The sequence below is a fragment of the Nesoenas mayeri genome (genome assembly GCF_963082525.1).
Source record: "Nesoenas mayeri genome assembly, contig: SCAFFOLD_36, whole genome shotgun sequence".
NCBI lineage: Eukaryota > Metazoa > Chordata > Aves > Columbiformes > Columbidae > Nesoenas > Nesoenas mayeri.
In genome coordinates, this window is record NW_027659963.1 from 452400 (window position 1) to 596173 (window position 143774).

Sequence of the window (143774 nt, forward strand, 5' to 3'; positions counted from 1 at the left end):
TCTCCTCTCTCCGGATACTCCTTTACTCCCATTCTCCTCAAGGGTAAATCTTAATATCTCAAGGCTGATCTCTACTCTCATATTTTCTGTCAAGGATTCCACAGACCCGCTGCAGTTTCCCACAGGGCAGTCAGCATGGCTTCACCAAGGGTAAGTCATGCTTGACCAACCTCAAAGCCTTTTATGAGAATGTAACAAGGTGGATGAATGATGGCAGAGCAGTGGATGTGGTCTACCTTGACTTCAGTAGAGCCTTTGACACAGTCTCCCACAGCATCCTCACAGCTAAGTTGAGGAGGTGTGGTCTGGACAATAGACTAGTGAGGTGGGTTGCAAGGTTGCAAACTGGCTGAAGGAGAGAAGCCAGAGAGTGGCAGTCAATGGTGCGGAGTCTAGTTGGAGGCCAGTATCTAGTGGAGTGCCTCAGGGGTCAGTGCTGGGGCCTGTATTATTCAATATATTCATTAACTATTTGGACGAGGGAATAGAGTGTACTATCAGCAAGTTTGCTGATGACACTAAGCTGGGAGGAGTGGCTGACAAGCCAGAAGGCTGTGCTGCCATCCAGCAGGACCTGGACAGGCTGGAGAATTGGGCGGGGAATAACCTGATGAAATTCAACAAGGGCAAGTGTAGAGTCCTGCATCTGGGCAGGAACAGCCCCAGGTTCCGGTATAGGTTGGGAACTTACATATTAGAGAGCAGTGTAGGGGAAAGGGACCTGGGGGTCCTGGTGGACAACAGGATGACCATGAGCCAGCACTGTGCCCTTGTGGCCAGGAAGGCCAATGGCATCCTGGGGTGTATTACAAGGGAGGTGGTTAGTAGGTCAGAGAGGTCCTCCTTCCCCTCTACTCTGCCCTGGTGAGACCCCATCTGGAATATTGTGTCCAGTTCTGGGCCCCTCGGTTCCAGAAGGACGGGGAACTGCTGGAGGAGGTCCAGCATAGGGCAACAAAGATGATTAAGGGAGTGGAGCACCTCCCTTATGAAGAACGGCTGAGGGAGCTGGGTCTCTTTAGTTTGGAGAAGAGGAGACTGAGGGGTGACCTTATTAATGCTTACAAATGCATAAAGGGAGAGTGCCACGAGGATGAAGCCAGGCTCTTCTCGGTGGCAAACAATGATAGGACAAGGGGTAATGGGATCAAGCTGGAACACAAGAGGTTCCACTTAAATTTGAGAAAAAACTTCTTCTCAGTGAGGGTGACAGAGCACTGGAACAGGCTGCCCAGGGGGGTGGTGGAGTCTCCTTCTCTGGAGACATTCCAACCCGCCTGGACGTGTTCCTGTGCGACCTCACCTGGGCGTTCCTGCTCCAGCAGGGGGATTGGACTAGATGATCTTTTGAGGTCCCTTCCAATCCCAAACATACTGTGATACTGTGAAGCCGCTCTGACCTGCACCGCTAACAACTAAAGCACAACCAACCTACAAGTTTCTTGCAAGTATCGTACCAACACACACAGAGCATCTCCATTTCTTTTTCATCATTTTAAATGGGCAGATGGATTTTCTCCACAAGAAAATCCCCAATCTAAGCAAGACTCACTGTTCAGCACACCAGTCCTGCGCTGACTTGCCGGCAATAGGCATCCTGTAGAAGATGTTCCATACTACGATTCCTGCCACAATTTTATCCCTGAGGTAGAAAATGGCACCATCGCCATGCCCTTCTCTTTGCTTTGGAACTCGAGGCACAGGGGGAAAACTTGGAGGAATGACAATTTCTGAAGCTTCTGCTTCAGCCTCTTGATCGAAGGGACTTTGTCCCTCTAGCAAAGAGATGTCCAAACATCCAGTGCAGAAGAGAAGCAGCAGCTCTTTGCCGGTGATGTTGAGAGCGGACTAAAGAGCAGGGCCCTGGAAGAGGCTGAGGCGTTTTCTTGGAGTTGCATCTGGCAAAAGTTAAGTTTCAATAAAACGAGAATGAAACCGTCCTGACATGAAGCACAGCGCTGGCCGTTCCCGACTTCCATCACCAAAAGCAAAAGGCAGAACAGCTGCTTCTTTAAGGCAGCCTAGACAAAATAAAGACGCTTAGAACCACAGCAGCTCTTCTGTGCACAACCTGATCATTTGATTGCTATGGAGGAAATTCAGCCTCCCTGGGAAAAGAAGTCTGAATTTTGGGAAATGAGTTACCCAAGGCCTTCTTGGAGGAACGTTACGTTTGAATCCCATTTGACTATCAAAACCAGCCTCTAAAGCTTGGTGTAGGAAAGAAAGCAAACGGACTGATGTCTCCTGGAGCTCTGCAGTGTGATCAGACCAACTCTCTGGGCACTACCCAGCGAGACACATAAACCTTCACGCACGGACACAGCTCCCGAGCACGACTCCAGCCCTCCCTGATTGCTCCCTTGCATTTTTCAGCATGGCTTTTGCTGTTACTTTAGCAAGAACTCCTCCTGTTGGCAAATCACTCTTGATCATTTACTGTCAACAAGTCCAATGGCTTCGTAGCCTACACTGGGACCCAGATTGCTCCTAGGAAGGACGTGTTGACTTCAGAGAGAACATATAATACAGATTAAAGAGAAGTACACATTGCTGTGTCAACACCTTGAACTGGGCACCTGCTGAATTGGAACTGGGAGGCTTAGAGGAGTCAACGCTGCTGTGATTTAGGGCCCAGCAAGTCCCGTGTGTCAAAAGTGTTCCAAATCGTGCCGAGGAAACAGATGCTTCCCACAAGACGATGTGGGTATATCTAGATGTACATCACTACCTTTCTGGCCACGGCCCCAACTGACTTGTTGCGGCACAGCCCCGGCACAGCACCAGAACATGTCGCCGGTCGCGTCCTGCCTGAGGAGCGCAGGTTGGACAGCTGTGCCAAGTTAATCGCTTTGTTCCATGTCAGTTTTACTCCTTTGGCTTTTCATGAAGTGACGTAGTTTCACGTCCACTCCATCATGAAGTTCCAATTTCCCTGAAAGTGCTGGCGTCACCTTATCCCAGAGAAGGACCGCGCTGTGAGCAGGAGGAATACACCGGTCCAAGGCAGGAAAAGAAGGGCTCTGCTCCGGGGACGTGGCGGTGCTGTGCTTTGTCCTGAGCCCCCGGCCGATCGCAATACAACTCTGCCCTTCCCAGGCAGAAATTCCCCGCAGGGCAACTGGGCAGCTGGAGGCTGGGGAGAGAGATGCTGCTGCTGCCCGGTGCTGCCCCAGTCATTGCAATCAGCTCTGGTTCTGTGCAGTGCACGGGGGTGCTGGGGAAGAGGAGGATGCTGCGAAGGCTGCAGCCCGGGGCATGCAGCAGCCATGGCTGGTTTGCAATGCGCCACGCAGGGATCAGCAGCTGCTGCGGCTCTTGGCTGACGGGGTTTATACCTGAGCCTCCCTCCATTTTTGGGCCCCAGAAACCCAGTGCAGAATAACTCGCATCTGAGACAAAGCTCTGAGCGGGTGGATTTCTTCTCAAGACCAGCACTGCTTGCAGCGCTCCTCCCCGGTGTCTCAGGCCTGAACGTGCTCTCGTGATGCTGGAAGCCTTGTGCAGAGATGGATCATGGCTCAGATTTCCAGCAAGGGAGCGAGCAGCCGGCTCGTCCTGACTTGGAAGACCCTCGGTGGAGGTGAGGGACCACATGTGGGCTTGGACGGTCTCGCCTGTATCAGCTCATGTAGGTGCTCCGAAACACCCCTGCAATGGGGAGGTTCCTTATGAGATGAAAGGGATGCCGTACGGTGCAGGTCCACCAGGCCAAGTCAGCAACAGATCTCAAATGTTCCAAGTCCTGGACTGGAATTGGAGACAGGCGGGTGGGAAGGGAGCCTGAGGGGGATCCAGCCGAACTGCCGGCTTGCGGCAGCACCAGCTCAGGGCTTCCCGCAATCAATGCCGGGACACCCCGAGGACAGAGATTTCCTGCAGCCTTCTTTGTCCCGAGGTGGAGCAGAAAGAGATGAGCACAGGGGGAAAACTGTCATTTTTTTTTTAATGGGCTTTATTGATTTCTGAAAACAATCCAAGGCCGAGCAGAGGCTGGCAGCACCACATCCTCAGGGCAGGTGAACGCCGCTGTCACCGTGCATGCACCCATCCCTGGCGTGGCACCCTCAGACGCTCCCTCTGGACGCTGCACAGGCTCAGGACCAGCCGCATGTCCAGGCACCCGCGTGGCGCTGGCAGCCGGGCTCTACTCCTCTTGCTGTCCCGCGGTGCAGCTGCAGCGGAAAGCCCTGCGCAGAGCCCGCAGCGCCCTCCTGAACCGGGAAGGCCGTCGCCGTGGAGCTGGGCCCTGCGCTGGGCAGGCCATGTCTGCGCTGGTCTCTCCTCCATGTCCCGCAGGCATTGGAGAAACCGTGTTCTCTTCTTCCTCCTCTGCAGTTGGGACGAGAGGGGCTGTGCTGGCCTGTCCCTCATCCTCTCCAGCCAAGTGAGCTTCAACGGCTTCAGGTCCTGCGGGTGCTGGTGCTGCCACTGCAACGTCCATGCATTGGGCCCGGTGCTGCTGTTCCACCGGTTGCTGGCCAGGTCCCTGGACCTCAGCCTCAGCCCTGCGCACGGCCTCACTGACGATGTACTCCACAATGTCTGCCAGAGCCACATCGTCCTCTGTGGGGCTGTGCTGGGCAGGTGCCGGGCGCTCTGCCTCTGCTGCCACCTCTGTGTCTGTGCAGCTGGTCAAGCCAGGCCCCTCCTGGGGACCTGCAGGGGCGTCCTGGAGGTGCTCCTGGACCGAGGGCTTGATCCAGGTGCTGTGGATGGTGTCTCCGCCTTGGCACCCCTCTTTGCTGTTCTTGTCTTGCAAGTCCATGCTCTGGGCCAGGTTCTGCTGTTCCTCCGGTTCCTGGCCAGCTGCCACGACCTCAGCCACAGCCCTGCGCATGGCCTCACTGACGATGCGCAGGGCTGTGTCCCACAGAGCCGCGTCGTCGGCCTCTCCCTCCTGCCCTGTCCCGACCCTCCCCTGTGGCCCATGGAGCACGGGGGGCTGGGAGTGGGCATACGCCTCCTCGTCAATGGGCATCTTGGGTCTCGTCTACCACAGAGCTGCGGCGAGCACCCAGGGGAGCTGCTGCCTCCTGAGAAGCTGCTGCTCCTGAGAAGCTGCTGCTCCTGAGAAGCTGCTCCTTAAATACCCCCACGGTCAGGGCGGGGACCCCCGTGTCACAATGGCTCTGGTTATGACGTCACAGAGCCCGGGCGGTTGCCATGGACACACCCACCTCCGGGCCCGGCTGGGACTGGCTGTGCGCGGCGTGGGGCAGCCCCTGCGTGACGGAGGAGGGAGCAGAGAATGGCGAGGGAAGCTGTGCCCAGCACACAGGACCCTGTCCCCCAGAGCTTTGCTCAGAGACGCTGCTGCCTGCTCCGCTACACCTGCAAGAATCCGCATTCAGAGCTTGTTGGCAGGACAAGCCAAGGGCCACTCTACAGCCTCACCGCACTGATTCTCTGTTTTTGTCGTGGTCTGATCGTGGGGAGACAATCAAAACCGTGGGAGAAGGTTTCCCTTCACCCTTTTTCCCCCTTCGCCCTTCAGGCCACAGTAGTCTACAGTTAATCTCCACTCATCGCTGGACTCGCACACTGGCCAAACTGGGCTACTGAAAGGTGAGCGAGTCTTACTGATCACACCCTGGCTTTCCAGTTGACGAATCAATTACTGAATAGGAATCCTAGAGTCCCGACTGGTGCGATACTGTCGACGATGCACCGTTGTGCTAGCAACTGGCACCTGCTGATCATCAACCATCAGCAGTCCTACAACAGAAGGGTCATCTGAAAGACCAGGCAAATCAGACAGCTCTTCAATTCTCTCCGTGTCCATAGCTGCTGTCCCAAATGCCCACCTATACCCTTTTGGGTCCTTCAAATACCCTCTCTTAAGGTAGTCTATGCCAAGAATGCACGGAGCGTCTGGGCCAGTCACAATGGGATGCTTTGGCCATTTTTTTCCAGTTAGGCTCCTTTCAGCCTCTACAACAGTCAGCTCTTGGGATCCTCCAAGTCACTCCAAAAATACTGATGAGTTGTGTCGCCTTACAGTCTGAAGGAATTATTGTGCACTGAGCAGCAGTGTCCACCAAAGCCTTGTACTCCTGGGGGTGTGTTGTAGCAGGCCATCTTATCTGTACCATCCAGTAAACTCTGTTATCCCTTTCCTCCGCCTGGCTGGAACCAGAAACTCATGCAAGAGGATAACTACTGAGATGTAGTTTTGAGAAGTGAGAATGACTGCTGGGAGGGACACTAAAGACCTTTAGTTCAGCAGCATAACCAAGAATGAGGAGTTCCCTGTTGCTGTTATTAGTGATAGATAGTGCCACTGTTCAAAACCATCCTTGAGAATGTCTCTGTCCTCCCTGGGCTCCAAAGCTCATCCTGCTCAGATTTTGACAGGATTGCTGCAAACCCCTGTGACCCAAACCTCTACAACTGTCTCTGCTCAACAGTCTTTTATCCCAGGAAGTGGAAAACTCCTAATGCCAACACCAACCCAGTGCCCAACCTGCCTGGAGAGCCAGGACAGTTGTGCCACACAACAGCTGCCTCTGAGGGAAGCTGGAAATGATGGGAACTGGAATAGTTCCAACCCAAATCATAGAATCATAGCAACATAGAACCATATAATCATAGAAATATTTAGGCTGGAAAAGACCCTTAAGAACATGGAGTCCAACTGTCAATGAAACACTGCCAAGTCCACAACTAAACCATATCCCTCATCGCCACATCTCCACATCTTTTAAACACCTCCAGCAATGGAAGCTCCAATCCCGAGCTGGCAGGACACCGTTGGCTGCAGTTGGACATAAGATACTGGTCATGGCTGTGAGTTCAGCCCTCGCTGGCAGAATGTCTCACACCCTCACTCAGGAGGGCAGGGGGCTGGGAGATGGGAGCACGTTTCAGTTTCCAGATCCCAGCACAGAGCCCAAACCATCCTGCCCTTGGACTCTGGATCCCATTTCCTGAGAAGCAAAGCTGGTGGCCTTCTGAGGATAATCATGTTAAAAGACATGAGTAATCCTTCAAGTGTTTGCGTAATTTGTCTGGGAATGACGGTTTTAAAAAGAAAAATAAAAGTTTAACATGCTTATATTTAAATACGTGTAAAATAGTACTCTGCATGTGTGGTCGCCCCTCTGGCAATGACAGTTAAATAGGTATTGGCACTATAAGGCTCCATACCTCATCCACAAGCACACATCTAAGTGGTTCAGATGAAGGGTGGTGTGGCAAACGTCACCCTTTGTGTCCCCAGGTGATGGACACTGCTCATGTGCCTCTGCAGAGAGTGGCAGGAGCTGCATCCCCTTCTCGGGACAGACTCCTTCCAGGAGAGACACCGACACAGGGGGAACTCATCAGGGCTTTACGACATTTCACTCGGCATCAGTTTTGACATATTGGGTGCTGTCCTGTGACTGCCCTTTCTGCACAAATGATCATACAAACACAACCATTTACTAAGACATGGTCATGAAGGGCTGTTGTGGACAAGAAAGCTCACCGTGCTGTATCTAGGATGCTGAATCTGGGATATTGTATTTGGGATGCTGTATCAAGGATGCTGTATCTGGGATTCTGTATCTATGATGCTGTATCTGGGGTGCTGTATCTTAGATGCTGTATCTGGGATGCTCTACATTGGATGCTGTATCTAGGATGCTGTATCTGAGATGCTGTATCTGGGGTGCTGTATCGAGGATGCTGTATCTAGGACGCTGTATTTAGTGTGATTCATCTGGGATACTGTAACTGGGATGCTGTATCTAGGATGCTTTTTCTGGGATGCCGTATCTGGAATGCTGTATGTAGGATGCTGTATCTAGGATACTGTATCTAGTATGCTGTATCTGGGATGCTGGATCTGGGATGCTCTATTTGGGATCCTGTATCTAGGTTGTTATATCTGGAGGGGTGTATCTAGGATGCTGTGTCTAGGATGCTGTGTCTAGGATACTGTATCTGGGATGCTGTATATAGAATGCTGTATCTAGGATGCTGTATCTGGGATGCTGTATCTGGAGTGCTGTATTCTAGAATGCTGTATCTAGTATGCTGTAAGTAGTGTAATGTGTCTGGGTTGCTGTATCTGGGCGGCTGTATCTAGGATGCTGTATCTAGGATGCTGTATCTGGAATGCTGTATCTGGGATGCCGTATCTGGAATGTTGTATGTAGGATGCTGTATCTAGGATGCAGTATCTGAGATGTTGTATCAAGGATGCCGTATCTGGGATTCTGTATCTAGGATGCCATATCTGGGATGCCGTATCTGGGATGCTGTATCTTAGATGCTGTATCTCAGATGCTGTATCTTGGATGCTGTATCTGGGCTGCTGTATCTAGTAAGATGTATCTAGGATGTTCTCTCTAGTGTGATGTATCTAGTATGCTGAGTCTTGGAAGCTCTATCTGGAAATCTCTATCTGGGATGATGTATTTGGGATGCCTTATCTGGGATGCAGTATCAAGTATGATGTATCTGGGATGCTGTATCCAGGATGCTGTATTTGGGATCTTGTATGTAGGTTGTTGTATCAGGGATGCTGTATCTAGGATGCTATATGTAGGATACTGTATCTGGGATGCTGTATGTAGGATGCTGTATCTGAGATGCTGTATCTGGGATGCTGTATCTAGCATGCTGTATACAGGATGATGTATCTGGGATGGTTTATCTAGGATGGTGTAACTGGGATGCTGTATCTAGGATGCTCTATCTGGGACGCTGTATCTAGAATGCTGTATCTGGGTTGCAGTATCTACGATGCTGTATCTAGGATTCTGTGTCTGGGATGCCGTATCTAGAATGCTGTATCTGGGATGCTGTATCTAGGACACTGTATCTAGAATGCTGTATCTGGGATGTTGTATCTAGGATGCTTTGTCTCAGATGCTGTATCTGGGCTGCTGTATCGGTGATGCTTTATCTGGCATGCTATATCTTTGTGCTGTAACCGGGATACTGTAGCTAGGATGTTGAACCTGGGATGCTGTATCTAATATGCCGTATTTGGGATGCTGAATCTTGGATGGTATATCTAGGATGCTGTATCTAGGATGCTGAATCTGGGATATTGTATCTGGGATGCTGTATCTGGGATGCTGTATCAAGGATGCTGTATCTGGGATTCTGTATCTGGGATGCCGTATCTGGAATGTTGTATGTAGGATGCTGTATCTAGGATGCAGTATCTGAGATGCTGTATCAAGGATGCTGTATCTGGGATTCTGTATCTAGGATGCCGTATCTGGGATGCTGTATCTTAGATGCTGTATCTCAGATGCTGTATCTTGGATGCTGTATCTGGGCTGCTGTATCTAGTAAGATGTATCTAGGATGTTCTATCTAGTGTGATGTATCTAGTATGCTGAGTCTTGGAAGCTCTATCTGGAAATCTCTATCTGGGATGATGTATTTGGGATGCCTTCCAAGATTCCGCATACTAGTTACATCACACTAGGCAGAGAATCCTAGATACATCATACTAGATACAGCACCCAAGATACAGCATCCTAGATACAGCATCACAGATATAACAAGCTAGATAAAGGATCGCAAATACAGCATCCCTGAGCCATCATCTCAGATAAAGCATCCCAGATACATCACACTAGTTACAGCATCCTAGATACAGCATCCCAGATACCGCACCCCAGATACAGCATTCTAGATACAGCATCCCAGATACAGCATCCTACATACAGCTTCCCAGGTACAGCATCCTAGATACACCATCCTAGATACATCATCCTGTATACAGCATCACAGATACATCACACAAGATACAGCATCCTAGATACAGCATCCTAGATACAACATCCCAGATACAGCATCCCAGATACATCACACTAGATACAGCTTCTAGATACAGCATCCTAGATACAGCACCCCAGATACAGCATCCCAGATACGGCATCCTAGATACAGTATTCTAGATACAGCATCCAAGATACAGCTTCCCAGATACAGCATCCTAGATACAGCATCCAGATATGGCATCCAAGATACTGCATCCTAGATACAGCATCCTAGATACGGAATCTCAGATACAGCATCCTTGATACAGCATCCCAGATACAGCATCCCAGATACAGTTTCCTAGATACAGCATCCCAGATACAGCATGCCAGATACCGCATCTAACACAGAGCATCCTAGATACAGCATCCCAGATACTGCATCCTAGATACAGAATCCCAGATGCAACATCCTTCATACAGCATCCCAGATACACCATCGCAGATACAACGTCCTAGATACAGCATCCCAGATACAGCATCCCAGATACATCACACTAATTACAGAATCCTAGAGACAGCATCCCAGAATACAGCACCTCAGATACAGCATCCCAGACACATCATCTGGATACAGCCATCTAGATACAGCATTCTAGATACAGCATTCAAGGTACAGCATTCAAGATACAGCATCCCAGATACAGCATCTAAGTTACAGCATCCCAGATACGGCATACCAAATACGGCATCCTAGATACAGAATCCCACATACAGCATTCTTGATACAGCATCCCAGATACAGCATCCTTCATACAGCATCCGAGATACAGTATCCTAGATACATCACACTAGATACAGCATCCTAGATACAACATTGTAGATACCGCACCCCAGATACAGCATTCTAGATACAACATCCCAGATACAGCATCCAACATACATCACACTAGATACAGCATCCTAGTAACAACATCGTAGATACCGCACCCCAGATACAGCATTCTAGATACAGCATCCCAGATACAGCTTCCTACATAGAACATCCCAGATACAGCATCCTAGATACAGTGTCCCAGATACAGCATCCTACATACAGCATTCCAGATACGGTATCCCAGATATAGCATTGTACATACAGCATCTCAGATACAGCATTCCAGATATATCACACTAGATACAGCATCCTAGATACCAAAGCCCAGATACATCATTCTGTATACAGCATTCCAGATACAGGATCCTACATACAGCATCCCAGATACAGCATCATAGATACAGCAATCTAGATAAAGCATCCAAGATACAGCATCCCAGACACAGCATTCCACATACAGCTTCCATGAATCCGCATACCAGATACATTACACTAGATAGAGAATCCTAGATACATTATACTAGATACAGCACCCCAGATACATCATTCAACATACAGCTTCCATGAATCCGCATACTAGATACATTACCCTAGATAGAGAATCCTACATACATCATACTAGATAGAGCACCCCAGATACAGCATCCTTGATTCAGCAGCCCAGATACAGCATCCCAGATGCAGCATCCCATATACAGTATCCTAGATACAGCATCCTACATACATCATTCCATATACGGTATCCCAGATACAGCATTCCACATACAGCATCCTAGATAAAGCATTGCAGATACAACATTCTTGATATATCACACTAGATACAGCATTCTAGATACAGCATCCCAGATACACCATCCAAGATACAGCATCCCAGATAGAGCATCCTAGATACAGCATGCAAGATACAGCATCCCAGATACAGCATCCCAGATGCACCATCCCAGATACAGCATTCCAGATACAGCATCCTAGATACATCATGCAAGATACAGCATCCTAGATACAGCATCCCAGAGTACAGTACCCCAGATACAGCATCCCAGATACAGCATTCCAGATACCGCACCCCAGATACAGCATTCTAGATACAGCATCCCAGATACAGCATCCTACATACAGCATCCCAGATACAGCATCCTAGATACACCATCCTAGATACACCATCCTAAATACATCATCCTGTATACAGCATCCCAGATACATCACACTAGATACAGCATCCTAGATACAGCATCCTAGATACAGCATCCCAGATATAGCATCCCAGATACATCACACTAGATACAGCTTCTAGATACAGCATCCTAGATATAGCACCCCAGATACAGCATCCCAGATACGGCATCCTAGATACAGTATTCTAGATACAGCATCCAAGATACAGCTTCCCAGATACAGCATCCTAGATACAGCATCCCAGATACAGCATCCCAGATACAGTTTCCTAGATACAGCATCCCAGATACAGCATGCCAGATACCGCATCTAACACAGAGCATCCTAGATACAGCATCCCAGATACTGCATCCTAGATACAGAATCCAAGATGCAACATCCTTCATACAGCATCCTAGATACACCATCCCAGATACAGCATCCTAGAATACAGCACCACAGATACAGCATCCCAGATACAGCATCCTTCATACAGCATCCCACATAGAGCATCCCAGATACAGTGTCCTAGATACAGCATCCTACATACAGCATTCCAGATATGGCATCCCAGATACAGCATTCTAGATACAGCATCCTAGATACAGCATCCCAGATCCAGCATTTTAGATACGGCATCCCAGATAAGGCATCCTAGATACAGCATCGTAGATACCGCAACCCATATACAACATTCTAGATACAGCATCCCAGATACATCATCCTGTATATAGCATGCTAGATACATCATCGTACATAGAGCAACCCAGATACAACAACCGATCTACATCATCCTAAATACAATATCCCAGATACAGCATCCCAGATACAGTATCCCAGATTCAGCATCCTAGATACAGCATCCTAGATACAGCATCCAAGATTCAGCATCCCAGATACAGAAACCCAGATACAGCATCTAAGACAGAGCATCCTAGATACAGTATCCTAAAAACAGTATCCCAGATACAGCATCCTGCGTGCAGCATCCTAGATACAGCATCCCTGATACGACAACCTAGATACAAGATCCCAAATACACCATTCTGGATACAGCATCCCAGATATGGCATCCCAGATATGGCATCCTAGATACGGCATCCTAGATATGGAATCCCAGATACATCACACTAGATACAGCATCACAGATACAGCATCCTAGGTACCGCACCCCAGATACAGCATTCTAGATACAGCATCCCAGATACAGCATCCTAGATACAGCATCCAAGATTCAGCATCCCAGATACAGCAACCCAGATACAGCATCTAAGACAGAGCATCCTAGATACAGTATCCTAGAAACAGTATCCCAGATACAGCATTCTTCATACAGCATCCCACATACAGCATCCCAGATACAGTGTCCTAGATACAGCATCCTACATACAGCATTCCAGATACGGCATCCCAGATACAGCATTCTAGATACAGCATCCTAGATACAGCATCCTGTATACAGCATGCTAGATACATCATCCTACATACAGCAACCCAGATACAGCAACCGATCTACATCATCCTAGATACAATATCCCAGATTCAGCATCCTAGATACAGCATCCAAGATTCAGCATCCCAGATACAGCAACCCAGATACAGCATCTAAGACAGAGCATCCTAGATACAGTATCCTAGATACCAAACCTCAGATACATCATTCTGTATACAGCATCGCAGATACAAGATCCTACATACAGATACAGCATCCCAGATACCGCATCTAACACAGAGCATCCTAGATACAGCATCCCAGATACTGCATCCTAGATACAGAATCCCAGATGCAGCATCCTTCATACAGCATCCCAGATACACCATCGCAGATACAGCATCCCAGATACAGCATCCCAGATATATCACACTAATTACAGAATCCTAGATACAGCATCCCAGAATACAGCACCTCAGATACAGCATCCCAGACACATCATCTGGATACAGCAATCTAGATACAGCATTCTAGATACAGCATTCAAGATACAGCATCCCAGATACAGCATCTAAGTTACAGCATCCCAGATACGGCATACCAAATACGGCATCCTAGATACAGAATCCCACATACAGCATTCTTGATACAGCATCCCAGATACAGCATCCCAGATACAGCATCCTAGATACATCATCCTACATACAGCCTGTATACAGCATCCTAGATACATCATCTTACATACAGCAACCCAGATACAGCATCCGAGGTACATCATCCTAGATACAATATCCCAGATACAGCATCCCATATACGGCATCTTAGATACAGCATCCCAGATTCAGCATCCTAGATACAGAGTCCTAGATACAGCATCCGAGAAACAGCATCCCAAATACAGCATTCTAGATACTTATATATGTTCTTAACTATTAACTAATAAACCATTAAAAAACTAACACTTGACACTTGAAGAACTAACCCTACCCCACATCACTAAAGACTCTTAGAGAGCCGACCCTTTAACCCACATCACTATTGCCCAGCCTTGCTTAGCTCTGTGTAACTTACTGTACAAAAAACAGGACGTCACTGACGCCCTGCAAGGACAATAATCCTTGGTGCGTCCTTGGGTGAACTAGATTACAGGAACTCAGGCACAGGACAGGAGATACGCCAATTTAACCAACTCCGCAGCCTGAGACCCAGCCAACTCATCACCAAAGGTGACCGTGTACAGAGAAGAGGACCCGGGGTCACGATCACTGCGCAGCTGCAACCAGGAGGAGCCAGAGCTGGAGACTGTGGAAATGGTCTCCTGAACTCATTCCAATAAGATCCACCTGCTCGGGGACAGGTTCTGAATATGTACAGGCGTTCCTAGAACTGTCATGAATATGTAACACTTTACTGCATTTAACCAAGCTCACAGCTACTGTAATTTTACACAGGCACTAGGTGAAATGATTCCCCGTGTGTCCGGCGTTGTAAATAAATGCATGCCTTCCTTATAACTTCAACAACCCAGCTGTCAGGATGAGTTTACCCAGGGCAATTCCGTATTCTGTATTAGGCCCTCTGATTCCAGTCTGAGATACAAATTCTGTAGAGGCACCACATGGACACAACCAACCTAAAACCACCTCGTGAAATCCCTCCACCAGGTTTGCTGCTGCGTTTGGGTTCTTTGTGCAAGTTCCATATATGCTTGAGAAGGTTTTAGAGAAAAAAAAACTGGAGCAGGACATTTTCAAGCACGGGTGAATTATAGTAGGATGATATTTTTCCCTGTTGCTTCTAGAACTGTTGAAAGTTTAATTTTTAAAATGTTTCTGAAACAGTATATAGTTTTGCTCTAATAAATCACGCACAAAACGTTATCTATATCTATTTTTCCAGAGGAGCCAAAGAGACTTGGAAGCAAATAACAAAGGAGAACGATATGTAGACATGAGCAAGAGATGAAATGAGTGTGTTAGTTTACAAGAAATTCAACTGGAAAATCTAAAGATGAAAAAGCGGCAAATTCAAAAAATAAGATGCAGGAAGTACAGTGTAACATTTCAGAACTGATAGAAATGGAAATTTAAGAACTATGCTCTGGATGGTCACATATAAAGGTCTTCAATAAATTTTATCTGTTTTGAAAATTTGATAATTGAAATTATTTTTACAGACTGTATTTAATGCACAGTTACTAAAAGGAATAGATACTATCAGTTTTACTTTGGACTTTCAGAGGACTTTTAATGTCAACAGCAACACTCATGCATTCTAGAAAGTCGTTGTTTCCGTGTGAAAGCCGGATCCTTAGATGGTTCAGCTGTTCGCTGCATGTTCGAGGGCTCAGTCTGAGTGTGATCTGGAGATTTTGCCGCTTGAGCAGGGCAGCAGAACTATGTGATGAACTAAATGAACTGTGCAACAAAACTTTCAGAATTAACTGAAATACGCTTTACACACACTTTAAAGCATAAAATATTTTATTTTTACCCCAATCCACAAAAAGAGCTGCAACTCCAGGCCTGGCAACTTCAGGCCCATCAGCCTGACCTCGGTGCCTGGCAGGGTTATGGAGCAGATCATCCTGAATGCAATCAGCACCTTCAGGATGGACAAGGGATCAGACCCAGCCAGCATGGGTTTAGGAGGGGCAGGTCCTGTCTGAACAACCTGATCTCCTTTTGCGATCAGGTGACCCACCTGGTGGATGAGGGGAAAGCCGTGGATGTGGTCTATCTGGACTTCAGCAAAGCCTTTGACACTGTCTCCCATAATATACTCGAGCAAAAGCTGGTAGCCCGTGGCTTGGACAAGTGCACTCCACGCTGGGTGAAGAACTGTCTGGAGGGCCGGGCCCAGACAGTGCTGGTGAATGGGGCCGCATCCAGCTGGCGGCCAGTCACTAGTGGTGTCCCCAGGGGTCAGTGTTGGGTCCAGTCCTGTGTAACATCTTTATTGACGATTTAGATGAGGGGATTGAGACCATCATCAGCAAATTTGCTGATGATACCAAGTTGGGAGGGAGTGTGGACCTGCTGGTGAGTCAGCTGTGAGTCAGCTGATCGAAGCCAGCCCAGCGAGAGCCGGAGCCGGCGGGGTGCAGCCGACCACGAGGTTCAGCCGAGATTAGGAAGCTCAGAGGGAAACGCACAGGGACAGCGTGATTCCCGGCGGGTCCCCATCTCCAAAGCCCAGGCAGCCATTGCGAGAGAGTGGCTGACGTGGCGGGGGGCGTTCCCACCGTGACGGCGACCACACCCCCTCCCTTTGCCTTGAAAAGTCCTTTGGGAGGGCAGCGACTAGTCGCTGCCCACCAGGCGCAGGGAGGAGCAACCAGCTTGAGTAGCGGGTGAGTCCCACCCACACTGTGCTGCAGCAGCGGGTGTGGTAGCTTGTGCAGCAGGGTGCAGAGAGCACTTGACGCTTGCTAGCCCCTCTAACTTATTGCCAGCATTCCAGACTACTGATCGCCTTCAGGAGGAGAGCTTATCTCAAACAGACGGTGGCAACGCAGACTGAGGTTCTGTCCCGAATGGTGGCTGTTCCAGTCTCCATCTGCAGGGAGTGCCAGAGCCTGCTGCTGCCGGGGCAGGGAGGCCAACACTCCACCTGTGTGAGCTGCGAGCAGGTGCAAGATCTGCTCCACATGGTTGTGAAGCTTAAGGAGGAAATTGAGACGCTGAGGACCATCAGGGAGTGCGAAAGGGAGATTGACTGGTGGAGTAACACCCTGACGTGCCAGTCGGAAAGGTCCCAGGGAGGTACCCCCCAAAAAGAGATGGACCTCCTGTCCTCTCGGACAGAGGCGGAGGTTCTGAGACGGCCCCACCCTTGTTGCTGTCGGGCAGAGGTAGGGGACCTAAAAGACGACGAGCGTTGGAAGCGTATTCCGATTCGGCGTCACGGGCAGCCGCCCTTCCTGCCTGCTTTGTGTCCCCAGGTGCCCCTTCGTAATAGGTTTGAGGTCCTGGATCTGGAAGAAGAGGTAGGTGAGGAGGCGGTGCCAAGCCTGCCTACAAGATCCCATAGGAAGAGGCGGTTGACTCCACAACTTAAGATTGCCTCTATTAAGAAAGAAAGAAGGGTGATAGTAATAGGAAATTCCCTTCTGAAAGGAACAGAGGGCCCAATATGCAGAGTTGACCCTCATCGTAGGGAAGTTTGTAGTCTACCTGGAGCCCGGATCAAGGATATTGCTAGAGAGCTCCCAAGACTGGTGCACCCGACAGACTACTACCCGCTGCTGGTCTTCCAGGCAGACGGGGAGGAAGCTGCTTCCCCTAGTCTGAGGGCAATGAAGAACGATTTCAAGGTCTTGGTAAGGATGGTGAAAGACTCAGGGGCTCAAGTGATCTTTTCTTGACTCCTTCCATCTTCAAGTGACGATGTGGGATGGAATAGGAAAATTCATTCTCTAAATGGTTGGCTCCAAGACTGGTGCTACAGGCAGGGCTTTGGATTTTTTGATAATGGTTGGTTCTATAAGACACCAGTCCAGACAGTGTCACGTGGGAAAGGTTTATCTCACAGGGGCAAAAGGATGCTGGGGCAGGAATTAGCTGGGCTCATTTGGAAAGCTTTAAACTAGGCTCGAAGGGGGATGGGGTTGTAGCTGGGCTTGTCCCAGTGGGGCAGCATTCTAAAACTGATGAGGACCAGGTGGCCTCCTGTGCCCCTAGGGAGAAATGGGAGTGCTCTGCTCGCTCCCTGAAATGCCTGTACACCAATGCGCGCAGCATGGGGAATAAGCAGGAGGAGTTAGAATCCTATGTTCGGCTGGGAGATTATGACCTGGTGGCAATTACAGAAACATGGTGGGACAGTTCACATGACGGGAATGTGGTCGTGGATGGCTATGCCCTTTTCAGGAAAGACAGGCCGGCCAGGCGTGGTGGTGGAGTTGCTCTTTGTGTGAGAGAGCAACTACAATGTACTACATTCTGCCCAGGAGTGGATGACGAGCGAGTTGAGAGTGCATGGGTCAGGATCAAGGGGCAGGCTGGCAGGGGTGACACTGTTGTGGGCGTCTGTTACAGGCCACCAGATCAGGCTGAGGAAGTTGATGAGGCCTTCTATGGGCAGCTGAGAGTGGCCTCGCAGTCACAGGCCCTGGGTGTTTTGGGTGATTTTAACTTCCCTGATGTTTGCTGGAAGGACCATTCAGCCAGCCAGCCACAGGCCAGGAGGTTCCTCCAGTGCCTTGATGAGAACTTCCTCATGCAGATGGTGGAGGAGCCGACTAGGAGAGGTGCACTGCTGGACCTCATCCTCACTAACAAGGAGGGTCTGGTTGAAGCAGTAAAGGTTGAGGGCTGCCTGGGTTGCAGTGACCACGAGATGGTGGAGTTCAGCATCTTGTGTGGCAGGAACAGAATAGTGAGTAGAATTGCAACCCTGAGCTGTAGCAGGGCTAACTTTGGCCTTTTCAAGCAATTGCTGGGGGAAATCCCATGGGCAAGACTGCTTGAAGGAAAAGAGGCCCAAGAGAGCTGGATTGCATTCAGAGATTGCTTCTTCCACGCTCAGGATCAGAGCATCCCCACACGTAGGAAGTCAAGGAAGGGAGTCAGGAGGCCTTCGTGGTTGAATAGGAATCTATTGGGTATGCTCAAGCAGAAGAGGCGAGTTTACAGGTCATGGAAGCGGGGGCTGGCCACTTGGGAGGAATATAAGGCTGCTGTTAGAGGATGTAGGAAGGCAGCTAGGATAGCCAAATCCTCCTTAGAATTACAGCTGGCAAGAGGGGTCAAGGACAGCAAAAAGAACTTTTTCAAATACATAGCAGATAAAACTAATACCAGAGACAATGTAGGCCCACTGAGGAATGGGGTGGGTGCCCTGGTGGCAGAAGATACAGAGAAGGCAGAATTACTGAATGCCTTCTTTGTGTCTGTCTACTCTGCCGGAGGCTGTCCTGGGGAGCCCTGTACCCCTGAGACCCCAGATGAAGCCAGGTCAATGGAGGAGTTTGCTTTAGTCGAGGAGGACTGGGTTAGGGAGCAATTAAACAGTCTGGACATCCATAAATCCATGGGTCCAGATGGGATGCATCTGCGAGTGCTGAGGGAGCTGGCTGAGGTCATTGCTGGACCGCTCTCCATCATCTTTGCCAAGTCTTGGGAAATGGGAGAGGTGCCTGAGGATTGGAGGAAAGCAAATGTCACTCCAGTCTTCAAAAAGGGCAAGAAGGAGGACCCAGGTAACTATAGACCGGTCAGCCTCACCTCTGTCCCTGGGAAAGTAATGGAACAACTTATCCTTGGTGCTATCTCAAGGCATATCAAGGATAAGAAGGTTATTAGGGGCGGTCAGCATGGCTTCACCAAGGGTAAGTCATGCTTGACTAACCTCAAAGCCTTTTATGAGAATGTAACAAGGTGGATGGATGATGGCAGAGCCGTGGATGTGGCCTACCTTGACTTCAGTAGAGCCTTTGACACAGTCTCCCACAGCATCCTCACAGCTAAGTTGAGGAGGTGTGGTCTAGACAATAGAGTAGTGAGGTGGGTTACAAACTGGCTTAAGGAGAGAAGCCAGAGAGTGGTAGTCAATGGTGCGGAGTCTAGTTGGAGACCAGTATCTAGTGGAGTACCTTAGGGGTCAGTACTGGGGCCAGTATTATTCAATATATTCATTAACGACTTAGACGAGGGAATAGAGTGTACTATCAGCAAGTTTGCTGATGACACTAAGCTGGGAGGAGTGGCTGACACGCCAGAAGGCTGTGCTGCCATCCAGAGACCTGGACAGGCTGGAGAGTTGGGCGGGGAATAACCTGATGAAATTTAACAAGGAAAAGTGTAGAGTCCTGCATCTGGGCAGGAACAACCCCAGGTTCCAGTATCGGTTGGGAAATTACATATTAGATAGCAGTGTAGGGGAAAGGGACCTGGGGATCCTGGTGGACAACAGGATGACTATGAGCCAGCACTGTGCCCTTGTGGCCAGGAAGGCCAATGGCATCCTGGGATGTATTAGAAGGGGAGTGGTTAGTAGATCGAGAGAGGTCCTCCTTCCCCTCTACTCTGCCCTGGTGAGACCCCATCTGGAATATTGTGTCCAGTTCTGGGCCCCTCAGTTCAAGAAGGACAAGGAACTGCTGGAGAGGGTCCAGCGTAGGGCAACCAAGATGATTAAGGGAATGGAGCACCTCCCTTATGAGGAAAGGCTGAGGGAGCTGGGTCTCTTTAGTTTGGAGAAGAGGAGACTGAGGGGTGACCTTATTAATGTTTATAAATATATAAAGGGTGAGTGCCATGAGGATGGAGCCAGGCTCTTCTCGGTGGCAAACAATGATAGGACAAGGGGCAATGGGATCAAGCTGGAACACAAGAGGTTCCACTTAAATTTGAGAAAAAACTTCTTCTCAGTAAGGGTGACAGAGCACTGGAACAGGCTGCCCAGGGGGGTGGTGGAGTCTCCTTCTCTGGAGACATTCAAGACCCACCTGGACATGTTCCTGTGCAACCTCACTTAGGCGTTCCTGCTCCAGCAGGGGGATTGGACTAGATGATCTTTTGAGGTCCCTTCCAATCCAGAACATACTGTGATACCGTGATACTGTGATACTGTGCTGGAAGGCAGGAGGGCTCTGCAGAGGGATCTGGAGAGACTAGAAAAATAGGCTGATTCCAGTGGGATGAAGTTCAACAAGGCCAAGAGCCGGGTGCTGCACTTCGGTCACAACAACCCTCTGCAGCGCTCCAGGCTGGACGCAGAGTGGCTGGAGAGCAGTCAGGCAGAAAGGGATCTGGGGGGACTAATGGACAGGAAGCCCAGCATGAGCCAACAGTGTGCCCAGGTGGCCAAGAAGGCCAATGGTGTCCTGTCCTGTATCCAAACAAGCGTGGTCAGCAGGACAAGGGCAGTGATCCTTCCCCTATACTCTGCATTGGGGAGGCCATACCTGGAGTTCAGTTCTGGGCCCCTCAGCTCAGGAAAGAGATTGAAGTGCTGGAGCAGGTGCAGAGAAGAGCAACAAGACTGGGGAAGCAACTTGAACACAGGCCCTATGGGGAGAGGCTGAGGGAGCTGGGGTTGTTTAGTCTGGAGAAGAGGAGGCTTAGAGGTGAGCTCAGCACTCCCTAGAACTACCTCAAGGGCAGTTCTAGCCAGGTGGGGATTGGTCTCTTCTCCCAGGCAGTCAGCAATAGGACAAGGGGGCATGGGCTTCAACTCTGCCAGGGGAGATTGAGGCTGGATATTAGAAAGCAATTCTGTGCAGAGAGAGTGGCCAGGCATTGGAATGGCTACCCAGGGAGGTGCTGGACTCACTGTCCCTGGAGGTTTTTAAACTGAGATTGGACATGGCACTTAGTGCCGCGATCTAGTCAATGAGCTGGAGTTGGACCGAGGGTTGGACTGGATGATCTCTGAGGTCTTTTCCAAATGAGTTGATTCTGTGATTCTGTGAATTAACTTAAGTTTTAAGAGAAAAAAAAAAAAAACAACTAAAGTATACTTCTGGGTGAGGATGGACCAGGTTCGGGATCAGGACCAGGGGTGCTGCAGGAGCAGGTGTCTCCCAGCACGGACACACCGGGGGGACCTCTTGACCTCAGCACCCTGGGCCCCACCATGGCCCAGGGACAGCCCCACAACCAGGGTCAGAGCCGTTCCTGCTGCTGCCCCGAGGGTCACCAGCCCCAGGCAGCCCTGAGCCAGAGTGCAGGTGTCTGAGCTGGGCTGAGCTGGAAGGGGCTGAAAAACAGCTCATCGGAGGAGGCGACGGAAGAAGGTGCCATGTGTGTGGCACCGGGGTGAACCGACACCCTCTGTTTGGTATCTGGACCCGTGCTGGGCTTGCACATGGACTAAGCCCCAGCTCAGAGCACAAATTGCTGTTCCCAGCCCCGGCTGCCAAGCACTAGTCCTGCTCTCTCCTCTCTGGTGCGGCCCCAGCGCACGACTGCCCTGCCTGCTCCTGCCTTGGGGCTTGGGGAGCTCGGGTCCAAAGGAAAGACAGACTGGGGTGGGTATGGGATCTCTTAAGTGTCCTGGCGTTGCTTTGCTAATCACTCTGTGACGGTTCCTGGGCTACTCACTAGATTATGTGCCCAGAGAGACAAATGAGGCATAAAGTGACTTTCCAGTTAAGGGTTTCCACCTTACAGAAAAACACAGGTGCATTTTCTCATCAGCAACAGACTGAAAGATGGCAGCTGAAGCAGCATGTGCCTCTTGTGAAAACAGGTAACAACAGATGGTTCCATTCAGTCAATCCTTCATTTATTTCTGCACAAGAAAACTGTCCATTAATTTAATCTCTGGTGTCCAGGCAGGGCCTTGCTGATGTTCCTGTGTCGCAGCAAGTGTGTGCATGTCAGGCTTTCTGCAGGTTTGTGGCTGAGTTTTCCATTTTCCCTAAGATGGACAATCTTGCTGTGGACTCCTGAAGTCTCCCATAAGCTGGTGGTTGAGAGAAGGCCGGGGAGCTCCAGTGAGCTCAGGGAGGACCAGGCAGCATCACAGGCAAAGCAGACGGGAACTCGACTGGGTGAACATTAATGGAATTTATTGATAGAAGAAACAGGAACGTCTCCTCCATCTCTGGGCGGATCACCGTGCACCCTGAACCGATACAGGCAGGTGTAGTCCGGGTGGCCCCAGTTGCTCAGCACCTGCAGCCTGATGTAATTCACGACCCCAGGGAGCTCGTTCTGCAAGGACAAAGAGAAATGAGTCGCCTTTTCCTCTCTGGCCCGTGAGCACTGACAGAAGTGCCGCAGTGACGGCCTCGATCAGCAGCTTCCTCCCTGCTGCCCCGCGGAGGCTTTGACCTGTCGTGGTGCAGATGTTCCCTCATTGGGCCATGAGAACAGCAAAGGAAGAAGCAGCAACCAGGTACCTCAGCAAATACACTGGAAAGTTCTCGCCTGCTTTGGGGCACAGGCTTCCACAGTCAGAAGACCCAGTGCTGGGGTCAGTATAACGTCTCGTTGCCTTCTCTAGAAAGCCACGGAAACAGAATGGCCTCCCTGTCACTGCTCACTGCCAGCACCAACAGAACCCTCAGGAAGCCCAGTATTTCTGGTCTCTAACTGGCAGACCAGCAGTCCTGCATCCTACGGGATGTGGCTGCTTGTGTGCACTTGGGGTCCAGACAGTCAAGCTGATTCCAGCTTCAACTATGGTGCTTCTAAGCACTGAAGTTTAACCCCAAAATGAAAGAGAAGACGGCAGTGCAGCCATCCGCCACCAGGAAGTCAAAGCAGAAGAAAGGCAGCGTGGCACTCGCTCAAGGACAGGGCTACCTGTACCCTTTGGCAGGGAAGCCTCTCCCTATCGAGCCGTATTTCTCCTCCTCTCCTGCAGTTCTCCTCCCTCTGTGTCCCCATACCTTCAGCTGGAAGGTCTGACTGGGATTCAGCGCTACCAGGAAAGTGAACTGTCCCAGGAACGTTCCCTGCTCCTCGTGTTCTTCCTTGAAGCCCTACAGAACAACAGCGGTGGAGAAAACAAGAGCGTCTGGTGCACCATGGGAGACTGAACTTCAGCTGGTGAAGTACGGGGTTATTTCAGCTACGGAGTCCAAGGACCATGAGCACAAGGACAAGACGAGAAGCTGCAGGTGGGCAGCACGTCACACTTGCCCACTCAACGAGTCCAGGCTGCCTGTCAGAAAAGGAGCAGACGCTCCCAGTGAGAGGGAGGTGACCTAAGGATCACAAATGCACTGGGACTGGAAGACAAGAAGGTCTAGGACCATGCACTGTCCAGCTCCTTTTCCCTGTGGCTCCTGGAGTAGCATCTTGCCCCAGAAGCTTTGAGTGGTACATTGAATAAAAGAGGAATACAATGGGAAGGAAGCAACTCCAAGGAGCCTGTTTGTTCTGAGAGACAGGAGGAAGCTTCAGGTCACCAGAATCTTCGACCCATCTTCACCCCCTGCTTAGCAATGCTGCGCAACCCCTGCCCCCGACTCCAGAGAAATCACTTACATAGACAGCAAAGTCCTTGGGAGCTCCGGAGATGCTTTCTCCATGGAACGCTGTCCCTGAGACATGGGCCATGGTGACGGCTCTGGGAACAACCGGCATGGACAGCTTGATGAAGACGTGTCCCTGACTCCCTGGGAAGGGCCAGCAGTTGCCAGGATGATTGTCCGGCTGAAAGGACAAGAAACACTCAACAGGGAGACACAGGAGGAGAGCAGGTTCATGCGGGAAGGGAGCAGGAGAAGAGGCTTCGAGGAGCAAAGACAGGGGGGAAGGACACTCGGAGCAGTGTGTGTGGTTCATTCTCCCAGCCTTTGTGTTACTGCTTCTTGGTGCTCCTACCTCCAGAATCAGCTCAGGAGACCTCATGTAATCCATCAATGGCAGGGAATACAAGAACACCTTTGCTTTGTCAGTCCGGAGGGATGGAGAAGTCTTGGACCGAATGACGGCTGCCCCTGGAAATTCAAACATGAGCACAGTCATCAGACAATGTCAAAGGAATATTACACTGTTGACTTGGAAAAGGCTTCTCAGTTGTCATCCATGTCCTACAGTGGGTTCCCCTCTGTCTTGCTGGCACAACCCCTCTGGAACACACAGTAGTGAGTCATCAAACTGTCATATTTGGCCATGGAAATAGGCAAGAATGTGAACCACCCTTTCTGTTCCTCCCATGGGGTCTGGCCCGTTACAGGCTCTGTCAGTGGGGGCACTTTTAGGACACGAGGTGACCCGTGACTTCTCGCCCCTTCTCTCCTACCCCTGAGCATGTTCCAATGCCCATCTTGTCAATCTGGACAGGAGGTGCTTTGAAACTGGTTTGTTTGTACAATGTCACGGCACCTGCTGATTTCAGGGCATAATCCGGCATCGGGACCTGCATTTCTTCCAGCTTCTCCAGGGCTTGAGTGATGATCTCGTGAACAGCCTGGGAAGGAACACAATGGAGAGTGCCTGTTGGAAGGAGAAGGACCGGGGCAAGCAGCTCCCCTGCAAGGCCAGCCAAGGTGAGTGGGGACAAGGCTGTTTCAAATGGAGGGAACGCCCACATTGCCTGGAAGCCTCCCAGGTTTGCTCTGCTCTGATTGTCGGGATCAGAAAGCGGGGGCTGCTCACTCCAGTGCTCTGAATGCTGGAGCTGCGGGAAGGGGCTGTTCCTGTGGAGAGGCCCCAGGCCAGGCGGCAAGGACAGACAAGCCTTCTGGGCATGAGATACACCTGGCTTAACTCTGGACCTCTGAGACCATTCTTTCTTTCCAGCCCTCCCCTGAGGAGGACCCGAGATCTGGGTGCAGAGGAAGGTCCAACTCAGACAGCTGTCATTCCCGTCACGCTCTCTCTTCCCCATAAGGAAGTGTGGAGCAACAGGAAAAGGAAGCGTGGCCATGGCAGCACTTGTTCCAGCAGCACCAGCCTGTTGGCTGTGACAGGAATGGAGTAGGATACGTGCGGATGGAGGATAAAACCCCTGAGCAGATCCTTCTGCCTTGTGCCCTTACCCGTCCGGTAACGCCTGTGAGCTTTGTCTGCTTCAGTCCTTGTTGCAGAGCCCGCTCGGTGACATCCTTTGTGCTCCAGCGCAGATGATAAAGCTGTTCCTGGAGCTTACGGAGCTGAATGGGCAGGGACAGGGCTTCGCTGAGGTCTCCCAATTCGGTTGTGGTGCTCCAGGTTAAGGCGCCAAGTCGTCCCACATGGTAAACACCTGTCAGACACACACCAGAGCTTAGAACTCGGTCTAAGGCTGGGCTGTGCCTTGGGCTGCCCGCTCCTCTTTCTGTGTCTCTCCAAAGAGCCATAGTTGTCTCTCCTCTTGTTGTCTTTAACAGTGGCCATCATGGCGTACAGGCTCCACAATAGATGGACGTTCCCTGCCCTGGACTGTGCTCCCTGTCCTGCAGAAGATCCTCAGCCCCTGGGGCAGGAGAGCTGAGCCACGGCCTCTCCCTGGGCTGAAGAGAACTGGCTCAGCCCTCCTGGGGAAGGCAACTCAGCCCTTCCTCACCCACACCCGTCCCGCTGGAGTAGGGACCGGCACAGCTCTGTGGGGACTTTCTGCTCTTGGCTGAGCTCCTCTGCTCACAGCGGAACAGGGCAGGATGGAGCCCCGAGTATCTCCTAAAGCACCGTCCTCAGGTCGGAGATCTGCAGAGACTCACCGAAAGAGAACAGACCGAGAAGCAGCACCAGGGTCGTTGCCTTGAGAGCCTTCATCGTCCTGCAAAGCAGATAAAGAAAAGGCTGGTGAAGCTGGCGGTTCCTGTGCAGATCAGCAGCAGACTGGAGAGCAGCAGCAGGGACTGCAGCCCTGGAGCCTGGCCTTCCTGCCGTGTGCATTGGCTTGGTCCTGCACCAGCTCCAGTCACTGCTGGAGGTGTCACCAGCTGCACCAGTGGGGGATTTGTCACGGCAAAGATTGTTTCCTTAGGGACAAAGGGCTCAAGGTTGACTCCGGACTAAGAGCAGGAGTTGCAACAAGAGCTGTGTCCACACTTCATGTCTGTGGGGCTGGAGAGGGCTTCTCTGGAAATGGAAGGACATAACGAATGCCTGTTTCTCCTGCCCAGCATTCAATGGACACTTGTGCTGCTCCTGTTGTCCACCCTCTCAAGAGAAGGTTCAGCCTGTGCCCCTGCAGTTCAACAGCTGCCAGGGGGGTGTGTGTCTCCCCTCTCGCAGCGTTTCTTTAGCAGCCGGGTTATCTCTGGCCCTTCTCTTGGCAGAACTGCAGACAAATGCAGACTGGAAAGAGGGAGGGTGGCTGAATGTCAATGCGTGCTGGCAAGCAACGGGCAACCAAGGAAGCGCCAAAGAAATGCTCTGGTGTCTGGGCCCTGCTGCCCTGAGCCTGATCTGCCAAGACACAGCACACACCGCTCTGCAAGGGGGAAATTCCTCCTGCCTGTTCCAGGAGGCTCTCAACAGGCTCACAGTGACACTCATCAGGAATAAACAATCCCTCTTGTTCTCCTAGAGAACTCCTCGCACCCCTCTGAGGATCTCGAGCCCCTTTCCTGAGGCAGAGCCCTGGTGAGGAGCTGACCAGGTTTCCCAAGGAATCCTCCTCTGTCAGGAACACAAGTCAGAGCCGCGGCCAACAGAGGACACGCTGGTGTCCTGCTGGTCCCCGTGGAGAGGAAAACCAAGCAGGCTCAGGGACAGAACCCACTCTGCAGAGCACAACACAGGACGGGGCTGAGCTCTCACAATCACTGCGGCAGGCTGTGTCTGGGCCACCCCTGGGACTCTCTCTGTCCCATCCAAAATGGAGCTGTCCCTCATTCTGCAGAGATCAAGGGCTTTCTGGGCCCAGCCCTTGTGTTCATGAAGAGACTGAAAGGCGGCTGCTGCCTTCAGCAGCTCCAGACCCAGCTCCCAGGCTGCCCTCGTGTTCCTCTCCTGCCCACCCTCCACCCACCCCAGCTGGCGAGGTGGAAAACACACCTGGGGAAAGGGGAGGAGGAGTTTTCAAACATACCCGTTCAGACGTTCAACCTTCTCTGTGTGTCCCCTGGTACCTGCTGAGGTGCAGGTAACAAGCATCTCGCTCGCTCAGGAATGAGCCGGAAACTCTGCGATCTCAGTTCCCTCAAGATCCAGAGTGACCGAGGCGCAGGGAGACCCCTGGTCTTACACCTGCTGTGCCGACCTCAGCGCTGACGCTGCTTTGTGACACAACGGCAGTGGCTGATGTCACAATGGACGAGGCTGCGCCGCGTTTGGAGGCAAAGTCCCACCTGGCAGGAGCGGGTCTCGCAGTCCCGTCTGCCAGGGACGTCTCCCCCACGAGGTGATGCTGCCTCACATTGGTCCCCTGGGCCATCACTCTGCCCTGCTTGGGGCCCGCCCTTCCCTGAGAGCGGCCTCTGATTGGCCCCCAGCTGGTCAGGCTGCTCAGATGCAGTTCACCTGAAGTGACGCTCTCTCTGATTGGTCACCCGGGCTGTCACTCTGCCCTGGTTTGGGCCACCCTTTCCCTGAGGTGACGCTGGCTCTGATTGGTCACTGGCTGCTCAGGCTGCTGCACTGCAGTGCCCGCCCCTCAACTGAGATGTGACCTCTGATTGGCTGCCTGGGCTGGCACTCTGCCTGGGCCTGCCCTTCCCTGAGGTGACGCTCTCTCTGATTGGCCACCTGTGCTGTCACTCTGTCTGGCTGTGTTACCTCTCCATGTGGTGGCCACAGCAGAGGAGATGAGGGTGAGAGGCACCAAATTCATCCTCAGGGCCCCAGGAGTTTTTCCTGACCTTGTGCTGACCGTGGATGTCGGGCTGTGCACGATCAGCTTTTGTTACAACACTGCCAGCGACTTCTGCTTTGGTAGAAATGGTTTCAGCAGCTGATGCAGTAACGAGAGTCTCAACCTCGCGGCTGAAGTCGGAACGAGCCTTCCTGGACTAAAGCTGGAGGAGCACTTGGAGCTTTCGAAACGTAACATTCTATACTGGCCGGCAGCCGCCTTTGTTGGCTTGGCCGGCTGCAGGAGGCACCGGCTGCTTCGTGCTGGCGCCTTTCGCTGACATTTGGCGCTGTGAGAATGAGCGCAGCTGGCAATGACTGCCATTGCCAGTGCTCCCCAAACGCACAGGTAAAGGCTGCAGATCTCAGAGTGCTGTGGATCCTTGATTTCCTGACACAGCCGTGTTGACAGGGAGCTCTGTTATGGAAACGTAGAAGCTGATACGTCTCTCTGGGTCATGGCGGGGAAAAGGGGGGAAAAGTGGGGGACGTGTCCCTTGCTGTGACCCTCTTGTGCTCCCCAGGTTCCCCATGTCCCCCCTTCACACAGAGTTGAGGGCTCCGACACAGTTCCAAGAACTGGTGCCACCTTGTTTGGTTCCCGTCCGCAACCGTCCCCACGGTGGCCTTGACCCCGTGGTGACCCTGACCCCGCGGTGGCCTTGACCCCACAGTGGCCCCGACCGTCCCCGTAGTGGCCCTGACAGTCAAAGTCTGAGGGGGGGGGGATCCACAAAACTTGGAGGGTTCCCCAGATTCCAAGGGAGGATCCCAAAGCCCTGTGAGGGTCGCATCAAACCATAGAGGGGATCCCCAAATTCGGGGGAGTTGCAGGGCCCAGAGGGGTCCCCAAAACTTGGGAAGGGTTCCCCAGATCCCTGGGGGGGGATCCTGAAGCCCTGTGGGGGTGTCCCCAAAATATGTGGGGGGGGCCTAAATACTGGGGAGTTCCCAAATTGAACAGGGTCTCCAAAACTTGGGGGAGGGTCCCCAGATCCCGCGGGGGACCCCAAGCCCTGAGCGGGGGGTGTCATTGTCTCTTTGTCCCCCTCTCCATTTTTGGGGTTAATTCCTGGGGGTCCCCCCATCCCTCTGTACAGCACAGAGAGGCGCCCCCAAGCTAGGGGGGGGGGGGGCTTGTGCTTGCAGGGGGGCCCCACCGGGATGGGGGGACCCTCGGTGGGGGGGGCTTTTGGAGGGGGGCGCTGGTCCATTTACATCCATATTACAAGGAAAATGTGTCTCTTTTTGGGGGAGATTGTGAGGGGTTTTGGCAACAAAAAGTGTCAGTCGGGGGAGGTCCCCACTTTGGATGGGGCCCCCTCAGTCTTGGGGGGTTCAGCCCCGCCCCCCCCTTCGCCCCAGCTCAGTGCTGCCAATGATACAGGGGCCCCCTCGATGGCTTTTGGTGGGGCCCCCCTTCAAAATAGGCCCGTGTCCTCCCCACCTCCACATGTGCAGGGTGGGGGGCACAAGGAGCCCCCACCCCCCCAGGTCCAGTGCTTTTGGGGGGGCACACGGACCCTCATGTCGACACGGGGTGGGGGGGCACGAGGGGCCCATGTCCAGCTGGGGGGGCTCAGAGGGGCCCTCGTGCGAGGCTGCGTCCTCGTGCAAGGCCGGGTCTTTGCCTCAGGCTGGATCCTCGTGCAAGGCCAGGTCCCCGTGCAAGGCCGGGTCCTCGTGTGCGGGGAGGACGACGTGCGAGGCTGAGGCCCCGTGCAGAGCGAAGTCCCTGTGTGAGAACGGCCCCGGGGGCGAGGCCGAGCCCTCCTGCGAGGCCGCCATCCCCGCAGGCCCGGACCCCCTTCTGAGGCTGCTGCCCCCCGGGGCGGGTCCCTCGTGCAAACCCTCGTGCGAGGGGGGTCACAGCCCGTCGGGCTCGGCCCCCCCGGCCCCTCGCGACCCCCGCCCTCGGCCCTCCCGCAGGCTGCAGCTGTTGAGGTTGCTGTTGAGGGGAAGCGGCTCTGGGGGGTCGCGGAGGCCGCCCCGGGGGGCTCTGCGGGGAGGGGGGGTCAGTTGGGGAAATGGCAGAGGGGGAACGAAGTGGAGGGAGCAAGGGGACCTGGGAGACACGAGAGGGGGGAGCACAAGAGTTGGGGGGGGCACAAAGGGACTAGGGGGACACAAGGGGGGTCACCAGATGAGGGAGAAACACGGTGACTGGGGGGGGCTAAACAGGGGGGTACAAGGGAGGGAATGAAGTGCAGGGTACGAGGGCAGACGGGGGGCACAAGATTTGATGGTTCTGTGATTCTTGATTGATTTGATTCTTCTGTGATTCTTCGATTCTTTGATTCTGTGATTTTGCGGTTCTTTGAATCTGTGATTCTGCGATTCTATCATTACATGATTCTATGGTTCTGCAATTCCATAATTCTTTGAGTCTTTGATTCTGTAATTCTGTGATTCTATGATTCTGTGTTTCTATGATTTGATTATTATGTGGTTATTTGATTTTTATTATTCTCTGATGTTTTTAGTCTTTGATTTTTTTGATTCTATAATTAATTGATTCTATAATTTATTGATTCCAGCATATTATGATTCTTTGATTCTACGATTCTACGATTCTACGATTCTTTGATTCTATGGTTCTTTGATTTTCTGATTCTACAATTATTTCATTCGATGACTCTGTGGTATGGATTTGGGTTTTTTTTGCTTCTGTGATTCTATGATTCTACAACCCTGTGATTCTGTAATTCCATGATTCTGTTATTCTCTGATTCTATGATTCTACGATTCTTTGATTCTGGGATATTAGGATTCCTTGATTCCCTGGTTCTTTCATTCTAAGATTCTACGACTCTAAGGTTCTATGATTCCTTGATTTCATGATTCCATGATTCTTTGATTCTGGGATATTACGATTCCTTGATTCCCTGATTCTTCAATTCCAAGGTTCTATGACTCCAAGGTTCTACGATTCTTTTATTCCACGATTCTACAACTCTTTGATTCTTTCCTTTGAGCCCAGAGCAGTTTGAAGCCTCCAACCCTCCTGGACCCCCCGTGTGTCACCTGCTCCATCCTCGGCTTGGCTGGAGATCCCCAGCGGTCCCCTGTGGGGTGACAATGGGGCCCTTTGTCACCTCACTGGTGACACCGCCTGTGGTCACCACGGCGCCGGGCCCAGCTGCACTTTGTGGCAGGACGACGATGGGACCAGTGCGAGCCCCGAGCACAGCCCACGTCTCTTTAGAGTCACAGACTCATTTGGGTTGGACGAGACCTTCAGATCGAGTCCAACCACAACCCGACTCGAGCTGCCGGGGGCAGATCCGTGTGAGGAGCTCCCGAGCTCATCCCGCGTCTTTTTTTGGGAGGAGCTCCCGAGCTCATTCCACATATTTTCGTGGCAAGGAGCTCTTGATCTCAATTCACGCCTCTTCGTGGGGAGGATCTCCCAGGACCATCTCACATCTTTCCCTGGTGAGGAGCTCCCGAGTGCGTCTCAAATCCTGAAGACTTTCCTTTTTGCTGAAGCTTTTCCTTTTCACCAAAGCTTCCCCGCGAGCTGGAGCAGAGACCCGCCCAGCCACCCCGGGTGGCCTGGGAGGAGGTGAATGTTCCCCAGGCCATCAGACCTCGACGGCAGCCCGACGAGGTGACCAGGTTCCGGCTGCTGCCGCATGAGTGAGGGGCCAGAGGGGACAGCGGGGCCAGAGGGGACAGCAGGGACAGAGGGGACAGAGGGGACAGAGGGGACAGCGGGGACAGCGGGGACAGAGGGGACAGCGGGGACAGAGGGGACAGAGGGGACAGCGGGGACAGCGGGGACAGCAGGGACAGTGGGGACAGAGGGGACAGCAGGGTCAGCAGGGACAGCGGGGACAGCGGGGATAGAGTTGACAGCAGGGACAGAGGGGACAGCGGGGACAGAGGGGACAGAGGGGACAGCGGGGACAGAGGGGACAGAGGGGTCAGCAGAGACAGCGGGGACAGAGGTGACAGCAGGGACAGAGGGGACAGCGGGGACAGAGGGGACAGCGGGGACAGCGGGGACAGAGGGGACAGCAGGGACAGCGGGGACAGAGGGGACGCGGCTTCTGCTCAGAGGCATAAAATCACCTCAAAACACAAAATGGTGGCCCCAGGGGCACAAAATCACCTCAGGGCTCAACATGGCAGCAGAATCACCTCAGGGCTCAACTGGCGGCCCCAGGGGTGTTGGGATCACCTCACGCCATTAAAACCCTGAGGAGCAGGTTGAGAGGAGGGAACGGAGCTGGTGAGGGGCTGGAGAAGGAGGGTGAGGGTGGAAATTGGGGGTGATTTCTTCCCCAAAGGGCTGTGGGGCGTTGGAACAGGCTGCCCAGGGCAGTGCTGGAGTCGCCACCCCTGGAGGGTGAACAGACGAGCTTCTTGGGGACGTTTTAGTGCCGGGGCTGGGTTAATGGACTCGATGATCTTGAGGGGCTTTTCCATCCAAAACAGTTGGCTAATTGGCTGATTTTGGGCATTCCTGCGTAGCCGCTCTCTCCTGGCTGGTCGGGCCGGCTCGGGGGGACACGGGGGTGTCTCTGCCAACATGGGGGTTCATCCCGGCTCCATTTCTCTCCCTGCAGCCCTCAGGATCCTGGAGCGGGACCCCGACCCCTCCACCCGTGCCCTGGCAGGTCAGACCATGCTCCTCCTCACCACCAGGACGAATCAGCCAAGACAGCAGCCGACCCTGTGGTCCCTCTGCTGCTGGCACCGCTAAGCCTGGCTTAAGGGCAGCTTTTCTCACCGAAACACCTGCATTTTCTGACAATAACTCTGGAAAAGGAGCCCGATCAATGGCGTCCTTCAGCCCTGGGGTGACGGCGGCGTTTCTGGCCTCTCCGGACGCCGTTTTTCTGGAAATCCCCCAGATCCTCAAGCTCAGGGACGTGAAGTCAGGATTTTTGTGCTTGCATCTCATTTGCTTTTTGCTTTTTTGGGGGTGTTTTGATTGTGCAGATGGTGTTGGCGCTCCCCTCTGAGCAGGGGTGGCACAGACCCCTTTTCACGTTGTTTAAATAAATTGTGTCAGATCAAGATTCTCCCACTGGAATCAACAGACGCATTGTGGGGAAGATCCCAATTAAGGAAATTCACGCTGATAAAAATGCCAAGTTTATCTCCATTAAGCAGCAGCGAAGTCCAGCCCACAGGGCAGCGAAACCCCCGTTATTTTGTGTTTGAGAAGAGCCCAGGGAGTTCACCTCAGTTTGAGAAACAAAAACAGGGCAAAATGGGGATTTTGCTGCAAACGTGAGAACTTGAGCATTCAAATGTTTCATCCGGAGGTCGCTCAGGGGGAATAAAATGCTCAAGGCCCAAAGGGATCCGTGGTAAATCAGCGACGGGTGTTTTGATTTCGGGTGCAGGGGAATGGTTGGGTCTTTTCAAACACAAATTATTTAGGGATTCTAAAACCGGAGGGAATTGGGGGTAAATTGTGGTGCAGGGAGGGAAAAGTGGGAGACGTGTCCCCCCCGTGATCCTCATGTCCCCTCCAGGTCCCCTGTGTTCCCCCAGCCACTGACTGCAGCCAGTGTAATGATATTGTTGGGCTTTGGGGGTGGGTTGTGCATTGGAGAGGGACTTTTGTGGGTTGTTGTATTTCATTGTTTTTTCTGTAAATAGTTTTGTTTCTTTGTGTGCTTGTTGGTTTTGGTAAATATATTGGTTTATGTTTTTTCAGACCTGTGCTCTCCGTCATTTTCCTGTATCTGCAGAGCTGTGGTTTCTGCTCGCTCTGGGTTCCTGGGGCTGGAGGTGGCTGGGGGTGCTGGCACGGCCACCCCGGGGACAGGGGGTCCCTGTGCACAGAGGGGTCCCACTTGCAGAGACATGGCACTGGGCACCGGTGGATTTGGTTCATGAGTTGCTGGAGAGCGGTGTCCCCACCAGCAAAGCTGTCACCAGCAACGAGTGAGCCGTGAGAGCCTTGGGAACGGCTTGTGCCAGGATCAGGGAGAAGGTTTTGCAGCTGTAGGTGCTGCTCTTTAAGGCTCTGAACCTACACATGCGCAGGGCTCTGGAGCTGTTCCCCACCAGGCTGGTGTCAGGACCGCGGTTGCTCCCAGCTTGCAGAAGCGTCTGGGCTGGAGCCAGTGGGAGCTGTTCCTCTCCTCTGGACGCAGGCAAGGGCATTCAAGTCCTTCTCAAATGGTGGGGCCCAGCCCGACACACAGTGCTCCAGGTGAGGCTGCAGCAAGCCTGGACCCAGTGGGACAATCCCTTCTCTTGGCTGGCTGGTCGGGCTGTGTTTGACGTCCCCAAGACGCCGTTTGCCCTCTCCGAGCCCGGGCACGCTGCTGGCTCCTGAGCCGCTGCCCCCCAGCACCCCAGATCCCTTTCTGCAGGGCTGCTCTCCAGCTGCTCCTCTCCCCATTTAGACTTGTGCAGCTGTTGCCCCCTTCCAGGGGCAGACACAGCATTTGGGTTTGTTACACATCAACCCATTCGTCATCGCCCAGTGCTCCAGTCTGTCCAGATGCCTCTGCAGGGCCTCTCGTCTCCTGAGAAACTCAACATGGAATCACAGACTGCTTGGGGTTGGGAAGGACCTCTGGAGATCACCTAGTCCAGCCCACCTGCTAGACCGGGTTCACCAGAGCAGGTGGCACAGAATGGCCTCTACGTGTGTTCTGAGTGTTTCCAGAGGCGGAGACTCTCCATCCTAGAGAAGGCAGCCTGTTCCAGGGCTCTGGCACCCTCACAGGAGAGAAGTTTCTCCTCCTGTTGAGACAGAACCTCCTGTGTGTCATTCTGTGCCCGTTGCCCCTCACCTTGTCATTGGGCACCACTGAAAAGGGTCAGGCCCATCCTCTTCATACCCACCCTGGGGATATTTAGCAGCATAAACACGATCCCCTGTCAGCTTCTCTTCTCCAGGCCAAACAGACCCAGTTCTCTCAGTCTTGCCTCTTCAGAAAGAAGCTCCAGAGCCCTCATCATCTCTGTGTCTCTCCACTGGACTCTCTCCAGCAATTCCTTCTCCTTTGTAAAGTGCTGTCGAGGGTTTAGATTGTGGGGGAGAATAAAACGTTGGCAGATGTATTGTTAACCTCCTCTCCTGCCTCCGCTTCCCCCTTTTGCCCCTCCCTCTCCCCCTTCCCTCTCAGGACAGGTGATCAGGAGGGAAAGAAGGACCGATAGAAGAGAGTTGGTAAAAATTAAAGATGTTTTACTAATGCTACCGATAAGAATAGAGAAAATAATACAAAATATAGAAAACCAATCTTGAAAATCTCCGCAATTACAGAGCCGGCACCCAAAGTCCTGGATTGGACTCTGCAGCCAACCGGAGCTGGATTCAGTCTCTCACTAGGCCTCAGTTCGCAGGGATGACTCACAAGGTCCTCTCCTAATGTCGGCCATAAGTAGAAGGGAAAAAGTAAAGGCAAAAAGGGAAAAAGGGGCGAGATCCTCATGATCTTCCACTTTTATATGAATTATCCAGGTGAATGGAATGTTATACTCAGTTGGTCAGTTTCTTGGTCACCTGTTTCTCGTTGCCCCTCTCACGAGATGTCCATCCATGCTTATCAATGACCTCGCATTGCATTGCTATGTTCACCAAAACATGTATCTGGTTTTCCAGGAAAATGCAGCTGATGTGAAGCTTGAGTTGAGAGGCAAATTCACTAAAAGAGGATCTTGTTTTTTAACAAAACCAGGACATTCTACACCTTATAATATGCCATTCACCGAATATTTAAACCTTATCAATAAAATCTATCAATACAATCTAATTAATCACTACTATATACATATATATACATATATATGTATATACACATATGTACATATATATTCAGGAGTAATTAATCTTAATCAGTGGACCATCCTTTGAAAAGTTCATTAAGTTCATTTTGTCACAGCAGCCTTCCAGGGCAGGAAAAATGGTACAAGTGCATCTCATGACCACTGTTTGTGGGTTAAAGACATCAACTTCGAAGAAGTTGTCAGGCACCACTCCAAGAAGCTAGCTTTGGTTTCATCATCACTGTCTTGATCTGGAAGACACTTATGAAACACTGTCAGGTCCTTGGGAAAAACAATCCCAGTAATGGGCTTGCCTTTGCCTGAGGCAGGAGTAACCCAGAGCACCTTTCCTAACATGTTTTTCATGTGTACTACAGGGACTTTATCTCCTTCCACAGGATGAAGAATCTCTGATTGGGCAGGCCCGGCTCGGTTGGTTGATCCCCTGGTGTTGGTCAACCACGTGGCTTTTGCTAAATGTGAATCCCAGTTTTTAAAGGTTCCACCACCAAGTGCCTTTAGTGTAGTTTTTAGCAAACCATTGTACCTTTCAGATTTCCCAGAGGCTTGTGCATGTTATGGAATATGATATACCCACTCAATACCATGTTCTTTGGCCCAATTGTCTATAAGATTGTTTTTGAAATGAGTACCATTGTCTGATTCAATTCTTTCTGGCGTACCGTATCATCAAAGGACTTGCTTTTCAAGGCCCAAGATAGCATTTTGGGCTGTAGCATGAGGTACAGCATATGTTTCCAACCATCCAGTGGTTGCTTCCACCATTGTAAGCACATAACGCTTACCTTGACGTGTTTGTGGAAGTGTAATATAATCAATCTGCCAAGCTTCTCCATACTTATACTTTAACCATCGCCCCCCATACCATACAGGATTTGACCATTCATCTTGTTTGATTTTGGCGCAAGTTTCACATTCAGGAATAACGTGTGAAATAGTGTCCATAGCTAAATCCACCCCTCCATCGCGAGCCCATTTATATGTTGCATCTCTACCTTGATGCCCTGAAGCATCATGGGCCCACCGGGCTAGGAAAAGTTCACCTTCATGTTGCCAGTCCAAGTCCACCTCAGCTACTTTAATCTTAGCAGCTTGATCCGCTTGTTGGTTGTTTAGATGTTCCTCAGTGGCTCGACTTTTAGGCACATGAGCATCTACATGCCGAACTTTCACAGGCAGGCTCTCTAGCCGAGCAGCAATGTCTTGCCACAGTGTGGCAGCCCAAATGGGTTTACCTCTGCACTGCCAGTTGCTTTTCTTCCACTGCTGTAGCCACCCCACAAGGCATTTGCTACCATCCATGAGTCAGTATAAAGTATTGGCCACTTCTCTTGTTCAGCAATGTCCAAAGCCAGCTGGATGGCTTTCACTTCTGCAAACTGACTAGATTCACCTTGTCCTTCAGTGGCTTCTGTAACTTGTCGTGTGGGACTCCACACAGCAGCTTTCCACCTTTGATGTTTTCCTACAAGACGACAGGATCCATCTGTGAACAGTGCATACTGCTTATCAGTCTCTGAAAGAGTATTATACGGTGGTGCTTCTTCAGCACGTTTTACTTCCTCCTCATCTGGAGACATCCCAAAGTCTTTGCTTTCTGGCCAGTCTGTAATCACTTCTAAGATCCCTGGACGGTTGGGACTTCCAATTCGAGCTCGTTGCGTGATCAGTGCAATCCATTTACTCCACGTAACTTCAGTTGCATGATGTGGAGAGGGAACCCTCCCTTTGAACATCCAGCTCAGCACCGGCAGTCACGGTGCCAGGAGGAGCTGTGCTTCAGTACCGATCACTTCTGAAGCAGCTCGAACTCCTTCATATGCTGCTAGTATCTCTTTTTCAGATGGAGTATAGTTGGCCTCAGATCCTTTGTATCCTCAACTCCAAAAACCTAAGGGTCGACCTCGGGTTTCTCCTGGTGCTTTCTGCCAGAGGCTCCAGGTAAGTCCATTATCTCCGGCTGCGGTGTAGAGCACATTTTTAACATCTAGTGCAGTCCGAACTGGTCCAAGGGCCACTGCATGAGTTATCTCACGCTTAATTTGTTCAAAGGCTTGTCGTTGTTCAGGGCCCCACTCAAATTGGTTCTTTTTACGAGTCACTCGATAGAGAGGGCTCACAATCTGGCTGTAGTCAGGAATATGCATTCTCCAAAAACCTACAATGCCCAAGAAAGTCTGTGTCTCCTTTTTATTAGTAGGTGGAGACATTGCAGCAATTTTGTTGATCACATCCATTGGGATCTGACGACGGCCATCTTGCCATTTTAGTCCTAAAAACTGGATCTCTCGTGCAGGTCCCTCGACCTTGCTTCGTTTTATGGCAAAACCAGCATCCAAAAGAATCTGAATTATTCTCTCACCTTTCTCGAAGACTTCTTTCGCTGTGTCGCCCCATACGATGATGTCATCAATATACTGCAAGTGTTCTGGAGCTTTACCTTGCTCCAGCGTGGTCTGGATCAGTCCATGGCAGATGGTAGGACTGTGTTTCCAGCCCTGGGGCAAGCGATTCCACGTGTCCTGGACGCCTCTCCAGGTGAAAGCAAACTGCGGCCTGCACTCTGCTGCTACAGGAATAGAGAAAAATGCATTAGCAATGTCCATTGTAGCATACCACTTAGCTGCCTTTGACTCCAGTTCAAACTGCAGTTCTAGCATGTCAGGCACAGCAGCACTCAGTGGTGGCATAACTTCATTCAGGCCACGATAGCCCACAATTAGTCTCCACTCGTCACTAGACTTAGGCACTGGCCAGACTGGGCTGTTAAAAGGTGAGCGAGTCTTACTGATCACACCCTGGCTTTCCAATTGACGGATCAACTTCTGGATAGGAATCCAAGAGTCTCGATTGGTGCGATATTCCCGACAATGCACTGTCGTGGTAGCAGTTGGCACCTGCTGATCGTCAACCATCAGCAGTCCTACAACAGAAGGGTCATCTGAAAGACCAGGCAAATCAGACAGCTCTTCAATTTTCTCAGTGTCCACAGCTGCTATACCAAATGCCCACCTATACCCTTTTGGGTCCTTAAAATACCCTCTCTTGAGGTAGTCTATGCCAAGGATGCACGGAGCATCTGGGCCAGTCACAATGGGATGCTTTTGCCAGTTTTTTCCAGTTAGGCTCATTTCAGCCTCTACAACAGTCAGTTCCTGGGATCCCCCAGTCACTCCAACAATATTGATGGATTGCGTTCCTTTATAATTAGAAGGAATTATCGTGCACTGAGCACCAGTGTCCACTAAAGCTTTGTACTCCTGGGAGTGTGTTGTACCAGGCCATCGTATTTGTACAATCCAATAAACTCTGTTATCCCTTTCCTCCACCTGGTTGGAGGCAGGGCACCTCTAATTTCTGTTTTGCACAGTCTCTGGGTGTGAATTAGAGGTTCCTTCAAGATCATCAGAATCTCTTCTGCTCCTTTTGTAAACTGGAGCAGCCACCTTCCTAGGAGTTTTTCCTTTGATCTCACGTACTCGTTCTTTGAGTTCTGAGATAGGTCTTCCATGCCACTTATTCATGTTTTCTCCCTGCTCACGTAGGAAGAACCACAGTGAACCTCTTTTTGTGGGCTGGCTCTGTCCTCGCTCTCGAGATTGGAAACGCCTTTTCCTAACAGCTGAAACATAGGTTTGTGCAGGTCGTAAATGGTACGTGTCTTCTCTGAGTTCTTTGATTTCTTGCAATAGCTTTTCAAACCGGTCATCAGATTTTTCGCACAGTTTCTCCACAGCAGAGACACAAGCCCGTAGAGAACCAGCAAGGCTGTCCTCAAAGTCACGGAGCTGCTCAATCACTTCAGTAATATCTTGTCCACCTCTAGATGACCAGAGCATTCCTGCCAATGACTTAGCATATGCAGGTGATGCACTTTGTACAAATCTGCGCCACAGAGGTCGTGAACAATTGATTCTATCTGGGTCTGTTCCCTCTTGGCTGTTTGGTCCAAAATAGATGATTTCTCGCACAGCTAATTCTCTCAGGAACTAAATACCTTTCTCCATAGTATTCAATTTCCCTAACTTGGATATACAATCTTCCTTGTAGGGAAATCTTACTTTCATAGCTGCCAGGAGTCGGGTCCAGAGAGTAGTGGCATTAGACTCTCTTGAAATTGCCCTATCAATGGTGGAATCTCTTGACAGAGATCCCAGCTGCCTGGCTTCACCACCTTCCAGTTCAATTGTATCTGCCCCATTGTCCCAGCATCGGAGCAGCCAGGTTAAAATATTCTCTCCTTCATGACGACTAAAGTCTTTTCGCAGATCTCTCAGCTCACCTGGAGAAAAGGACCGAGTGGTGGTCACTTCATCTCCTCCCTGTCCTGATGGTGCCCCTTGGGTTGATGTTGGCCCTGTGCCATCATCTGCTGCACGGGTAGTCTTCCTAGTGACTTTCTTACAACCAGCAACTGATGCTGATATGGGTTTACCATCATTTGATTCATTTCCAGAGTCTGAATGACTGTCACAGTGATCGCTATGGTTACAGCGGCAACAGTGCCCAGTGTGTGAAGAAGGGGGGGCTGCCTTTAAGGCTGCAGAATTATTGTTATCACTAGTGACCTTGGCAGAAGAACTCTACGGAGGAGCTGTACCTTCAGCCTGCAAAGGCGTTGGGGGGGCAGCTTTCGCTGTTTTGCTCTTCCTCGAGCGGCCAGGAGTGCTTTTTGCTAAAGCTTCCGAAGACGCACCGCAAATCTCAGGACAACAAAGAGACGCAAACCTCCTGTTGAACGCCATTTCTCTTAACAGAAGCACAAACTGACACACATTCAGCAAACCAGATAACACCATCACAGTTCTATCAAAACTCCAAGGATATTCAAAGCTCTCTAAAACATTTGCGAACTGTCCTAGCGAAAAAACGAAAGTATTGTTAGTCAGCCTTTCTAAAGATTCGCTTGACCAATTAGCAAACACAGAGCCGTACTGCTCTTTAATCTCTCCTGGAGGCTTTTCAAGGTAAAGCAGAAGCGAGTAGAAATTCATTAGTGGCTGCAGTATAATGAAATAAACCAGTGACAAACCACACAGTATCATCATGAGCATTGTCCAGTTCCTTGTTGTTATATAATGAATACTTCGATTTAAAAAGAAAGCCCAGCACAGATATGGAATCAGTGAGCACAATGTAGAAAATAACTGATACAACTTATGCCGTAACATCATTAAATCAATGTAATTCACTTTGCTTGAATACAACCAAATAATATCCGAAGCAAACAGATGCGCGAGTATCACAACTCTATGAGTTGGCACCGTGCCAAGAAAATTGAAAGGTACGTCAGAGCAGTAGAAAAGCCAAAAATCTCCAGATTTACCCCTTTCTCTTGCCCCACGTTGGGCGCCAATTATCTGTCGAGGGTTAAGATTGCGGAGTGACAATAAAACCCTGGCAGATGTATTCTTAACCCCCTCTTCCCCCCCACTTCCCCCTTTTTGCCCCTCCCTCTCCCCCCTTCCACTCAGGACAGGCGATCGGGAGGGAAAAAGAAGGACAGAGAGAAGAGAGTTGGAAAAAATTGAAGATGTTTTACTAACGCTGCTAATAAGAATAGAGAAAATAATACAAAATATACAAAATCAATTTTGAAAGTCTCAGCAACTGCAGAGCCGGCACCCAAAGTCCTGGATTAGACTCCACAGCCAACCAGAGCTGGGTCCAGTCTCTCACTAGGCCTCAGTTCGCAGGGAAGACTAGCAAGGTCCTCTCCTAATGTCGGCCATAGGGAAAAAAGGAAAAAGGGACGAGATCCTCGTGATCTCCCATTTTATATGAAGTATTCACGTGAATGGAATGTTATACACAGTTGGTCAGCTGTTTCTCATCGCCCCTCTCGCGAGATGTCCATCCGTGCTTATCAATAAGTTTGCATTCCATTGTTAGGTTTACCAAAACCTGTGTCTGGTTCTCCAGGAAAATGCAGTTAATATGAAGGCTTTAGCTGACAGGAAAAAATCACTGAAAAAGAAACTTGTTTTTAACAAAACCAGGACATTGGATCCACACCCCATCACTCCAGGAGGTTCATGGATCCACCAGGTTCATGGGTGATTCCTGAGGACCATCCAAGTGTGGGCAGTGTAAGAGAGGAGCAGAGCAGAGTCAACTCATGGGCCATGACTGAGCACAGCCACCCCAGCAGCAGCCGTTCCCCATCTCCCAGGCACAGCCATGCCCACAGCATGCAAATGGCACTGCCATACATGATTAGCCCAAGAGAGGCCTTTCTTCCTTCCACACTCCCAGGAAAATCTCCCTCCTGTTCCTCCTCCACCTGCAGACATCAACTGCTTTCCATTGCTGGGCTCAGACATGGCTAGAAGGGTTCACTGAAGCCATCAGCCATCTCATTGCTTCTCCCTGGCATGCCCTGACCTCTCCCACACCTACAATGGCCAATCACGGTTGCTCAGGCCTCCCGCTCTTCAGAAGACGCCTCGAGCTTCTTGGTTCTTGATGGTGTTTCTTATAAATTTCCTCGCCCTCTCCAGAGTTCACGGTGAGCTTTCTTGTCCACAACAGCCCTTTATGACCATGTCTTACTAAATGGTTGTGTTTGTATGATCATTTGTGCAGAAAGGGCAGTCACAGGACAGCACCCAATATGTCAAAACTGATGCCGAGTGAAATGCCGTAAAGCCCCGATGAGTTCCCCCTGTGTCGGTGTCTCTCCTGGAAGGAGTCTGTCCCGAGAAGGGGATCCAGCTCCTGCCACTCTCTGCAGAGGCACATGAGCAGTGTCCATCACCTGGGGACACAAAGGGTGACATTTGCCACACCACCCTTCATCTGAACCACTTAGATGTGTGCTTGTGGATGAGCTATGGAGCCTTATAGTGCAAATACCTCTTTAACTGTCATTGCCAGAGGGGCGACCACACATGCAGAGTACTATTTTACACGTATTTAAATATAAGCATGTTAAACTTTTATTTTTCTTTTTAAAACCGTCATTCCCAGACAAATTACGTAAACACTTGAAGGATTACTCATGTCTTTTAACATGATTATCCTCAGAAGGCCACCAGCTTTGCTTCTCAGGAAATGGGATCCAGAGTCCAAGGGCAGGATGGTTTGGGCTCTGTGCTGGGATCTGGAAACTGAAACGTGCTCCCATCTCCCAGCCCCCTGCCCTCCTGAGTGAGGGTGTGAGACATTCTGCCAGCCAGGGCTGAACTCACAGCCATGACCAGTATCTTATGTCCAACTGCAGCCAACGGTGTCCTGCCAGCTCGGGATTGGAGCTTCCATTGCTGGACGTGTTTAAGAGACATGGAGATGTGGCACTTAGGGATATGGTTTATTGTTGGAGTTCTTATGCCGAGGTCTTATGTTTGAGTTCCATGTTCTTATGTGTCTTTTCCCAACTAAATGATTCTATAATGCTGTCATTCTATGATTGGAGTTTAAATATTTCAGTTCTCACTAACCGTAGCTTCTGTCCAGGCTGGCTCTTGTGTGGCACAACTGTCCTGGCTCTCCAGGCAGATTGGGCACTGGTGTGGTGCCTGCACTGGAAGTTTTTCCCTTCCTTGGGTAAAAGACTTGGGTCACAGATGTTTGAAGCAGTCCTGTCAAATACTGAGCAGGCTGAGCTTTGAAGCCAAGGGATGACAGTGACCTTTTCAAGGATGTTTTTGATAGTGGTACTATCACTAATAACAGCAACAGAAAATTCCCTATTCTTGGTTATGTTGATGAATTAAAGCTCTTTAATTTCCCTCCCAGCAGTCATTCTCACTTCTCAAAATACATCTTGCATCTCAGTAGTTGGCCTCTTCTACGAAGTTCTTGGAACAGTGCTTTCTCCCACTTCCACCTTTTTCTTATTGAAAGAATACACTTCTTAGTCAGAACTTTTTCCCAAATCGTCCCTCTTCCATACATTTTCTCCTTTCTTTTTCTGGTGTGAGGGGCAGGTGGCATAGGAGAGTTGTTTCCTTTGTAGCCAATGAAAGCCAAGGAACAGATCCCAGCTAAGTGAAAAGGCACAAAGGAAGCCAGAATCTTTATGTGGTGTGCACTGACAATACATTGTTCCCTACATTTCTAATCTCTGAAGAACTGTGCAGCAGATATTGGATTTATAAGTCCCCTTCATCTGCCCTGTTTGACACCATGTGAAATGGAACTAGCCCAGTCAAGAAGTTGGCTTGGATTCTCTTCACAGCCTGGAGCACCACATGGGTCAGGAGATGAACCAGGATGCTCAGTGAGGACTAAAACTTCTCAGTTCTTAAAGTTCAGGTGTTCCCTGGAATCTCAGCAGACAAGGTATGCCAATTGCTCGGTGCAAGGAGCTGGTCAAGAGCCTCGTCTCTATTTCTATAATGATGGATTTGCTGCCTGGCTGATGAGCAGACTCTGTACATGGATGCTGACACTGGGGCACTTGTAAATCAGCCCTGCACCTCAGGTGAATTATTCCTGTGGTCAGGGAGAACCTCAGAGCTCTCCCTAACTTGAAAATCACAGAATCACAGAATTAACTGGGTTGGAAAAGACCTCAGAGATCATCCAGTCCAACCCTTGGTCCAACTCCAGTCTGTTTACTAGATCATGGCACTAAGTGCCATGGCCAATCTCGGTTTAAAAACGCCCAGGGATGGTGAGTCCAGCACCTCCCTGGGCAGCCATTCCAATGCCTGACCACTCTCTCTGGAAAGATGCCTAAATTTCCCCAGGCAGAGTTGAAGCCCATGCCCCCTTGTCCTATTGCTGATGCCTGGGAGAAGAGACCAATCCCCACCTGGCTAGAACTGCCCTTCAGATAGTTCTAGGGAGTGCTGAGCTCACCTCTAAGCCTCCTCTTCTCCAGACTGAACAAGCCCAGCTCCCTCAGCCCCTCCTCATAGGGCTTATGCTCAAGTCTTTTCCCCAGCCTTGTTGCTCTTCTCTGGACCCGCTCCAGCACTTCAATCTCTTTCCTGAGCTGAGGGGCCCAGAACTGAACACAATACTCCAGGTGTGGCCTCCCCAATGCAGCGCACAGGGGAAGGATCACTGCCCTTGTCCTGCTGACCACGCTGTTTTTGATACAGAGTCTCCTTACTCTCCATGAGCTTTCCAAGATGGTGGAAGGTGGCCTCACTGGGACATGGTCCTGCTCTCCCAGCTCCTGGGATGCTGCCCCTCCTGTCCCATAGACTGGAAAGGATTGTGTTAGTTCCAATGACCCCTGACTTGATCCCCATCCACTGCTGGTTGTTCTCCAGATTCTCGTCTCATGTCAGAGAGGCCTGGGACACATTGCTGGTGAAGACAGAGGACAAGAGGACATGGAAATTCTCACCTCTTTCTCTTATTAAAGTCATCAGTCACCGCACAGTATTTTTGTTTCTCCTTTAACTGTTCCTGCAGTAGTAACAGCTCATTATGGGCCCTGGAGTTTCCATACAGGTCTAGACTGAGTTCTGATCTGGACTGTTGCTGTGCTTGGAGGCTGCTGTCCTTGCAGACCAGATGAACTCACTCCTGCCACCCTGCCTGGCAGTTCATTCCATCCGTATCACAGCTCTGTCTGCAGCACTGACAGCTCCAGCTCCCCCAGTCAGGTCCCTGGCTGAGGACATGGCCTCACATCTGGGCTGAGCCACCCCAGCTGTGGCACCAGCCCAGCTCTGACCTGCCACAAGAAACCTGGTACCAAGTGTCCAAGAGCCCGTGTGTGCAAAGGCTTCGAATCAGAGCACAGACATGACATGGCCAAAGACTGATGAATGTCTCTCTAGACCTGGGAGTATAAAACCAGAATAAAATGCCTGAACTCATTCAACTGAGGATATTCCTCCCCCAGCCTGGAGAAATAAAATCCTTTGCTGTAACATTCCTGGTGTCCTGTCTAATGATGGGACAAGAAAAGATGATTCTCATAGCAATTTAATTTTTAATATGAAGAATACAATGCTGGTGAGAAGTGTCTCTTCAGAGGAGAGAGAATCAACATCACTGATTACTTGAAGTTGTTTGAAAGGATGTGCCCCTGGAGCCCCAGGGACACCTGGAGGAGCCCAGAGGGGACAGAGAAAGGGACATCATGGGCTGCTCCTGTGCTGCTGAGCTGGGCTGGGCTCCTGGGACACAGGGAGCTCATGGCAGCGGCAGCGCTGCAGAGAGACAGCTCTGCCCAGGAGCAGCTCCTCTGCACACGCAGCAGGGCTGAGGGCTCTGCCTGCAGCACCGAGGGCACAGGAGCCAGGCACAGAGAGGGAAAGGCAATGTAGGGGGTTGGTTGCTGAGGGCTCATTGAGAGACCAGTCTTCAAAGTCCTTAGATGGTAAGTCTCTGCATGTAGGACAATGCAGCTGCATTTCCTGGCAGAATCTCCTAAAGCTGGCACATGACACAGTTTGCAGGATCTGTCAGGTCTCTCTCACAATATTTCTCATGTAGAGGACAAGAACGCACTCCAGAGCAGGACTTCCCTGATGCACTGTCAGAGGGACAGGGCATGAAGGCAGCTTCTGCTGAGGGTGATTGCACGGGGAGCCCCCAGGGGTGCCCAGGGCTGTCCTGCAGAGCAAGGTCCCTGCACCCCAGGGCTGTGCCGGGGCAGGGACTCTGCCGCCTGCCAGGGTCAGCGCTCAGCCTGCCTGGGAGATCCCAGCAACACTGAGGGGAGAAACTGGGGGGGAAAGGAGCGACCCCTGGCAGGGAATGGTCCTTCTGCTGCTTGTGTACAGGTATTGCTTTAAAGATAAGGAGGTTACCTGAGTCTGTCCTTTCAGTTTCCTATTCCAAGACTAAAGTTGGGGGGGGTGGGGCAGGAGGGGCATGTGTGAAATGATAAATGCAAAATGAGCTCTCATGCTTTAAGAAGTCACTGAGACTCCTGAACTGCAACTCTGAGTGATCAGTACATCTCCCAGAAGGCTCATGACATCCCCTCACCACCCCTCTGCCTGTGCACAGCACCTGCATCACTTTGGCTGGACCCGTCAGCCTTAGTCTGACCTGTCCTGTTTTCCATCCTGCAAACAGGAAGATGCCCCCAGGCAGTGCCCTGTGAACAGGCAGGATCTGTAGGGCCAGGGGGAGGGCACAGAGGGTGAGATGGTCTGTGAGCACTGACAGGGAACAGACATGGACAGGGAAACACCTCCCAGGGGAGAATCTCCAGGCAGCAGGGAAATGATCAGAAATGGGAGGAAACCAAACACGGAATTGTTATGGGAGGGAGAACCTGTGACCCCCTGCAGTGCAGATCCCTCCTGTGAGCAGCCCCCTGGCCTCCTGTCCCACCCAGCAAAGCCTCTGCCCTCAGGGCCGGGGGCTCCAAGGCATGAAGCAGCTCCTGTGCAGCCAGAGCTGCAGTTCCTCTGCAGAGCACAGGGGCTGAGAGCAGCTGCCCGGCACTGTTGGTGTCTGGGAGGTGGCTGCACAGCTGGGGAAGGGGGACACTGTCTGAGTGCCCGGCTGCCTCTGCCCTGGCCTCTCTCACACCCACCCTCACCGCATTTTCCTTCTTGCTCCCCTGCTCTGGGTCACTGCTGTTGGGGTCTTGTTCTTGCTGTCAGGCTCTCTGGGGATGGCAGTTTCAGCTGCAGAGTCACAGCCTGATCTTGGGGGTCCTTTCCTGCAGGTGTGTCCATGGGCACATGTGTCCCAGCTTTGCTCTGACCTGTGGGCTGTGGGCAATGCAGTCTGTGGGGCTGGGCAATGAGCTGAGTCTCCCTCAATCAAATGCCATCATTAGGACTCTAGGCTGTTTCTTTGAGGTTTCCTTCCACGCTGTGAGCTTCCCTCCAGGATGCAAACCTGTCCTACACCATCGTTGTGTACCTGAAAGCCCCATGGAGAAGTGCAGAGATTCTGCAACCAAGAAAATGCTTTTTAGGAAAGGCTGAGACATGTTGTGGTTCCATCTGACACAGCTAAACCCCAGTTCTGGCCCCTGCCCCCTGTTCCCTGCCCCCTGCTGCAGAGCAGGGCTGACTCCTCCGCAGACAGTGGGCACAGGCCCTGCTTCTCATGGCACCTCCAGCCAGCACCACCCAGGGCTCAGACACCGAGCTGGAGGAAGGTCTGGAAAAGGACAAGGGGTGTGGAGCAGGGGAGAGTGTGTGAGAAATGGCTTTGATTTTGCTCAGAGAAGTCACTGATAACTTGTCACTGTCTTTTCCTCCTATGACAGGTTTCCCATGACCATCAGCAGCAAATGTCCAACAGCAGCTCCATCACCCAGTTCCTCCTCCTGCCCTTCACAGACACACGGGAGCTGCAGCTCTTGCACTTCTGGCTCTTCCTGGGCATCTACCTGGCTGCCCTCCTGGGCAACGGCCTCATCATCACCACCGTAGCCTGGGACCAGCACCTGCACACCCCCATGTACTTTTTCCTGCTCAACCTGGCCCTCCTCGACCTGGGCTGCATCTCCACCATTGTCCCCAAAACCATGGCCAATTCCCTCTGGAACACCAAGGCCATCTCCTTTTTGTGATGTGCTGCTCAGCTCTTTTTGTTTGTCTTCTTGATAACAGCAGAGTATTTTATGCTCACAGTCATGTCGTACGGCCGCTACGTTGCCATCTGCAAACTCCTGCACTACGGGACCCTCCTGGGCAGCAGAGCTTGTGTCCACATGGCAGCAGCTGCCTGGGCCACTGGGTTTCTCACTGCTCTGCTGCACACGGCCAGTACATTTTCACTGCCCCTGTGCAAGGGCAATGCCCTGGGCCAGTTCTGTGAAATCCCCCAGATCCTCAGGCTCTCCTGCTCACACTCCTACCTCAGGGAACTTGGGCTTATTGTGTTTAGTCTGTTAATCGGGTTTGGCTGGTTTGTGTTCATTGTGGTGTCCTATGTGTAGATCTTGAGGGCCGTGATGAGGATCCCCTCTGAGCAGGGACGGCACAAAGCCTTTTCCACCTGCCTCCCTCACTTGGCCGTGGTCTCCCTGTTCCTCAGCACTGTCATGTTTGCCCACCTGAAGCCCCCTTCCATCTCTTCCACATCTATGGTCCTGGTGGTGTCAGTTCTGTACTCAGTGGTGCCTCCAGCAGTGAACCCCCTCATCTACAGCATGAGGAACAGTTAACTCAAGGATGCCCTGTGGAAACTCATATCTTAGTGTTTTCTAAAGCAATAAACTGCCCATCTGCTTAGCCGTTTAAATGTAGCTAATTACAGGTCCAGTCTGTCATTCGGATTTTTTCTTGTTCTTAGTTGTTTTCTTATTGTGATAATGTTGTCATCCCCTTTCTAATTCACTGTCAGCTTTTCTTTTATAACTGTTGGCTGTGTAAATGAGGAGCCGTGCTCTCCTTGTCTCTAAACACAATAAAGGGCTCTTTAGTGATTGTTTTTCACTATATCCTTCCTGCAAGGCCTTTTTAGAGCTGCAGGGACAGTTCCTGTGTTCATGGGAGGAGGGTAAAAGAGTCCATCCTGGCAGCCCTGCCAGGGAGCAGCAGCGCTTGTTCTTCCAGAGCTGTTCTGGTTCCACTCCCACACTCTCCTTCTCATCCCTGGTGTTGGTGCAAGGCCTGAGTGCTCTGGCAGCTTGGTCACCGTCCTGCTGTGTGTCAGTGCTGTGGGCGCAGGCAGGGACAGGCAATGGGCACTGCTGTGACAGAGCGGGCCCCAGAACAACCTTTCCAGATAGAAAGGTGATCTCCTATGGGCAGGGCCTGAAGGTTTAGGTCTTCTTCCAAACCTTCTCTCAAGAATATACCCAAGAAACTGGCCCACAGATGAAACACCATTGTACAGCTGAACAGTGTGTGTGTGCAGGGCTGGCACACAGCAGTGTCCTCTCACAGCCAGGCTCCTGCCAGAGACCTGCAGGACCAGCAGAGCAGGGGCTGGGCTGTGCCCCTGTGCACTGGACACCCCATAGAAGGAGCCTCAATCACCATGGACTGACCCCTCACAACCACCATTTCCAGCACTGGCTTCTCACCCACAGAGGCTGTTTTCTCTCCATGGATGGACACTCAATGAATAGTTCAGTAATCCACGTTTGCTTTGTACAGATGAGATGTGAGCATGCACATCATGTACGTGAGGTGACATGAACCTGAGTGAGCATAAACACCATTAACTATTCCTTTCCATTCCGTGAAGGCCTGTGAGACAGACGAGGTCCTGAGGTCACTTCATATTGGGAGGAACAACCTATGGGAAATCACCTGCATGCAGTACTGCGATGTGCTTCCTTGAATTGTGATCCCTGTGTCCATTCCTCAGGACGCGGGACATCTCAGATGAGTGCAGAGCAGGTGACACACCACAGGGCTGAGGTGTCTCCCACCCCTTTGGAGCGGCAACAGGAGGCCAGAGGGACACTGTGACTCCTGCCTCTGTGTGTAAAAGGGACAGACTCTGTCTCTGAGCATCCCTGGGTGCATAAGGAGTCCTGAGACCAACTCAGACATGGATGCCTGATGGAACCCTGGCATTTCTGTGTGTGACTCCAGGAACAAACCTCAGTGGCCCAGTGAGATTCATCTCAGCTGCTGGGACAGGCTCATTGCAAGTGCTCCTGTCTGCTCTGTCACCCTTGCCTGTGATTCTGGGTTGTGCTCTCAAAGTAAGACAAAGTGGTAAGAGGGTTTCCGAGGTCTTTGGAAAAGGCAGATATCGAACCCATCTGCATGAAAAGCATGAAGGAGAATTAACAGCTGGTCAACCTGCCACCATACCTGGAATTTTGCAGGGTCACAGACGTGGTGTTCCTTGGTGTCCTAGTAGCCAGATCAGTGATCTCTGGGCTGGAGATTTGGAAGCTGGGTGGGAAGTTGGCTGGACAATCAAGCCAAATGTCATCAGTGGTACAAAGCCCTCCGTGCAGCCAGTTACTAGTAGCATCCCTCAGTGACCAGCACTTGGACCAACACTGTTAAACATCTTTATTCTCCCTCTGTATGATGTGACGAGTGCACTTTCAGCTTCTCTGTGGATGATGCATAGTTGTGAGGAACTCTTGGACAACCTCACCTGGTTCACCCTGCCTGGAGCAGGACAGTGAGACAAGTGAGACAAGGGCTCTCTTCAACCCTGAAGTTATTCTGCGATTCAATGAATCTTTCCCTTGGAGAGGATTTTGAAGGCAGAATAGGCAGAGGAAGAATAGAAAGAATAAAAGACAGAAAAGGAGTTCGAAATGTTGTCAACAAAAATACAGCAGTTCCTCTGAAGAGTGTTTTTCAACTCAAATCTCTAGTAGGGAATATAATTGATGAATTTGATAAAATAAGTGTACTTTTATCTGACTGGGTCCTAGGCCATAAAAAAGGTGATGGATAGTTATGGTATTATGAGTTCAGTTGTGTCTCAGACACTCATAATCCAGTCAGAATCCTGTGGCTGTGAAGGGGACAGTGAGGCCAGTTCTGTGTCTGGAGGTGACAGCCCAGCAGCAGGGACATGGCTGGGAAAGAACCTCTGCCTAAGTATGACAGATCCTACCCAGGAAGAGATCTTGGAGACAGGTTGTCACATCCATCCCACCTGAGAACATGATGGGACAGCAGCAGGGTCATGGTTGTGTGTATCAGAGAAGCTGAAAGGCCAGCAGCACTCATGGGATTTAGGAGATCACAGTGAGGTTACTTCTCTCTGGTCAAGTGCAAGACGACTAGAAGAATAACAGGTTGGGATCTCTGCTTGATGGGCAGTTTCTGAGGTGGTAAAGCTTCCAAAATAGTGGGAAAAAGCAGCAGAGAAAAAAAAAAACAAAGCCACCAAGTGCAGATGTGGAAGTAGAGACTGGTTATCAGGAGGAAGAAATGTCACTGGAAGGGCAGTGCTGTAGGGCAAGAGCTCACTCAGAAGGAGCTGGATCAGCCCATGGTTTGTGTGCCAAAGAGGAGCCAGTGAGGATGCAGACACATCAGTGAAGGTGCAGAAATGCTGGGGTGAGAGCAGGTGGGGAAGCGAGATGGGTGTCTGCAGCCTGCAGGGAAAGAGGGGCAGGGGTAGGACCATGTAGAACAGCCTGTGATGGAGATGGCAAAGGGCGCTGTAAGGCTGGAAGGGACCCACAGAACCCAGGTCTCTGTCCCCTTGGCCATGGCAGTTGTCTCTGTAAAAAAAGTCTAAGAGAAGACATGTTGTCCTCATGGCACTGGGGCCTTGTTGCCTCCTTGCAGCCCCATGGGGAAGCTGAAAGTTGTACCAGTGTTGTCCTTCCCTTGGCCTTGCACATCCACATCCCACGGTCCCAGGAAGAGCTCTGAGCCATGTGTTTACATCTCATCTGTGCATGGACTTTTGATCTAGTGTTTCATAGAATCATAGAATGTCCTGAGTTGGAAGGACCCACAAGGGTCATCAAATCCAACTCCTGTCCCTGCATAGGACACCCCACAGGTCACCCCGTGTGTCCGAGGACGTTGTCCAGTCTCTTCTTGAACACTGTCAGGTTGGGGCCATGACACCTCCCTGGGGAGCCTGTTCAGTGTCCAGCACCTCTGGGTGAAGAACCTTTTCCTCATGTCCAACCTGACCCTCCCCTGGCACGTCTTCCTGTCATTGAGTGAAGCAGGAATTTCAAGGATGGTTGAGGAGGTGTCTTTAAGATTTCACAAGTCTATGTTCTATAAAGACAGAGGTTCAACTTGTGAAGCACACAAGGCTAAACCTAAATTAGTGTGATTTGTGTTTTCTAAACTCTGGGTACAGTCACTTAAGCGTATTTACAAATCTCCTTCTTGCCAATCTTCCCTTATCTTCCCACACCTACAATTAGTGTCATGCTCAGTACAAAGCTGGAGCTGACATTTCTGGCTGGTTAATTCAGATTTGCCAGGTACTTTGGTTAGTTTAATTTGGAAGTTCCGTTCTGTTGGGAGATTTGAGTGAGTTTTTGGCTGTTCTGCCATTTTGCAGTTGACCCTTGGGCCTTTTTGCTCTGTCTTGCTGGGATTGGTTGTTTGGGACCAAGGTGCTCCTTTCTCCAGGACTGGCTGTTCCGTGTGACTGGAGTCACGTGACAGATTGCACTGAGTATATTTTTTTAAATTTAATTTAGTTTGATTTTTTATATTTAATTTTAATTTTTAAATTTCATTTCATTTAATTATATACATAGTAGTAGTATATTATACTATTTTTATTGTCTTATTAAAATGCTATTTCTGAACCCACGGGTTTCTCCATTCCCTTCGGTTATCTTCCATATCGCACTTAATATATTGGGGGAGTACGTGAGCAGCTATTGTGGTCTTGGTTGCTGGCTGGGGTAGAACATTCAGAGGGAAAGATAGTAGTGGCTCAAGAACTCTTGAAAATCACTTTCCAAGATGATGGCACTTTTTTTTTTTTTTTTCTTTTTTTTTTTTTTTTGGTAGTGGGAAACAGCATGAGAAAATAAAACCATCGAAACTGCAGTTCTGGAGGTCCAGAGTGGAGCTCAGGATCAAGAAATGTCATTCTGAGCGCAGTGCTGTGGTCATTCAGAGGGACTCTGGATCAGCCATGGCTTTGTGTTTCCAGGAACAGCTGGTGAGGATGGAGAGACAGCAGCACAGGTGGGGACACACTGGGCTGAGAACAAGGTGGGGAAGCGCATGGGGTGTCTGCAGCCTGTGGGGAAACAGCCACAGGCCTGGGACAGTGCAGGATGGACTGTGGTGGATATGGCCAAGGGTGCTGGCAAGGCTGGATGTCCCTGCAAGAGCCAAGGTCTTTGTCCCCTTGGCTATGGCTGATGTTCCTGCCAGCGAGGCCTAAGAGGAGACACATGGTTGTCATGGCCATGGCACCCATTGCCTCCTTGCACCCCCAGGGAGTGTCACACCATTGTCCTGCACTGGGCATCGCACTCCCCACAGCCCCAGGAAGAGCCCTGAGCCACACGTGAGGGACAGGATCTCCCTTCCCAGGGGCAGGGGCTCAAGGCTTGGCCATTGTCCTTCATCAGACAAACCAAGGGCTTTCTCAGCATCAGAGCTGCTGCACTTTGCCTTTGCCTGATGCAATCACTGCCTCCAATTATCTGCTCTAAGGAGTCCCTGGGGAGGCTTTGTCAGTAACAGCCCTCAGTGGGGCCCATTAATGCTTCAAGGTACTTTGGAGTTTGTTCTGGCTTGGACTTCTTGAGCAGATTCCTCAGTCTGTCCTTGGTATCTGAGGTTCATGGACTCAGCACCAAATACACCATGGGGCTCATTAAAACACAGAAAGCCCTAACGAGCGATGTTTCTTTCCCTAATTTTTTTCAAATCTTCCAGACTTGCAGAACTAACTGGAGAGGTTTCAATGGGACACTTGCTGATGAAGGTTTCAAAGAAGATTTCATAAAGGAGGGTTTTTTCTTTCAATGGTACTTTCTGTCATTTTTCAGTGTATGGAAGAAGTGACAGCAGCATTCTACACTGGACATTGATCCTGAGGGTCTCCTGAAGACATCTGGACAGGCAGGAGAACAGTCCTTGAGGCTGGACACTGTATGGGCAACCTGGCTCCTCACCCCCACCCCCAGTCTGCCGGTTCCCTCATTGGCCACCAGAGATTGCATCACTTTTCCTCCATCAGACTTCTCCACTGAGCTCTGCAGGAGATGCTGCAGCTCCTGTGCACCAGCTCCACCTGCTCTCCTGTGCAAACACTGCACAGTTCAATCAACAGCAAAACACTTTCCTCAGCTGTGTGTGTAAGTGGATCTGATGAGGTCCAGCATCCACAAGGGACACCCACACAAGAACTGCTTTAGACAGAGAGACAGGAGAGGATAGAAGTAAACACAATGAACGTGTTGACTGCCATGTTAATTAGAGCTCTGAAGAATGGGGCAAGTTTGTAACTCCCTGAAGCTCAAAGCAGAAACCAGACAGTTGAGAGGCCACTGAATGACCAAAGAGTAAGTGGAGGAGAAACCTGAGAGCACTGGGAAGGGCAAACATCCAGACAGTGCTGGAAAGTTGTCCTTGGACAGGGACACTTAATCAGGAGAGGTGGGAACTCCTGAATGACGAGGGAGATGAAATACTAGAGTGTTGGTAATAGAAGTACAGGGGAAGACCAATATTTCTTCTCCTTCCCTTGTTAAACTTCCCCATAATTCCCTTTTTGGCTTTTTTCTTTTAAATTTTAATATGTTAAAAAAAAAAAAAAAAAAAAAACAACACAAAACTAAACAAGAATCTCCAATAAAAGAAAATAACAAACCAAACAAAATAAACAAAAACAGCCACAATACAAAAGCAAAACCAAAACCAAACCAACCAACCAAGAACAACAACTAAAACCAAAACCCAAACCAACCAACGAACCAACCAAACAAAAAGCCCAAAACAAAAAAACAACAACAAAATAGTGGAGGTTTCCAGGCAGAGATCAGTCATCAGCTGTCTCAACATAAACAGCCAGGGTCATTTTGGGGCCCAGTGTACCTGAGGTGCAGGCCTGGGATTGACATCTCTCACACAGGACCTGGGGATAGCAGAGCACCTTGCAGTGCAGGTGGAGCCTGGGCAGGGGTTCCCAGGACATCTACACTGGCACCAGGTGTTTGTGTCCCTGGCGCTGAAGACATTTGTGTCCTAGATCCATGCCCAGGTCTGGAGAACACTTTCCATTTCCAACAAAAGAAACAACACCAAAGAAAAATAAATTATGTCGACACCTTCCTTTGCTTTGGATCTTTGTCTTCACTTCTTCTTATTTTAATATCCATTGACATCAACTGGCATCTGATGGGCCTGCAGGCATGAAGCCAAGATCATGTTGTGTCTTCACAGAATCACAGAATCGACTGGGTTGGACAAGACCTCAGAGATCATCGAGTCCAACCCTCGGTCCAACTCTAGTCTGTTTACTAGATCATGGCACTAAGTGCCATGTCCAGCCTCACTTTAAAAACCTCCAGGGACGGCGAGTCCACCACCTCCCTGGGCAGCCATTCCAATGTCTGACCACTCTCTCTGTAAAGAATTTCTTCCTAATATCCAGTCTAAATTTCCCCTGGCAGAGTTGAAGCCCATGCCCCCTTGTCCTATTGCTGACTGCCTGGGAGAAGAGACCAATCCCCACCTGGCTATAACTGCCCTTCAGATAGTTATAGAGAGTGATGAGGTCACCTCTGAGCCTCCTCTTCTCCAGACTAAACAACCCCAGCTCCCTCAGCCTCTCCCCATAGGGCTTGTGTTCAAGTCCCTTCACCAGTCTTGTTGCTCTTCTCTGGACCCGCTCCAGCACTTCAATGTCTTTCCTGAACTGAGGGGCCCAGAACTGAACACAATACTCCAGGTGTGGCCTCCCCAATGCAGAGTACAGGGGAAGGATCACTGCCCTTGTCCTGCTGACCACGCTTGTTTGGATACAGGACAGGACACCATTGGCCTTCTTGGCCACCTGGGCACACTGTTGGCTCATGAGCTTCCTGTCCATTAGTCCCCCCAGGTCCCTTTCTGCCTGACTGCTCTCCAGCCACTCTGTGCCCAGCCTGGAGCGCTGCAGGGGGTTGTTGTGGTCAAAGTGCAGGACCCGGCACTTGGCCTTGTTGAACTTCATCCCATTGGAATCAGCCTATTTTTCCAGTCTCTCCAGATCCCTCTGCAGAGCCCTCCTGCCTTCCAGCAGGTCCACACTCCCTCCCAACTTGGTGTCATCAGCAAATTTGCTGATGATGGTCTCAATCCCCTCATCTAAATCGTCAATAAAGATGTTACACAGGACTGGACCCAACACTGACCCCTGGGGACACCACTAGTGACTGGCCGCCAGCTGGATGCGGCCCCATTCACCAGCACTCTCTGGGCCCGGCCCTCCAGCCACTTCTTCACCCAGCGTGGAGTGCACTTGTCCCAGCCACGGGCTACCAGCTTTTACTCGAGTATATTATGGGAGACAGTGTCAAAGGCTTTGCTGAAGTCCAGATAGACCACATCCACGGCTTTCCCCTCATCCACCAGGTGAGTCACCTGATCATCAAAGGAGATCAGGTTGTTCAGACAGGACCTGCCCCTCCTAAGCCCATGCTGGCTGGGTCTGATCCCTTGTCCATCCTGAAGGTGCTGTGTGATTGCATTCAGGATGATCTGCTCCATAACCCTGCCAGGCACGGAGGTCAGACTGACAGGCCTGTAGTTACCAGGGTCAGGTTTGCAGCCCTTTTTGTGGACTGGGGTAACATTGGCCAATTTCCAATCATATGGGACCTCCCCAGTGAGCCAGGACTGTTGGAAGATGATGGAGAGCGGCTTGGCAAGTTCTTCCGCCAGCTCCCTCATCACCCTAGGATGGATCCCATCTGGTCCCATAGACTTGTGAGGATCCAGATGGCTCAGTAAATCACCAACTATTTCCTCCTGGAATACAAGGGACCTGTTTGGCTTCCTGTCTCTGTCAACCACCTCCAGAGGCCAGTTGTCCTGAGGGCCACCTGTCTTTCTGGTGAAAACTGAGGCAAAGTAGGTATTAAGTACCTCAGCTTTCTCCTCATCTTTGTTAACTATATTTCCCTCAAAGTCCAGCAGAGAATGGAGGTTTTCCTTGCCCCTTCTTTTGTTATTAACATATTTAAAGAAGGACTTTTTATTATCCCTGACAGAATTGGCCAAATTAACCTCAAATTGCGCTTTATTTTCCCTGATTTTTTTCCTGCATGATCTAGCTATTTCCATAAATTCTTCATAAGTAGCCAGCCCTTTTTTCCACAGTTGGTAAAGTCTCTTTTTATTTCCGATTTCCTTCAGAATCTCCCTGTTTAGCCAAGCCGGTTGTCTTCCCCGACGGCTAGCCTTTCGGCACACTGGTATAGCCTGTACCTATGCACTCAAAACCTCCTGCTTGAAGCATGTCCACCCCTCCTGGGCCCCCTTGTTTTTAAGCATTGTTTCCCAGGGTATGCTCTGAACTAGGCTTCTGCATAGGCAAAAGTCTGCCCTCCGGAAGTCCAGTGTAGAGGTTTTGTTAATGGGTCTCCCTGCATCTCTGAGTATTGAAAATTCTATTATTTCATGGTCGCTATGACCCAGGCGGCCTCCAACCACTACATCTCCCACCAGCCCTTCTCGGTTTGTAAACAGTAGGTCTAGTGGGGCCTTGCCCCTCGTAGGCTCATTTACCAGCTGATGAAGGAAATTGTCCTCTACACACTCTAGGAACTTCCTAGACTGCCTCTTCTGTGCAGTATTGAGCTCCCAGCAGATATCCGGCAGGTTAAAGTCACCCACAAGAACAAGGGCTGTCGACTTTGAGACATCTGCCAGCTGCTTGTAGAATAATTCATCTCCTTCATCGTCCTGGTTGGGCGGTCTATAACAGACACCCACGAGAATGTTAGCCTTGTTGAACTTCCCTCTGATTCTGGTCCACAGGCACTCAACCTTGTCGCTGCTGACCTCAAGTTTAACAGAGTCGAGTGACTCTCTAACATATAAAGCCACCCCTCCACCTCTCCTACCCTGCCTATCTTTTCTGAAGAGCTTGTAGCCACACATAGCAGCACTCCAGTCATGAGAGTCATCCCACCATGTTTCTGTGATGGCAACTATGTCATAGCTTTCCTGCTGCACAATGGCTTCCAGCTCCTCTTGTTTGTTGCCCATACTGCGTGCATTAGTGTACATGCACTTCAGGTGGGCTGCTGATTTCACTCTTAATTTGGGCTTTCCATCTTTAGGCTGATCTTTGGAGAGCCCAGTTTCAATCCCTTCCCACTTCAAACCTAGTTTAAAGCCCTCCTGATCAGCCCTGCCAACTTATGGGCTATAGTCCTCTTGCTCTGCCTAGCACCCCATGTCCTCTGAACCTATCCTGCCCAGGACTCCTCACACTTTGCCCAGAGCGAGTCACACTGAGGTGTTGGCTGGTTCCCTGGCTGAGATGTTGGTTTAGATGGTCACCTACAGCACAGGTGGGTCCTGCCCCATCATCACCTGCTCTGCTCCAGTCTGAAACAGAGCCCAACATCACAATGGGATCATGAGAGAACTGAGGTTGAAGGGACCTCAGGAGTCTGCAGTCCAACCTGTCACCAACTGGGTCACACTAAGCTGTTCAAGCCTTGATTCAATCAGAGCTTTAGCAGGACTAGAGAAGTGATCATCCCTTTGTACTGGGCACTGGTGAGGCTGCACCTTGAATCCTGGGGTCAGTTTGAGGCCCCTCATGGCAAGGAAGACATTGAGGTGCTGGAGAGAGTTCAGAGGAGGGTGACAAGGCTGGTGAAGGGTCTGGAGCACCAGTCTTATGAGGAGCGGTTGAGGGAGCTGGGGCTGTTCAGCCTTGAGAACAAGAGGCTGAGGGGAGACCTTGTTGCTGTCTACAGCTACCTGAAAGGAGGTTTTATCATGGAGGTTGTTGGTCTCTTCTCCCAAGTAGCAAGTGATAGGACAAGAGGAAATGACCTCAAGTTGCACACGGGGACGTTTAAATTGGATATGAGGAAAAAATTCTTCAGGGAAAGGGTTTTGAAGCAATGGAGCAGACTGCCCAGTGAGGTTGTGGAGTCACCATCACTGAAGGTGTTTAAAAGACATACAGAAGAGGTTCTTAGGGACATGGTTTAGTGCTAGATTTAGGTTATGGTTGGACTCGATGATCTTAAGGGTCTCTTCCAACCACAATTATTCTACGATAAGTCATGTTTGCTATTTTCTTTCTCAGAGGACCATGCAGCCTCCCTGAGAGCCAGGACTTTTCTGAGGTGTTGGAGAGATGTCTCACGGTCACACCAGCCAGTTCCACCAGCCCCTGTCTGTCCCTTCCCAGACCAAACCTTTTCTCCATAAGGCAACCTTCCAGGCGAGTTTCTGGGACACAGCAAATGCTGTCCAGGTCCTCTGGGCCTGTTCAGAGAGAACAGCTTGCCAACACGGTGATGGCCTCCCTGTGCACCTCAAAGCTTTCCTGACCGTTTTTCTCCATGTCCCGCTTGTACCCAACCTTTCTGGTCCTTAAGCTTTACATGAGGAGATTGAGCAGGGATGTGGGGAAGGTGTAGAAAAAATGGTTTGTCAAACTGTCTTGGGAGGGCTGTTCTGGGCATCCCACAGTCCAGGATGAGGGTGCTGGAGAAAACAGTGGCATTGGTGAGAGGTCCAGGTGGAGAAGGCCTTGTGCCTGTCTACACTGGGGTAGAGAGCAGTAATGCATTCAATGGGATGCCCATGTGACCAGGAAGGGGACAAATGGCTCTGAAATGCCTTCCATCCAGTTCTTTACCCATCGCAGATACACCATCCAGGCCATGAGCTGCAGCTTCTCCAGGAGATGCTGTGGGACACGGTGTCAAAGGCTTCACTGCATCTAAGGACACAACACCCACAGCCCGTGTGGCGGATTCACTCCCCACAACAGACTTTCCCTCATCTGCTCAGCCGGTCACCTTGTCACAGAAGGAGATCAGGGTGGTCAAGCAGGACCTGCCTTTCATCAAGCCATGCTCATTGGGCCCCATTGCTCATCTCGTGTGTGTAACCTCACAGTCCTTTCCCAGCCGTGTTCCTGCTGTTGGCCAATCCCCTGCAGAGACAGAAGTGACCTCACAGTGCCCTCCACACCCATTGATTCCTACTGGACTATGAGTTCCTGAGACACAGTGACCACATGACGTCGTACCCACCATCACCCTCTTTGTGGTCCAGTGTGTGAGCAGATCAAACTGAGCTGCTTTCATGAAATGTATCTAATAGATTCCTATCAAGGGTTTGAGTGGAGAAACGTTCCTCAGAGGAGCTGCTGTATTTACTCTGAGACATTTTACATCTCTGCTTCTGCCTTTTTTTCTTCTTCCTATTTCTATTCTGACGTGAAAGAGCTCTCCAAGGAAAAGATTCATGGAATCCTACACTAACACAGGTCAGAAGAGACCCCTGAACACCATCTCTGTCCCACTGACCTTTATGGCACCCCAAGGAATAGCTGATAGCATTTGTGCTCCCTTGGGTTCATCTCACCACATGAACACACTGGGCATGCACATGATGTGTATGTTTGCAACTCATCTGCACAATGAAAACATGAACTTTTGACCTAGTGTTTTATAGAATCATAGAATGTCCTGAGTTGGAAGGACTCAAAGGATCATGGAGTCCAACTGCTGTCCCTGCACAGGACACCCCACAGGTCACCCCGTGTGTCTGAGGACGTTGTCCAGTTTCTTCTTGAACACTGTCAGGTTGGGGCCGTGACACCTCCCTGGGGAGCCTGTTCAGTGTCCAGCACCTTGTGGGTGAAGAACCTTTTCTCATGTCTCTCTGACCCTCCCCTGACACACCCTTCTTCCATTCCCTTGGGTATTGTCATTGGTCACCACAGAGAACAGATCATTACCTTCCCTTCCTTCTCCCCTTGTGAGGAAGCTGTAGCCACCAGGAGGTCTCCTTTGAGTCTTTTCTTCAGCTCTGATGCTCAGAAACCACTTGCTTTGCTTTCTGAAGCAGAAAGGAGAAGCCATGAGCTCCAGGCAACGGGAAGGGCATCCTGTCCCTCACACACGGCTCAGGGCTCTTCCTGGGACCATCGGATGTGGGTGTGCAAGGCGCAGGGAAGGACAACAGCTTCCAGCTTCCCCATGGGGCTGCAAGGAGGCACCGAGGCCCCAGTGCCATGAGGACAACGTGTCTTCTCCTGGGCCTCAGTGGCAGAGACAACCGCCATAGCCAAGGGGACAGAGACCTGGGTTTTGTGGGTCCCTTCCAGCCTTACAGCGCCCTTTGCCATCTCCATCACAGGCTGTTCTACACGGTCCTACCCCTGCCCCTCTTTCCCTGCAGGCTGCAGACACACATCTCACTTCCCCACCTGCTCTCACCCCAGCATTTCTGCAACTTCACTGCTATGTCTGCACCTTCACTGGCTGCTCTTTGGAACACAAACCATGGGCTGATCCAGCTCCCTCTGGGTCACCTCTTGCACCACAGCACTGCCTTTCCAGTGACATTTCTTACTTCTCAAATCCTGTCCCCTTCACAGCCACATGATTCTGACTGGATTATGAGTGTCTGAGACGCAACTGACCTCAAAACACCGTACCCCTCCATCATCCGCCGCGTGGCAATGCGCCACGCAGGGATCAGCAGCTGCTGCGGCTCTTGGCTGACGGGGTTTATACCTGAGCCTCCCTCCATTTTTGGGCCCCAGAAACCCAGTGCAGAATAACTCGCATCTGAGACGAAGCTCTGAGCGGGTGGATTTCTTCTCAAGACCAGCACTGCTTGCAGCGCTCCTCCCCGGTGTCTCCGGCCTGAACGTGCTCTCGTGATGCTGGAAGCCTTGTGCAGAGATGGATCATGGCTCAGATTTCCAGCAAGAGAGCGAGCAGCTGGCTCGTCCTGACTTGGAAGACCCTCGGTGGAGGTGAGGGACCACATGTGGGCTTGGACGGTCTCGCCTGTATCAGCTCATGTAGGTGCTCCGAAACACCCCTGCAATGGGGAGGTTCCTTATGAGATGAAAGGGATGCCGTACGGTGCAGGTCCACCAGGCCAAGTCAGCAACAGATCTCAAATGTTCCGAGTCCTGGACTGGAATTGGAGACAGGCGGGTGGGAAGGGAGCCTGAGGGGGATCCAGCCGAACTGCCGGCTTGCGGCAGCACCAGTCCAGGGCTTCCCGCAACCAATGCCGGGACACCCCGAGGACAGAGATTTCCTGCAGCCTTCTTTGTCCCGAGGTGGAGCAGAAAGAGATGAGCACAGGGGGAAAACTGTCATTTTTTTTTTAATTGGCTTTATTGATTTCTGGAAACAATCCAAGGCCGAGCAGAGGCTGGCAGCACCACGTCCTCAGGGCAGGTGAACGCCGCTGTCACCGTGCATGCACCTATCCCTGGCGTGGCACCCTCAGACGCTCCCTCTGGACGCTGCACAGGCTCAGGACCAGCCGCATGTCCAGGCACCCGCGTCGCGCTGGCAGCCGGGCTCTACTCCTCTTGCTGTCCCGCGGTGCAGCTGCAGCGGAAAGCCCTGCGCAGAGCCCGCAGCGCCCTCCTGAACCGGGAAGGCCGTCGCCGTGGAGCTGGGCCCTGCGCTGGGCAGGCCATGTCTGCGCTGGTCTCTCCTCCATGTCCCGCAGGCATTGGAGAAACCGTGTTCTCTTCTTCCTCCTCTGCAGCTGGGACGAGAGGGGCTGTGCTGGCCTGTCCCTCATCCTCTCCAGCCAAGTGAGCTTCAACGGCTTCAGGTCCTGCGGGTGCTGGTTTCTGCCACTGCAACGTCCGTGCATTGGGCCCGGTGCTGCTGTTCCACCGGTTGCTGGCCAGGTCCCTGGACCTCAGCCTCAGCCCTGCGCACGGCCTCACTGACGATGTACTCCACAATGTCTGCCAGAGCCACATCGTCCTCTGTGGAGCTGTGCTGGGCAGGTGCCGGGCGCTCTGCCTCTGCTGCCACCTCTGTGTCTGTGCAGCTGGTCAAGCCAGGCCCCTCCTGGGGACCTGCAGGGGCGTCCTGGAGGTGCTCCTGGACCGAGGGCTTGATCCAGGTGCTGTGGATGGTGTCTCCGCCTTGGCACCCCTCTTTGCTGTTCTTGTCTTGCAAGTCCATGCTCTGGGCCAGGTTCTGCTGTTCCTCCGGTTCCTGGCCAGCTGCCACGACCTCAGCCACAGCCCTGCGCATGGCCTCACTGACGATGCGCAGGGCTGTGTCCCACAGAGCCGCGTCGTCGGCCTCTCCCTCCTGCCCTGTCCCGACCCTCCCCTGTGGCCTATGGAGCACGGGGGGCTGGGAGTGGGCATACGCCTCCTCGTCAATGGGCATCTTGGGTCTCGTCTACCACAGAGCTGCGGCGAGCACCCAGGGGAGCTGCTGCCTCCTGAGAAGCTGCTGCTCCTGAGAAGCTGCTGCTCCTGAGAAGCTGCTGCCTCCTGAGAAGCTGCTCCTTAAATACCCCCACGGTCAGGGCGGGGACCCCCGTGTCACAATGGCTCTGGTTATGACGTCACAGAGCCTGGGCGGTTGCCATGGACACACCCACCTCCGGGCCCGGCTGGGACTGGCTGTGCGCGGCGTGGGGCAGCCCCTGCGTGACGGAGGAGGGAGCAGAGAATGTCGAGGAAAACTGTGCCCAGCACACAGGACCCTGTCCCCCAGAGCTTTGCTCAGAGACGCTGCTGCCTGCTCCGCTACACCTGCGAGAATCCGCATTCAGAGCTTGTTGGCAGGACAAGCCAAGGGCCACTCTACAGCCTCACCGCACTGATTCTCTGTTTTTGTCGTGGTCTGATCGTGGGGAGACAATCAAAACCGTGGGAGAAGGTTTCCCTTCACCCTTTTTCCCCCTTCGCCCTTCAGGCCACAGTAGTCTACAGTTAATCTCCACTCATCGCTGGACTCGCACACTGGCCAAATTGGGCTACTGAAAGGTGAGCGAGTCTTACTGATCACACCCTGGCTTTCCAGTTGACGAATCAATTACTGAATAGGAATCCAAGAGTCCCGACTGGTGCGATACTGTCGACGATGCACCCTTGTGCTAGCAACTGACACCTGCTGATCATCAACCATCAGCAGTCCTACAACAGAAGGGTCATCTGAAAGACCAGGCAAATCAGACAGCTCTTCAATTCTCTCCGTGTCCATAGCTGCTGTCCCAAATGCCCACCTATACCCTTTTGGGTCCTTAAAATACCCTCTCTTAAGGTAGTCTATGCCAAGAATGCACGGAGCGTCTGGGCCAGTCACAATGGGATGCTTTGGCCATTTTTTTCCAGTTAGGCTCATTTCAGCCTCTACAACAGTCAGCTCTTGGGATCCCCCAAGTCACTCCAAAAATACTGATGAGTTGTGTCGCCTTACAGTCTGAAGGAATTATTGTGCACTGAGCAGCAGTGTCCACCAAAGCCTTGTACTCCTGGGGGTGTGTTGTAGCAGGCCATCTTATGTGTACCATCCAGTAAACTCTGTTATCCCTTTCCTCCGCCTGGCTGGAACCAGAAACTCATGCAAGAGGATAACTACTGAGATGTAGTTTTGAGAAGTGAGAATGACTGCTGGGAGGGACACTAAAGACCTTTAGTTCAGCAGCATAACCAAGAATGAGGAGTTCCCTGGTGCTGTTATTAGTGATAGATAGTGCCACTGTTCAAAACCATCCTTGAGAATGTCTCTGTCCTCCCTGGGCTCCAAAGCTCATCCTGCTCAGATTTTGACAGGATTGCTGCAAACCCCTGTGACCCAAACCTCTACAACTGTCTCTGCTCAACAGTCTTTTATCCCAGGAAGTGGAAAACTCCTAATGCCAACACCAACCCAGTGCCCAACCTGCCTGGAGAGCCAGGACAGTTGTGCCACACAACAGCTGCCTCTGAGGGAAGCTGGAAATGATGGGAACTGGAATAGTTCCAACCCAAATCATGGAATCATAGCAACATAAAACCATATAATCATAGAAATATTTAGGCTGGAAAAGACCCTTAAGAACATGGAGTCCAACTGTCAATGAAACACTGCCAAGTCCACAACTAAACCATATCCCTCATCGCCACATCTCCACATCTTTTAAACACCTCCAGCAATGGAAGCTCCAATCCCGAGCTGGCAGGACACCGTTGGCTGCAGTTGGACATAAGATACTGGTCATGGCTGTGAGTTCAGCCCTCGCTGGCAGAATGTCTCACACCCTCACTCAGGAGGGCAGGGGGCTGGGAGATGGGAGCACGTTTCAGTTTCCAGATCCCAGCACAGAGCCCAAACCATCCTGCCCTTGGACTCTGGATCCCATTTCCTGAGAAGCAAAGCTGGTGGCCTTCTGAGGATAATCATGTTAAAAGACATGAGTAATCCTTCAAGTGTTTGCGTAATTTGTCTGGGAATGACGGTTTTAAAAAGAAAAATAAAAGTTTAACATGCTTATATTTAAATACGTGTAAAATAGTACTCTGCATGTGTGGTCGCCCCTCTGGCAATGACAATTAAATAGGTATTTGCACTATAAGGCTCCATACCTCATCCACAAGCACACATCTAAGTGGTTCAGATGAAGGGTGGTGTGGCAAATGTCACCCTTTGTGTCCCCAGGTGATGGACACTGCTCATGTGCCTGTGCAGAGAGTGGCAGGAGCTGCATCCCCTTCTCGGGACAGACTCCTTCCAGGAGAGACACCGACACAGGGGGAACTCGTCGGGGCTTTACGGCATTTCACTCGGCATCAGTTTTGACATATTGGGTGCTGTCCTGTGACTGCCCTTTCTGCACAAATGATCATACAAACACAACCATTTAGTGAGACATGGTCATAAAGGGCTGTTATGGACAAGAAAGCTCACCATGAACTCTGGAGAGGGTGAGGAAGTTTATAATAAGCACCATCAAGAACCAAGAAGCTCGAGGCGTCTTCTGAAGAGCGGGAGGCCTGAGCAGCCGTGATTGGCCATTGTAGGTGTGGGAGAGGTCAGGGCATGCCAGGGAGAAGCAATGAGATGGCTGATGGCTTCAGTGAACCCTTCCAGCCATGTCTGAGCCCAGCAATGGAAAGTAGTTGATGTCTGCAGGTGGAGGAGGAACAGGAGGGAGATTTTCCTGGGAATATGGAAGGAGGAAAGGCCTCTCTTGGGCTAATCATGTATGGCAGTGCCATTTGCATGCTGTGGGCATGGCTGTGCCTGGGAGATGGGGAACGGCTGCTGCTGGGGTGGCTGTGCTCAGTCATGGCCCATGAGCTGACCCTGCTCTGCTCCTCTCTTACACTGCCCACACTTGAATGGTCCTCAGGAATCATCCATGAACCTGTTGGATCCATGAACCTCCTGGAGTGATGGGGTGTGGATCCAAATAGGGGATTCGAGCAAGTTTTAGAGTGGGACATTGAGGTGATTGGTGACCATTGCCAGGTGTATGAAGGAAGCTGGATGAGCTGTGAGGAACTCACAGGCATTTCCAACTCCACAGAAAACCAGAGACTTGCAGTTAAAGCAACAGCACTTGACATAAAACTCACCCCCAAAACACAAAACACTCACACTGACCACAGGAAAAGCCTTGAAAAACATTGGAGAAAGATCTACCAGGTCCCAGGGGTCAGGGCTCAGCCATTCTGGTGATGAACAAGCATCAAGGGCTGACATGGCATCAGAGCCACCTCCACATGGCCCTCACCACCTGGAACCACTGTCTCCATGTCTTTCCTTCAGCAGACTCCAGGGACAGGGACCTGCAGTGGTTGTTTCCTTCACAGCTGTGTCAAGTGATGGCCCTTCATGGGGTCCAAACACCCTCAGAAACTTGGGGTTTGCTTCTGCCTTTCACTTCATTGGAGGTTTGTTCATTCTCTCTGTATCTGCAGTTCAGGCTCATGGCACCAGAGGGCTCATGGACATCTAAAATGCTCTTACAAGCCAAGGCTCTGTGCATCATTTTCCTAAAGGCTTCAAGTCTGGTGTGGATGATTAGGGAGATTTCAGGAATAACCAAACACAGAGCATTTCCATAATAAATAGCAATTAATCCAAATTTCTTCTATTTCCTTCCCTGCTCGCCCTTCCCTCCCTTTCCAGAACAGGTGGTCTCAGCAGCCTCCAGTTCATATTGGTGTGGAGCATCTCCTAATAAATACTGAATATGTCACAAAATGGGTTGCCTAAATCACAATGTGAGTGAGGAGAGAGGCCAGGACACCTCGAGAGGAGTCACACTCCTCTGGACCAAGAGGTGGGTGTTCCTGGGAATCTCAGGTGCCACAGCACAGTGATGCTTGTGTTCAGGCAGCTGGTCAAGTGACCCATCTCCTGTTCTGTAATGGTGTTTGAGTTTGCTCAGGTCACCCCTGACTTGAGCCCCATCCACTGCTGGGTGTTCTCCAGACTCCTGCCTTCAGGAGCCAAGTCCCAGGAGACCTTGCTGGTGAAGACGGAGGAAAAGAAGCCATGAAGAACCTCAGTCCCGTCTGATTCTACTCTTCTGAAGTTCAGCAGCAGGCCCACGTTCACCCTGTCTATTCTCTTACTGCAAGTGAAGCTTAGTCAGCTCATCTTCCACGGTGACGGTGACCACAACCCCTCCCCTCCCCTTGCCTTGAAAAATCCTAGTCGCTGCCCTCCAGATGCAGGGAGGAGCAACCAGCTTGTGTAGCGGGTGAGTCCCACCCACACTGTGCTGCAGCAGCGAGTGTGGTAGCTTGTGCAGCAGGGTGCAGAGAGCACTTGTCGCTTGTCAGCCCCTCTAACTTATTGCCAGCATCCCAGACTGCTGACGACCATGGTCGCCTCCAGGAGGAGAGTTTGTCCCAAACAGACTGTGGCTACGCAGACTGAGGTTCTGTCCCGAATGGTGGCTGTTCCAGTCTCCATCTGCAGGGAGTGCCAGAGCCTGCTGCTGCCGGGGCAGGGAGGCCAGCACTCCACCTGTGTGAGGTGTGAGCAGGTGCAAGGTCTGCTCCACATGGTTATGAAACTTAAGGAGGAGGTTGAGACGCTGAGGACCATCAGGGAGTTTGAAAGGGACATGGACTGGTGGAGTAACACCCTGACGTGCCAGTCGGAAAGGTCCCAGGGAGGTACCCCCCAAAAGGAGATGGACCTCCTGCCCTCTCGGACAGAGGCCGAAGTCCTGAGACGGCCCCACCCTTGTTGCTGTCGGGCAGAGGTAGGGGACCTAAAAGACGACGAGCGTTGGAAGCGTATTCCGGGTCAGTGTCACGGGCAGCCGCCCTTCCTGCCTGCTTTGTCTCCCCAGGTGCCCCTCCGTGATAGCTTTGAAGCCCTGGATCTGGAAGAAGAGGTAGGTGAGGAGGCAGTGCCAAGCCTGCCTACAAGATCCCATAGGAAGAGGTGCTTGACGTCACAACTTAAGACTGCCTCTGATAAGAAAGAAAGAAGGGTGATTGTCATAGGAAATTCCCGTCTGAAAGGAACAGAGGGTCCAATATGCAGAGTTGACCCTCATCGTAGGGAAGTTTGTAGTCTACCTGGAGCCCGGATCAAGGATATCGCTAGACAGCTCCCCAAACTGGTGCACCCAACAGACTACTACCCGCTGCTGGTCTTCCAGGCAGACGGGGAGGAAGCTGCTTCCCGTAGTCTGAGGGCAATGAAGAACGATTTCAAGGTCTTGGGGAGGATGGTGAAAGACTCAGGGGCTCAAGTGATCTTCTCTTCACTCTTTCCATCTTCAAGTGATGATGTGGGATGGAAAAGGAAAATTCAGTCTCTAAATGGTTGGCTCCAAGACTGGTGCTACAGGCAGGGCTTTGGATTTTTTGATAATGGTTGGTTTTATAAGACACCAGTCCGGACAGTGTCATGCATGCGGGAAAGGTTTATCTCGCAGGGGCAAAAGGATGCTGGGGCAGGAATTAGCTGGGCTCATTTGGAAAGCTTTAAACTAGGCTCGAAGGGGGATGGGTTTGTAGCTGGGCTTGTCCCAGTTGGGCAGCATTCTAAAACTGATGAGGACCGGGTGGCCTCCTGTGCCCCTAGGGAGAAATCGGTGTGCTCTGCTCGCTCCTTGAAATGCCTGTACACCAATGCGCGCAGCCTGGGGAATAAGCAGGAGGAGTCAGAATCCTGTGATCGGTCGGGAGATTATGATCTGGTGGCAATTACAGAAACATGGTGGGACAGTTCACATGACGGGAATGTGGTCGTGGATGGCTATGCCCTTTTCAGGAAAGACAGGCCGGCCAGGCGTGGTGGTGGAGTTGCTCTCTATGTGAGAGAGCAACTACAATGTACTACATTCTGCCCAGGAGTGGATGACGAGCGAGTTGAGAGTGCATGGGTCAGGATCAAGGGGCAGGCTGGCAGGGGTGACACTGTTGTGGGCGTCTGTTACAGGCCACCAGATCAGGCTGAGGAAGTTGATGAGGCCTTCTATGGGCAGCTGAGAGTGGCCTCGCAGTCACAGGCCCTGGGTGTTTTGGGTGATTTTAACTTCCCTGATGTTTGCTGGAAGGACCATTCAGCCAGCCAGCCACAGGCCAGGAGGTTCCTCCAATGCCTTGATGAGAACTTCCTCATGCAGATGGTGGAGGAGCCGACTAGGAGAGGTGCACTGCTGGACCTCATCCTCACTAACAAGGAGGGTCTGGTTGAAGCAGTAAAGGTTGAGGGCTGCCTGGGTTGCAGTGACCACGAGATGGTGGAGTTCAGCATCTTGTGTGGCAGGAACAGAATAGTGAGTAGAATTGCAACCCTGAGCTGTAGCAGGGCTAACTTTGGCCTTTTCAAGCAACTGCGGGGGGAAATCCCATGGGCAAGACTGCCTGAAGGAAAAGAGGCCCAAGAGAGCTGGATTGCATTCAGAGATTGCTTCTTCCACGCTCAGGATCAGAGCATCCCCACACGTAGGAAGTCAAGGAAGAGCGCCAGGAGGCCTGCGTGGTTCAATAGGGATCTGTTGGGTATGCTCAAGCAGAAGAGGCGAGTTTACAGGTCATGGAAGCAGGAGCTGGCCACTTGGGAGGAATATAAGGCTGCTGTTAGAGGATGTAGGAAGGCAGCTAGGATAGCCAAGGCCTCCTTAGAATGACAGCTGGAGAGAGGGGTCAAGGACAGCAAAAAGAACTTTTTCAAATACATAGCAGATAAAACTAATACCAGAGACAATGTAGGCCCACTGAGGAATGGGGTGGGTGCCCTGGTGGCAGAAGATACAGAGAAGGCAGAATTACTGAATGCCTTCTTTGTCTCTGTCTACTCTGCCGGAGGCTGTCCTGGGGAGCCCTGTACCCCTGAGACCCCAGATGAAGCCAGGTCAATGGAGGAGCTTGCTTTAGTCGAGGAGGACTGGGTTAGGGAGCAATTAAACAGTCTGGACATCCATAAATCCATGGGTCCAGATGGGATGCATCCGCAGGTGCTGAGGGAGCTGGCTGGAGTCATTGCTGGACTGCTCTCCATCATCTTTGCCAAGTCTTGGGAAACGGGAGAGGTGCCTGAGGATTGGAGGAAAGCAAATGTCACTGCAGTCTTCAAAAAGGGCAGGAAGGAGGACACGGGTAATTATAGACCGGTCAGCCTCACCTCTGTCCCTGGGAAAGTAATGGAACAGCTTGTCCTTGGTGCCATCTCAAGGCATATCAAGGATAAGAGGGTTATTAGGGGCAGTGTCGCGGTTGAGACGGACAAGCGACATGGACCAAATTCTTTCAAGATGAAAGTAATAGATGCCATTTATTGCTACAAGTGCATTTTTATACAATTCTGCCAGTTCATGTGTCTTTTCACTATTGGTTACAAGTTACAGCACTAACATCTCATTGGTTAATTTTTCTATCATCCATGTTATTCTTCTATCCCCTTCTCTCTCACGGGTACATCTCTCCTCTCTCCGGATACTTCTTTACTCCCATCCTCCTCAAGGGTAAATCTTAATATCTCAAGGCTGATCTCTACTCTCATATTTTCTGTCAAGGATTCCACAGACCCGCTGCAGTTTCCCACAATTCCCCCTTTTTTAATTTGTGCTAAAAATGCTGCCCTCATTGTCCACTGCAGGGCCCTTTGCAGCAGAGAAATCATGCATGGCAACATTAGTAACACAACCACAACAATCATCAAAATGATCAGTCCTGTTTTCACTACTGATAACAACCATCCTAAAAACTCTCAACCACTAAGCAATTTATTTAACAAATCCCATCAAAATCTTCACACCCATGTCCTTGAGCTAATAACAAAAATCTATCGTGGCTCTACTCTGCCGTGTGGCGTGTCTTACAGAATCTACATCTAACAAAAGTCCACTTAAAGCCTTTTAAGTTCTGTTAGTTTGCTTAACTAGCCAGCATCCTAATTTTCTAAAATGTTTAAAGCTTTTAGCTGTGCCAACACCAGATACAAGAGATCCTAAAACCCTTAACTTTGATCCCCAAAAATCTACATTATCATCACATTTTGACTCTTATACACGCAAAAGCTGTTTTTCTCATCTTACTCTTCTGTGATTTACTATCATAGATACATTGGGCGTTAAGAGAGTTAATAGTCCCAAAATACACAGTCCTCCAACAGCATTAGAAGGAATTCCTGGTCAGGCTCTATCTCCACAAATCAAGAACACACCATACAGGAGGTTTTGGGGTCGCTGTTCCACATTATCAATGACAACCCTTGGATTCTTCTGCGAGGCATTACACCATCGAGTTTCATTTCTATAGTCACCAATGGTAGCATTAACATTTTGCAGTCTTATCCATTCATGCTTTAGCATATTGTCCTGGCACTTTTCATAAACCAGCTGGATACAAGCGTCCATGGGCACAGATCCCAGCAATTCCAGTTCCTGTGGTTCAGTGTCTGTTTCCGGGAGACAGTTAATCCAAAGTGCCATGTTAGTATTATTACAGTTTGTTGCAATGCCTCTGCATCAACCATTATTTTGAAACAATTGTGTGATGCTGCTGTAGTCATCAAGGAGGATGCCAACCAAGCATGTGTGGAACGGGTTTTCTGGGATGCCATAGCCAGGCATATGGAGTCCTGGTCAGTCATGTTGGCTAAAGTACTCCACATGTTAGTCTTTGTCTGTGCGGGCATTCAAAACACAGCAGCTGCAACAATCATTGTCAGGAAGATAGCACAGGTTTCACGTTTTGCGCCAGCAACCATTGCGGCCCTTGATCTGAAAAGACACAAGCAGAACCTCTCCCCCAGGTTATCAATTGATGTGGCCTTTTCCATTGACTAGTGATTTGACCATAACTAATGTAGGTTCCTTCTGATTTAGCATGATTTTGGGTCATACTTGCAAAGTATTTAATCACATACAATGCTTTTGACAATTGGTTTTGTGGTGTTTTCCCTACTTCTCCCCCCTTTTTGTTTTAAAAAAGAACAAAACCAAAACAAAAAAACACAGTTCAAAAGCAGATATGTGCATTGAACCTTGACTACGTACTCAGAATCACAAATCAAATTTAGAGGTTCCTCCTTAAAAAGCTCTAAGTAATTTAAAGCTGTGCCAAGTTCTGCTAATTGGGTTGAACCTTCAAAAATTTTTTCAGAATGATGCCAATTGTTATCTTCACACTAAACCACTACAGCTTTATGAGACTGCCCAGAACCATCGACAAAAACTTTGCAAGTATGTAGGATCAGACCAAATACATGCCAAAAGCTGTGGTGTTAAGAAAACCAGCTAGTGCAATTTATAGAGACATAGATTACAAATAAAAAAATCAAAATTAAATTTCACAAATGGTACATATATGACAAAAGGATCATGGTCTATTGAAACTTAAATTAATTCCCTGCATTTTCTTGAGTAAAGTGATAATTGGTATATAACAATCAGTATATCAGTTTGCTAGCAATCTCATCATACTGTCCCACAATAGCCACAGGTTGTTTCTATGTTGTTGCCATAAATAGACAAATCTGCAAGTCCAGTCAAATACAGTCAACCTGTTAGGTTGTCATAAATTTATTCCTCAAAGTTTCCAACTCCATTTTGGCTGTCATATTTATTGGATATTGTTTTCCCTTACCAGATCAAAGTCCCGTTTCAGATCTATCAGTGTAGTATTTGCTTTATCGAAACATTGGCTGTTAATACTAGTGGAAATACAGCATCTGAAATTTCCTTGGAGACAAGCAGATCTGCGCCATCCAAGCAGCTTCTTGCAGGCCATGCAAATAAACAGAAGTCTCAGAAAACGTTATTTGAGCTTACAATTTACTTAACGAATCTTAACCTAAGAGAGGTATAAGAGTTTCTAACAACTATAAGAGTTCATGTATTTAAACTTTGTTCCAAATTTGGCATTCCATTGGTCTCAAAAAACGGCTTTTCTTTTGTTCTCTCTCATGACCTCAAAAACTAGCATGGTGAATTTACTAAGAAGTCACTTACAACTAATTACCACAGAATAAGTCTATTAACAAATTTTTGGTTTAATTTTCCAGTTTCATTAGAACTATGCATCCACTGGTGATGCCTTTAAATTTCACCCTCAGACTCCTTCATGCAGTATCACAGCTCTCTAGCAGTAACATTGCTTGGAGGAGGGGCGCGGGGGGGAATAAAACTTCCCTCTCGCCCCTATCTGAGATGGCAAGACGTACAGCCCAGCATGAAAACACAGCAGGTTGAACTCCACATCAAACCAATCTGGCTCCACTCCACACTCAAATCAGTACCAGTCTGACCCAGAGAAGCACTGAACACTGTGACCCCCCAAAGCTGACCAGTGTGAAAAGACTGACTTCAGCAAGGAGGTAAAATTATGAGCTCTTTTTCCCAAATGTGCCAAAACCTAGGAAACAAGACAGAAGCAAAAATAAACACCAACAACCCCTGATTCAAAGCCGAAAAACAACACAGTGCCACAACAAAAATGGATGACAATACTTCAGGGAAAAAAAAAAAAAAAAAAGGACAGAGCGGGGGGAGTAAAGCCCCCCTTTCTCCGCTTAGCAGCGGGAAAAACAGGTTTCTCCATTTTTTTTCGTTCTCTTCTTCCTGCAGTTCAGATATAGTCAAGGTCATGCAGCTGGTATACTGGTACAAAGTGGGAGGCTGGGAGGCTCTGGTAAACTCCTCAGTTACAATGAGCTGCACACAGGCCTGGGATATTTTGCTGTTTTGTTTTCCCATTTCATTCCAACCATAATACACTTTATATGCAATTTCAAGTAGCTCAGCAATAGTTACATTCCTTAGCTCCATTTACCTGTTACAATTTAGAGATGTCAAAAAACAGTATAAACCAGTATAATAAACATAAATCCATTATTCTATTTTCCTACATCTAAATCAGTTAATATTCTAGCAACTTTTAAATACAACCTCTTCCAAATTCACAGCTATCATAGCATTTTAACAATTTAAATACTTTTCTAACAATATAAGCAATTACTCTAATGTGTAAGGATGCATCCTAAGGGGGAGCAAGGTGGAATTTTAGCAGTGGAACCGGTTTCCATTTTTTAATTATCTCCCCAAACAAGATTCTTTTGGTACCAAATATGAATATGCAAACTAAAATACTGAGCTCAGATATGAAAACCATATACCAAGTTCAAATACGCAGATGGATCACAGTTACACCAATTTAAGACAATATCTCAATTTTTTATATTGCACCTTTGGGTCGCTCACTGCTCAGCCAGGTGGAGGTACCTCTGGGTCTCCCTGACAAAAAAAGTCAGTTGCGCGCTGAAACCCATCGGCACCCGCCGAGCCAGACTGGGCAAGGCCTTTTTTTGTTTTCTTTTGTTATTGTTTTAGTGTCTCATCTGGTGCGCTACAGCTGCTATTCCAAAACCAGGATTCTTTACATGATGTGCATACGGAAAAACCAAATCCAGCACACCGAGAGGAGACACAGCCTGTCACAGAGTTGCGCAAGTCTGAATGCTGGAATAAAGCTAGCATGCTAGAGAAAAAAAAAATAACAGCTACTACACACAAAATTTACCATCACATTCACACAGTAAAGAACTAAATTACTCATGATCTTCTGTATTATCACAAAACGCACATTTTGAGTTAATGAATTCTCATGATTTGACAGACTGTGAAGTTATCGTACCATATAACAAAGACCTACCAAAATTACAACATGCGTAAACCGATACCCACAAAGAAAACAGGTTAATGAGGAAAGCATCTTGCAGACTTTAGCAAGTTTACTGTGACCTGTGTGTTATCAGTTAACTCTCTCTCAGCTTGTTGACGTTCAAACCGTTCCAGCTGTAAAACTGTCTGTAATGATCTAATGATCTCTTGGAGAGATTTATTTTGTCCTGCTCTTCTCACCCTAAAACCAACATTAATTGCAACAAAATTCTATTCTCCAGACACTTTTACCAATTATTTAATGTAAACAGCAGCGAACACTGATTTCAATATTTAACAAGATATTCCTTCCTTATAATTCTGAGTGCTTTCCTAAGTTTTAAAACACCTCCCAATACTGATTTTTAGGAACACAACTGAAAACAATTATCCCTGACCCCATCTTACAAGTAAAAACCTTGAGAAGGGGGAGGGAGGGAGGGGTGCTTCTTGCAGCATGACTGGGAAAAGTAGGGAGAGAGTTTTGCAGCGCACTTAACTCACATTCCTGACAAGGTGCTTGATTTTCAGAGAGGCAATACACAGAAACGCATAATATGTACTGTAAAACTCGCAGATAGCAAACATGAGCATTCTCTACTGCTAATTTCAACACCAATGCTTCCTTAGCTCATAAGTTTTCAACCTGCTTACTGATAGCCTCTTGAAGATGGTCAATAAATTGCATGTAATTCTCACTGGGACCCCGATTAACAGTTGTAAATGATTTGGCTGCACTGCTGATCCCAGGCACCCCCATCACAGCTTGATATGTGAGGTCTGTTGACTGCTTCAGGATTTCAGAAAGTTATCGTGCCTGTATAGTGTCTCTTCCAGAAACGCACAGGGTCCCGTGGTTTAACTGTAATCGAAACTGGGGGTAAATCCCAGCTTTTTGGTAAGTTCGGTTTACGCTCTGAAACTCTACCCTCACCCTCAGGAATTCAGTGTGGGAGGGAGAAGGGGGCAGGTTGGAGGGCCCCAAATCTGTAGGAATTACGTTATTTGGCTTGGTCTGGCTCATCACGGGGGGGTCCTCCCCACCTAAATCTCCAGGCAAGGGGGGACAGGAAAAAAAAATGTCCATTTTTTTTTTTTCTTCCGCGACTGATAGCGGCGGGGCAGAGGGGTGAACTGTGATCAATGGCGGTGACGCAGACGGTGGAACCGCGGTTGCTGATGACAGAGGAGAGGTTTGAGCCGTAATTGATGACAGCGGAGTGGTCGGCCGAACGCACCGCTCTGACTGGTGCTCCGACTGGTTCTCTGAGGGCCCCTCCCGAGACCATAACGCTGTTTTTTCATGTGAGTCTTTCATAGCTTTTAACCGATCTCGGGGCCACACATATGTATACGACTCTTTCATAGTTTTTTTCTGATCTCGGGGCCACACATACGTGCGCTTCTCCTTTATTCCTTTTAACTTTCCAAGAAAGTGCTGCGGATCCTTGTCCATGTCAGATAATATGGATTTGGGCAGTTTTGACGAATCTTTAGTAACAAGGGGGGTCGGGGTAGTACTTAATCTTGCTTTTTCCTCCGAATTTGGCCCAGAAGAGTCAAGAATACCATCCCCCTCAGCTGCCTCTGCCTGTTGCTGTTTTAACTCTTTCAGAGTATCTAACAACAAGCGCCACATCGTTAACAGTTCAGTTGCTTCCTTGGACCCTTGGGTAGCACTATCAAACAATTTATCTCCCAAGTCCATCCATTGTGATACACTAAATGCTGTCACAGGATTAACCTCTAAACCTTGTGCTTTGCCCCATAGTAACATTTTTCTTAAAGTCAATTCCAGAAGGCTAACATCCTGCTTCTTCAGAAGCAGCTTCCATGTAGATAATATAGTACCCTCTTCTTTAGATAAGTTTCCCCCCATGTTCCCGGTAGCTCACCTCCTCCTTCGCGAGGTGTCTTTTCAATCGATCCGGATCTTCGGCAGCTCTCCTGGGCTGTTCTTATCAGCTGTACCGGGCTCCGTCTCCACAGCTCTTCGGCTGTTCACAGCTTTTCGCTGTCACCTTGTTAGGCGAGATCCTCTTCAGGTAGGATCACGTCGGGGTCACCACATGTCGCGGTTGAAACGGACAAGCGACATGGACCAAATTCTTTCAAGATGAAAGTAATAGATGCCATTTATTGCTACAAGTGCATTTTTATACAATTCTGCCAGTTCATGTGTCTTTTCACTATTAGTTACAAGTTACAGCACTAACATCTCATTGGTTAATTTTTCTATCATCCATGTTATTCTTCTATCCCCTTCTCTCTCACGGGTACATCTCTCCTCTCTCCGGATACTCCTTTACTCCCATCCTCCTCAAGGGTAAATCTTAATATCTCAAGGCTGATCTCTACTCTCATATTTTCTGTCAAGGATTCCACAGACCCGCTGCAGTTTCCCACAGGGCAGTCAGCATGGCTTCACCAAGGGTAAGTCATGCTTGACCAACCTCAAAGCCTTTTATGAGAATGTAACAAGGTGGATGAATGATGGCAGAGCAGTGGATGTGGTCTACCTTGACTTCAGTAGAGCCTTTGACACAGTCTCCCACAGCATCCTCACAGCTAAGTTGAGGAGGTGTGGTCTGGACAATAGACTAGTGAGGTGGGTTGCAAGGTTGCAAACTGGCTGAAGGAGAGAAGCCAGAGAGTGGCAGTCAATGGTGCGGAGTCTAGTTGGAGGCCAGTATCTAGTGGAGTGCCTCAGGGGTCAGTACTGGGGCCAGTATTATTCAATATATTCATTAACGATTTGGACGAGGGAATAGAGTGTACTATCAGCAAGTTTGCTGATGACACTAAGCTAGGAGGAGTGGCTGACACGCCAGAAGGCTGTGCTGCCATCCAGCAGGACCTGGACAGGCTGGAGAGTTGGGCGGGGAATAACCTGATGAAATTCAACAAGGGCAAGTGTAGAGTCCTGCATCTGGGCAGGAACAGCCCCAGGTTCCGGTATAGGTTGGGAACTTACTTATTAGAGAGCAGTGTAGGGGAAAGGGACCTGGGGGTCCTGGTGGACAACAGGATGACCATGAGCCAGCACTGTGCCCTTGTGGCCAGGAAGGCCAATGGCATCCTGGGGTGTATTACAAGGGGGGTGGTTAGTAGGTCAGAGAGGTCCTCCTTCCCCTCTACTCTGCCCTGGTGAGACCCCATCTGGAATATTGTGTCCAGTTCTGGGCCCCTCGGTTCCAGAAGGACGGGGAACTGCTGGAGGAGGTCCAGCATAGGGCAACAAAGATGATTAAGGGAGTGGAGCACCTCCCTTATGAAGAACGGCTGAGGGAGCTGGGGCTCTTTAGTTTGGAGAAGAGGAGACTGAGGGGTGACCTTATTAATGCTTACAAATGCATAAAGGGAGAGTGCCACGAGGATGAAGCCAGGCTCTTCTCGGTGGCAAACAATGATAGGACAAGGGGTAATGGGATCAAGCTGGAACACAAGAGGTTCCACTTAAATTTGAGAAAAAACTTCTTCTCAGTGAGGGTGACAGAGCACTGGAACAGGCTGCCCAGGGGGGTGGTGGAGTCTCCTTCTCTGGAGACATTCCAACCCGCCTGGACGTGTTCCTGTGCGACCTCACCTGGGCGTTCCTGCTCCAGCAGGGGGATTGGACTAGATGATCTTTTGAGGTCCCTTCCAATCCCAAACATACTGTGATACTGTGAAGCCGCTCTGACCTGCACCGCTAACAACTAAAGCACAACCAACCTACAAGTTTCTTGCAAGTATCGTACCAACACACACAGAGCATCTCCATTTCTTTTTCATCATTTTAAATGGGCAGATGGATTTTCTCCACAAGAAAATCCCCAATCTAAGCAAGACTCACTGTTCAGCACACCAGTCCTGCGCTGACTTGCCGGCAATAGGCATCCTGTAGAAGATGTTCCATACTACGATTCCTGCCACAATTTTATCCCTGAGGTAGAAAATGGCACCATCGCCATGCCCTTCTCTTTGCTTTGGAACTCGAGGCACAGGGGGAAAACTTGGAGGAATGACAATTTCTGAAGCTTCTGCTTCAGCCTCTTGATCGAAGGGACTTTGTCCCTCTAGCAAAGAGATGTCCAAACATCCAGTGCAGAAGAGAAGCAGCAGCTCTTTGCCGGTGATGTTGAGAGCGGACTAAAGAGCAGGGCCCTGGAAGAGGCTGAGGCGTTTTCTTGGAGTTGCATCTGGCAAAAGTTAAGTTTCAATAAAACGAGAATGAAACCGTCCTGACATGAAGCACAGCGCTGGCCGTTCCCGACTTCCATCACCAAAAGCAAAAGGCAGAACAGCTGCTTCTTTAAGGCAGCCTAGACAAAATAAAGACGCTTAGAACCACAGCAGCTCTTCTGTGCACAACCTGATCATTTGATTGCTATGGAGGAAATTCAGCCTCCCTGGGAAAAGAAGTCTGAATTTTGGGAAATGAGTTACCCAAGGCCTTCTTGGAGGAACGTTACGTTTCAATCCCATTTGACTATCAAAACCAGCCTCTAAAGCTTGGTGTAGGAAAGAAAGCAAACGGACTGATGTCTCCTGGAGCTCTGCAGTGTGATCAGACCAACTCTCTGGGCACTACCCAGCGAGACACATAAACCTTCACGCACGGACACAGCTCCCGAGCACGACTCCAGCACTCCCTGATTGCTCCCTTGCATTTTTCAGCATGGCTTTTGCTGTTACTTTAGCAAGAACTCCTCCTGTTGGCAAATCACTCTTGATCATTTACTGTCAACAAGTCCAATGGCTTCGTAGCCTACACTGGGACCCAGATTGCTCCTAGGAAGGACGTGTTGACTTCAGAGAGAACATATAATACAGATTAAAGAGAAGTACACATTGCTGTGTCAACACCTTGAACTGGGCACCTGCTGAATTGGAACTGGGAGGCTTAGAGGAGTCAACGCTGCTGTGATTTAGGGCCCAGCAAGTCCCGTGTGTCAAAAGTGTTCCAAATCGTGCCGAGGAAACAGATGCTTCCCACAAGACGATGTGGGTATATCTAGATGTACATCACTACCTTTCTGGCCACGGCCCCAACTGACTTGTTGCGGCACAGCCCCGGCACAGCACCAGAACATGTCGCCGGTCGCGTCCTGCCTGAGGAGCGCAGGTTGGACAGCTGTGGCAAGTTACTCGCTTTGTTCCATGTCAGTTTTACTCCTTTGGCTTTTCATGAAGTGACGTAGTTTCACGTCCACTCCATCATGAAGTTCCAATTTCCCTGAAAGTGCTGGCGTCACCTTATCCCAGAGAAGGACCGCGCTGTGAGCAGGAGGAATACACCGGTCCAAGGCAGGAAAAGAAGGGCTCTGCTCCGGGGACGTGGCGGTGCTGTGCTTTGTCCTGAGCCCCCGGCCGATCGCAATACAACTCTGCCCTTCCCAGGCAGAAATTCCCCGCAGGGCAACTGGGCAGCTGGAGGCTGGGGAGAGAGATGCTGCTGCTGCCCGGTGCTGCCCCAGTCATTGCAATCAGCTCTGGTTCTGTGCAGTGCACGGGGGTGCTGGGGAAGAGGAGGATGCTGCGAAGGCTGCAGCCCGGGGCATGCAGCAGCCATGGCTGGTTTGCAATGCGCCACGCAGGGATCAACAGCTGCTGCGGCTCTTGGCTGACGGGGTTTATACCTGAGCCTCCCTCCATTTTTGGGCCCCAGAAACCCAGTGCAGAATAACTCGCATCTGAGACGAAGCTCTGAGCGGGTGGATTTCTTCTCAAGACCAGCACTGCTTGCAGCGCTCCTCCCCGGTGTCTCAGGCCTGAACGTGCTCTCGTGATGCTGGAAGCCTTGTGCAGAGATGGATCATGGCTCAGATTTCCAGCAAGGGAGCGAGCAGCCGGCTCGTCCTGACTTGGAAGACCCTCGGTGGAGGTGAGGGACCACATGTGGGCTTGGACGGTCTCGCCTGTATCAGCTCATGTAGGTGCTCCGAAACACCCTTGCAATGGGGAGGTTCCTTATGAGATGAAAGGGATGCCGTACGGTGCAGGTCCACCAGGCCAAGTCAGCAACAGATCTCAAATGTTCCAAGTCCTGGACTGGAATTGGAGACAGGCGGGTGGGAAGGGAGCCTGAGGGGGATCCAGCCGAACTGCCGGCTTGCGGCAGCACCAGCCCAGGGCTTCCCGCAACCAATGCCGGGACACCCCGAGGACAGAGATTTCCTGCAGCCTTCTTTGTCCCGAGGTGGAGCAGAAACAGATGAGCACAGGGGGAAAACTGTCATTTTTTTTTTAATGGGCTTTATTGATTTCTGAAAACAATCCAAGGCCGAGCAGAGGCTGGCAGCACCACGTCCTCAGGGCAGGTGAACGTTGCTGTCACCGTGCATGCACCCATCCCTGGCGTGGCACCCTCAGACGCTCCCTCTGGACGCTGCACAGGCTCAGGACCAGCCGCATGTCCAGGCACCCGCGTGGCGCTGGCAGCCGGGCTCTACTCCTCTTGCTGTCCCGCGGTGCAGCTGCAGCGGAAAGCCCTGCGCAGAGCCCGCAGCGCCCTCCTGAACCGGGAAGGCCGTCGCCGTGGAGCTGGGCCCTGCGCTGGGCAGGCCATGTCTGCGCTGGTCTCTCCTCCATGTCCCGCAGGCATTGGAGAAACCGTGTTCTCTTCTTCCTCCTCTGTAGCTGGGACGAGAGGGGCTGTGCTGGCCTGTTCCTCATCCTCTCCAGCCAAGTGAGCTTCAACGGCTTCAGGTCCTGCGGGTGCTGGTGTTGTCACTGGAACGTCCGTGCATTGGGCCCGGTGCTGCTGTTCCACCGGTTGCTGGCCAGGTCCCTGGACCTCAGCCTCAGCCCTGCGCACGGCCTCACTGACGATGTACTCCACAATGTCTGCCAGAGCCACATCGTCCTCTGTGGGGCTGTGCTGGGCAGGTGCCGGGCGCTCTGCCTCTGCTGCCACCTCTGTGTCTGTGCAGCTGGTCAAGCCAGGCCCCTCCTGGGGACCTGCAGGGGCGTCCTGGAGGTGCTCCTGGACCGAGGGCTTGATCCAGGTGCTGTGGATGGTGTCTCCGCCTTGGCACCCCTCTTTGCTGTTCTTGTCTTGCAAGTCCATGCTCTGGGCCAGGTTCTGCTGTTCCTCCGGTTCCTGGCCAGCTGCCACGACCTCAGCCACAGCCCTGCGCATGGCCTCACTGACGATGCGCAGGGCTGTGTCCCACAGAGCCGCGTCGTCGGCCTCTCCCTCCTGCCCTGTCCCGACCCTCCCCTGTGGCCTATGGAGCACGGGGGGCTGGGAGTGGGCATACGCCTCCTCGTCAATGGGCATCTTGGGTCTCGTCTACCACAGAGCTGCGGCGAGCACCCAGGGGAGCTGCTGCCTCCTGAGAAGCTGCTGCTCCTGAGAAGCTGCTGCTCCTGAGAAGCTGCTGCCTCCTGAGAAGCTGCTCCTTAAATACCCCCACGGTCAGGGCGGGGACCCCCGTGTCACAATGGCTCTGGTTATGACGTCACAGAGCCCGGGCGGTTGCCATGGACACACCCACCTCCGGGCCCGGCTGGGACTGGCTGTGCGCGGCGTGGGGCAGCCCCTGCGTGACAGAGGAGGGAGCAGAGAATGGCGAGGGAAGCTGTGCCCAGCACACAGGACCCTGTCCCCCAGAGCTTTGCTCAGAGACGCTGCTGCCTGCTCCGCTACACCTGCAAGAATCCGCATTCAGAGCTTGTTGGCAGGACAAGCCAAGGGCCACTCTACAGCCTCACCGCACTGATTCTCTGTTTTTGTCGTGGTCTGATCGTGGGGAGACAATCAAAACCGTGGGAGAAGGTTTCCCTTCACCCTTTTTCCCCCTTCGCCCTTCAGGCCACAGTAGTCTACAGTTAATCTCCACTCATCGCTGGACTCGCACACTGGCCAAATTGGGCTACTGAAAGGTGAGCGAGTCTTACTGATCACACCCTGGCTTTCCAGTTGACGAATCAATTTCTGAATAGGAATCCTAGAGTCCCGACTGGTGCGATACTGTCAACGATGCACCGTTGTGCTAGCAACTGGCACCTGCTGATCATCAACCATCAGCAGTCCTACAACAGAAGGGTCATCTGAAAGACCAGGCAAATCAGACAGCTCTTCAAGTCTCTCCGTGTCCATAGCTGCTGTCCCAAATGCCCACCTATACCCTTTTGGGTCCTTAAAATACCCTCTCTTAAGGTAGTCTATGCCAAGAATGCACGGAGCGTCTGGGCCAGTCACAATGGGATGCTTTGGCCATTTTTTTCCAGTTAGGCTCATTTCAGCCTCTACAACAGTCAGCTCTTGGGATCCCCCAAGTCACTCCAAAAATACTGATGAGTTGTGTCGCCTTACAGTCTGAAGGAGTTATTGTGCACTGAGCAGCAGTGTCCACCAAAGCCTTGTACTCCTGGGAGTGTGTTGTAGCAGGCCATCTTATGTGTACCATCCAGTAAACTCTGTTATCCCTTTCCTCCGCCTGGCTGGAACCAGAAACTCATGCAAGAGGATAACTACTGAGATGTAGTTTTGAGAAGTGAGAATGACTGCTGGGAGGGACACTAAAGACCTTTAGTTCAGCAGCATAACCAAGAATGAGGAGTTCCCTGTTGCTGTTATTAGTGATAGATAGTGCCACTGTTCAAAACCATCCTTGAGAATGTCTCTGTCCTCCCTGGGCTCCAAAGCTCATCCTGCTCAGATTTTGACAGGATTGCTGCAAACCCCTGTGACCCAAACCTCTACAACTGTCTCTGCTCAACAGTCTTTTATCCCAGGAAGTGGAAAACTCCTAATGCCAACACCAACCCAGTGCCCAACCTGCCTGGAGAGCCAGGACAGTTGTGCCACACAACAGCTGCCTCTGAGGGAAGCTGGAAATGATGGGAACTGGAATAGTTCCAACCTAAATCATGGAATCATAGCAACATAGAACCATATAATCATAGAAATATTTAGGCTGGAAAAGACCCTTAAGAACATGGAGTCCAACTGTCAATGAAACACTGCCAAGTCCACAACTAAACCATATCCCTCATCGCCACATCTCCACATCTTTTAAACACCTCCAGCAATGGAAGCTCCAATCCCGAGCTGGCAGGACACCGTTGGCTGCAGTTGGACATAAGATACTGGTCATGGCTGTGAGTTCAGCCCTCGCTGGCAGAATGTCTCACACCCTCACTCAGGAGGGCAGGGGGCTGGGAGATGGGAGCACGTTTCAGTTTCCAGATCCCAGCACAGAGCCCAAACCATCCTGCCCTTGGACTCTGGATCCCATTTCCTGAGAAGCAAAGCTGGTGGCCTTCTGAGGATAATCATGTTAAAAGACATGAGTAATCCTTCAAGTGTTTGCGTAATTTGTCTGGGAATGAGGGTTTTAAGAAGAAAAATAAAAGTTTAACATGCTTATATTTAAATACGTGTAAAATAGTACTCTGCATGTGTGGTCGCCCCTCTGGCAATGACAGTTAAATAGGTATTGGCACTATAAGGCTCCATACCTCATCCACAAGCACACATCTAAGTGGTTCAGATGAAGGGTGGTCTGGCAAACGTCACCCTTTGTGTCCCCAGGTGATGGACACTGCTCATGTGCCTCTGCAGAGAGTGGCAGGAGCTGCATCCCCTTCTCGGGACAGACTCCTTCCAGGAGAGACACCGACACAGGGGGAACTCGTCGGGGCTTTACGGCATTTCACTCGGCATCAGTTTTGACATATTGGGTGCTGTCCTGTGACTGCCCTTTCTGCACAAATGATCATACAAACACAACCATTTAGTGAGACATGGTCATAAAGGGCTGTTATGGACAAGAAAGCTCACCGTGAACTCTGGAGAGGGTGAGGACATTTATAAGAAACACCATCAAGAACCAAGAAGCTCGAGGCGTCTTCTGAAGAGCGGGAGGCCTGAGCAGCCGTGATTGGCCATTGTAGGTGTGGGAGAGGTCAGGGCATGCCAGGGAGAAGCAATGAGATGGCTGATGGCTTCAGTGAACCCTTCCAGCCATGTCTGAGCCCAGCAATGGAAAGCAGTTGATGTCTGCAGGTGGAGGAGGAACAGAAGGAAGATTTTCCTGGGAATATGGAAGGAGGAAAGGCCTCTCTTGGGCTAATCATGTATGGCAGTGCCATTTGCATGCTGTGGGCATGGCTGTGCCTGGGAGATGGGCAACGGCTGCTGCTGGGGTGGCTGTACTCAGTCATGGCCCATGAGCTGACCCTGCTCTGCTCCTCTCTTACACTGCCCACACTTGGATGGTCCTCAGGAATCATCCATGAACCTGGTGGATCCATGAACCTCCTGGAGTGATGGGGTGTGGATCCAATGTCCTGGTTTTGTTAAAAACTAGTTTCTCTTTCAGTGAATTTTGCCTGTCAGCTACAGCCTTCATATTAACTGCATTTTCCTGGAGAACCAGACACATGTTTTGGTAAACCTAGCAATGGAATGCAAACTTATTGATAAGCACGGATGGACATCTCGCGAGAGGGGCGATGAGAAACAGCTGACCAACTGTGTATAACATTCCATTCATGTGAATACTTCATATAAAATGGGAGATCATGAGAATCTCGGCCCTTTTTTCCTTTTTTCCCTATGGCCGACATTAGGAGCGGACCTTGCTAGTCGTCCCTGCGAACTGAGGCCTAGTGAGAGACTGAACCCAGCTCTGGTTGGCTGTGGAGTCTAATCCAGGATTTTGGGTGCCGCCTCTGCAGTTGCTGAGACTTTCAAGATTGGTTTTGTATATTTTGTATTATTTTCTCTATTCTTATCAGTAGCATTAGTAAAACATCTTCAGTTTTTTCCAACTCTCTTCTCTCTGTCCTTCTTTTTCCCTCCCGATCGCCTGTCCTGAGTGGAAGGGGGGAGAGGGAGGGGCAAAAAGGGGGAAGTGGGGGGGAAGAGGGGGTTAAGAATACATCTGCCAGGGTTTTATTGTCACCCCGCAATCTTAAACCTCGACAGATAATTGGCGTCCAACGTGGGGCAAGAGGAAGGGGTAAATCTGGAGATTTTTGGCTTTTCTACTGCTCTGACGTACCTTTCAATTTTCTTGGCACGGTGCCAACTCATAGAGTTGTGATACTCGCGCGTCTGTTTGCTTCGAATATTATTTAGTGGTATTAAAGCAAAGTGAATTACACTGATTTAAAGATGTTATGGCATAAGTTGTATCAGTTATTTTCTACATTGTGCTCACTGATTCCATATCTGTGTTGGGCTTTCTTTTTAAATCGAAGTATTCATTATATAACAACAAGGAACTGGACAATGGCCATGATGATACTGTGTGGTTTGTCACTGGTTTATTTCATTATACTGCAGCCACTAATGAATTTCTACTCGCTTCTGCTTTACCTTGAAAAGCCTCCAGGAGAGATTAAAGAGCAGTACGGCTCTGTGTTTGCTAATTGGTCAAGCGAATCTTTAGAAAGGCTGACTAACAATACTTTCGTTTTTTCGCTAGGACAATTCACGAATGTTTTAGAGAGCTTTGAATATCCTTGGAGTTTTGATAGAACTGTGATGGTGTTATCTGGTTTGCTGAATGTGTGTCAGTTTGTGCTTCTGTTAAGAGAAATGGCGTTCAACAGGAGGTTTGCGTCTCTTTGTTGTCCTGAGATTTGCGGTGCGTCTTCGGAAGCTTTAGCAAAAAGCACTCCTGGCCGCTCGAGGAAGAGCAAAACAGCGAAAGCTGCCCCCCCAACGCCTTCGCAGGCTGAAGCTACAGCTCCTCCGTAGAGTTCTTCTGCCAAGGTCACTAGTGATAACAATAATTCTGCAGCCTTAAAGGCAGCCCCCCCTTCTTCACACACTGGGCACTGTTGCCGCTGTAACCATAGCGATCACTGTGACAGTCATTCAGACTCTGGAAATGAATCAAATGATGGTAAACCCATATCAGCATCAGTTGCTGGTTGTAAGAAAGTCACTAGAAAGACTACCCGTGCAGCAGATGATGGCACAGGGCCAACATCAACCCAAGGGGCACCATCAGGACAGGGAGGAGATGAAGTGACCACCACTCAGTACTTTTCTCCAGGTGAGCTGAGAGATCTGCGAAAAGACTTTAGTCGTTATGAAGGAGAGAATATTTTAACCTGGCTGCTCCGATGCTGGGACAATGGGGCAGATACAATTGAACTGGAAGGTGGTGAAGCCAGGCAGCTGGGATCTCTGTCAAGAGATTCCACCATTGATAGGGCAATTTCAAGAGAGTCTAATGCCACTACTCTCTGGACCCGACTCCTGGCAGCTATGAAAGTAAGATTTCCCTACAAGGAAGACTGTATATCCAAGTTAGGGAAATTGAATACTATGGAGAAAGGTATTCAATTCCTGAGAGAATTAGCTGTGCGAGAGATCATCTATTTTGGACCAAACAGCCAAGAAAGAACAGACCCAGATAGAATCAATTGTTCACGACCTCTGTGGCGCAGATTTGTACAAAGTGCATCACTTGCATATGCTAAGTCATTGGCAGGAATGCTCTGGTCATCTAGAGGTGGACAAGATATTACTGAAGTGATTGAGCAGCTCCGTGACTTTGAGGACAGCCTTGCTGGTTCTCTACGGGCTTGTGTCTCTGCTGTGGAGAAACTGTGTGAAAAATCTGATGACCGGTTTGAAAAGCTATTGCAAGAGATCAAAGAACTCAGAGAAGACACATACCATTCACGACCTGCACAAACCTATGTTTCAGCTGTTAGGAAAAGGCGTTTCCAATCTCGAGAGAGAGGACAGAGGCAGCCCACAAAAAGAGGTTCACTGTGGTTCTTCCTACATGAGCAGGGAGAAAACATGAATAAGTGGCATGGAAGACCTATCTCAGAACTCAAAGAACGAGTACGTGAAATCAAAGGAAAAACTCCTAGGAAGGTGGCTGCTCCAGTTTACAAAAGGAGCAGAAGAGATTCTGATGCTCTTGAAGGAACCTCTAATTCACACCCAGAGACTGTGCAAAACAGAAATTAGAGGTGCCTTGCCTCCAACCAGGTGGAGGAAAGGGATAACAGAGTTTATTGGATTGTACAAATACGATGGCCTGGTACAACACACTCCCAGGAGTACAAAGCTTTAGTGGACACTGCTGCTCAGTGCACAATAATTCCTTCTAATTATAAAGGAACGCAATCCATCCATATTGTTGGAGTGACTGGGGGATCCCAGGAACTGACTGTTGTAGAGGCTGAAATGAGCCTAACTGGAAAAAACTGGCAAAAGCGTCCCATTGTGACTGGTTCAGATGCTCCGTGCATCCTTGGCATAGACTACCTCAAGAGAGGGTATTTTAAGGACCCAAAAGGGTATAGGTGGGCATTTGGTATAGCAGCTGTGGACACTGAGAAAATTGAAGAGCTGTCTGATTTGCCTGGTCTTTCAGATGACCCTTCTGTTGTAGGACTGCTGATGGTTGACGATCAGCAGGTGCCAATTGCTACCACGACGGTGCATCGCCGGCAATATCGCACCAATCGAGACTCTTTGATTCCTATCCAGAAGTTGATCCGTCAATTGGAAAGCCAGGGTGTGATCAGTAAGACTCGCTCACCTTTTAACAGCCCAATCTGGCCGGTGCCTAAGTCTAGTGACGAGTGGAGACTAACTGTGGGCTATCGTGGCCTGAATGAAGTTACACCACCACTGAGTGCTGCTGTGCCTGACATGCTAGAACTGCAATTTGAACTGGAGTCAAAGGCAGCTAAGTGGTATGCTACAATGGACATTGCTAATGCATTTTTCTCTATTCCTGTAGCAGCAGAGTGCAGGCCGCAGTTTGCTTTCACCTGGAGAGGCGTCCAGTACACGTGGAATCGCTTGCCCCAGGGGTGGAAACACAGTCCTACCATCTGCCATGGACTGATCCAGACCACGCTGGAGCAAGGTAAAGCTCCAGAACACTTGCAATATATTGATGACATCATCGTATGGGGCGACACAGCGAAAGAAGTCTTCGAGAAAGGTGAGAGAATAATTCAGATTCTTTTGGATGCTGGTTTTGCCATAAAACAAAGCAAGGTCAAGGGACCTGCAAGAGAGATCCAGTTTTTAGGAATAAAATGGCAAGATGGCCGTCGTCAGATCCCAATGGATGCGATCAACAAAATTGCTGCAATGTCTCCACCTACTAATAAAAAGGAGACACAGACTTTCTTGGGCGTTGTAGGTTTTTGGAGAATGCATATTCCTGACTACAGCCAGATTGTGAGCCCTCTCTATCGAGTGACTCGAAAAAAGAACCAATTTGAGTGGGGCCCTGAACAACGACAAGCCTTTGAACAAATTAAGCGTGAGATAACTCATGCGATGGCCCTTGGACCAGTTCGGACTGCACTAGATGTTAAAAATGTGCTCTACACTGCAGCCGGAGATAATGGACTTACCTGAAGCCTCTGGCAGAAAGCACCAGGAGAAACCCGAGGTCGACCCTTAGGTTTTTGGAGTCGAGGATACAAAGGATCTGAGGCCAACTAGACTCCAACTGAAAAAGAGATACTAGCAGCATATGAAGGAGTTCGAGCTGCTTCAGAAGTGATCGGTACTGAAGCACAGCTCCTCCTGGCACCTCGACTGCCGGTGCTGAGCTGGATGTTCAAAGGGACGGTTCCCCCTCCACATCATGCAACTGAAGTTACGTGGAGTAAATGGATTGCATTGATCACGCAACGAGCTCAAATTGGAAGTCCCAACCATCCAGGAATCTTAGAAGTGATTACAGACTGGCCAGAAAGCAAAGACTTTGGGATGTCTCCAGATGAGGAGGAAGTAAAACGTGCTGAAGAAGCACCACCGTATAATACTCTTTCAGAGACTGATAAGCAGTATGCACTGTTCACAGATGGATCCTGTCGTCTTGTAGGAAAACATCGAAGGTGGAAAGCTGCTGTGTGGAGTCCCACACGACAAGTTACAGAAGCCACTGAAGGACAAGGTGAATCGAGTCAGTTTGCAGAAGTGAAAGCCATCCAGCTGGCTTTGGACATTGCTGAACAAGAGAAGTGGCCAATACTTTATCTCTATACTGACTCATGGATGGTAGCAAATGCCTTGTGGGGGTGGCTACAGCAGTGGAAGAAAAGCAACTGGCAGCGCAGAGGTAAACCCATTTGGGCTGCCACACTGTGGCAAGACATTGCTGCTCGGCTAGAGAGCCTGCCTGTGAAAGTTCGGCATGTAGATGCTCATGTGCCTAAAAGTCGAGCCACCGAGGAACATCTAAACAACCAACAAGCGGATCAAGCTGCTAAGATTAAAGTAGCTGAGGTGGACTTGGACTGGCAACATAAAGGTGAACTTTTCCTAGCCCGGTGGGCCCATGATGCTTCATGGCATCAAGGTAGAGAAGCAACGTATAAATTGGCTCGTGATCGAGGGGTGGATTTAACTATGGACACTATTTCACACGTTATTCCTGAATGTGAAACTTGCGCCGAAATCAAACAAGCAAAACGGTTAAAGCCTGTATGGTATGGGGGGCGATGGTTAAAGTATAAGTATGGAGAAGCTTGGCAGATTGATTATATTACACTTCCACAAACACGTCAAGGTAAGCGTTATGTGCTTACAATGGTGGAAGCAACCACTGGATGGTTGGAAACATATGCTGTACCTCATGCTACAGCCCGAAATACTGTCTTGGGCCTTGAAAAGCAAATCTTTTGGCGACACAGTACGCCAGAAGGAATTGAATCAGACAATGGTACTCATTTCAAGAACAGTCTTATAGACAATTGGGCCAAAGAACATGGTATTGAGTGGGTATATCATATTCCATATCATGCACCAGCCTCTGGGAAAATTGAAAGGTACAATGGTTTGCTAAAAACTACACTAAAGGCACTTGGTGGTGGAACCTTTAAAAACTGGGATTCACATTTAGCAAAAGCCACTTGGTTGGTCAACACCAGGGGATCAACCAATCGAGCTGGGCCTGCCCAATCAGAAATTCTATGGACTGTAGAAGGAGATAAAGTCCCTGTAGTACACATGAAAAACATGTTAGGAAAGGCAGTCTGGGTTACTCCTGCTTCAGGCAAAGGCAAGCCCATTACTGGGATTGTTTTTGCCCAGGGACCTGGCAGCACCTGGTGGGTGATGCTTAAGGATGGAGAAGTTCGGTGTGTACCTCAAGGGGATTTGAGCTTAGGTGAAAATATGCAATACTGAACTGCAGGATGCGAATTGCCACACTAACAGTATTTAATAAGTGTCTTTCAGATCAAGACAGTGATGATGAAACCAGAGCTAGCCTTCTTCGAGTGGCGCCTGACAACTTCTTCGAAGTTGATGTCTTTAACCCACAAACAGTGGTCATGAGATACACTTGTACCATTTTTCCTGCCCTGGAAGGCTGCTGTGACAAAATGAACTTAATGAACTTTTTAAAGGATGGTCCACTGATTAAGATTAATTACTCCTGTGTATATATGTACATATGTGTATATATATATAGTAGTAGTGATTAATTAGATTGTGTTGATAGATTGTATTGATAAGGTTTAAGTATTCAGTGAGTGGCATATTATAAGGGGTGAAATGTCCTGGTTTTGTTAAAAACAAGTTTCTCTTTCAGTGAATTTTGCCTGTCAGCTACAGCCTTCGTATTAACTGCATTTTCCTGGAGAACCAGACACATGTTTGGTAAACCTAGCAATGGAATGCAAACTTATTGATAAGCACGGATGGACATCTCGCGAGAGGGGCGACGAGAAACAAGTGACCAAGAAACTGACCAACTGTGTATAACATTCCATTCACGTGAATACTTCATATAAAATGAGAGATCACGAGGATCTCGTCCCTTTTTCCCTTTTCCCTATGGCCGACATTAGGAGAGGACCTTGCGAGTCATCCCTGCGAACTGAGGCCTAGTGACAGACTGAATCCAGCTCCGGTTGGCTGCAGAGTCCAGTCCAGGACTTCGGGTGCCGCCTCTGCAGTTGCTGAGACTTTCAAGATTGGTTTTGTATATTTTGTATTATTTTCTCTATTCTTATTAATAGCATTAGTAAAACATCTTCAATTTTTTCCAACTCTCTTCTTTCTGTCCTTCTTTTTCCCTCCCAATCGCCTGTCCTGAGTGGAAGGGGGGAGAGGGAGGGGCAAAAAGGGGGAAGTGGCGGGGGGAAGAGTGGGTTAAGAATACATCTGTCAGAGTGTTACTGTCACCCCGCAATCTAAACCCTCGACAGGGGCCAACAGATGAGGGGTCCTGAGAGGAGACAAGAGGGAAAAATGAGGCCTCTGGAATGTGGCAAGAGCAAACGGGCAAGTTTTGAGGGGAAGAGAGAAAAGAGGGGAATTTAATGGGGCAAAGGTCAAACAGGCCCCGTGATGCCACCAAAGAGCCTGTAGGGACCCAAAGGCAGGCAGGGTAATCGCAGAGGAACTGGAAGGAAATGGGTTTCTGAGGGAACCAGGGGGCGAGTAAGCTTGTGAGGGGTCCAGAGGCAAAGGGATGTGTCCTGAGGGGAACAAATCGAAAGGTTCTTACCTCTGAGAAGTTGTCCTTGACTTTGGTTCCACCAGCAGCCGTCCTGTGGTCCCGGCACAGCCTGGGGATCCCTGACCCGCACCACCACAACCTTTAACAGGACATTGGGCCGTTCTAGAACCTGAATGACAAACAGCGAGTATTTCTCTAGGACGGCTTTGATGTGGGATTGTTCTGTTTTCCCTGCAGGGGATGGGGAGTAATTTCTCCTCCCCACAGTACCACTGAACACCCCGCCCATGAATCTTCAGGCATTTTGGGGCTGTAAGCCCCCATCTCTCGCTGGCCTGCTCCTCCAGTAACATCATCGTCATCCCCCGTGTCCCCCCATTTATTCACTCAAAAAAAAAAGGTAGAAAAGGAAAACAGCCCCAGCGGGCAGCTCATTACTTTAAAATGCCATCTACATATATACATACCAGAGCCCCCCAAAAACGGGGCGTCAGTGCCCCGAACAGCCGCATCCACGTCCCACAGGCCGGCAGCCGCCCCCCGGCACGCTGGGGACAGAGGACGGTGCCGCGAGTCCTGCTCTGGGGCTGCTCCCCCGACCTGGGCTGGGGGGTCTGCTGAGCATGGGGCGGTCACAGCTCCCCCTCTGAAACACAGGAATTCCACAGCAGAGTTCCGCTCTGGGGCTGCCGGCTGCAGCACCGCGCTTTGCCCACAGCCTTTCCTTCCTTGTCCACTTTACACAATGGCCTCTGCTCATCACATCTCATCAAGGCTGCTCTACTCGCATTATCAGCGGGCGGTTCCCCAGTCTCTTTCCTGCCAGCTAAAATACCCCCCAACGGGCTCTTTTTCAGAATGACGCTCCTACGCCGTCCTCCCGTTACGCGTCACACAGAACGACACGGCTCATCTTGTAACAAAGACAGGCAATAACTATGAACGCTTACAGCACCGCTCCACGCATAATACTAAAGCCTACCCACGACATACCGCCCTCACAAGTTGTGTTCCAAGTTTATCCCACCCTCTCCAAAACTAAACAATTCCGCTACGCAGCTCAAATCTATCCAACACTCAGCACCGCAATCAGGACACTCTTGTGAAAAATGCAGTTGTGATTCGTGCTAAGATGTTTGATGTTTACAGATATAACCAAGTGAGGCACGGTCTCTGAACCTGGAAAAAGGTGATTAAGTTCTATGTAAAAAGTTATGAAACTTGCTTATTAAGTTGTATTGACAGAGGGAACTAACATTTTAAGGGTTAGCTAAACATATAATGGGTGCCTACTAACGAACTAACACTTTAAGGCTTAGCCACACAATAAATGCTTAGTTTAGAGCTTTATGTTAAGAAGAACAGAACCCCATTGAATGCCAAGATAAGAAGTTTTACTGCACCTAGCTGTAAACTTGAGGAGACAAGATAACGAAGATTTACAGCAAAAAGGGGGCGCCAGTCTGGTTTCATTCAACTTGGCAGCTTGGGTCCCAGTCAATTCAACATAATGAGCCAAAGGTAAAAAGTTCACTGTGACGAAGCTGAAGGATCTTCATCCAAAGACCCCTCCTCAAATTCACCAAGTGGCACTGCGCAGGCACAACAAGGGAGCGTCTATGGAAATGGTTCTCTGAGACTCATTTTAATCAGAAGCGGGAAAGGTTATGAATATGTGCAGGCATTCCTGGGGTCATTATGAATAAGTAACACCTTACTGTATTTAAGCACACTTCTTATTGTTTAAAGGTGTGCATGTTGGGCGGAGTGAATCCCCCGCGCACCCAGCGCTGTTTTGCTTATGCTCTAATGAACACGTGTCCAGAGGAGGTGGGGGCCTGACTACAAACTACAAACCACACTGAACACTTGCAAGATAAGGTCTTGTTTGCACTTTGCTGGGAAGAACGGAACTGTCTGGGAAAAACAACGATCCAAAACTAACACAGAGGAGACATTACAGACATCTGCAAAATGGGGCCTATTTCACACTTTGCTGAGAAGAAAGGATTTATTCAGACAAAACAGTACCTGCAAGGCTATGGACCATAAACAATGTCTACAGCTGAAAAACAAAGGCCCACGTGGAATCGGAGAAAAAAATCCAAGGAGAAGCAAGAAGACCTCACAGTTAAATATTGCTGTTGGACTGAATGATGGTATGAACGGTTTGTAAAGATACAGAAGTCTATGGTTTACTATGCTCGGGTTGGACCCCTGTGGAGGTACCAGCTTGTGCCAGCCCTGCTGCTATTCTACTCCAGTTTTTTTCCCCGAGAATTTTGTCGCCCGCGGTCTGCCCGGTGCGCGGTGCCACCCGCGCTCTGCCCGGGGCGCGGGTGTCAGGCCTCGCAGCCGTGTCCCTGCGCTCGGCAGCTGCTGCAGGGGAGTTGCAGCTTTACTTTTGTTTCATGCAGTAGTTGACACCTTTGGACGGAACTGTGACACGGATGTTTAGCAAAGCTGCAGGCTGATATTTATTATATTACCGCAGATCTTTAATAATCCAAGTGTTTGAACTCACGGGGTGGGGACGCGCAGGCAGGGGGCAGCAACCGCCGGGAGTGGGTGCGCACCCAGGGGTGCTGCAGCACGTCCCGCGGGGGCAGGCGCTGGGCCGGGCTGCGGCGCAGCAGGTGCGAGATGAGATCACGGGCGCCCTCGGGCACGGGGGGCGGGAAGTGCAGGTCCACCTGGCGGGACGCGGGGGACTCAGGGACCCTGGAAATGGACGGGGCACAAGGACACCCCCACCCAGCACCGGTGTCCCTGGCCCCCCAGTCGTGGGTCTCGCCCCACAGTGAGAATGGAGGGTGTGGGGCAGGTGCTGTGTATGTGGGGCCCAGATCCTGGGGTCCTGCCCAGCCCTTGGGTTCCCCAGCAGCATGTGGGTGTGGCAGAATGCAACCCCCCCTCGCCTCTCTCCCCCTCTTCTGCCCCCACTCTCCCCCTCCTTCCTTCAGTATGGAGGAGTGGGCACATCCCCCTCTCTCCTGGCTGCCGTGGGCCTAACAGCTTCTTTGTCTGGCCCCAGAGCACCCGTACCAGCAGAGTCGTTAGGGGCAAAAGCCGCTGGGCGCCCACACCCAGGGTGGGGGATGTTTTTGGGGGGCTTCCGGGAATAGGAGGAATGACTGCAGTCAGGTCAAGCTCTTAAAAACGGGACACTCGTCGAAAACTTCCTTTTTGGTTGGAGTTTTCTCAGAGAACGAGCTTAGCCACTGCCGCCAGGAGCCACGGCCCCCCCCAGCTCCCCGGAACGGAGTCTCCGCTTGCCTCGCCCCCACGGCCGTGAGTAAAACTTCTCGCAGGATTGCGAGTATATTTATACTTTCTGTGCCCGTTTGCACACATACTCTAAATTATCTCTTTAAAATAATTACGGATAGGCTTGGGCAAGTGTGTGCTTCTCCGGGACTCAGGGGCGACTCCGGCATTGTTTTGAGTGAAGCCACGTGCATGCACTCTGTGGACCGCCTGCTGCAGTGGTTGCCGCCCCTAAATAAGTTTCCAGCTGATATTCGAACCTGTATTTAAGTCACTTTGGAATATTAAAACCCTGTTTCACCAGTTTAATAAAGGCTGCTTTGGACCCTGTTGTACTTCGGGGTAATATTCCGTGACAATTTGGCGTAGTCGGCAGGATATCAGAGATGGAGGTACTTTTTAGAGGGTTGAGTAACATTTCTGCAGAAACCTGGCATTTTGCGGCGTAGTTTTTCATTATGTGGTGCGCGATGTGCTTCAGTTTGTGTGTTTGCTTAAAGGTAGCACAGGATCTGTGTAAACTTAAGCACCGAATGGAGGAAAACTTCTCGCGGCAAAGGGAAAAGTTTGACTCCTTAAAGCAGGACCTTTTGTGGCAAACCAAACAATTTGATTCTTTAAAGCAAAACCTTTCGCAGCAAAGCGAAAAGTTTGACTCCTTAAAGCAGGACTTTTCGCAGCAGAGCGAACAGTTTGATTCCTTAAAGCAGGACTTTTCGCAGCAGAGCGAACAGTTTAACTCCTTGAAGCAGGACCTTTCGCCGCAAGGCAAAGAGTTTGACTTTTTAAAGCAAAACCTGTCGCGGCAGAGCGAACAGTTTGACTGTCTAATACAGGACTTTTCGCGACAAAGCATACGATCGGATTATTTAGAACAGAGATTTGGCTTGTTAGAACAGAAACTTGGTTTTTTGGAACAAAAACTTGAGTTTTTGTTAATTAATATGAGAGCTTCCTCCAGCGTCCCCCCAGTTCAGGCGTGCTCCTCGGCCCCTGCGCTTCTCAACAGAGATACTGACTCTGAAAACAGCGCTGATGAAGGGGGGGTAGAGACTAAGAACGTGCGTCCTCTTATTAGAACTGAAACACATACGGATGGACGAGGCAGAAATCCACGCACGGCTACCCATAGCATGCCATATTCAGGACTGGAGCTAGGGGATTTACAAACTAGATTCTCACAGAAGCCGGCGAGACAGAGACTGAATATCTTTGGCGCGTTTCACTTACTGGGGGTGATAGAATATTATTGAGTAAGGATGAGGCCACAGGTTTCTGGGGCCCAGGGGTATTTTTAAGTGATGGTCCAGACGGTGATCAGTCCATCACATCTCGTGTAGCTTACTGGGCTGGTGGTATAGATCTCAGGGAACATGGGGAGCCAGTGGCAATTGTTATAAAAGGTTTATCAGACCTTGCCGAGGGAGTTCAAAAGGCGGCTTGTATACAAGCAATGTATGAAAGAGGCCGGCAGTCCCCCCCTATGGCGGCGCCGGTGGATCCCGTCCACCTTCGGCTGCTTATTAAAGGATTACCGGATGCCTTAAAAGTATATGTCCAATCCCTTAAGGAAAAAGTTCAGGGGGCTATTGATCGCAATAAGCAAAATCCCCGAAGTCCTCCTGAACATGTATTAACCTGGGCGGAAATTTTACACAATGTGGTTACACATGGGTGCGAGATGGGGTGGGTAGACCCGAGCGGCAGCCCGTATAGAAGCCGGGCGGTCCGGAAGACGAGCCGAGCCGAGCCTCTTTAGGGACCCCCCCCACTAGGCCGCCCCCCCCGTCACAGAAACCGGAGCGTTTTGGCTGCCAGTCAAATCAGAGTAGCAGTTTGCAGCGGAGCGACCTCTGGCATCGTGCAGCCGCTTTGGGCGTGCCTCGAAAACTGGTGCACAAGCTCTCCACTGAGCATTTACAGGAGCTAGTGGAATACTTAGAGGGAAGATCAGAGAACAAAGAGAAGGCACCGGCAACCGCCCCCCGCCCCGAGGACAAGCGAAACACTAACCCTTTCGCATCCTCACAAAGGGAATCAAAAAACTAGTAAAGGCGGATGGGAACCGGGACCGCCCCACCCGCTTGGTATTCTCCTGCCAATGGTCCAGTGATAAAGAACCATACATACATATTCCCGTTGGTCCAAGGCGAATAAGTGTGAAATTTTTAATTGACACGGGTGCACAAATCAGTGTTTTGAACAGGCTGCAAGCTGACAAACTCGAGATTAAACCATCAAGGAAGGCCATCAATATAGTAGGGGTAACGGGTGTAGCAGAGAGATGTCCTTTAGCTCGAATCCACCTTTTGCTGCCTGGGGAAAAGCGGACAACGGCTGTGGAAGTTGCCCTGAGTCCTTATAAAGCGAACATATTGGGATTCGATATTTTGGCAGGTAGACGATGGTGCTTACCTAATGGGGAGATTTGGAGCTTTGGAAGTCACAGGGCAGAGGTAGCCTGTATTAAAATATTGCCATTTACCTCTGCACCCTTGCAACTTGATCCTGCTCCACCCACATCTACAATAACCTGTACCCCACGTTCCCCCCTGCTAAATGCAGCAAAACGGGGCACTACGGAGGTTGTTAATGATCTTGAAGAAAGGCAAATAAAAAGCCGCAGTGTCCAGACGGCCCCCTCCCCGTACCAGCAACTCAGGGGGTCTGGCATAGCAAAGCCCCACCCCGCGAGTGCCGGCGACTGCCCTGGGACTGGCGACATGAAACGGAGTGGCCTGAGAGAGCTGCTAGAAACGCATGTCCAGTACGGGCATAACCCGAAAAACGGACGCAAACTTCCCCCCGTAAAACTTCTGTCGCCTCTCTGCGCATCTCCCCCCGGCCCGCCACCGTTCCTGGACCCTAAGTTCTGGTGGTGTGGGGCAGGGCAGCCCGGCCTCGCGAGCGCAGGCAGGCAACCACCTTCCGGCTGGCCGCCCCCCCCCACTCGCTGCGGGCGGGAGCACCCCCCCCGCCCCGGCTTGCAAACTGAAGTTAAAAAAAAAAAAAAAAAAAAACCCGCGGCTTGGGACCAGCAACCCCGCCCGGCTCAGTGCTCTCTGAGGTTCAGAGGCAGCTCCCATTAGGACCCGGCAATGTGCCTTAGCACTGCTGCTTGCTAAAAGTAGCTGCTAATATTACTTGCTATCAAAAAAATTACTGGCACTCTACTGCAGCTAAATGAGGCATTATGGAGGTCATTAATGATTTTGATAAAGAGTCAATAACAGGCAGCAACTCGATAAAGACCTGCCCCTAAAACAAAAGGTCCAAGAGATATTTTCTGCTCAGAACTTCTGAGCTAGTCTAACACGTTAACTATGAAAGCCCGGTTCCAAAGGGACCGAGGTCTGTTCTTTGTGTTTTCTTGCAGGGTAAAGGAAGATGACAGGGTGGAAGAGAAGTACAGATGCGTGTATCTCCACAACAAGTTGTCTCATATTAAGAGACTAATAGAGGATTCTGACCAGCAGCAAGCAGAATCATGGCACTAGCCTTTGCTTCGGCCTGGACATGTGCCTTTGCATTACGGAAGTTTCAGTATTAGCAGACTTAACTACTTTTGTTGTTGATATTGCTTTTATGCATATTTGAAGATTTTAAAATTTGCACAAAATAATAATAATAATAATAAGCCATTGCTTTGGAGGGTTAAAGAGGCACGTGTATTTTGCTGTATACAACCCGTTTTGTTACAGCAGAAGCTTAACCTTTTAACTTAAACCCCCATTGCAGTAGTTGCCTTAAGGTGTTTGCTTGTGTGTGTTTGGTGTGAAGTTTTAGCTACACCAGCTCCCCATTGCTGCAGCAGCCGGGGACCCCACATGGCCTATGGGTGTCCGGGCGCGTGTGATTTAATGTGTGTGCACGAGTGCCTGATGGAGAATGCAGAATAAAGCTGCTACTCTTGCGTAAGCCAAATGCTCAGGTTAAAACAGCTGATGAGTGTTGCTGTAGGTTTTCCTTCTACAAAATCTCTGTTCCTGTTGTGGAAGAAGATCCAGCTAACACCAGCAAGGGATGGAAAAGCATCCAGATGCCTTGAAAACACCGCCAACAATGACGGAGTGGAAAAGGATCCAGCTAAAACCAGCAAGCCATTCAGAAGGAAGACAGTCACAGGAATGGAAACACTAATGAACTGTGACTGATGCTGGGACTCATTAATTACCTTGGGCAATTGTTGATTGTTGCAATTACTTCGATTCTATTGTATATTGTTATTAATAACTGTTTGGCAGGGGTAAGTCAACACATGAGATATGGCGATCCACAGTGGACATTAAGGCTCACTGGCAGGAATGTCCCCTTTTACTTTGGAGGCAAGAGGTGGCTGTCACACCACTCTGGAGTTATGACTTGACCATGACTGTAGTCATAGGGTGGGATTGTGGCAGAATGCAACCCCCCCTCACCTCTCTCCCCCTCTTCTGCCCCCACTCTCCCCCTCCTTCCTTCAGTATGGAGGAGTAGGCACATCCCCCTCTCTCCTGGCTGCCGTGGGCCTAACAGCTTCTTTGTCTGGCCCCAGAGCACCCGTACCAGCAGAGTCGTTAGGGGCAAAAGCCGCTGGGCGCCCACACCCAGGGTGGGGGATGTTTTTGGGGGGCTTCCGGGAATAGGAGGAATGACTGCAGTCAGGTCAAGCTCTTAAAAACGGGACACTCGTCGAAAACTTCCTTTTTGGTTGGAGTTTTCTCAGAGAACGAGCTTAGCCACTGCCACCAGGAGCCACGGCCCCCCCCAGCTCCCCGGAACGGAGTCTCCGCTTGCCTCGCCCCCACGGCCGTGAGTAAAACTTCTCGCAGGATTGCGAGTATATTTATACTTTCTGTGCACGTTTGCACACATACTCTAAATTATCTCTTTAAAATAATTACGGATAGGCTTGGGCAAGTGTGTGCTTCTCCGGGACTCAGGGGCGACTCCGGCATTGTTTTGAGTGAAGCCACGTGCATGCACTCTGTGGACCGCCTGCTGTAGTGGTTGCCGCCCCTAAATAAGTTTCCAGCTGATATTCGAACCTGTATTTAAGTCACTTTGGAATATTAAAACCCTGTTTCACCAGTTTAATAAAGGCTGCTTTGGACCCTGTTGTACTTCGGGGTAATATTCCATGACAATTTGGCGTAGTCGGCAGGATATCAGAGATGGAGGTACTTTTTAGAGGGTTGAGTAACATTTCTGCAGAAACCTGGCATTTTGCGGCGTGGTTTTTCATTATGTGGTGCGCGATGTGCTTCAGTTTGTGTGTTTGCTTAAAGGTAGCACAGGATCTGTGTAAACTTAAGCACCGAATGGAGGAAAACTTCTCGCAGGATTGCGAGTATATTCATACTTTCTGTGCCCGTTTGCACACATACTCTAAATTATCTCCTTAAAATAATTACGGATAGGCTTGGGCAAGTGTGTGCTTCTCCGGGACTCAGGGGCGACTCCGGCATTGTTTTGAGTGAAGCCACGTGCATGCACTCTGTGGACCGCCTGCTGTAGTGGTTGCCGCCCCTAAATAAGTTTCCAGCTGATATTCGAACCTGTATTTAAGTCACTTTGGAATATTAAAACCCCGTTTCACCAGTTTAATAAAGGCTGCTTTGGACCCTGTTGTACTTCGGGGTAATATTCCGTGACAGTGGGGCAGGGGCTGCTCTCCACAGGCAGGGTCCCCATGGCAGGGGATTCCAGGGGGGTGTGAGCTCCCTAAACATGGGGTCTCTGTGGCAGGGTCCCCCCTGTGAGAGCACAGCACGTGAGGCTGGGGGTTGCTCTGGGGTCCTTGTGGGTCCCCGGAGGTGCTCCCCGGGTGGGTGAGGGTCCCTAGGGCGCAGTCCCCACCTTGGTGATGCGGTGGTAGGTCTTGTTGTGGGAGAGGCTCTCGAAGGGGGCGGTGCCCAGCCAGCAGCTCATAGCACAGCACCCCCAGGCACCACAGATCCACCTTCTCGTCGTGCTCACGTCCCTCCACCATCTCAGGGGGAAGGTAATCCAGCGTCCCACACAGTGTCCTCCGCCTGGGGGGCACCCCATGAGGAGACACCCCCATGTGTACACGTACCCACCGCCTCTCCAGAGGTACATAAAGGCAGCTCTGTTTTAGGGGGAGCCCCGCCTTGGCATGTTGGAGTCCTCTGGGGTGCTTGCCACCCCCAGGCCGGTGACGCCATCCCCATGGGGTCTCAGCCCCTGCTGTGTCCCTGTCCGCACAGGGTGCCCCATGGAGGACCCCCCCCAGAGCGTCCCCAGCCCTACAGGGCCCCTCCCCAGATCATACCAAAGGGGAGAGGGTGCACAGACGACCCAAAGTCAGTGATCTTCGGCTCCTCCAGCGCCACAGGGTGCTCCCCCAGACCCACAGGGCCCCCCACAGCCGTACCGGAGGGAGGGGGCGTGCACAGACCACCCGAAGTCGGTGATCTTCAGCTCCCCCATCAGCCCCAGCAGCAGGTTCTCAGGTTTGATGTCCCGGTGGATCACCTTCTTCCCGTGGCAGTACAGCACCGCGTCTGCCGCCTCCTCCATCAGCTGGGGTGATGAAACGAGGGGGTCAGGGCACCCCCGAACTGACCAGGGGGCCCTTGAGGACCCCAACACCAATTCTTGGGTGGGACCTCAGCATTTGGGGCTGGTCAGGGGGCCCAGACCCCCATGTGTGGGGGTCACCCTGGTGTCTGGGGTGGCTCCAGAGCTCCCCGCTAGGGGTGCCCCATTTCGGGGTGACCTGACCATGGCGGTGCGGGTGGCATCGAAGCGGCCTTGGCGCTGCAGCTCCTTGTAGAGTGCCCCCCCGGGCGCGTACTCCAGGATGAGGAACACCTGCCGCTCATCATGGAAGTAGTTGTAGAGGCACAGGATGTTGGGGTGCCTGAGGGGAACAGGGACACATGTTGAGGCCCCAGGACCCCCCACTACCACCCCAGAGTCCCCAGTGCCTCCCATGGGCTCTCTGCAACTGACCCCTGCTGTCACCTAGGGGACCCCAGAACACCCTCAGTGTCACCTAGAGGACCCCAGTGCCACCCACCATCACCCCAGTGAGCCCCAGGACACCCCTCCACTGTCACCCCAGGGTGTTCAGGACAGCCCCCACCATGACCCAGAGGACAACAGGACTCCCACACTGTCACTTCAGTGCCACCCACCACCACCCAGGGGGTCTTCTGGGACCTGTTGATATCATACTTGGGTCCCAGAATCCCCTCACTGTCACCCCGTGGGTCTCCGAGTGCCACCTCATCACCCCAGGACCCCCCACCTCATCAGCCCAGGGTCGCCCCAGTGCCACCCACCATCACCCAGGAGGTCCCCAGGACCCTACCAGCACCACCCAGGGTCCCCAGGCTCCCCCACCCCGCCTCCCCCCGACACCCTCATGCCTGTGCTTCCTGACTGTAGGTGGGCCATGATCTCGATCTCTCGCCGCAGCTGGTGCTCCACCCCTTCCTTCTCCACCTGGGACTTGAAGAGGACCTTCAGCGCCACCAGGAATTTCGTGCTCTGCTCCTGTGCCAGGTAGACGCTCCCGAACTTGCCCTTCCCCAGTGGCCGCCCAATCTCAAAGTCATCCAGCGTGAAGGTCCGTCTGCAGAGTGGGGGGCAGAGACACACGATGGCGGGGGCACCCCATCATAGGGGGGACACCCCATCACAGGGGGGACACCCAGCACCTGCGCCCACACATAGTCAACACCAACCCCAGTGTCACCCACCAATGCCCAGGGGTCACAGGACCACCGCACTGCCACCCATGGGGTCTCTGGGATGCTTTCCCCACTGTCATACTGGGAGTAACTGGGCCCCCCAGTGCCACTCAAAGTGTCCTTGGAGCCCCCACAATCACCCCAAGGTCCTCAGGACACCCCACAGTGCCGCCCACCATCACCCAAGGGGTCTCTGGGACCCCCCAACTTATTATACTTGGGTTCCCAGGACACCCCACGGACCACAGGACCTCCCCACTGTCACTCCATGGATCCCAGGAGCCATCCTCATTACCCCAGGGTCCCCTCAGTGCCACCCACCATCACCCCAGGGGCCCCAGGGCTCTCTTCCCCCCAACACCCAGGGAGTCTCTGGGACCCCCACATTGTGGTCCCCAGAAGCTCCCCAGGAGCCCCCCGTTGTCACCAGGGGGTAACTGGCATCCCCCAGTGCCACCCAGGGGGTCCCTGGCACCCCCTCCCCCATCACCCCAGGGTCTCCAGTGTCCCACATCACCCCAGGGGTCCCTGTTACCCACAGGCCCCCCAGCTCTGCCCCCACCGTCACTCACTGTGGCGGGGGAGAGGCCTGCAGGGCAATGGGCTGCAGGGGCGCAGCTCCTGGTGGGGAAGGCTCAGCTGCGGGAACCCCCACACACACCCTGGGGGCCCCCGAGGACCCTCCCGTGGGACACAGGTGTCCACGGACCCCCAGGTAACACCCGTGCCCCCACCAAGGGACCCAGGCGTCCGGGTGCCCCAACTCCTCCCCATGGGGCTCCGTCCCCCGGACCCTCCCTCCCCGTACCTGGCCGGCGCTCCAGCGTGAGCGGCTCCTCGCGGCGAACCTGCGGCCCGGCCGGGGAGGGGTGTCACCCTGAGACACCCTGCAGGGGTGGGGGACCCCAACACCCTCCCCAGGGACAGGACACCCCCCCAAAAAGGGCCCGGGGGTGCCTGAGCGCACCCCCCTGGGACGGGGCCACCTCCAGGGGTCGGTGCGGCCCCAAAGCACACGGGACCAGCCCCAAGGGTGCCCCAAGGATGGGGCCCAGGGGGCACCCCGAGACCCCCTCCCAAGGACAGCCCCCCCCGGAGGGGTTTGGGGCACTCCGAGACCCCCCATCCCAGGGACTGGGACACTCCAGAAAGGGCAGCATCACCCCGAGTGCCCCGGGGGGACACCCTGGCAGGGGAACGTCGCGGGGGAGGGGGTGTCACCTCGGGCAGGCTGGACACGCCGGGGTCCGCGTTCTCTTTCTGCGCCATCCTGGGGGCGGGGAGGGGACACAGCATCACCACGGGACCCCAACCCCTCGGGACCCCCAACCACGCGGGACACGCTGTCCCCGGATCCCCAACCCCTCGGGATCGCCCAGCCCCCCAGGACCCCCGGGACCCGCTGTCCCCGAATTCCCAGCCCCCCGGGACCCCCGGGACCCCCTGTCCCCGGATCCCCGTTCCCGGACCCGCTGTCCCCGATCCCCGCCCGCCGCGCTCTGCGCCCCCTCCCGCCGCCGCCTTCAGACCCGCCCCTCGGCTGCACGCGCCGCCCGCCCATTGGTCCCCGCTGCGGACGGCCCCGCCCCCACCCGCCTTCCTCCCGCCCCACCGTGCTTACGCCGTTTCTCATTGGCCAGCCACGCCGCCCGCCTAGCGGGTGGGGCGGGAGCTCAGCGCTGATTGGCTGCCGGGTGCAGTTGGGGGTTCGAGCGCGTGCAGGGAGGCGGCGATCGGGATAGGAAGTTGTGGTCCGGGGGGGTTGGTGAGGAGACAGAACGGTTCCGGAGGGCGGCCGGGCCGGGCCGAGGCTCGCCCTGCCGAGCGCAGAGCGGCTGTGCGGGCGGGAGCGCTGGAAGGGGCGCGGGGCTGCACCTCGGGGCTGCCCGGGGGAGCTGAGGCGGCGCGGGCAGCGTGTGGGTTCGGACGGGCTGCAGTTTCGGTGGCCGCGGCGCTGGTGGAACGATGAGTCTCTTGCAGAGCTCGCGGGTGTTCCTGCGTTCAGGGAAAATTCTCTTCAAGCGTTTCATTTCTCTTTTGGCTGTTGCTGCTGCAAGTGAAGCACCTGATTCCATTGAACCCCTGTGTGCGCAGGGACACTTTCTGCAGGAGCACCCGTGTCGGTACCAGGGCCTGGGCTCCTGCCCGGAGACACGGGCTGTCCCCCAGCGCTGGGCGGACACGGCGCGGCGACACGGGACACGTGGCGAAGAACAATAGCGGTGAGTACGTACTTTATTAAAAAAGTCTTGCCAGTTAATGATGAATCCTACTCCAGTTGTTGCCTTGTCATGATTTCTGGAAACCCTGGCTGTCTTTCTCTTCCCCTTTACTGGTAAAGTTGTGGGTTTGTTACTAGTGGGTTACAATCAGGTGTTGATTCTGGAGATGCTGAACGTGCCTGAGGAAAGCTGTAAATACAGTGAAGCTGGTGATTTGTAAAGTACAGTGATATTGACTGCCTCTCTGGTTTTCAGTACTTTGTTCTGAGTGGCACTTGGGAAACGTATAACAGGAAAGGCCAACTGCAAGGATTCAAAACTGGCTACAGGGTTATGTTGTGGGTTTTTTTAACAAATTTAATTGGACTCTGGAAACAATTTTATAGATGCTACAAAGGTAAAAAATGTAACAAGATTTGCAGAAACTGTTGTCAGCTGTAATAGGAAAAAAGCAAAAGTAACTTTGACTTTGGTTCAAAGGAAGTATTTCAGAACCAGAAATGAAGGTGAAGCTTTGCGTGGGAGGGCGATCAGCTCGGCACTAGGGAAGCTCCTTTTCCCTGGGTTTCCTGCAGCACAGACTTGGCGTGGATTCCAGAAATTCTGCTAAAATATCAGTTTATCAGCCAGGCCCAGTGTAGAGCAGCTCGAGCTGCTGCTCCTGAAGAGGGACCGGAGCAGGAAAAGTCCTGGGCAGTTCTGCCCGCACGGCCCCGTCAGCCCAAGTCCTGGCGTTGGGTTGGTGTTCTGCACCCGCAGCTCCGGGTGAGACCCGGTGGGACGCGGTTCTGTCCCCTTGCGGTGTGGCGGACGCGGCTCCGCTCCCGGGGACACGTCGGTACCTGTGACCCAGAGCTGGGCACCGCTCTGCGCTGGGACCCCTGTGCTGGGCACCAGCAGCACCTCAGACTGCTACCAAAGAGACTCCTTTGCCACTGTCACCTCATGGGGGTGGGGGAGGGAGGATAAAAGTGACAAAAGTAGCTGGATAGTTCAACTTGTTTCAAAAAAGCCCCAACATTCCAAAGCCAACTGCGAAGCCAAACGTATTCCTTTGCATGCGAGTTTTTCAGGCAGTTCCGGTGGACTGGAGAGTCTTTTAAAAAAATGCAATGAAGGCAGCAAACGTGGGGACCAGCAGCCAGTAACAGGAGTGAGGCAAATGTTTATCAGTTAAATCAGCTCATCTCACATTCTGATCATGTTCCCCTAACTTTCCAAGACGAGTGGAGTCCAACTCCCCTACATGCCGCGCATCAGCTGCGGCAGCTCGGCCAGCTGTGCTTGTGTGTTTGGCTGGGGTTGGTTTGTTTGGTTTTGGTTGTTGTTTGTTGTGTGTGGGTTTTTTGTTTGTTTGTTTGTTTAACCAGGACTCAAAATGAATGGGGCAAAAGAGAAGAAGGAAAACTGGGAAGAGCAGGCCAGGCCTGATAGACACTTAGAAATAAATATTTAGGAGTGGCAATGACCCTTGCCACAATAATTATCCACATTTTCTACAGGTCTATTCTAATTATATACTAATAATTTATCAATTTCTTTCAATAATTTCATGAATAAATATGTTCAGAAAATATTTTATTCTGTAAAAATATTCTATATTCCAGTAGTATTTTCCTGCCCGCAAAGAAAAGCTGCTCTTACAGTTCATCTTATGACTGCCTGGCTGAAAGACACGATTTAAATACAAGTTTCCAGCAAAGCACAACAAGCCAGAATAAGTCACTGTTAGGGAACAGGCTGCCTTAGCTTATCTAATTACTGAGTATATGGCTTCGTACAGAGCCTGGTTAGAAACGGCTTTATAGAACTCGCTCAGCATAAGTGAGTTTGCCCAATGCAGCTGTGAGCTGTGGACCCTGGAACTTCTGTTTGTTAAGGAAAAAGGGCTCAGAGTGCTCAAGACGAGGGAGCTGCTGAGAGAGGAACAGGATGGGTCTGACGGGACGGGACGGGACACACAGGGCTGGTTTGGCTACTGCAAATAACTCTTTATCTGCAGCTGCAGCTGCAAAACAGGAACTTGCAGGTCAGGACTTGGCCTGACGGCCCCATCTGAGGAGAATGGGGAGATTCCATGGAGAACAGGGAGACCCCAGACTCCAATGGGGCGATTGGCCTGAGGGCCGTGCAGGGGCTGGGACTGTGGGTAGAACTGTCCAGGATATTCCTGCAGAGGGTCCCTGTGCGCAGACGCCCAGCTCACGGTGCTCTGGCTGTGCTGGCAAATCAGTGACTGAACAGTGATTTCTGGAACCTGTGCCAGAGTGTCCGCAGTGCAAAGCCTGTGGAAAAGAGCTGCCCTGGCTCGTGTGCTCTGACTGCGTCCCCAGGCTCATTGAATTCATGTCTAATTAAAACAACAACAACAAAACCACTACCACCAAAAAAACCAAACAGAGACACACACAAAAAATCCCCCATAAGACTCAGAGGTGCTCCAGCTGCTGTAATTGACTTCCCCATCAGCTCTGCATGTTGTGTTTGGTACATTCTTGCTTGCAGGTCTCTCTGTGAACCTGTTTAACCAGAAGGCTTGAAGTAAAAGTTATGAAGGAAAACTAACAACTAATGTAGATAAATGTCTGGTGTGGATTGTTCTACTTCTCCAGCCGCTGTTCTCCTCTGGGTCTCGGCTGAGCCCAGCTGATTCACTGGTAATGTAAATTGCACTAATTAAAGAAAGAGCCAGGTGACGAAGCTCTGATTTTAGTTATCTGCTGAGCACTTAAAGATGTTGACTGCAGCAGGGTTACAGCCCCTAGAGTTGCTCACAGTGTTCTTGCCATTTGGAATGCTGTGGTTGAGCTTGTCTGTGCTCAAGCAAAGGGCTGTGTGTTCGGTGGGTAAGGCTGAAGCAGGCGCTCCGTGGAGGCGTTAACGTTCCAAAGGTGCTGCTGAGAACCCTGTAATCACAGCTCGTCTGAGAAGGTGGGGGACAGCAACAACAGAGCGGATCAAACACGTGTGCTGTGAGATCCGTCAGTGCGGAGTCTGCAGTGTCTGCAGTGGGGATTTTGGGCAGCCCTGCTGTTGGTCTGTGGGGAGTCGAGCCTTATGAAAGCACGAGAAGTTCTTGGGAAGATCTGCATGTGTGTCGCTGTCGTGTTTCTTGTTAGGATGGGAAAAGGCTTTGTCCTGAATTGGGAAACAGTGGGTTGAGTTCTGTCACTCTTTGGTTGGTCTCTACAGAACAGGTGACTTGGTCATGGAGTTGGTAAATAAACCCATGAAGAAACCGGGAAGGGAAGGCTGGATAGTGCTTTTTCCTCATGTAGACTTTTGACTTGTGTACAATATGAAGACAGTTACTTCATGCTGTATTTTGGTTCACATTATGTGATCCTGCAGCTGAGGAGGAGCAATCAGTGCAATAAAGTGAGTGTGCTCGCAGAGGTAACCTCAAAAATGTGTCACCTGCCAAAAAACTACAAACCTTTTTATTACCAGGCAAAAAGTGGCAATGAAACAGTTTTCTGGAACTATGAATTTCAAAGACAAGTGGTCCGTAGAAGTGAATGAGGGACGGTGGGAAACGCTGCGTGCCTGGACTGCGTCAGATGGACTTTAAATGGCACTCTGTCCTTCCTCTGTCGCCCTCTACAGTAAAACTTGTTATTCCTTAAATAAAGGATTTTCTCTTATGCTCAGGATGCGTTATTGAACGATGTTGAGGTTTTTATCACCATATTTTCTGTGAGTATTTTATTTGGTTCCCCTTTAAGTTTGTTTTTCTTGTCCTTAACAGGCAGCTTTGAGAGCTCTCTAAGTAAAAGTGATACTTTGTTGCCTTTTTATTGCTCTTTTCATGTTACGAGCAGCCACCCTCTTTATGCTCAGTCTCATGCTTTTCTTCCTTTCTTGTTCAGGTTCAGAATACTGTGAATTCCAAGCTTCAAGTTTCCTGTGAAACGTTGCGGGAGACCTTGATAATGTGGCACTGAGAGGGGTGATGAAGAGAAACAATACCTGTTCCTTTTCCATTTCGAGATGTTATTTTTTACCTTCCTGGTAGCTGTGAGATGATTTGCAATCTTGCGCTAGCATCTGCCTGAAAGAGAACACGGACCCTGTGGGTGCCTCCTCCAGAAATACTTGCTCTGTGGTTCTGGTGATGTCCAGGCTTCGAGGGTGGGGGATAGGGGAGCGTAAATGTTATGGGGCCTCCTGGGATGTCTGCAGGTTTGGGTGACCCGTGGCTGGGACGGGAATGCCAAGGTTGTCAATCTTGCCCTGAATCTTTCTCTCCCTCTCTTGCAGCACCTGAGACCGAATGGAGGAGCAAGTGGATGGGAAGATCCTGCGCCACACACAGATCACATTTATCGCTCTCGCCCTCAGAGACCCGGAGATCCAAACCGTTCGCATTGTGCCTTGAAGCAGCCTGTGCTCATGTGCTTCTCCCAGGGAGAAGGCGGAATGGCAGTGACTGGCCACGTTAAGCCACAGGGTGCACACTGTGCAGCTGTCAAGCCCAGCTCTGCGTTAGCTCACACCTGCAGTTTTGCGCCGCACACGCACATTTGAGTTGTCGCTGGTTGTTGCAGCGTTTGGCTTTGGTGAGGACAGCGTGTGTTTGTCAGCAGTTGGTGTAGGTGGGATCTGGAGGAGAAAGCGATATTTCCGTGCCAGAACTGGTTGGTGTTTGCATGGTATTGTGGCGGTTGTTCCCGCAGGCGATGAGTGCTGGAGCATTATTGCAGGATGAGGGGATTTTGGAGGCTTGTCTGTGAGATGCACTAGAGGCAGCAGTTGAAAGCGAAAGGCTGAGATTTGGAGGGTTTGTTGGTGGGTTTGGGGCGGTTGTCAGCTGAAGAGTTGGCTGTTTGCAGGTGAGGTGTAGGGCAGAGGGTGAAGCTGACTTTGCCTGGGCGGCGCAACTGGCTGGGTGTGCAGAGCTGAGGAGAGCGGGCTGCTGCGGGTGACCCTAAAGCTGGAGAACCAGCCGGCAGCTCCAGACGCTCCCGCTGCCGGGCAGGGCCGTGCAGGCCAGTGCCCTGGGGCACAGCAACGTGGCCCTCCGCAAGTACCAAAGAGCAGGTGAGGACCGTGGGCACTTGTACTGAGCTGTGACATCTCTAACCCGTGACACTGGGGTCCAGCAAGTACCAAGGAGCAGGTGAGGACCGTGGGCATTTGTACTGAGCTGTGACATCTCTATCCCGTGACACTTGGGTCCAGCAAGTACCAAAGAGCAGGTGAGGACCATGGGCATTTGTACTGTGAGAAATGCAGTTGTGATTCATGCTAAGATGTTTAATGTTTACAGATATAACCAAATGAGGCAAGGGCTCTGAACCTGGAAAAAGGTGGTTAAGTTCTATGTAAAAAGTTATGAAACTTGCTTATGAAGTTGTATTGACAGAGGGAACTAACATTTTAAGGGTTAGCTAAACATATAATGGGTGCCTACTAACGAACTAACACTTTAAGGCTTAGCCACACAATAAATGCTTAGTTTAGAGCTCTATGTTAAGAAGAACAGAACCTCATTGAATGCCAAGATAAGAAGTTTCACTGCACCTAGCTGTAAACTTGAGGAGACAAGATAACGAAGCTTTACAGCAAAAAAGGGCGCCAGTCTGGTTTCATTCAACTTGGCAGCTTGGGTCCCAGTCAATTCAACATAATGAGCCAAAGGTAAAAAGTTCACTGTGACGAAGCTGAAGGAGGCTTCATCCAAAGACCCCTCCTCAAATTCACCAAGTGGCACTGCGCAGGCACAACAAGGGAGTGTCTATGGAAATGGTTCTCTGAGACTCATTTTAATCAGAAGTGGGAAAGGTTATGAATATGTATAGGCGTTCCTGGGGTCATTATGAATATGTAATACCTTACTGTATTTAAGCACACTTCTTATTGTTTAAAGGTGTGCGTGTTGGGCGGAGCGAATCCTCCGCACACCCAGCGCTGTTTTGCTTATGCTCTAATGAACACGTGTTTAAGGAATACAAGGAATTGGATTAAAAGTTGTTTATCTATAGAAAAAGCGTAAGTTATTTATTTCAGTACTGTGCGATGGCATCTCTAAGGCATGTGCGAGGGGCCGAGGCCAAGGCAAGGTGGGTGCGCTGTGGGGTGTGGGGAGGTGTCAGCCCCCGGACCCAGCCCCCGTCTGACTGTAGTGCCCTTGGCCTGGTGTAGTTCAGTCCTCCGTGTGTTTCTCTTCAGGTGGAACAGCGTGCAAAGGAAAAAAAAGGAAGGAGAGGAAGGTGGTGAGCCTGTGAGGAAGAGTGTAGCGAATCTGGCGTGACTCACCGTAAGGTGCCATGAGAGACATTTATTACAAACTCAGGTTTGCATTTATACTCGCTACGATGCTTGCTCAAGCATTTGCTGATTAGCTAAGTTAGTAATTACAAAAGCGACATATGTTGTCTTCCCACCAAAGTTACTGCCATAAACACCTTTTTTGTCTATCAGAAGCTGTCCCCCTGTCCTAGATGCATCAATCCTGCGTCAATCCCTCTGTCCTTGATGTATCGCATAGCATATAGTCCTTCCTCCTTGTATTTTTCCACTAATATTTGTTCTTAATCTGTTGACTCTTGCAGCAAGTTTCTCATGTGCCCAGTCTTCACGTACTGACACAGAAGAGCGATCACGAAAGAGGATCGGAGTGCACTTGCGAGCCAGGAGGGGACAAGAAGGAAGATGACAGTGGTGGACCTGCGAGTCAGGAGGGGACAAAAGAGGAGAAAGGTGGTGGAGCTATGAGTGAAGAGTGAGGAGGAAAATGGGCAGCCTGAGCCAGCGAGGAGGAGAATGTCTCCTTAAGCACAGGGAACAACCTGTGATTAGTGCTGCCCCCTCCCGCCCCTAGAAACTGTACTCAGGGGCGTGGGTCTCCCTGGCCAAGGTGGTGTTCAAGAGCCTGGGCCGGGTCTTGAGCGTTGGCCTGGTTTTGGGAGGTGGGGTGCTGAGCAGGGGCTGGGCTCTTGGACTTGGGAGCAGTAAAGGGAGCAGGGTGGTCATCTCTTGGGAGGTGTCTGTCTGTCTGCCAGCTGGCAAAGGTGGGGGAAGGGGACCTCACCTGGGCATTGCCTGACCAGCTCTCAACTCATGGTTGTCTGGATGCTGTTGTGTATTGCTGTAAATGCCAGGTGTGTCAACAGGGATCAACAAAGAAGGCTACTGTGGTGGAACTGCAAGTTAAGATGGGTCAAGAAAAAAGATGATGATGGAGGACCTACACATGAAGAGAATAAGCAACAAAAGGGTGGCAAAGGGGAGCGGCCCGACAGAGCAAGAGGCACCTTGAAAAAAAGACAGGAGGACAACAGCGGGGAGTGCTCCAGTTGGTCACAAGACTGCCCCAAAAAAGGCAAGAGGATGGTGCAGGGGAGCACTCTGGTGGATCAACAAGTCTCAAAAGAAGCGGCAAGAGCACGGCGAGCGGGAGCAAGGAAGGAGGTGAACCTGTGAGTAAGAGTGATGGAGAAAGAAGGTTGGAGCGCACCTGCTAGTCAGGAGGGATCAAGAAGGAAGACACCGGTGGTGGAACCGCAGGCCAGGAGAGCTCAAGGAAGGAGAAAGGTGACTGTGGCCATATGGGTTTTTCTAGATTACACACCAATGAAAACAGTTTGGATAACAAAAGAAATGTATGCGAAGCCAATAATTAAAGGCACAGAATGTTTATATGCTATGTATGGGGTAGACCTGATGGTATGTTTATTCCTACAACAAAGGAGAATTTGCATTGTGTACCATGTGTCTTATCTTATGCACAATGATGGTTGAAAAAAGCTTTAATGGTGCAATGGCTGTGCAGTTACACGCTGCTATGGCTGCAATTGTTAAACAAAGAAGGGGAGATGTGGCAGGGTTGGGACATTAGGCCTGAGAAACTGCAAGAGTCACAGTGTGAGAACAAGCGCTGATGGAACAACAAACAGCAAAGACTGTGTGGGACATGAACCATCAGGGACAGAGGGATTGATACGGGATTGGTAGATCAGGGACAGAGGGATTGATACGAGGTCGGTACATCAGGGACAGAGGGATTGATACGGGATCGGTTCATCAAGGGCAGAGGGATTGATACAGGATCGGTACATCAGGGACAGAGGGATTGATACGGGATCGGTACATCAGGGACAGAGGGATTGATACGGGATCGGTTCATCAGGGACAGAGGTACGTGATGTTTCAAATGCAAACCTGAGTTTGTATTAAATGTCTCTTTGCATCTTAAAGAGAATCTGTGCCTCATCTGCTACACCCCTTTATCTGTTTCCCAAATTGCGATTTAAACACCATTGTAAAAATAAAGCTTTCCCCCCTTAATTTTTGTCACATATTGTAATTAGAATTAATAGAGATCTTGAAGCCCATGCTAGCTAAACTGGAGAAAAGACAGCAGCCATGTGTATTTTTAAATAAAGACTAAATCAAGTCTGCTAGCTCATTATCTTTAAGCGTTTTACTGTGATCACCTCCCTCCCAAGGTTTTGTGTCTGTTGTATCAGGGCCTGACACCCACAGCCACAGTGGATGAATCACCATGGGCACAGCACCAGAACCCGCCTGTTTGTGTCCAGGATATCCACTCCAGCAGACACTTTTTAGTAAAAGAGCACATCATGGAACTGAAAAACCATCTAATTGTGTCATTATGCACATTCACTGCTCTTTTTTCTGCTTTATATCCTTTGTAGTACACGGAGCCTGATTTTCCTTCTCTAGGGCCTTTCACCCGGTTCACCGCACTCGTGTGATCATTGCGCTGCACGTGGGCAAAATCAGCCGTGCCCTGTGTTTCTCCTGTAAAATAGTAAGAACGCTGATATAATCGTGCCAGGAGCTGCCTTCACAGTGAATATTTGAAGGAACCCACTGCTAATGTATTTTTTAATTGGTACTTGCGTAATGGATTAGATGCAACAAAAATCCGTACTTTCTTTTATCCTTTGCTGTGCAGGAGGTGGTTGAACTTTTCTGTAGCAGATTCAGTCACCTGTTGTAAAGCAAGATGGTCGTCTCCTGTGGGGAACCAGGATAGATTTATCCATACTCTATAAGCACCATCGATGAGCTATATAGAGTGACAGCTTAAAAACAAACAAACCAACAACAAGAAACTAATGATAAAAACAACAAAAGAGGCAAAAAACCCCACACAAACAAACCCCAAAGCGCAGAGGCTCCTGAACGCCCCCTCTCAGTGCTGCGATGTCCGTTTTCCAGGGAGCCCGCGGGGTGTCCCCAGAACCACAGACACAGGTGACCCGGTGGGTGGTGCCAGCAGAGAACAGTCTGTGTGACCCAGCCCATGAGCTGCCCGGGAAAGCCGGGGACAAAGGGCCGGGGCAGCAGGAGGCTGGTTCCAGCTCACAGAACAGCCTGAGCCGGGACGGCCCTGGCCGTGCCTCCTGTCCTGCCGCCACGGGCTGTCCCGGCGCTGGGCATCGTTGCGCAGGGTCGTTTGAGAACCGTTCCTGAAGGATGCGAAGCGCCCAGAACAGCAACACCTGCCCGGCTGCTGCTCAGCCGTGGGGAAGGGCTGGAACGGACCCCGTAACAGCCCCAGAGCTGCCGCAGCGGAGGAGTCGAGTTATTGCTGCAGACGAGACACGGGCACAGGCAGAGGCAATGTATTTTATTAGGCCAGAAGACATCTTGAGGAAAAATAATACTTTATAAACGTCGGGGTCTTATCTTTTATCAGCGTGTCTGCCGTGCCCGCGGCTCTGGGAAAGCGCGTTCAGGGACCCCGGCTGCCCGCGGGTCAGGAAACAGCGCCCGCGCTGCGGGCCCGGGGGCGCTGCGGGACCGCGCTCGGTGCTGCCGCCTGGTGGCCACAGCCCAGTACTGCAGCTGGGGAGCGGCGCCCTGTGCCCGTGCCGGGGGGACGAGGGGGCGCTGCCGCTGCGGGCGGGGTCGTGCCGGTCAGAAAGCAGGGGGGGCAGCGATCGGATGAGCCGCCGGGAAACAAAGAGGCCCCCGGCTCCCCCGGGGCAGCCCCGCTGCGAGGGGAACGGGCGAGGCGGCAGCAGGAGGCGGCGGCGCCTCCTCGGTCTCGGGCACAGGGGAGACAAACCTGCCGGCCGGAGCTCCTCAGGGCTCTCTCTGTTCACAGTGAATTTATGGGTAGGAGACCACCCGCCCCCCTTCCCAGTGCAAAGCAAATAAGCGCGGTTTGTTTCCTTTTAAACACGGCTGCTGGAAGCCGTGCGGCGAGCAGGGGGGGGTGAGGATGCAGAGCGGGCCAATCAGATCGCTCGGGAGGGCTGGAGGGGCGGGGCGCTGGTTGGCTGCCTAGGCACGTCAGTCGCCAATCTGTCCGCCTATCAGGTTGCCAGGGGGGCGGGCGTTGAGGTCTCCGTACTGCGCATGCCCCAAAGAGTGAGCGCTGATAGGTGGAGAAAATGGTGATTGGCGTGCCGACAGCAGCCAATGATGTTGCCGAAGAGGCGGGTGTTGCGGCCTCCCTACTGCGCATGCCGAAGCCGCGAGCGCTGATAGGCTGCGAGAGAGGTGATTGACGTGTCCTAGGCAGCCAACTGGGACGCGGCAAGGGGCGGGTGCTGCGGTCTCCCTCCTGCGCATGCTCAAGCCGCGGGCGCCTCGCGGCGTTGGCGAGGCGGCGGGGTGGGGGGGGTAACCGGGAGCGAACGGGACCGGGGCGGCTGCGGAGCGCTCGCTGCGGCCGGCGGCCGGGCATCTGGAGGCAGGCGGCTCCGGGCCGCCCTTCGTGAGGCTCCCCGGAGGCGGCAGAAGGGCAGAGGGGAAGGAGGCGACAGCCGGGGACCTCCCGCTGCGGGGGTCTCCGGGGCGCGGTGGGTGTCGGTGCCCGCGGAGCCCGGCGGGACGGCGGGAGAGCGCGAGGGGAGCGGAGCGGAGCGGCGAAAGAGGCGACAGGTGAGTGCGGCCGCGGCGGGGGTGACCGGGGTGCCGTTCCGCTTCCCCCCCCGCCGAGCTGGCGAAGCTGGTGGGAGGCGTGTGTGGGACCCTGCGGGCAGGTGCGCTGAAGGCTGGCGGTCTGGAGCCGCGTCTCCCTCCGGCGCGGCGCCCGTGCCCGGTCCGGCGATCCCTCCGGGAGCGGCGCAGCCCCCGTTAGCCGGGGGGACGTTGAAAAGCAGAGCTAAGGCGCGGTTGCAGGCTCGGTGGCGTGGCGAGCGGGGCGCCGCTTCGGCGGGAGCTCGGAGCGAGGCGCGGCGCGGCGGGTTCTGTGTCCCGGTGGCGCGGCTTTCGCGCCGCAGCTATCTGTGCACTTTTTTGTTTTGTGGCGTTTGTTTTTTGGGTTATTTTTTGGGGATTCCCGCGACACGCGGCACGAGCGCTCGGCCGGGGCTGCCGCGGCGGGTCTCAGTGTCGCCGTCCTGTGGGCAAAGCGCGGTACTGCAGCCGGCCGCCCCAATGCGGTGCCGCGGCGCGCCTCAGTGCTGCCACCCTGTGGCGAAACTCGGGTACTGCAGCGCACGGCCAGGGGGCAGAGACGCCGTTTGACCTGAAGCGCTCAGAAGTGCCAGGTAAGTGCCAGATAAGAAACACAAGCAGTCAGAGGTGCCCGATAAGAAACAAACGTCAGAACCGGTAGGAGCTGCGGCTTCACAGCTCTTTCAGCGTTGATCGTATGACGCTGATTTTGATGCTAGTCATTTTTACTTGCATTATGCTACGGTGTTCTGTTTGGTGCTGCTCTTGCGTAACAAATAATCGTGCTGTACCGCAGCACGCGATGATAGTGTTTTGTAGATTTATACTGCCGAAGAATTTGCAAGTATATTGAAAAGGGGGGAATTCAAGAGAAGCTGCCAAGTTAATGTATGCTGCGATGAAGTTACAGAACTCATACCCTCATTAATCAGTTGACGTGAGAGAAACGCTTTCTGACCCCCTGCATGATGAGGGGACGTTTTTCACCTTTTAGACCCTTCTGCGTGACAAGAGGGAGACAGAAGATTAAATAACGCGTTGTTTAGAAGCTGAGAGCTTAGCTTATATTTAACTAATAGATGTATTGTCAGTGAGAAACAAAACATTTATAACTAACATCATCAATCATTTCTTAGCCTAGATATACTGTATGTTTAAAATTTCCAAAAAAAGTAACGAATATGTAGCAATTGTGTGACTCTAAGCAATGCAAGAGCATCCAGTGGTGGGAGCACTTGGAGAGGACAATCCCCGGAGCTCCCCAGTGCTGATGAAAGAAACGTTGCCTGCTCAACAGCGTGATTGACTCTGCTGTCTCGCAAATTGCTCCGTTTCAGTAGGAGCCCGTCCCGTGGCCTCACAGGGCTGTCTCCTGTGGCGCTGCTGTGGGGAAGGCGCGAGATGCTTTCCTGCACCAGTGGGAGCATTTGCTTTTATGCTGAGCGTGTCCTAAACGGTGTCAGTTTGTCTTATTGCCGTCTGGCGTTGCTCCAATCGCTCTAGTTTCTCAAGGCTGCCTTGCGTTTTGAGGCAGCCCATTTCCCTGGAATCCTCCGTTAGCTCAGCTGCTCTTCTGCCCGTTCTCTTGCCTAATTCCTCTGCTTTCTCCTGCTCTATTTTTTTCAGACGCTGAACTCTAATTTGGAATTTCTGTTTTTCAGAGGCGGAGCTGCGAACGCCCGATGCTCAGCAGACCCCCCAGTCCAGGCGGGGAATGGAAAGTGGGGAGCAGCACCCGGGTGGGAGATGCGGCACCGTCCTCCGTCCCCAGCGTGCCGCAGAGGAGCGGGAGGCGACAGCCGGCCGGGGGCAGGTGCCGGGTGCGTCCCCAGCTCGCCAGAGCTCCCCCTGAGCCTCCTCCCGCGGCCCCGCTCGCCCCGTGCAGCCGCCCCCAGCTCCGGCAGCTCCTGCGAACCCGTCCCGCGTTCCTGGGCCGCTCCCGAGCCCCACGGTGAAGGCAGCAAGCCGGCCCTCGGCACCTCTCCGGTGGCCCCTGCGCAAGGAGCAGGCTCAGGCAGGGGTGAGCTACGGTGCTAACGGCCGCTGCTTCTTCTTTCCCGCTCCCAGAGGCCACGCTGAGGATGTGGCCGTTCGCTGCCCCCCCGGATATGCCGTGGGCTGCGCCCGCCTCGGGCTGGCGAGGCTCGTCTCGCAGCGCAGAGGGAAAAGGGACCGGGGAGCGCGTCCCGTCCGTGGACGGGTGCTGGCGCGGCTGGAGCCGGAGGGGTTGCGGAGAGGTAAAGAGGAAGAAACGCAGGGCCGTGGGCCCGACGTCTGCTTCCTGCGGCGGGCAAGAGAGAGAGCCCCTCTCTGCGGAGGGCGAAGGGTCCCTCTGCGTGGCGTGCGGCGGGCCAGGCCGCCAACGCGCGCGGCAGGGTCCGTGCGCGTATTCTGGAGCGGGACGGCTGCGTGGCGAGCGAGCCAGTGAGGCTGCGTGTCCCCGAAGCCTCGTCTCGTGGGAGCCCTGACACCCCACCGTGTTCTCCTAGGCTGAGGACGGCCGAGCGCCCCGAGGGAGGAGAGGAGGAGACAGGAGCGTCTGAGCTGTTAGAAGCCTCCTGGCAGCCACGGAAAGTGAGAGCCGCTGTGAGTCCCTGGCCCTCGGGGCCTCGTCCCCGGCTTGTGTGTCCTGGTGCCTCCCTGTCCCTCCGTCTCCTTTTTCCCCACGCTTTCTCTGGCCCGTTGTCGCCCCCGCTGCTCTGCCGCCCCCGCTGCTCTCTTCCTCTCTGCGTCTGTACGTGCTGCTCTGTCCCCCGACCTTCCTGTCTTTCTCTTTCCTTCCTCCCTCCCTCCGCCTTGTCTCTCTGTGCCTTTCTCGTGCTCCGCGTTGCTGGCTTTCTTCATTCTGTACGGCGCTGTTCCCGTCCTCGTTCCTGTTCTGAGCCTTCGTGCTGCCCCCCGCCCTGTTTTTCTCTCGTTTTGTTGTTTTTTCCCTGCCCTCCGTCTCTCCGCGGGGCTCCTCGTTCCTCTCTTTCCTCCTCCAGCCCCCTGTGCTCCCCGCGGTCTCTCTGGCTCTGCCATCGGTTTTGCCTGTTGCTCTCCCTCTTGCTTCTCGTTGATAGGAGGAGCAAAAGTCTTTTAGAAAGCCCTCGGCATGAGGTAGCAAGACTAGGCCTAACGTAACAGAAACCTAACGGAGCAAAACTAGCTCTGTAGGGACTGGAGGTGGGGCAAAGCGGGATGTCCTTGGCTCGCAGGCTGGGAAGAGGGAACGTTCCACTGACTGGAGAAGGAGCTACTGGAGTAGCAGCACCAAATGGCAGTGGGCGTGCTCAAGAGATGAGGTCGAGAAGCCGACACCGGGGCGGGGGGGCACCGGGGACCACTGGAGACCCTTGACGGACACTCTGGCGTACCAACGATGGACTGTCAGCGGAGGGTGGCGTTATGGAAAGCACTTCTGTTTAATGCATTAACTAAGCGCTAGCAGCAAATGAATATGCAATAGATGCATAGTTTATTCACAGCACAAGGAAGGCAGATTAAACATGATGCTCCAGTTGCTAGAAGCTGTGCTGTTGCTAGAAAAGTCACCGTCATGCGTTGCAAAGGGAAACACTGATCAGGAAACTGGAAATAAATTGGCTGTAAAACCAGCCACCGAAAGGACAGAGACTGATACAGGAGCCACGTCTCTGATCCCAGGTGGCTGTCTCCTCCAACCTCCATCAGGAAACTGTAACAAAGAGGCTAAGAAATGAATAGGAGATTTATAGCCGAATTAGAATTAGGGTCCAAAGAAGCTGTCACCGGCGACGGGAGGGTAGCGGTGCCTCGCGGCGTGAGGAGCTGATGCGCTCTATCAAGATTAGACAAAAAGGTAAGAGCGGATTTATAAACTCCTTGTTCTCTGCTTTGTTTTTTCAGATGCCTGTCCCTGTTTTCTCTTCTCGCTTTTGAAGAGAAGCTGCCAAGTTAACGTATGCTGCGCTGAAGTTATAGAAGATGTAGCCTTCATTAACCGGTTGACGTGCAGGAAAGGCTTTCTGACCGCCTGCACGGTGAGGGGACATTTTTCGCCTTTTAGATCCTTCTGCACGACAAGAGGGAGACGGAAGGTTAAGTAACACGTTGTTTAGAAGCTGAGAGCTTAGTTTGTATTTAACTAAGAATTAACAGATGTGTTGTCAGCGAGAAACCAAACAGTTATAACTAACCTCATCAAATGAAGTAAAGAATGTGGCTTAGCAGTGCTGCTGACTCTGCCGTCCCATTTCTTTCCCCATTTTCCTTTTCTACCTTTTTTTTTGGAGTGAATAAATGGGGAGGCTCCGGGGGTGACGATGATGTTGCTGGAGGAGCAGGCCAGTGAAAGATGGGGGCTTACAGCCCCAAAATGCCTGAAGAGTCATGGGCGGGGTGTTCAGTGTTACTGTGGGGAGGAGAAATTTCTCCCTGTCCGCTGCAGGGTAAACAGAACAATCCCACATCAAAGCCGTCCTAGAGAAATACTCACTGTTTGTCATTCAGGTTCTAGAACGGCCCAATGTCCTGTTAAAGGTTGTGGTGGTGTGGGTCAGGGATCCCCAGGCTGTGCCGGGACCACAGGACGGCTGCTGGTGGAACCAAAGTCAAGGATAACTTCTCAGAGGTAAGAACCTTTCGATTTGTTCCCCTCAGGACACATCCCTTTGCCTCTGGACCCCTCACAAGCTTACTCGCCCCCTGGTTCCCTCAGAAACCCATTTCCTTCCAGTTCCTCTGCGATTACCCTGCCTGCCTTTGGGTCCCTGCAGGCTCTTTGGTGGCATCACGGTGCCTGTTTGACCTTTGCCCCATTAAATTCCCCTCAAAACTTGCCCATTTGCTCTTGACACATCCCAGAGGCCTCATTTTTCCCTCTTGTCTCCTCTCAGGACCCCCCATCTGTTGGCCCCTGTCGAGGGTTTAGATTGCGGGGTGACAGTAAAACCCTGGCAGACGTATTCTTAACCCCCTCTCCCCTCCACTTCCCCCTTTTGCCCCTCCCTCTCCCCCTTAGAGTTGGAAAAATTAACTATGTTTTACTAATGCTACTAATAAGAATAGAGAAAAACATACAAAATATACAAAACCAATCTTGAACGTCTCAGCCCCTATAGAGCCGGCACCCGATGTCCTGGACTGGACTCTGCAGACAACCGGAGCTGGATTCAGTCTCTCACTAGGCCTCAGTTCGCAGGGACAACTAGCAAGGTCCTCTCCTAATGTCACCATAAGCAGAAGGGACGAAAAGGGGCCAAGAGGACAAGATCCTCATGATCTCCCACTTTTATATGAAGTATTCACGTGAATGGGATGTTATACACAGTTGGTCAGTTTCTTGGTCACCTGTTTCTTGTTGCACCTCTCGCAAGATGTGAATCTGTCCTTATCAACAAGTTAGCATTCCATTGCTCTGTTCACCAAAACAGGTATCTGATTCTCCAGGAAAATGCAGCTAATGTGAAGCTTTAGCTGACAGGCAAATTCACTAAAAGAGAAACTTGTTTTTTAACAAAACCAGGACAGCCCCCCACCGCGATCCCCTCAGAACTCCTCTGATTCCCATCTGCTCCTCTCAGGACAGCTGAGCTTGTCTTTTGGGGCCCCTGAGAGCCCCCATTTACCTTCTTTGACCTACCTTTGTTGTCGTTCCCAGCCGATCCTGGTGTTTTCCATCCTTTGGGACTTACTTATTACTGTTGTGAGAGTCAGAGAGAAAACGAGGAGTCTCTGTGACTTAAAACTGTCATTGTTGATCTACAGTGTTTTAGAGACGAATTCTTGCAGGATTTATTAGTTAGTGCTGTAACTTGTAACCAAGAGTGAAAAGACACATGAACTGGTCGAATTGTATAAAAATGCACTTGTAGCAATAAATGGCATCTATTACTTTCATCTTGAAGGAACCTGGTCCATGTTGTTTGTCCGTCTCAACCGCGACAGTTAACTAAACATATAATGAGTGCCTGCTAATGAACTAACACTTTAAGGCTTAGCCACACAATAAATGCTTAGTTTAGAGCTTTATGTTAAGAAGAAAAGAACCCCATTGAATGCCAAGATAAGAAGTTTTACCACACCAGCTGTAACCTTGAGGAGACAAGATAATGAAGATATACAGCAAAAGGGGGCCAGTCTGGTCTCAATCGACTTGGCAGCTTGGGTCCCAGTCAATTCAACATAATGAGCCAAAGGTAAAAAGTTCACTGTGACGAAGCTGAAGGAGCTTCATCCAAAGACCCCCAAAGACCCCTCCTCAAATTCACCAAGTGGCACTGCGCAGGCGCAACAGGGGAGCGTCTATGGAAATGGTTCTCTGAGACTCATTTTAATCAGAAGTGGGAAAGGTTATGAATATGTATAGGCGTTCCTGGGGTCATTATGAATATGTAATACCTTACTGTATTTAAGCACAGCTCTTATTGTTTAAAGGGGTGCGTGTTGGGCGGAGCGAATCCCCCGCGCACCCAGCGCTGTTTTGCTTATGCTCTAATGAACATGTGTTTAAGGAATACAAGGAATTGGATTAAACGTTGTTTATCCATAGAAAAAGTGCAAGTTATTTATTTCAACAAACAGCAGTTTCCTTAATTAAAAACACCCCAACGTGTCCCCCAACAAAAATAACGCCAAAAATGCCATCGAAAAAAACACAGGGAGTTTTTAATACATTTCCTTTAGCTTTCGTTCACTGCGTTTAGTGCAGCAAATGACCGTCAGGAGATGGCTGTGGATCTGGCTGTGGAAGGGTGCGTGAAGGAGAAGGAGATGTGTGTAGAGCAGGATTGGTTGTGGAGGTGAGTGGAACTGGTTTGGGTGTGGGGTTGTAAATTCTTTTTGGAGGCTTCCTAGTTTCTGGTGTCATCTGTGGGGTGAAATGTGATTCCGTGTGCAGGTTTGAAAGGTGCAACGTGCAGAGCTCCCTCATTTGCCACCAGATCTCCAAGTCACAGAGACAATGTTGCTGTGCAGCTGCTAAGGACAGCGCGTGTCCCGTGCAGAAGAACATCCTTTGCGCTCTGTGTGTGTGTTCCTCCTTTGAAATGAAGTTGCGCTGCCCGGTGTTTCACGTTGCGTGCGGTACCTGCTGGGCTGAGTCTCCTCCCCGCGCTCCGGTCGGTTCCATCGCGCTGCCGCAGCCTCGGCAGCACCGTGGGGTTCGTTGGATGCGTTGTTGGTGGAGCCGGCACTGACAGTCTCTGGACACGTCGAGGCGCTGCGGTGGGTTTTCCTGGAAATTCCAGGGTCCTGGTGTTTTATTATTGAAACTGCTTACTTACTGTAAGACGTTTAGAATTAAAACTTAAATAAGAGTAACCAGAAGAGGCTTAGGGAGTTCCTGATAGAGCCTCAACATGTATGACAGAGCCCTGGGGGCCTCAACAGAGCCTGAGAAATCTTGAGAGGGCTCAGCAGAACCCAACAGGTCTCGACAGAGCCCTACAGAGCCCATCAAAGCCTGATAAAGCCTAGCAGACCCCAAGAGGTCTCGACAGAGCCCTACAGAGCCCATCAAAGCCTGATAGAGCCTGACAGGCCCCAAGAGGTCTCGACAGAGCCCTACAGAGCCCATCAAAGCCTGATAGAGCCTGACAGAGCCCTACAGAGCCCATCAAAGCCTGATAGAGCCTGACAGGCCCCAAGAGGTCTCGACAGGGCTTCACAAAAACCAACAGTGTCTGGCAGAGCCCGACAGGAGTGCAGGTGCTGTCACTTCAAGTGAGATTCCAGGTGATTTGATCGGGGTGGTGGGTGGGCCTGGGGTGATTGATCCCTCCCCTTTCCAGGGGATTGTAGGAAGAGGTGGGCGGGGCTCAGGGTATTTGAGCCCCAGTCCCCGGGGAGGGAGCTCATTCAGCTCCAGGACCGCTTGGGTGCTGGTTCTCTGCTGCTCTTTCGGCAGTCGGCAGCTTTTGAGCTGTTTCAGCTACGTGGGCAGACGTCTTAGGAGAAGCGGAGGTGTCCGTTTGAGGCAAGAGCTTCGGGCGCAGCAAAGGTTCAGTAGCAGCTGTAGTAGAAAGGTTATTTGTCATTATGTTTCATTGGCTGATTCAGTTCCGGGTGCTTTGCATTTTCCAGTAATTCCTGACTATGATGAAGATGGAGTGTTGTGTTTTGGTTTGCATTGCTGTATTAATAGCTATTAATATAATCTCCTCTCCTAGAAGAGTGTTTTGTTTCCAGGACCTGTGCAGCGGCCCCTGGTAGATCATTTCAATGTACCTCTCGGAGCTCAGCCAAGGCGAGCAATGACTCGTAGGCTGCTACTGATAAATATTATTCGGGTGCCTAATCGTAGGCATGTCCTTGCTTTCCTTATTGTAGGTGATGATGGAGAAAGTGACAACTGCAGGAAGATCCCCGTTAGCCCACGTCACGTTTTCCTCTATTGAAGACGGATCCGGTCCCTTGTCCCTCCAAAAGTTAAGTGGAGGCACGAGGGCTGGGAAGGGGCTGGGAACTGCAGGGAGGGTTTAAAGTTCTCAGGCAGAAAAGGGCAGTCCAGGAGCAGTCCCCTTTGGGCAGATAAACGGGGTCAGGGAACTTTACAGCGCCACGCCAGCGTGCGCCGGGCAGGGCAGCTCCAGCCCGCGTCTGTTGTCGCGTAGTTCGGGAAGCGCGCCTCGCGCCTGTCAGACGATCCTGGGCTATCATTGCGCTCCAGGGGCACAAAAGTCATTTCAAGCGCCATCCTGGGGTCTGGCAAGCCGGTGCCGATCGGGGTAGCACCAATCGGGTGCCAGTTTTCTTGTATCGGCAGCTGAAAGGGTGCACGATTCTTGCATCTTGAACGTTTCCAGTCAGTTGTGTTTTATGGTGTAGTTCTGGGCTGCGACAGCAGCTCTGCTCTCTACCCATCCAGTCTAAGGGACTGGCACTTCTTCCCAGTATCTTGAAGGTTTTAAGTCTTGCAGCAGCTTCTCTGTGTGTTTGCGCCAGAGCTGCCGTCTCATAAGGGGCCGTGACGTTCGGCTCCTTTTTTTTTTCTGAGGTTGTAGTAGAGGCTCCTCGCCTCACCGCTGCCTCCCTGCAGGTTATTTTGATCGATGCCATCTCTGGTTTGGAGTCATTTTTGTTGCGCCGCCGTCTCTGTGTGTGTGTGCGCCGGCGCCACCGTCTCATAAGGGGCCGTGATGTTCGGCTCTTATTTTTTTCTGGGGTTGCAGTAGAGGCTCCTCGCCTCACCGCTGCCTCCCTGCAGGTTCTTTTGGGCGATGCAGTCTCTAGTTTGGAGTCGTTCTTGTTATAGAGCATTTTTGGTGCTGTTGCTGTCGTGTCGTCTATAATGTTGTGTGGAGCGTCTGTCTGTGCACGTGCACATTTGGCTGGAGCTGCTCTGCCCGGAGTCGTGGAGTCAGGGGTGGGTGGACGGAGCTCTAGGGCTGCACGGTTAATCTGTGGACATGTTCACCTGCGTAGGCAAAGGTTGTGCAGTCATCTGGGATGGAGTAGCCGTGGGCAGGGGAGCGAACTGTCGCTTCCCCAGTGTTTTTTGGGACTCAATTAGAGCCTCTGGTGGGATTCCTAAACAGAAAGCAGACCTGTGTGATGGGCAACCTGTTTTGAGCATCTGGGTGACTTGTTGAATAACTTGATTTCAGATGCAGAGGGACAACTTGGCAGGGAAGAGCGACGGAGGAGGCGAGCTGTGCGCCGTAAGCAGGTGAGTCGGTGCGTGGTGCCAGAGGGAAGCTGTGCCGTGTGGCTCTCGCTGAGCTTGGTCGTTTCTCTGTTTCCTAGGTGTGAAGCGAAGAGAAAAGCTGGGTATCGGCACCGCAGCTCCTCGAGCCAGGTGAGCACGGAGTGCTGGGCTGAAGTGGCAGCTGTTTTCAGGTCCCGTGTTGCTGGTGCAGGTCTGAGCGTCCTTTGGTTGTGTTTTAGAGGCGGTAGCTGAAGGTCTTCATGGTCAGAAGCAAGGGCGCCAAGGTGGGAGGGCGAGATGGGACCATGCGTGGGCAGGCTGCATTTTCGGGCGGCGTCCGAGCGCGTGCCTCTGGTTTTGCAGGTGCCGCAGACGAGCTGCGAGGGGTGAAGCCGCAGGCCGGCCGGCAGCCCAGAAGGTGAGGCGGCGGAGGGCGTGGAGGAGCCCGGTATTGCCCGGTGACTGGGTTCAGCGTTTCCTTGTTGCTTCGCAGGCACTTTGTGGGTCCTTTGGACTGGGAGGAGCAGTGTGAGTCTGGGGGAGGCTGGAGGAGTCCTGGGGGGGATTTGGGGGGGTACCGGTGCATGTGTTGGGCACACACGTGCTGATCGGTAAGGAGCGTTACTACACCAAGGAGGGGGGTAGACCTGGGGGCCCCGGGGTGGGAGGTAGACCTGGGGGGGGGGGGGGTCCTGGTAGGGGGGTAGACCTGGGGGCCCTAGGGGGGTTTTGGGGACCCCAGGGTGTTTTGGGGTATCGAAGAGGTTTTATGGAATCCAGGGTGTTTTGGGGTGTCCTGGGGGGTTTTGGGGACCCCATGGGGCTCTGGGGTGTCCCTGGGGGGTTTTGGGGTTTCCTGGGGGGCGGGGCTGGGGCTGTTTTTGGGATGACCACCCCCCCCCTCACCCCACAGTCAAGCAGGTGTTTAAGGAGCTGGAGTTCCTGGGCTGGTACATGACCGGTGGCCCGCCAGGGTCAGGGTTTGGTTAGGGTTAGGGTTAGGATTAGACTTGGTTTAGCATTAGACTTAGTGTTAGGGTTAGGCTTAGGTTACTGCAAGGGTGAGGTTTAGGCTTATGGCCACTGCCCACCCCACCCCCCTCCCAAGTTCTCCCCAATGTGCCTTCCCGGAGGGGTGTGCCCCTACCAGGCCCCACCCCCTTTCCAAGCACCCCACCCTCCCAGCTGGGCTCCTCCCCCTTGACTCACACTTCCACCCCCATTGGTGGGCTCCCTGCAGGGGGTGTGGCCTACAGACCTACAACTCCTTCCCTTCCCCTGCTGAGCCATGTACCCGACAGCATGACAGGGGCAGACAAAGCTCAGGAAAGACCAACAGAGCCAGGCAGGGCCCGAGAGAGCTTGAGAAAGTCCGACAGGTCTCGACACTGCCTGACAAAGCCCGACAGGGCCCGAGAGAGTTTGATGGATCCTCACAGAGCCTGAGAAAGCTTGACAGAGCCCAACAGGACCCGTCAGGGCCTGACAAATCTTGTCAGTTCCTGATAGAGCCTCAATGTGTATGACAGAGCCCTGGAGACCTCAACAGAGCCTGAGACATCTTGACAGGGCTCAGCAGAGCCCAAGAGGTCTCGACAGAGCCCATCGAAGCCTGATATGGCCTGACAGACCCCAAGAGGTCTTGACAGGGCTTCACAAAAACCAACATTGTCTGCCAGAGCCCGACAGGAGTGCAGGTGCTGTCATTTCCAGTGAGGGTCCAGGTGATCTGATCAGGGTGGTGGGTGGGCCTGGGGTGATTGGCCCCTCCCCTTTCCCAGAGGATTGTGGGAAGGGGTGGGCGGGTCTCAGGGTATTTGAGCCCCAGCCCCTGGACAGGAGCTCACGCTGCTCCTGGGCTGCTTGGGTGCTGGTTCTCTGCTGCTCCTTCAGCAGTCGGCAGCTTTTGGGCTCTTTAAGCTATGTGGGCAGTTGTGTTTGGAGAAGTGGAGATGCCTATTTGATGCAGGACCTTCAGGAGCAGCAAAGTTTCAATACCAGCTGTAGTTGAAGGTATGTTTGTAACTAGGTTTCATTTATTGAATAAATTCCCCGTGCTTTGCGTTTTCCTGAAATTCCTGACTGCAATGAAGATGAGGTGTTAATTTATGGTTTGTATAGGCGTATAACAAGTTGCTGATATAATCTCTCCTCCTAGGACTGATGCTTTGGTTTTCTAGCAGGGGTTAAAATGACCATCTCGTATCTATAAGTAGAGTTCTAGGATTTCTGAAAGAAGCACCAGGACCATAAGGCAGAGTGTATTTCAGGCTACTCTGCCCGGAGATGTGCAGTCAGGGGTGGGTGGAATGCCCAAGCTGTTGATGAGCTCCTGGGTAACTTGTTGAATAACTTGATTTCAAATGCAGATAAACAACTTGGCACGGAGGAGCGATGGAGGAGGCGAGCTGTGCGCCGTAAGCAGGTGGATCGGTACGTGGCGCCAGAGAGAAGCCGTGCCGTGTGGCTCTCGCTGAGCTTGGTTGTTTCTCTGTTTCCTAGGTGTGAAGCGAAGAGGAAAGCTGGGTATCGGCACCGCAGCTCCTCGGGCAAGGTGAGCACGGAGTGCTGGGCTGAAGTGGCAGCTGGTTTCAGGTCCCGTGTTGCTGGTGCAGGTCTGAGCGTCCTTTGGTTGTGTTTTAGAGGCGGTAGCTGAACGTCTTCGTGGTCAACAGCGTGGCAGGCAAAAGCAAGGGCACCCAGGTGGGTGAGCGGCCCAGGTAAGGGAGGGCAAGATGGGACCGTCTGCGGGCAGGCTGCGCTTTCGGGCGGCGTCCGAGCGCGTGCCTCTGGTTTTGCAGGTGCCGCAGACGAGCTGCGAGGGGCGAAGCCGCAGGCGGGCCGGCAGCCGAGAAGGTGAGGCAGCGGAGGGCGTGGAAGAGCCCGGTATTGCCTGGTGACTGGGTTCAGCGTTTCTTTCTCGCTTCGCAGGCGCTTTGTGGGCCCTTTGGACTGTGAGGAGCATTTGCAGTGAGCCGGGCTAGGGGCGAGGAGGAGCGTGGGGCCGGCGACTCGTTCCAGGCACTGCAGTTCTTTCGCTTCTCGCCGTCTTAGGCGCCTCGAGCGGTGAGGGTCGGTGACCGCGCCCGCAGCACAACGCGCCGAACGGAACGCCGTGGAACTTAGCAGGAGATGGGTGTTGCGGAAGGGGTCGGCATTTACCCCACGACGCCGTGTGCCGGCACGGCTTAGTGAGCGTGTGTTTTCTCGTGTTCCCGTAGACGCTGAAGAGGAAGCCGGCGATGCAGGAAGACGGCGCTTCGCGCACGTGGCGTTTTCCTCTGTTGAAGACGGGTTCAGTCCCTTGGCCCTCTGAAAGCTAAGTGGAGGCACGGGGGCTGGGAAGGGGCTGGGAATGGCAGGGACGGGGGGTTTAGTTCTGACAAGGGAAAGGGCCGTCTAGGAACCGTCCCCTTGGCGCGGGGAAAGGGCCCGGGAACCTTTACAGAGCGATGCCAGCGTGTGCCGGGCAGGGCAGCTCCAGCCTGTGTCTGCGTTGTGGTGTAGCTTGGGAAGCCTGCCTTGCGCCTGTCAGACGATGCTGGGGTCTCGTTGCGTTCGAGGGACACGAAAGGCACCTGGGGTGCCGTCCCGGGATCTGGAACGCCGGTGCCGACCGGCGTAGCGCCCATTGGACGCTGGTTTTCGGGCATCAGCAGCCGAAAGTGTGGAGGGTTCTTGCGTGTCGGCCGTTTCTGGTCAGTGGCGTTTGTGGCGTTGTCATGGGCTGTGCCGGCGGCTGTGCTCTCTACGCATCCAATCTCAGGACTGGAACTTCAAGATGCTGGGAAGAAGTTCTTAGACGTTGCAGCAGCTTCTCGTCTGGTTGCGCCGCCTCTGCTCGGTTGTGGCGGTGCCGCCGTCTGGTCAGGAGCCGTGACGTTGGGCTCCTTTTTCACTTGGGGTTATAGGAGAGGCTCCTCGCCTGACCGCTCCCTCCCCGTAGATGATTTGGATGGATGCCTGTCTGGTCTCGGAGCGTCGTTTTCGTTGCGGAGTGTTTTTGGTGCCGTGGCCGTCACGTGGTCTCTAACGTTGTGGGAAGCGTCAGTCTGCGCGGGTGCACGTTTGGCTGGGAGTTGCTCTGCCCGGACGCGTGGAGTCAGCGGTGGGCGGACGGAGCTCTGGGAGCCCCTGGTTAATCTGCTGACGCATTAAATTGCGTAGGCAGAGTTTGTGTGCTCACCTGGGCTGGTGTAGGGAACCGAGGGGCCCAAAACTGGACACAATATTCCAGATGGGGTCTCACCAGGGCAGAGTAGAGGGGAAGGAGGACCTCTCTGACCTACTAACCACCCCCCTTGTAATACACCCCAGGATGCCATTGGCCTTCCTGGCCACAAGGGCCCAGTGCTGGCTCATGGTCATCCTGTTGTCCACCAGGACCCCCAGGTCCCTTTCCCCTACACTGCTCTCTAATATGTAAGTTCCCAACCCATACTGGAACCTGGGGTTGTTCCTGCCCAGATGCAGGACTCTACACTTGCCCTTGTTGAATTTCATCAGGTTATTCCCCGCCCAACTCTCCAGCCTGTCCAGGTCCTGCTGGCTGGCAGCACAGCCTTCTGGCGTGTCAGCCACTCCTCCCAGCTTAGTGTCATCAGCAAACTTGCTGATAGTACACTCTATTCCCTCGTCCAAATCGTTAATGAATATATTGAATAATACTGGCCCCAGTACTGACCCCTGAGGCACTCCACTAAATACTGGCCTCCAACTAGACTCCGCACCATTGACTGCCACTCTCTGGCTTCTCTCCTTCAGCCAGTTTGCAACCTTGCAACCCACCTCACTATTGTCCAGACCACACCTCCTCAACTTAGCTGTGAGGATGCTGTGGGAGACTGTGTCAAAGGCTCTACTGAAGTCAAGGTAGACCACATCCACTGCTCTGCCATCATTCATCCACCTTGTTACATTCTCATAAAAGGCTATGAGGTTGGTCAAGCATGACTTACCCTTGGTGAAGCCATGCTGACTGCCCCTAATAACCCTCTTATCCTTGATATGCCTTGAGATGGCACCAAGGACAAGCTGTTCCATTACTTTCCCAGGGACAGAGGTGAGGCTGACCAGTCTATAATTACCCGGGTCCTCCTTCCTGCCCTTTTTGAAGACTGCAGTGACATTTGCTTTCCTCCAATCCTCAGGCACCTCTCCCGTTTCCCAAGACTTGGCAAAGATGATGGAGAGCAGTCCAGCAATGACCTCAGCCAGCTCCCTCAGCACCCGCGGATGCATCCCATCTGGACCCATGGATTTATGGATGTCCAGACTGTTTAATTGCTCCCTAACCCAGTCCTCCTCGACTAAAGCAAACTCCTCCATTGACCTGGCTTCATCCGAGGTCTCAGGGGCACAGGGCTCCCCAGGACAGCCTCCGGCAGAGTAGACAGACACAAAGAAGGCATTCAGTAATTCTGCCTTCTCTGTATCTTCTGCCACCAGGGCACCCACCTCATTCCTCAGTGGGCCTACATTGTCTCTGGTATTAGTTTTATCTGCTATGTATTTGAAAAAGTTCTTTTTGCTGTCCTTGACCCCTCTCTCCAGCTGTCATTCTAAGGAGGCCTTGGCTATCCTAGCTGCCTTCCTACATCCTCTAACAGCAGCCTTATATTCCTCCCAAGTGGCCAGCCCCTGCTTCCATGACCTGTAAACTCTCCTCTTCTGCTTGAGCATACCCAACAGATCCCTATTGAACCACGCAGGCCTCCTGGCTCTCTTCCTTGACTTCCTACGTGTGGGGATGCTCTGATCCTGAGCGTGGAAGAAGCAATCTCTGAATGCAGTCCAGCTCTCTTGGGCCCCTTTTCCTTCAAGCAGTCTTGCCCATGGGATTTCCCCCCGCAGTTGCTTGAAAAGGCCAAAGATAGCCCTGCTACAGTTCAGGGTTGCAATTCTACTCACTATTCTGTTCCTGCCACACAAGATGCTGAACTCCACCATCTCGTGGTCACTGCAACCCAGGCCGCCCTCAACCTTTAATGCTTCAACCAGACCCTCCTTGTTAGTGAGGATGAGGTCCAGCAGTGCACCTCTCCTAGTCGGCTCCTCCACCATCTGCATGAGGAAGTTCTCATCAAGGCATTGGAGGAACCTCCTGGCCTGTGGCTGGCTGGCTGAATGGTCCTTCCAGCAAACATCAGGGAAGTTAAAATCACCCACAACAATCAGGGCCTGTGACTGCGAGGCCACTCTCAGCTGCCCATAGAAGGCCTCATCAACTTCCTCAGCCTGATCTGGTGGCCTGTAACAGACGCCCACAACAGTGTCACCCCTGCCAGCCTGCCCCTTGATCCTGACCCATGCACTCTCAACTCGCTTGTCATCCACTCCTGGGCAGAATGTAGTACATTGTAGTTGCTCTCTCACATAGAGAGCAACTCCACCACCACGCCTGGCCGGCCTGTCTTTCCTGAAAAGGGCATAGCCATCCACGACCACATTCCCGTCATGTGAACTGTCCCACCATGTTTCTGTAATTGCCACCAGATCATAATCTCCCGACCGATCACAGGATTCTGACTCCTCCTGCGTATTCCCCATGCTGCGCGCATTGGTGTACAGGCATTTCAGGGAGCGAGCAGAGCACACCGATTTCTCCCCAGGAGCACAGGAGGCCACCCGGTCCTCATCAGTTTTAAAATGCTGCCCGACTGGGACAAGCCCAGCTACAACCCCGTCCTCCTTTGAGCCTAGTTTAAAGCTTTCCAAATGAGCCCAGCTAATTCCTGCCCCAGCATCCTTTTGCCCCTGCGAGATAAACCTTTCCCGCATGCATGACACTGTCCGGACTGGTGTCTTATAAAACCAACCATTATCAAAAAATCCAAAGCCCTGCCTGTAGCACCAGTCTTGGAGCCAACTCTTTAGAGACTGAATTTTCCTTTTCCATCCCACATCATCACTTGAAGATGGAAAGAGTGAAGAGAAGATCACTTGAGCCCCTGAGTCTTTCACCATCCTCCCCAAGACCTTGAAATCATTCTTCATTCCCCTCAGACTAGGGGAAGCAGCTTCCTCCCCGTCTGCCTGGAAGACCAGCAGCGGGTAGTACTCTGTCGGGTGCACCAGTTTGGGGAGCTGTCTAGCGGTATCCTTGATCCGGGCTCCAGGTAGACTACAAACTTCCCTACGATGAGGGTCAACTCTGCATATTGGACCCTCTGTTCCTTTCAGAAGGGAATTTCCTATGACAATCACCCTTCTTTCTTTCTTATCAGAGGCAGTCTTAAGTTGTGACGTCAAGCACCTCTTCCTATGGGATCTTGTAGGCAGGCTTGGCACCGCCTCCTCACCTACCTCTTCTTCCAGATCCAGGGCTTCAAAGCTATCACGGAGGGGCACCTGGGGAGACAAAGCAGGCAGGAAGGGCGGCTGCCCGTGACACTGACCCGGAATACGCTTCCAACGCTCGTCGTCTTTTAGGTCCCCTACCTCTGCCCGACAGCAACAAGGGTGGGGCCGTCTCAGGACTTCGGCCTCTGTCCGAGAGGGCAGGAGGTCCATCTCCTTTTGGGGGGTACCTCCCTGGGACCTTTCCGACTGGCACGTCAGGGTGTTACTCCACCAGTCCATGTCCCTTTCAAACTCCCTGATGGTCCTCAGCGTCTCAACCTCCTCCTTAAGTTTCATAACCATGTGGAGCAGACCTTGCACCTGCTCACACCTCACACAGGTGGAGTGCTGGCCTCCCTGCCCCGGCAGCAGCAGGCTCTGGCACTCCCTGCAGATGGAGACTGGAACAGCCACCATTCGGGACAGAACCTCAGTCTGCGTAGCCACAGTCTGTTTGGGACAAACTCTCCTCCTGGAGGCGACCATGGTCGTCAGCAGTCTGGGATGCTGGCAATAAGTTAGAGGGGCTGACAAGCGACAAGTGCTCTCTGCACCCTGCTGCACAAGCTACCACACCCGCTGCTGCAGCACAGTGTGGGTGGGACTCACCCGCTACACAAGCTGGTTGCTCCTCCCTGCATCTGGAGGGCAGCGACTAGGATTTTTCAAGGCAAGGGGAGGGGAGGGGTTGTGGTCACCGTCACCGTGGAAGATGAGCTGACTAAGCTTCACTTGCAGTAAGAGAATAGACAGGGTGAACGTGGGCCTGCTGCTGAACTTCAGAAGAGTAGAATCAGACGGGACTGAGGTTCTTCATGACTTCTTTTCCTCCGTCTTCACCAGCAAGGTCTCCTGGGACTTGGCTCCTGAAGGCAGGAGTCTGGAGAACACCCAGCAGTGGATGGGGCTCAAGTCAGGGGTGACCTGAGCAAACTCAAACACCATTACAGAACAGGAGATGGGTCACTTGACCAGCTGCCTGAACACAAGCATCACTGTGCTGTGGCACCTGAGATTCCCAGGAACACCCACCTCTTGGTCCAGAGGAGTGTGACTCCTCTCGAGGTGTCCTGGCCTCTCTCCTCACTCACATTGTGATTTAGTCAACTCATTTTGTGACATATTCAGTATTTATTAGGAGATGCTCCACACCAATATGAACTGGAGGCTGCTGAGACCACCTGTTCTGGAAAGGGAGGGAAGGGCGAGCAGGGAAGGAAATAGAAGAAATTTGGATTAATTGCTATTTATTATGGAAATGCTCTGTGTTTGGTTATTCCTGAAATCTCCCTAATCATCCACACCAGACTTGAAGCCTTTAGGAAAATGATGCACAGAGCCTTGGCTTGTAAGAGCATTTTAGATGTCCATGAGCCCTCTGGTGCCATGAGCCTGAACTGCAGATACAGAGAGAATGAACAAACCTCCAATGAAGTGAAAGGCAGAAGCAAACCCCAAGTTTCTGAGGGTGTTTGGACTCCATGAAGGGCCATCACTTGACACAGCTGTGAAGGAAACAACCACTGCAGGTCCCTGTCCCTGGAGTCTGCTGGAGGAAAGACATGGAGACAGTGGTTCCAGGTGGTGAGGGCCATGTGGAGGTGGCTCTGATGCCATGTCAGCCCTTGATGCTTGTTCATCACCAGAATGGCTGAGCCCTGACCCCTGGGACCTGGTAGATCTTTCTCCAATGTTTTTCAAGGCTTTTCCTGTGGTCAGTGTGAGTGTTTTGTGTTTTGGGGGTGAGTTTTATGTCAAGTGCTGTTGCTTTAACTGCAAGTCTCTGGTTTTCTGTGGAGTTGGAAATGCCTGTGAGTTCCTCACAGCTCATCCAGCTTCTTTCATACACCTGGCAATGGTCACCAATCACCTCAATGTCCCACTCTAAAACTTGCTGGAATCCGCTATTTGGATCCACACCCCATCACTCCAGGAGGTTCATGGATCCACCAGGTTCATGGATGATTCCTGAGGACCATCCAAGTGTGGGCAGTGTAAGAGAGGAGCAGAGCAGGGTCAGCTCATGGGCCATGACTGAGCACAGCCACCCCAGCAGCAGCCGTTCCCCATCTCCCAGGCACAGCCATGCCTACAGCATGCAAATGGCACTGCCATACATGATTAGCCCAAGAGAGGCCTTTCCTCCTTCCATATTCCCAGGAAAATCTCCCTCCTGTTCCTCCTCCACCTGCAGACATCAACTGCTTTCCATTGCTGGGCTCAGACATGGCTGGAAGGGTTCACTGAAGCCATCAGCCATCTCATTGCTTCTCCCTGGCATGCCCTGACCTCTCCCACACCTACAATGGCCAATCACGGCTGCTCAGGCCTCCCGCTCTTCAGAAGAGGCCTCGAGCTTCTTGGTTCTTGATGGTGCTTATTATAAACTTCCTCGCCCTCTCCAGAGTTCACGGTGAGCTTTCTTGTCCATAACAGCCCTTTATGACCATGTCTTAGTAAATGGTTGTGTTTGTATGATCATTTGTGCAGAAAGGGCAGTCACAGGACAGCACCCAATATGTCAAAACTGATGCCGAGTGAAATGCCGTAAAGCCCCGATGAGTTCCCCCTGTGTCGGTGTCTCTCCTGGAAGGAGTCTGTCCCGAGAAGGGGATCCAGCTCCTGCCACTCTCTGCAGAGGCACATGAGCAGTGTCCATCACCTGGGGACACAAAGGGTGACGTTTGCCACACCACCCTTCATCTGAACCACTTAGATGTGTGCTTGTGGATGAGGTATGGAGCCTTATAGTGCCAATACCTATTTAACTGTCATTGCCAGAGGGGCGACCACACATGCAGAGTACTATTTTACACGTATTTAAATATAAGCATGTTAAACTTTTATTTTTCTTTTTAAAACCGTCATTCCCAGACAAATTACGCAAACACTTGAAGGATTACTCATGTCTTTTAACATGATTATCCTCAGAAGGCCACCAGCTTTGCTTCTCAGGAAATGGGACCCAGAGTCCAAGGGCAGGATGGTTTGGGCTCTGTGCTGGAATCTGGAAACTGAAACGTGCTCCCATCTCCCAGCCCCCTGCCCTCCTGAGTGAGGGTGTGAGACATTCTGCCAGCGAGGGCTGAACTCACAGCCATAACCAGTATCTTATGTCCAACTGCAGCCAACGGTGTCCCGCCAGCTCGGGATTGGAGCTTCCATTGCTGGAGGTGTTTAAAAGATGTGGAGATGTGGCGATGAGGGATATGGTTTAGTTGTGGACTTGGCAGTGTTTCATTGACAGTTGGACTCCATGTTCTTAAGGGTCTTTTGCAGCCTAAATATTTCTATGATTATATGGTTCTATATTGCTATGATTCTATGATTTGGGTTGGAACTATTCCAGTTCCCATCATTTCCAGCTTCCCTCAGAGGCAGCTGTTGTGTGGCACAACTGTCCTGGCTCTCCAGGCAGGTTGGGCACTGGGTTGGTGTTGGCATTAGGAGTTTTCCACTTCCTGGGATAAAAGACTGTTGAGCAGAGACAGTTGTAGAGATTTGGGTCACAGGGGTTTGCAGCAATCCTGTCAAAATCTGAGCAGGATGAGCTTTGGAGCCCAGGGAGGACAGAGACATTCTCAAGGATGGTTTTGAACAGTGGCACTATCTATCACTAATAACAGCACCAGGGAACTCCTCATTCTTGGTTATGCTGCTGAACTAAAGGTCTTTAGTGTCCCTCCCAGCAGTCATTCTCACTTCTCAAAACTACATCTCAGTAGTTATCCTCTTGCATGAGTTTCTGGTTCCAGCCAGGCGGAGGAAAGGGATAACAGAGTTTACTGGATGGTACAGATAAGATGGCCTGCTACAACACACCCCCAGGAGTACAAGGCTTTGGTGGACACTGCTGCTCAGTGCACAATAATTCCTTCAGACTGTAAGGCGACACAACTCATCAGTATTTTTGGAGTGACTTGGGGGATCCCAAGAGCTGACTGTTGTAGAGGCTGAAATGAGCCTAACTGGAAAAAAATGGCCAAAGCATCCCATTGTGACTGGCCCAGACGCTCCGTGCATTCTTGGCATAGACTACCTTAAGAGAGGGTATTTGAAGGACCCAAAAGGGTATAGGTGGGCATTTGGGACAGCAGCTATGGACACGGAGAGAATTGAAGAGCTGTCTGATTTGCCTGGTCTTTCAGATGACCCTTCTGTTGTAGGACTGCTGATGGTTGATGATCAGCAGGTGCCAGTTGCTAGCACAACGGTGCATCGTTGACAGTATCGCACCAGTCGGGACTCTTGGATTCCTATTCAGAAATTGATTCGTCAACTGGAAAGCCAGGGTGTGATCAGTAAGACTCGCTCACCTTTCAGTAGCCCAATTTGGCCAGTGTGCGAGTCCAGCGATGAGTGGAGATTAACTGTAGACTACTGTGGCCTGAAGGGCGAAGGGGGAAAAAGGGTGAAGGGAAACCTTCTCCCACGGTTTTGATTGTCTCCCCACGATCAGACCACGACAAAAACAGAGAATCAGTGCGGTGAGGCTGTAGAGTGGCCCTTGGCTTGTCCTGCCAACAAGCTCTGAATGCGGATTCTCGCAGGTGTAGCGGAGCAGGCAGCAGCATCTCTGAGCAAAGCTCTGGGGGACAGGGTCCTGTGTGCTGGGCACAGCTTCCCTCGCCATTCTCTGCTCCCTCCTCCGTCACGCAGGGGCTGCCCCACGCCGCGCACAGCCAGTCCCAGCCGGGCCCGGAGGTGGGTGTGTCCATGGCAACCGGCCGGGCTCTGTGACGTCATAACCAGAGCCATTGTGACACGGGGGTCCCCGCCCTGACCGTGGGGGTATTTAAGGAGCAGCTTCTCAGGAGGCAGCAGCTTCTCAGGAGCAGCAGCTTCTCAGGAGCAGCAGCTTCTCAGGAGGCAGCAGCTCCCCTGGGTGCTCGCCGCAGCTCTGTGGTAGACGAGACCCAAGATGCCCATTGACGAGGAGGCGTATGCCCACTCCCAGCCCCCCGTGCTCCATAGGCCACAGGGGAGGGTCGGGACAGGGCAGGAGGGAGAGGCCGACGACGCGGCTCTGTGGGACACAGCCTTGCGCATCGTCAGTGAGGCCATGCGCAGGGCTGTGGCTGAGGTCCTGGCAGCTGGCCAGGAACCGGAGGAACAGCAGAACCTGACCCAGAGCATGGACTTGCAAGACAAGAACAGCAAAGAGGGGTGCCAAGGCGGAGACACCATCCACAGCACCTGGATCAAGCCCTCGGTCCAGGAGCACCTCCAGGACGCCCCTGCAGGTCCCCAGGAGGGGCCTGGCTTGACCAGCTGCACAGACACAGAGGTGGCAGCAAAGGCAGAGCGCCCGGCACCTGCCCAGCACAGCCCCACAGAGGACGATGTGGCTCTGGCAGACATTGTGGAGTACATCGTCAGTGAGGCCGTGCGCAGGGCTGAGGCTGAGGTCCAGGGACCTGGCCAGCAACCGGTGGAACAGCAGCACCGGGCCCAATGCACGGACGTTCCAGTGGCAGCACCAGCACCTGCAGGACCTGAAGCCGTTGAAGCTCACTTGGCTGGAGAGGATGAGGGATAGGCCAGCACAGCCCCTCTCGTCCCAACTGCAGAGGAGGAAGAAGAGAACACGGTTTCTCCAATGCCTGCGGGACATGGAGGAGAGACCAGCGCAGACATGGCCTGCCCAGCGCAGGGCCCAGCTCCACGGCGACGGCCTTCCCGGTTCAGGAGGGCGCTGCGGGCTCTGCGCAGGGCTTTCCGCTGCAGCTGCACCGCGGGACAGCAAGAGGAGTAGAGCCCGGCTGCCAGCGCCACGCGGGTGCCTGGACATGCGGCTGGTCCTGAGCCTGTGCAGCGTCCAGAGGGAGCGTCTGAGGGTGCCACGCCAGGGATGGGTGCATGCACGGTGACAGCGGCGTTCACCTGCCCTGAGGACGTGATGCTGCCAGCCTCTGCTCGGCCTTGGATTGTTTTCAGAAATCAATAAAGCCCATTAAAAAAAAAATGACAGTTTTCCCCCTGTGCTCATCTGTTTCTGCTCCACCTCGGGACAAAGAAGGCTGCAGGAAATCTCTGTCCTCGGGCTGTCCCGGCATTGGTTGCGGGAAGCCCTGGGCTGGTGCTGCCGCAAGCCAGCAGTTCGGCTGGATCCCCCTCAGGCTCCCTTCCCACCCGCCTGTCTCCAATTCCAGTCCAGGACTTGGAACATTTGAGATCTGTTGCTGACTTGGCCTGGTTGACCTGCACCATATGGCATCCCTTTCATCTCATAAGGAACCTCCCCATTGCAGGGGTGTTTCGGAGCATCTACATGAGCTGATACAGGCGAGACCGTCCAAGCCCACATGTGGTCCCTCACCTCCACCGAGGGTCTTCCAAGTCAGGACGAGCCAGCTGCTCGCTCCCTTGCTGGAAATCTGAGCCATGATCCATCTCTGCACAAGGCTTCCAGCATCACGAGAGCACGTTCAGGCCTGAGACACCGGGGAGGAGCGCTGCAAGCAGTGCTGGTCTTGAGAAGAAATCCACCCGCTCAGAGCTTCGTCTCAGATGCGAGTTATTCTGCACTGGGTTTCTGGGGCCCAAAAATGGAGGGAGGCTCAGGTATAAACCCCGTCAGCCAAGAGCCGCAGCAGCTGCTGATCCCTGCGTGGCGCATTGCCACGCGGCGGATGATGGAGGGGTACGGTGTTTTGAGGTCAGTTGCGTCTCAGACACTCATAATCCAGTCAGAATCATGTGGCTGTGAAGGGGACAGAATATGAGAAGTAAGAAATGTCACTGGAAAGGCAGTGCTGTGGTGCAAGAGGTGACCCAGAGGGAGCTGGATCAGCCCATGGTTTGTGTTCCAAAGAGCAGCCAGTGAAGGTGCAGACACAGCAGTGAAGGTGCAGAAATGCTGGGGTGAGAGCAAGTGGGGAAGCGAGATGTGTGTCTGCAGCCTGCAGGGAAAGAGGGGCAGGGGTAGGACCGTGTAGAACAGCCTATGGTGGAGATGGCAAAGGGCACTGTAAGGCTGGAAGGGACCCACAAAACCCAGGTCTCTGTCCCCTTGGCCAGGGCAGTTGTCTCTGCCACTGAGGCCCAGGAGAAGACACGTTGTCCTCATGGCACTGGGGCCTCGGTGCCTCCTTGCAGCCCCATGGGGAAGCTGGAAGCTGTTGTCCTTCCCTGCGCCTTGCACACCCACGTCCCACGGTCCCAGGAAGAGCCCTGAGCCGTGTGTGAAGGACAGGATCCCCTTCCCATTGCCTGGAGCTCATGACTTCTCCTTTCTGCTTCAGAAAGCAAAGCAAGTGGTTTCTGAGCATCAGAGCTGAAGAAAAGACTCAAAGGAGACCTCCTGGTGGCTACAGCTTCCTCACAAGGGGAGAAGGAAGGGAAGGCAATGATCTGTTCTCTGTGGTGACCAATGACAATACCCAAGGGAATGGAAGAAGGGTGTGTCAGGGGAGGGTCAGAGAGACATGAGAAAAGGTTCTTCACCCGCAGGGTGCTGGACACTGAACAGGCTCCCCAGGGAGGTGTCACGGCCCCAACCTGACAGTGTTCAAGAAGAGACTGGACAACGTCCTCAGACACACAGGGTGACCTGTGGGGTGTCCTGTGCAGGGACAGCAGTTGAACTCCATGATCCTTTGAGTCCTTCCAACTTAGGACATTCTATGATTCTATAAAACACTAGGTCAAAAGTCCATGTTTTCATTGTGCAGATGAGTTGCAAACATACACATCATGTGCATGCCCAGTGTGTTCATGTGGTGAGATGAACCCAAGGGAGCACAAATGCTATCAGCTATTCCTTGGGGTGCCATAAAGGTCAGTGGGACAGAGATGGTGTTCAGGGGTCTCTTCCGACCTGTGTTAGTGTAGGATTCCATGAATCTTTTCCTTGGAGAGCTCTTTCACGTCAGAATAGAAATAGGAAGAAGAAAAAAAGGCAGAAGCAGAGATGTAAAATGTCTCAGAGTAAATACAGCAGCTCCTCTGAGGAACGTTTCTCCACTCAAACCCTTGATAGGAATCTATTAGATACATTTCATGAAAGCAGCTCAGTTTGATCTGCTCACACACTGGACCACAAAGAGGGTGAGGTGGGTACGACGTCATGTGGTCACTGTGTCTCAGGAACTCATAGTCCAGTAGGAATCAATGGGTGTGGAGGGCACTGTGAGGTCACTTCTGTCTCTGCAGGGGATTGGCCAACAGCAGGAACATGGCTGGGAAAGGACTGTGAGATCACACACACGAGATGAGCAATGGGGCCCAATCAGCATGGCTTGATGAAAGGCAGGTCCTGCTTGACCACCCTGATCTCCTTCTGTGACAAGGTGACCGGCTGAGCAGATGAGGGAAAGTCTGTCGTGGGCAGTGAATCCGCCACACGGGCTGTGGGTGTTGTGTCCTTAGATGCAGTGAAGCCTTTGACACCGTGTCCCACAGCATCTCCTGGAGAAGCTGCAGCTCATGGCCTGGATGGTGTATCTGCGATGGGTAAAGAACTGGATGGAAGGCATTACAGAGCCATTTGTCCCCTTCCTGGTCACATGGGCATCCCATTGAATGCATTACTGCTCTCTACCCCAGTGTAGACAGGCACAAGGCCTTCTCCACCTGGACCTCTCACCAATGCCACTGTTTTCTCCAGCACCCTCATCCTGGACTGTGGGATGCCCAGAACAGCCCTCCCAAGACAGTTTGACAAACCATTTTTTCTACACCTTCCCCACATCCCTGTTCAATCCCCTCATGTAAAGCTTAAGGACCAGAAAGGTTGGGTACAAGCGGGACATGGAGAAAAATGGTCAGGAAAGCTTTGAGGTGCACAGGGAGGCCATCACCATGTTGGCAAGCTGTTCTCTCTGAACAGGCCCAGAGGACCTGGACAGCATTTGCTGTGTCCCAGAAACTCGCCTGGAAGGTTGCCTTATGGAGAAAAGGTTTGGTCTGGGAAGGGACAGACAGGGGCTGGTGGAACTGGCTGGTGTGACCGTGAGACATCTCTCCAACACCTCAGAAAAGTCCTGGCTCTCAGGGAGGCTGCATGGTCCTCTGAGAAAGAAAATAGCAAACATGACTTATCGTAGAATAATTGTGGTTGGAAGAGACCCTTAAGATCATCGAGTCCAACCATAACCTAAATCTGGCACTAAACCATGTCCCTAAGAACCTCTTCTGTATGTCTTTTAAACACCTTCAGTGATGGTGACTCCACAACCTCACTGGGCAGTCTGCTCCATTGCTTCAAAACCCTTTCCCTGAAGAATTTTTTCCTCATATCCAATTTAAACGTCCCCGTGTGCAACTTGAGGTCATTTCCTCTTGTCCTATCACTTGCTACTTGGGAGAAGAGACCAACAACCTCCATGATAAAACCTCCTTTCAGGTAGCTGTAGACAGCAACAAGGTCTCCCCTCAGCCTCCTGTTCTCAAGGCTGAACAGCCCCAGCTCCCTCAACCGTTCCTCATAAGACTGGTGCTCCAGACCCTTCACCAGCCTTGTCACCCTCCTCTGAACTCTCTCCAGCACCTCAATGTCTTCCTTGCCATGAGGGGCCTCAAACTGACCCCAGGATTCAAGGTGCAGCCTCACCAGTGCCCAGTACAAAGGGATGATCACTTCTCTAGTCCTGCTAAAGCTCTGATTGAATCAAGGCTTGAACAGCTTAGTGTGACCCAGTTGGTGACAGGTTGGACTGCAGACTCCTGAGGTCCCTTCAACCTCAGTTCTCTCATGATCCCATTGTGATGTTGGGCTCTGTTTCAGACTGGAGCAGAGCAGGCGATGATGGGGCAGGATCCACCTGTGCTGTAGGTGACCATCTAAACTAACATCTCAGCCAGGGAACCAGCCAACACCTCAGTGTGACTCGCTCTGGGCAAAG

The 143774-nt window shown here is 51.6% G+C and overlaps 1 protein-coding gene across 1 annotated transcript; it reads right to left on the reverse strand.

Annotated features, from left to right (window-relative positions):
• Nucleotides 1-30219: 30219 nt before the first annotated feature.
• Nucleotides 30220-105147, reverse strand: LOC308052529 (aurora kinase C-like; the record flags this gene model as incomplete). Its single annotated transcript, XM_080364608.1, is given in 11 exon segments — nt 30220-30352; nt 79345-79483; nt 95436-95604; nt 102017-102076; nt 102078-102192; nt 102555-102703; nt 102905-103043; nt 103569-103760; nt 104451-104517; nt 104687-104726; nt 105100-105147. Coding segments are annotated over 11 exon segments (1251 nt in total).
• Nucleotides 105148-143774: the final 38627 nt, after the last annotated feature.